This window comes from Aptenodytes patagonicus, chromosome 3 (assembly GCF_965638725.1).
Source record: "Aptenodytes patagonicus chromosome 3, bAptPat1.pri.cur, whole genome shotgun sequence".
In the NCBI taxonomy this organism is placed as follows: Eukaryota; Metazoa; Chordata; class Aves; order Sphenisciformes; family Spheniscidae; genus Aptenodytes; species Aptenodytes patagonicus.
In genome coordinates this window covers 28,722,820-28,866,998 of record NC_134951.1, presented here as the reverse complement: position 1 = coordinate 28,866,998, position 144,179 = coordinate 28,722,820, and the positions used below count along the sequence as shown (strand labels likewise).

The following is a 144,179-nucleotide window of genomic DNA, read 5'->3' as shown; positions in this document are numbered from 1 at the left end:
AAATCAGTCTAAAACTTACAGCCTTTTTTTACTTCTCTGCAGCCAGGCAGTGCTGCTCACCAGATACATGCTTCAGCAAGCACTGCCAGGTATCCAGTTCAGCTTCCTGGAAGATTAATGTTCAGTCTTCTTCCCCCTAGTCCTCATAAAGGATAGATAAAGGACTTCTGGCCCCAGGGTAGAGACTGAGCATACAGTCTAGACGAGACCTCTTCAGTGTTAATAAAGGAAGAGATGCCACAATGTTGAAAGCAAGGAATTTGAAAGTGAAACCAACAAAACAAGACACCATCCTGAGCCGAGTGTAGACACAAAAGCAAAGCAAACCTTGCAGCTTTATTTAATTGCAAACAAACACAAGCTAACAAAACCTAGCAAAAACCCCACAAGAACAAATGTAACAGTGCCATTCACATATATATTCTGTTTCTGGGAGGGTCATACGATGTTAGGAAAAGGGTATTCCTCCTTCAGAGCTCTAGTGAAACTTCAGTTAAGCCATAAGCACATATATAAGTCTGTATCTGTGTATGCAATTCACTACCAATCAGTATTCTAATTAATTTAATTTTCACAGCCTTGTTTGTGGTGAACATCAGTATTCCGTGCACTCCACATGCTCACGGTTTGGGGTGAATAGACCGAACAAAGAAATGGAGGAGGCCTTTCAAAAAGAAACACAGGGTGAAAGCGGAAAGGGAAGAGCCAAAAGCTCTTCATACAGTACAGAAAGATAAAAGACTTACAACAGATGTGACCAGAGTCTAAGAACATTAAAAAAATAATAACACAATACCTAAAGAATAATTTTTCACAGTCTAAGAAGAGAAAGAAGATCAAGAGGTGGCTGGTGGCCAGTGCACCAGCTGCAGGCCAGTGGCAACTAGCATCTGGGAAAAAGATCCTGGCTATCTGGAAGATAAAGTAGTAAGTGAAACTGCTATAGCAAGTTGGCAAAGCAGAGTCACTACAGAAGAGAAGGTCAGATCCTTTCCTCTGGGTTACTGGGCTTCTGTCTATGCCTTTGGACTCATGGAACAAACAGGTCTGAACTGCAGCCAAATAGGCGCTGCTGGATCTTTATGTCTGGCATCTGGCCTGTCTGCATTGCTTGTGATTCTAATGGCGTTAATTTATTGCAATATCTTATGATGGTTTTTAATTATTTAATTTGCTGCTTAAGATGATTTTTAATTATTTAATTAATGTTTGTTTCCTTATGTTGCTGCATATAATAATCTATGACACTGATCCTACAATGACTTCCTTATTGGTGTGCCTCTTTTCCACTGTGGATCAGCTTAAAGAGTCTATGCATATGATGTGGACTTTCCTCACTTCTTTGAATTCAGCAATAATTATCTATAAAAAATATGCACTGGAATATATTTTAATTCAAGTCTCTAGGGATTTTTAACTCTCTGATAGGAATAACCTGCAATACACTTGAACTAATCTACGGAGATCAGTTTAACGCAGCAGAACAGAGTGGAAACATTAATGTGAATGTGCAAATGTGGTATATTCGCTTGGTAATGAGTAGACCATGTAGGACAAGTCATCTATAAATTAATATGTAGACAAATCTGTGTAGCCAGAAGTTCTACCTCCTTGTGGGATTGCAAAAGCAATCTCTTTTTTTTTATTATCTTTAAAGCCAAGGGTCTTTGTTTACCCCATCCTTCTTCCCCCCTGGGATTTTCCCCTTTTATCTATAACAGAATCTGTATGCCTTAGAGGAACTAAGACTTTTAAATTACTACGTGATAAAGAAAATCGGGTATTTATGTTATGATGCCAATCATATATTATGGTAACTGAAGTATTTGGAAATCAAACTCCAGCTTTAAAAACGGACATACATGATGACATTGTTACTACATACAGGCTTATAGCAAGTTCTCACAAGACAAAATCTTCTGAACAGGTTTGAAATTCTAAAATTCTGGACTGCCATCTATTTTTATTCTGTACCATACACTGAATCTGGAAACCAATGAAAAACAGGCTATTTAAATGTTTTTTGAGCCCTGTCATTAGAATCTGGTCCGTATCTCATATAGGTATTAAAATGAGATTTTTAGCCCAGGGCGTTATCCCTCCTTGAATTTCCTTGTGTGAAGTTGGAGTGACTGTGTGACACTTTGGTTTGATATGGTACAGCTTGTTCTATAGGTGTACATGTCCTGGCCCTGCTCATTTGGAGCAATGTACTCTACACAGTATGTTTCATAAGTTAGTATATATGTTCTAAATCCAGACCAGGTCACTACCTGCAACCTGAGGCCTCAAACCATAGGATTTCTCTGTAAGAGTCATACCTCAACTCCAGACCTTCTAGTTGAGTGATAGTATGCCACAAAACAGGAGCATGTGAAATTCAGGCTCCCTCTCACTATTTCAGTGTATTTCCTCCTCCAGGCACGCCTAAGTGTTGCATATACACAATCCTGATTAACAGCCAAATTCCGTAACGACTCTCTAGTTTATACACTGTGGAATCCTCTGAAAAGTTACTCATCAAAGATGGAAATATCCCATGCCCTATAAAACATGTTAGTGTTTTGTAACTGTGTAGTCTATGTTTTGGCATGGGAGACAGTATAAGGCAGACTAAAATAAGAAGCATTACATAAGCCTTTAAAGAATATCTACATAGGCCATATCTTGTCATCCTCTGGCAAAATCGCTGCTGAAGTCTTGGCCAGATTCTCAAACACAGCAAATGAGTTCATACCATCTGGTAGACCTCATGACACAGCAGAGAAAAACTCTGTACCCTGATGTTTACGTCACTTGTCCTTCAAAAAAATCTATGCTTATGTATGCCCAGATGTTTTCTTTGTTATTTTAATTTAAATTTAATTTAAATATGATTTCAGAAAAACATGTGCCCAAAGGATTAGAATCACATTAGTGCATTGCATTAACCAGAATTCAAACAATTTGCATAAAGAGAGCATTTGTCCCGGTGCTTTGACAGAGCTGCCATGGAACCAGTTTGCATTCAGAAGAGGGAGTGTCAAGGCAGGTTGAAGGCTTAGCTAAGAAACCAAGCCCATAGTCTAATCTATAGCTGAGCACAGCTGAAAATGAATGTTAATTAAGCTGCAATTACTTTATGACAAGATTTGCATGTCGATTGATGATAGAAGGAAACAAACACGGAACTGATGTCCGGGGTCACTGGACTATCCAGCCATAATGGCCCATGGATACAGAGCCAACCGGCTTTGGGACTTGCTGCTGCCTCCGTGAACGTGAATGCCACAGCAATTCCTAATGGAGGAAAAAGCAAGAAGGTGGTATTCAGAGGCTTTTCTTCATGACTGTTACTTGAACTGAAGCTGTAACAAATTCACATTTAAATAAAACACCTGTTTTCATAGGAAAAGGGATTCCTCCTGTGCTATCGACTAGCTGTTAGGCACCACTCAGTTTAGCAAGACCCGCAAAGAAGAGAGTGTGATCCACGGGGAAGCCAGGCAGGTATGAGAAGCAGAGCAAATAGACACCATGCAGGGGCCGAGACCACTGGGAATGCTGGTGTTGCAGATTAAAATGCTGCACAATTTTAAGAGCTAGAAATCACTTCGGAACACAGATATGCCCATGGAGGACAGAGATCAGAAAATTAAGTTTTAAAAAAGTAAATAATAGCTTTACAGTCTTAAGTATGATGCTCAGAACACTGTAACAGTGCTTGACGTAACAATGTTTGATGAGAGAGGCTGCAGAGAGATAATTGGGTGGCTGTTTTGCCTTATCTTTTAAAACTAAAACCAAGAATGAGGAGCGACAGTAGATATGCTGCAGAGTTGGGCATTCTGGTATCCACATTAAAAATCAAGGATAAAAACTTGACTATAAGGGGCTTGGTCATTTGTAAGGTATATTTGTCCAGCTTCTAGGAGAGACTGTGGAAAGAAAGTGAGCCTTGCCTTCAAACATCAAAGGGAATTGGCAGGGAAAGATCAAAACAATGGTCAAAACTATGATGCTGGTAAATTCATGAGATCAAAAGTGAAAAAAATCCAGGACTAGGAGACAAGAAAACTATAGTATATCTAATGAAAGAAAAAATGTTTTAAGTCAACCTGAAAATATTTTCTGAATTTTTTTGGCTCCCCCAATTTTTATTTTTTTTTAATTAAAGAGGGATTTTCTAACTGTGACAGGCACAGAGTAGAGTTATTCTCTGACAGAAGTGCTCATGACTATGCTTTTTGGAATAGGACAGCTCTACCAGTTCACAAGGAAGACAGGCAACTTCATCACAAACTGCTAAAGGAGAAACAAAGAAATCTTAAATAACCTTTGCTGAATACAAGGAAGTGAATATAATGCCTACCTCAGTACACTGTGGGACACTGTGAAAGACATTAATTAATACACTGCATTATATTTGTATCTCTGATGAGCAGTTCCAGGCAACCCAACAGAGACGGGGAACTCCAAACAGTAATAGTTCCAATTCCTCTATTGGCCAGACCTAAGATACAGTATCACATACAGTTACTTTTTTCTACCAGCAAAGGGGTGCACTATGGGTGGAAGAGTACATCTTTAAGAGGATCCAGACAGTAACACCAGCAGATTTAAGAGCTGAGAAGATATAATGGATGTATATTTCATGCCTAGAGACAACATTATGCCTGAAAGGAAACAGACAACCATCTTGTATTTTGACATGAACACCCATACAGGGAAAAGTGCAAGGTGTGTGAAGAATACTTTAGTCACCCATAGAAGGAAACTTTTCAGAATTGAGAAATCACAACCTATTTTATAGAAAAAGTTGGGACAGACCTCTACAGTTGTAAGATCAAGAATTACATGGTCACAATTACCAGCCTCTCAGAGCTAAATCTCACCAGCAAGAACTGTGATAAAGTATTGACAGCAGATTTTACAAGGTGTAGCATGCTGAAATTTAGCATATGAACTAATGGGTCACAGTCCATGATAGCATATCCAAATGGATTTAGTACCAAACAGGAATCACAAAACAAGTTATGACCCTCCTGGGCTCCCTAGCAGCATCAGTAGTCCAAGCCATGCTGTAGATCAGCATACTGAAAGGTATATGAAGCTCATCAGCTTCCTTCAGGTTCTCATGGTACAACTAATTCTAGTTAGGTTTGACCCCAGGAAATAAGAAAACAATACAGACTGCAATCAAATAAAGGAAGGGAAGGATGAAGAAAGACTGGATCCTGGAGGGAGGTACACAGATTGCAGGAAGGAAGAGGCTGGAAGTGCCACTGTGACACTGATTCGTGTACACAAGACTGATGGAAACCAACTTGCAGCTACACCACCTTACTTAATTTAGTTTTACAAGCGCTGATTCCTCTGATGTTATTATTCCCTGTGCAGCACACAAAACAGGAACCACGCTGCCCACATACAGACAGAGGAGAACCACAAGGAAGTCCAAACAGGATACAAAGACCTGAGACCTGAGCCTCATATGGGAAAGAGCTAGATGTGGACAGAGGCTCATCTTCTTCATTGTGATGGAAGACAATGATTTCAGAGGTACAGATATGAGATAAGTCAACAGCTACACAGTAAATAAGGTGGGGATCCAGCTCAAATGGTAACATTTTCATAAGTGCCTAAGTGAATATAATATATAAAAAAACCCAGATTAGCCCTGTTTGCTGTATCAATATTGTGCATGCAGGGCAGCAGGGATGTACCAATTATGTCTCAGAACTACTATAGCTGCATTTGCTCCACACTGCACCCCAGCTAGAAAATATTTTTTCAGACAGGTTGGTGCATATTGCCTTCATGCACTTCCAGTCCTGGAGCTGGCTCAGTCATTGCTAGCTTGAACACTCCAGTGTACTGCACAAGTAGACATTGAACTCGTTTTCAGGACAAAATTTGCATTTTCAAAATGGTTGCATTTTTTCTTTAAGAATTACTGGGACAGACTTTCTCATACCTGTGTCACGTAGGAAACTGAAAAAATTGTGTTTGAGTGAACTAGTAAATGTATCTATTTTTTCACAAGAAAATGATATTTGTTATCATGAAAGATGATACATCATTCTTCCGTCTTGATCCATTATTAAGAAAGAATCTTATTCTTACGTATTGCCCAATGTAGCGATTAGGTTTTGGAACATATTTAATGGAAAATATAATAGTAGACTACAGTGATCACAATGATTACAATCTTAGAAAAGGATTTACAAGCTATCTCCAATCTCTACACGACAAAACACCAACCTAACATGAGACTAATTGAGCAAAACCTTCAGGAGTCAACAACAACATCAAAAGCCCTTTTTTGCTAGGCAATTTGTAGGACAGGGCAATGTTACACCATAGAAATAGTACACTATATGCACATTCCAACAACAGACCCAAATGGCATATGTCGTAACCAAACGCTGATTGTCAAGTAAGATACCGTAAGACAGATAACAAGAAGTAGTCACATGCTAGATGGATTGAACACCTTGATACTTTTAAAGAGAGATTATTTTTTATTCTGTCCTACGATTTTCCTCCGGTATAACAGAGGTATTAAAATACTTTTTTATGAATTTCACTGATGTGTATTGGTTTAAAGGGCCTTTCTCATTACTGCATTGGTGGTGAGAGAAAATAGGTAAGTAATTTAAGAGGCACTCACCGTATTGGGACGTGTCTTTTCTGCATCAGTGAACATCTGACTTTGCAAAATGCAGATCTTCAGACTTTTCAGCCTTTGTGGCAACTGCCACATGAATCCAAATTACTAGTTTGAAGGGAATTCACATATCTTTTCTTTCTTGGCAATGAAGTTGGTGTAAGGAAGGCATGAAATGTCCTTCAAACCCATCAGGTGACTGTTAGATACTTCTGCATTGTTCTGATTCTGAAAACTGATTTCCAGATCAGAGTAAAAGAGGACTTGTTATTGCAATGTATATTCTACTTTTTTTCTTAAGTTGCTGTTAAGAATCAGTGTTTCTTTTCTTTCTGTCCATTCTACACATACAAGCATATATATACTTTTTTATATATAAATGTATACACATTTGCTTTAACTTTGGAAAACAGAGGTTCACAATAAAAAGACCTACAGGGCACCTCAACTAATTTATTTTTATCTACCTGAGAAAGCCATACATTGTAATCTACAACACTGTCTAAAATCGTCATATGGCAGGAGATTTTCCTTAGGAAAATTATGGCAGCAGTCAAATGGAAATAATTAAAATGAAGTCATTAGTGCTTCCTATCTGAAAAGTTTAAAATTATTTTTTCTCTCCTTTTCTGTATGATTAATTGTGACTTTTAATGGCTGTTTTTAGAATAAGTGAATAATAGTTTAGGAACTGTTAATGCTGTTGCTACGAGCAATGATTTGGCTCCTGAAGATATTGATCTGGGACTCTAAACACTGACTTGAGATCCAGGATTATGAACTTTGCAGTAAGTATAAATGCTACATTCTCTAGGTGCTTCTTAAGTTGTACTTTTTTATTTTTCCTAAAATGTTCTTCAGGAGGAGGAAGAGGGAATTATTTCTGATAAGTCTGAAAGTACTGCTTGTGCAAAGACATGGGCTTAAGGGTACTGAAGGATGCAAGTCCAGGTAAAGGGAAGTGTTTGATACATGTTACCTGCTCAAGGCTTTGAACAACCTGATCTAGTGAAAGATGTCCCTGCCTGTGGCAGGGAGGTTGGACTAGATGGTCTTTAAAAGGTCCCTTCTAACCCAAACTATTCTATGGTTCTATGATTCAATGACTTGTGAGAAAAGATCTTTCCAATGCTGCAGAAGTTCATTTCCCAAATTTACCTTGGCCTCTGAATCCACGTTAAGCTTGAATTTGCACTCAGTTCCTTCAATTGTTGTATTTTAGGATGACAAGGACACCCTTTTTCACAGTAGTCTTTGCAGTTTACCATTTTGCTTATGATATGCTATGCAAAAAGGTGCACTCACTCTTCATTAAGTACCCTAAGCTGAGAATTAGCTTCTGTCTCAAAGTATACCTCCTAGGACTAGCAACTCCTTTATTCTATCTACAAAAATCTAAACAATCTAATACAAACAGCTATTAAAAGCATCTCTTGCTTTTACCTAAAACTTTCCTAAAGTTGATGGCATGCTATTTGAATGCATCTGTTAGCATGTTATATTATAGAAAGGACCTTGTTTGAGGTGGTAATCAAATTAAACTCTAGCTATTTTCCACTGAAAGGGCATTTTGATTCATCTTCTAGCTATCTTTCTGGAAGAAAGGAAGTAATAAAAAACGAGCAAAGGAGTTTATCTGAGGCAAGTATAGTATAGCAAAAAAAAAAAAAGGTGTTTAGGACTTTAGTCTGCTGTAAAAGACTTCAGTTATCTCTTTTGACTGTGGTAGTATCTGGGGAGTCAAAGAGAGTTAGACCGTAGACAAAGAGAGACACATGGAGATAAAGGATATGTCTAAACACCCAGATAAGCCAGGATTCAACAATTTTCCATTGGTCTCCTGACCTCCCACAATTTTTTTGCACACAAATTCATAGGTAGGTAGAGATTAACTCAAATCCAGAGGTCTCTGGAAAGTGAGAAGCTGAGAACACTTGGCACCCCATCACATATCTAATATTCTCCTTTGTAAATAGATCGATCAAGCACAGGCAAGGTCAGCAGCTTTTCTGCCAGCAGCTACTCAAAATCAGCTCTTCACAGGCATAATGCTGGTTCTCTAGCACAAGAAGAGCAGAGTCAATGTTTGCATTCAAAGACATAAGATGGATAAAGAGGAAGAAGATGTACGAAGCTGAAAACACATGCTCACATATGAGTAGCAGGACTATTATTACACGGTGCACATCTCTTCCCACCCCTCCCTTGTTGACTCCCACAACTTCTATATCTGGACAAAGTGAATTTTCTTACAGGAAAATAATATATTAAGATTTTTTTTATGTTAGCTTGCTCATTGTTTAAATTATCTGACAATTGGCTTAACGAACAAGTTGTATAATGGTAAGTAGTCTTCATTATCCTTCAGTATTCACCATTTCAGAGATTTTACTCTGAGTCACATTGATTCCGTTATCAGTAATATAAGAAGTGTTATGGCTGCTCTCTTTGTGTTATCTTCATGGCGCACCTTGGCTTGAGTTTTATGGGCTTCTGGCAATAAATAAAAATGAAGACCTGTTCAATGTCTATCTGCATTGTTTCAGAAGTCTTGCTGTTGTATGCTCTCTATCTTTCCTTTCTATTGGCAGAGCTGGAAGGAGCTATCATAACAGATAGGGCAAACCTGTCTCGGATTTTGTTTACTACTTAGAGTACAACTTGCGTGAATAATACGGTTTGGGAACTATTTAATTCTAATTAGGGATGATATTTACACATTCCTTTCTGAGGTAGAACTCGGGGTGAACCCACTCAAGAAAACAGCGCCTGCTAAGTTCAAGAAGATCTTTAGTAGGAACTAAAACTTTTACTGTTCTTGAAGGAATATGTGTTTTCCTGTGATGTCAGAAAATAAACTCCCTTCATTAGCAGAGCAGGCCTGCAGGTAGGGGGAGATACACATATGCCAATGAATTACACTTCCTTCATCTGCAGTAGTAAACATGCCTAAGAAGTATTGCAAAGAGGTAACTTAGGTCAGATTTCATACCCCATGACTTAATTGAAGGCCTGTTCTTCATTGTACCCTAATCTTACATCTATTTCTATGGCGATACAGGTTTTGAATGCATTCATCCCTGAATGACTTCCACTCCTTTGTTATTAGGCAGGTGTGCAGCATGCAAGACAACCACCCCAGAGAAATTCTGCATGTTCACATTGCTGCAATGAATATGAGCCTTTCTTGATATTTTGTAAGCTGCACTTTCAGCTGAGTCAACAGGGAGTATCCTTAAATAGATAGCCATGCCCATAAACAAGAGCCTTGACTTACGGACTTCATATGCCATATGGGGTGTGCCGCCTCTGAGGACAGTCTAAGAAAGTTCAGAGTAGATGAATAAAAAATGTAATTCTAGTGAAAACCCTTTTTAATGATGTTTTTGTTCTGTAGGCAAACTTTCCCTGCAACTGTGTCAGTGTCATTACTGTGGACTTGTTCTTGATTTTTCCCCTCCTTAGAGCTGAATATTTTGCATTAAGGAGAGCTCCAGGTCCCACTTTCTGACATGAATATAGAAATCTCCTAGGTCATTTCAGGGTAGATTCAGAGAAGAAATTTTAGAGAATAATTGATCAATTCTACTTTGATATAGTTCACATTCTCTTAACAGCTTATCTTGCAGATTAGTTATTTATTAGACTTTACTGACATTTGTAGCTGAGATCTGAACCAGCTGTTTTTAAGAGCAATACTACAATTTAATATAAATCAGTGCAGCACTTTATAAAAAAGGTCAAAGCTGAAAATTAAACAACATGTACTGAATCTGCACTCAGAAACATGAAGATGCCACTACAGAGCACACAAAATTTCCCAAACAGAAGTGATAAAATGAAGACTCCCAGCACACAATGAGTCATATTTTCTCCAGGGTTGAGATATTCACAACTGAGAAGAAAGCAAGAGGGTAATTAGGTTAGCTGTAATTCAAACAGGAACATATGAAATAAAAGCTAGGTCAGTGGAGCTCTGGCCTCTGCTCCCTCCCCAGACATCCATACTGGAAGGTGATCAAATTGAAAAAGAAGCAGGTATGGCTGCGAGTGGAACGAATCAGGAAAACACCTGATCAACACGTGGCTCAGGGGCTGGTGCCATCGGAGGAATTTTGGCTTTTTTGATCACGGGGAGGTTTACACGGCACTGGGCCTGCTGGAGGCAGATGGAGTCCAGCTGTCTCACAGGGGGAAAAGGATCATTGCTCACGAATTGGCAGGGCTCATTGAGAGGGCTTTAAACTAGGTTTGAAGGGGGAAGGGGATAAAACCAGGCTCACTAGAGATGAGCCTAGGGTGACAAGCCAATGCTGGGGGCGAAATCAATAGCCCAGCTCAAGTGCATTGACACCAACGCCCACAGCATGGGCGGCAAACAGGAGGAGCTGGAAGCCATTGTGCAGCGGGAGAGATATGACTTAGTCGCCATCACAGAAACATGGTGGGGTGACTCTCACGACTGGAGTGCAGCAATGGCTGGCTATAAACTCTTCAGAAGGGACAGGCGAGGAAGGAGAGGCGGTGGGGTGGCTCTGTATGTTAGGGAGTGTTTCGATTGTCTAGAGCTCAATGATTGTGATGATGATACAGTTGAGTGTTTATGGGTAAGGATGAGGGGGAAGGCCAAGGAGGCAGATATCCTGCTGGGAGTCTGTTATAGACCACCCAACCAGGATGAAGGGGCAGATGAAGCATTCTACAAGCGGCTGGCAGAAGTCTCACAATCGCTAGCCCTTGTTCTTGTGGGGAACTTCAACTTCCTGGATGTCTGCTGGAAATACAACATGGCGGAGAGGAAGCAGTCTAGGAGGTTCCTGGCGTGTGTGGAAGACAACTTCCTGACACAGCTGGTAAGTGAGCCTACCAGGGGAGGTGCCTCGCTCGACCTGCTGTTTACCAACAGAGAACGACTGGTGGTAGATGTGGTGGTTGGAGGCTGTCTTGGGCTTAGAGACCATGAAATGGTAGAATTCTTGATTCTCGGTGAAGTAAGGAGGGGGGCCAGCAAAACCGCAACCATGGACTTCCAGAAGGTGGACTTTGGCCTGTTCAGGACGCTGGTTGAGAGAGTCCCTTGGGAGACAGTCCCGAAGGGCAAAGGGGTCCAGCAAGGCTGGATGGTCTTCAAGAAAGAAGTTTTAAAGGCGCAGGAGCAGGCTGTCCCCATGTGCCGTAAGAAGAACGGGCGGGGAAGACGACCGGCCTGGCTGAACGGGGAGCTCTTGCTGGGACTCAGGAAAAAAAGGAGAGTTTACCGCTTGTGGAAGAAGGGGCAGGTGACTCAAGAAGAGTACAGGGATCTCGTTAGGTCGTGCGGAGAGGAAATGAGAAAGGCAAAAGCCCAGCTAGAACGCAATCTGGCCGCTGTCGTTAGAGACAACAAAAAATGTTTTTACAAATATATGAATGACAAGAAGAGAGCCAAGTAGAATCTCCATCCATTATTGGATGCGGGGGGGAACATTGTCACCGAGGATGAGGAAAAGGCTGAGGTACTTAATGCCTTCTTTGCTTCAGACTTTCATAGGCAGACCAGTTATCCTCAGGGTACTCAGCCCCCTGAGCTGGAAGACAGGGACAGCGAGCAGGATGAACCCCCCATAATCCAAGAGGAAGCAGTGAACGACCTGCTACACCACCTGGACGCTCACAAGTCTATGCGGCCGCATGGGATCCACCCGAGAGTGCTGAGGGAGCTGGCGGAGGAGCTTGCCAAGCCACTCTCCATCATTTATCAGCAGTCCTGGTTAACGGGGGAGGTCCCGGACGACTGGAGGCTTGCCAATGTGACGCCCATCTACAAGAAGGGCCGGAAGGAGGATCCGGGGAACTATAGGCCTGTCAGCATGACCTCAGTGCCAGGGAAGATGATGGAGCGGTTCATCTTGAGGGTGCTCACAAGGCAGGTGCGGGACAACCAGGGCATCAGGCCCAGCCAGCACGGGTTCAGGAGAGGCAGGTCCTGCTTGACCAACCTGATCTCCTTCTATGACCAGGTGACCTGCCTAGTGCATGAGGGAAAGGCTGTGGATGTGGTCTACCTGGACTTCAGTAAGGCCTTTGACACTGTCTCCCACAGCATTCTCCTAGAGAAGCTGGCGGTTCACGGCTTAGAGAGGTGTACTCTGTGCTGGGTCAAAAACTGGCTGGACGGCCGGGCCCAGAGAGTTGTGGTGAATGGAGTGAAATCCAGTTGGCGGCCGGTCACAAGCGGTGTTCCCCAGGGCTCAGTACTGGGGCCGGTCTTGTTCAATATCTTTATCAATGATCTGGATGAGGGGATCGAGTGCACCCTCAGTAAGTTTGCAGACGACACCAAGTTGGGCGGGAGTGTTGATCTGCTCGAGGGTAGGAAGGCTCTGCAGAGGGACCTGGACAGGCTGGATCGATGGGCCCAGGCCAACTGTATGAGATTCAACAAGGCCAAGTGCTGGGTCCTGCACTTTGGCCACAACAACCCCATGCAGCGCTACAGGCTTGGGGAAGAGTGGCTGGAAAGCTGCCTGTCGGAAAAGGACCTGGGGGTGCTGGTTGACAGCCGGCTGAACATGAGCCGGCAGTGTGCCCAGGCGGCCAAGAAGGCCAGTGGCATCCTGGCCTGTATCAGAACTAGTGTGGCCAGCAGGAGTAGGGAAGTGATGGTGCCCCTGTACTCGGCCCTGGTGAGGCCGCACCTCGAATACTGTGTTCTGTTTTGGGCCCCTCACTACAAGAAGGACATTGAGGTGCTGGAGCGTGTCCAGAGAAGGGCAATGAGGCTGGTGAGGGGTCTGGAGAGCAAGTCTTCTGAGGAGCGGCTGAGGGAACTGGGGTTGTTTAGCCTGCAGAAAAGGAGGCTGAGGGGAGACCTCATCGCTCTCTACAACTACCTGCAAGGAGGTTGTAGCGAGGTGGGTGTTGGTCTCTTCTCCCATGTAACTAGCGATAGGACGAGAGGAAATGGCCTCAAGTTGCACCAGGGGAGGTTTCGATTGGACGTGAGGAAAAATGTCTTTACTGAAAGAGTGGTTAAAGATTGGAACAGGCTGCCCAGGGAAGTGGTTGAGTCCCCATCCCTGGAGGTATTTAAAAGATGAGTAGATGAGGTGCTTAGGGACATAGTTTAGTGGGCATGGTGGTGTTGGGTTGCTGGTTGGACTCGATGATCTTAGAGGTCTTTTCCAACCTCAATGATTCTATGATTCTATGATTTATGAATGCTGAGGGAATCCTTGGTTCGCCATTTGTAGCCAATTACATGGGACAAAACAGATTTCTATGGCCTAAAATCTGCCCATTGGCCCCATGGAGTCCTTTGAGGTATCGGTCAGACTCACCAGTTGATAGCTCTAAGTCTTCTCAGCTTCAGTCCCATAAAACTATCTCACTACCACACATTTGACAGCTATACCTAGAAAATACCACGTAGGATTTTAATGGTGGATATTAAATTATTACATGTTCCAGCTTCACACAAAATAACAACACTAACAGCAATAAAAGAATATTTTTGGATTATGGCTGTGAGTAATGACTTCAGTGCGGGTGATCCTGACTTACACAATGGTACAGCAAATCTTCTGTAAGGGACAAACACACATGAGACTTCTGTCCAATCTCATATCACTGAATTGCAGGAATATCACTGTGAAGGTGAGTGGATTTGTTCAGATGTAAAACTAGTGAGAGAAGAAGCAGTTTCCTCCAGATACGGTGATCATAATTAATTTGCAATATTCCTAGACACTTAATGCCTAGAAAACTTTGTATAATAGCTGCATGTTTAAGTATAATAAAATACTTTGTGTTCACTCTTCGTCTTCTTTCCTGCATGCTGTTTGTAAGTGATTATGAAGGGTTAACTACACAGTTAGAAGGCAAAGGGATGCAAGGAAATGTAGTCAGCTGTTGAATGAAGCATCAAGGCATGAGCAGGACCAGCATTTGAGGCAGTTTCCCTGCCTAAAACAACAGGAAGCATAATCTACTGGATATTAATTTTTAACAGCAGACCTTTGAAGTGACTTCAAAGACATCAGGTGATTAAAACAGATAGAGGAAGCAAAGGGAGATGCTGACCCTGTGCCACGGGAGAGGCTGGGACACAAAGAGGAATGGGCTGGAGGTTGCAGACAGGATCCTGGGCAGCTGACCCGCTCTCCAACTAACACCATGGGCTAACACAACAGCCTGCCTCAAGGATTGTGCTATCGACTGCTTTCAGGCAATCAGTACATACTGGTTTGTTTCATAGAGAAAAATGTTCTTAACTGCTGAAGGTCTCCACCTGGTGAGAGTGGCACCCTCTGATTTGCCCTGCTCTGAGGCCACAGGGAAGGATCCTGAGGCTCTCAGGAGTAGTAGCAGAGTGAACCAGGCTTAGGAGAGGTTACTAATCTACAGGAACTGCATCTGGAGCTAGCTGTGAGTTTTCCGTGAAGGTATATGATAGAACTCTAGCTGAGAGCAAAAATATTCTTTGGGATAAGTCCACAACATATCCTTCACATCCCCTAAAACTTAATTCTAAGACATCTTTCCTAGAATATTCTTAGCACAGAGTGGAAAGCGAGCATCATTTCCTTCTATTTCAGAAAACAAAGTTTAATGCAGCTGCAGTATCACAGCTGGCAATTACAGAAACACTAGAGAGACAATTAAAGGAATTTTCTGAAGGTTTTATCCATTATCTCACAAACTCATGAAAAAATCTCATTATTAGCATAGTTGGCATTAACAAGCCACACTTTTGGAAAAAACAACGCTTAGAAATGTTACCTGCCCAAATTGGTACTCTGTTATGGCTAGAATATCAATAAGGTGCAAAAAGCCTTTCGGAGCATCTAAAACTAAATCTAAATTAATTTCATTTAACTGACATGTCAACTAACTTATTTAATTAAAGGACCATCTACTATTTGGAGAGAAAAAGAAAGGACTATCTCTCTCATGCAGTTTGAGCACAATGCTATTCATTTCTAATCCAGAACAGCAGTGTAAACTTTAAGTACTCATTTATTATTTTATTTCCCTCATTTTGCTTCATTTTGTGCTTGACTGCATAAGAGGGGTTTGGGTTTGGTTTTTTTTTGGGGGTGGTGGTGTCTGCAATCATTTTGTGGAACATCTTTGATGTTCTGTGGAACAACAGCAGTTCACAGATCACAGGCTGAATAATGCTAAACTAAATCAGGAAGCATTAAATCTGTCAAAATGAGACCCCAGAGCAGACTTTGTACCCACAGAGATGGCTTACATAGACATATTCTGCAGAAGGTAAAATAAAGTTATAAAACGCACAGTGCAGCTTGCATGTTAAACCCAAAGGTTACCATAAATAAATACTGTGCATCCCTTGAGGGTACTGTCTCAAGGAAGACAGATTGCCACGTGAGAAGAATTAGCGACAGCTCCATGTGCAGCAGCAGAAGCTTCAGGCTTCATGCAGGAAGGGGAGAACTGAGGTTTTCCTCTCTCCCCCCTGCATAATGCCTTTCTGCCTCCTGTGTCACATGCTGGGGACATGCCCAAAGCTGGGGGCTGCAGGCAGGAGCTAGAACGGGACACACCACACTGGGCTGCTGCACAAAAGTGCAACTCCTTGAGCTTCAGCAGAGCCACAAGGATGCTGGAGGGCCATGTTTGCAAGTGCCCAAAATCACAGTGCAATAGAAGAGAGACGGGATCACAGGAGACAGGCCTAAGTGCTGGTAGGCAGGTGGAAAGGCAGCTCTTTTAGCCTTCCTGATAAATTAGGATCACAGGATACTTCAGGCTGGAAGGGACGTCGGGAGATCCCCAGTCCAACCTCCTGCCCAAAGTAGGGTCAGTTGTGGTGTCGGGCCAGGTTGCTGAGGGCTTTATCCAGTTGGGTCTTGAAAACCCCCAAGGATGTAGATGGCACAACCTCTCTGGGCAACCTGCTCTGCAGCTGGGCTGTCCTCTTGGAGAAAAAGTTTCTCCTTAGGTCTAGGCTGAACCTCTCTTGTTTCAGCTTATATCCTTTGTCCCTTGTCCTCCTTAGTTCACACATGTTGCTGTGTATCTACTAGTCAGCAGTAACACCGTTCTCCTTTGGAAAGGAAAACAAGGAAGATTTGATAGTAACACTCATGCTAAATCTTCCTTCATTAGTCTGTATGGTTAATAACTACTTTGTGTCTTTAACCTGTTCCACAGAGCAACGATACCAGAACTGGGAAGGAAACCTGTTTTCCATCTCTGACTGTTTTTTTGAAATTTAGAGAGTAGATTCCAGTTCAAAACCAAAGACGAAAAGTGAAATCTTTCTAGTAAAATAAGTTTCAAAATGGTATTTACAAAGTCATTCCAGTCAATCATGTTTGGCTGTTGTTTATGTTTACACTTTTGTATGTGCATTCTTCTTTGAAAGCCAGTGTTCATTTGAACTGGATGGGCTGGAATTTCCACTTCCAGAATGACTGAATTCAATGGTCAAGCTGCTTTGGGAAATTTTTTAAAATGTTTTCAAGTTGAAAAATTCACAGAAACAGCTCACCCTGGAGGGGCAAAATGAAAATGAGAAATGAAATGAAAAAACTTTCATTTCAGGGCATTGGTATCTCCTTCCAAAAAATTTTCAGCTAAAAATCCCTGACTAGCTAGTCTGTGCAGTTCATATTCAGTCCAGTTATGATATATTTTTTCTTTAAGGAGTGATTAGATTTTTTTTTTTTTAATTACCAAGATGCAAGTTTAGAAGATTCACTTATGCAATGACGTATTGATAAAGATATAGGTGCATGGGAGTAGTTTAATGGTGTGATAAACAACAAAACCAGACAAATAGTAAAACTGAAAAATAAAAGCCAAAACCAGTTTTTTGAGTATTTCTGGTCCCGTATAGCTACTCAGTTCAAAGTATTTTAAAGAGTGTTATAATCAGAGAGGTGCTTAGCACTTTATAAAAATGTCTCTCTTCCAGAGGGTTTCTTACTGGTTGTCTTAAAATGCATCCCCAGAGTTTTGCTGCTTCAGTGAACCCTGGCTACAATATGCAGATCTACAACCAAAAGAAATTTGTTACAAAGAAGGAAAAAGAAAGCAAAGTTTCTGATTTTGAAATAAGCTCGAGACTGATGGTTGCATTTATCAGTGCTAGCCCAGCTCTTTCCAAGGGCGTGTAGCACGTCGTAGTGTAGTCAAGCTTAGCCTCTGGCTTACAGCAGGTATTTCAATCGCTTGTTCAGTTAGTGCAGCCACTCCCTCAGCACGGCTCAACAAAAACCTCCTTAAAACATTGGGAGCTACTGGCAGAGGCTTGGTGATTAATTTTACATCTTTTGTGCAAATGTCAGTGAGGAGACGAGCTGTGGCTTCCAGGGGCTGGAGGTGCCAGGGTCCCCGGGGCGGGTTACCAGCCCTAGCCCCCATGCCGTGCCTCCCAGTGAGACGGCTGCATCCAGGCACAGCTCAGCCCTCCTCACTGCTCAGGTCGCAGCCTCTTCACCAGTTGTTAACAAGGGTACCTTGAATTTGGCCCACCTGGGAGCCATTCCACAGAGAAATCTGCCTCTGTCTGTGGCCAGCGAGAGAACACGTGGCTGATGAAGGAATACGGTGAAACTATTCCTGACTCTGCAGAAGGTGTGTATATCTTCCACCACCCCTTCTGGGTGGTTTGTCCAGGAGCCCCAGTCATCCCGCTCACTTGCATGGGAAGCACCAGCAGCCTGCCTCCTCCCTACAGTATGGCATTTGCTTTGCTCTCAGTGCCATGAGGAGAAGCAGCCACATGGACCCCTGGCATTTGTCAGCCCATTCTCCCATCCTGGCAGAAAATTGTGAGGAAAAAAATCCAATAGCAGAGTGGAATTAATTCTACAAATGTTAAGCAATGTTGCTTAAAAAAGAAACAAACAAAGAATTACCCTTTTATTGCCATGGTAGATTTCTTAAAGCAAAATCAAGCACACTAATTTAAGAGCACCATTGAAACTAATACAATGATTGCAGAACAAATCACATACAAACCTTCTTAGTTAAGATTTCAAAAAGCCAAAGATATTTATTCAGAGCTGTACTGCTGCAAGTGCTGTAAATTACAATGACTAATGTTAAAAGAGATTTACACAGCACAGTTGTTCCCATCTTTTTCACAAGCCTATAAAGTTAGACCCAGCCTATTCAAATGAACCTTGTTGTAAGTTATAGAAGTAGTTCAGCCAAAAGATGAAGCAGGAGGAACTTTTTCAGCACTCTGTCCTGAAGGTTATAATGCATATAACTGAGAAAATTAAAAAATGGATACATTAAGGGGCAATTTAGGATCTCTTACTGGCTAGACAGAAAGTAAATGAGACTGCAGCAGCCAGCTGTACAACGGGCACAATGGAGGTATTGTGATTTGTCCCTCGCAAGAGGCAGACAGGTAAATGGAAGTGTTTTTTTTTCTTTTCTTTTTGCAGTGGGGTTACTATGTACTGGGAAGAGCAAAAATGGACCGGAAACCAGATCAGCAAAAGTACCACCCCCACAATACCCATTTTATTCACATTGATCCAAATTTTCAAGCCTCAAAAGCAGCCTGGTTTCTGTCTGACTGGGAAGTCACTGGAGCCCAGTCAGCTATCAATATTACAGTTTTCTGATCACTTAAGTTCTGCTTTTAGTCACCCCTAAGGGGCCTGGATCTTGCTGGCAGAGAGAGAATCATCATCTCTCTCACACCTATGCCTTTAAAATTTCTCAGTTAAGCTTTCCTCCATTTATTGCACTCGAGGTACTTGGTCCATCTATACCTGGTCTGTGTGTGTTCCTGGTTGATGTAGAAGGTTCACACAAAGCTGAGTGGGAACCAGTAGCTCCTCAAAATTACCCCTGTAGGAACACCACTCTTGAAGCTGAGCCATCAGGTAGCAAAACAGATGATGACAAAAAAGAGGTGCCTGTTGATGGAGGCATTTTTTAAGGGGAAGAAGGAATCCTGCCTTTTGGTCATTGCATCCAGCTCTGCTTCTTTATTTTAGCTTAGAGGACAAAGGGAAGATACAAACATGCGGTTGCACGGCTTGTTTAGAAATCAAGTCTCAGCTGACTACATAAGAAGCCTGTGGAAGAACTGCTGAATCTTAATCTCCCAAGTGCTTGTCCAGTCCTTCATTTAAAAATATTGCCCATCCTGAAAATCAGGACTTGGAACTGCTCTTTCTTGGGTGTAAATCAGCATGGAAATTGCCTCTGTTATTTAGTTGCAGCAGCTGTAGGCTCTAGTATTAGCTGGAAGTAATGAATACATTATTCACCGTGTTTTACAGCAAGCAGAACCCATTCATTCACACTACTTTTATGATTCATCTGTAGTTTTTCAACTATACAGGGAATATGCATCATGTACATAAAAAAAAAAAACCCAAAAAGATATTTGAAAAAGTCTGTCATCAGATTCCTCTTTTCTATACCCTTTCTTCTGATGATCATCCTTTTATGCCTGCATCATCATCATAGTGAAAGCAAATTAATTATATGTTTCCTAAGTATCATTTCGTATAATTAATTAGTAGCTAAAGTAAACCTCAAAGAACACTCTTTTAATTTTGGAGGTCGGTAAGGAACCATCTGCAAAACCAGGGCTGTTTATAAATATGCCCTTTATTCTGAGGCATTTTAGTACTTTGTCAGGTCAAACACATAAATATTAATTTTTTTTTAAATTTAATACTATAAATATTATATATGTACAAATATCACGGGATATAATTAGTTGTCATATGAAGACTGCTATCAAACCAATACATTGGTACCAAACCTCAGAAACTGTGGATGGCTTAAATGCCAGTTTTGTCATCTCTTCTATGGTTGTGTCTATACTTTTGCCGACACAAAAGAACAGAGATATCTGAGCAGGCTTTGAATTATGGCACTTCAGACACTTTAGCAATCTCATTATAACTGCAAAACTGGCTGTTGCCCAAACATTTCTGTGGAGTATCATTATGCAGTGACGCTGTTGCTATGCTGTACCCATAAACACATGGGTAGCAGTGTGGGGAGGAAAGGAATTTCTTTCGGGAAATGAGGAAAAGACTGAAGACCAGGTCTTTTATCATCATTGCGTGCGTGACATTTTCATCAGACGAGGAACACCACGGACCAGACTCGTTTGAGACTTCTCAGAAGTGCTTACAGGAGTAGAGCTATTAACTCACCGTACTGATAAGGTCAGATTCCTGTTTCTTATGGGTTTATGTCATTTTGTGTTTTCCACTGGAGAAGTGACAAATCACACCGCTGGTCCCTTCTCCTGCCTCCTCAGCGCTTCTCCCTGCCACAACAGTCTGCTCCCACCTGAAAAGGGACTTCAGGAATATCGGTGGGGGGAGACCTTTTCACTTTTTCCCTTTCTGTGATATTCAGGAAGATGTTTCAGTTTCACAAACTGCCCACCTGCCAGTAACAGAAATCTCACTGAGACCTGGCGTCATCATTCATCAGCATCAAGAGAAAAGACTTTGGGACTGGATTTTCTAACTATTTAACTTGACAGTGCATAAGCCAGGACAGGATGCAGGTCTTCTACCTCTAGATTTGAGCTCCACACTTGAAATAAATAAATAGAAACAATTATAGGGAGGATAGGGGATACCTACAGAGTGTTTGGACAGGAGTTCATACAGTTGCTGGGAAGCCTTTCAAAACACTAGGTGAGGTTTCCCCTCCGCTGCGCACTGAGCACCATGCTGGCACAGCCTCTGCCTCACCTTGCTGGTGCTCGGTGTGGGCAAACTCAGCGTTCTGCACATGTAAATAACAGAAGGATGTAGCTTTTGTAATTTTCTGAGATTCGTGTTTAAAGACTAAAGACGCAGGTAAGCATGGTGCTCTGTGTGAAATGCTAGCCTGGGCTTTACGATATTTTTATTTGTCACCTTATTTTGTTTGTCACTTCAAAGCACTGTAAATTTGGCTTGCTGCTGGCAGGGAATTAAAATATGCCAATGTATGTTTTGGCTGCCTCGGGCAGATGGAGGGACTAGTATCTATTTTCTCTTCTCTGATTCTTTTTCCCATTTAATTAAGAGATTTATAGGCATGTATTCAAGTATTATGATATAAATGCTTTGACCCACATTTCCTCTCACATTAAAACACTTTCTAAAGAGTACAAGGGCATAATGGTTCTTGCTTCTCAAGTAAAAGGAAAAAAGTATTCAATTACTTGTGAAAGAACACACTAAAATATGCTTCATGGTATACTTCTTGAAACTTGAGGTAGCTAAACTTTGCAAGGTCACGTCTTTTGTGTTTCCTATAATTTTGGAACCCAAGGCAGTCGTGGTAATGAAGGGAGTTATTTAAAATTCAAAGAAAGAGGTTTTATTAATTAATAAAATGTGTTTGATCTTGGGGAAGGAAAAAATTAAGATTTATTTAGAAAAAGAAACCTCTAACTTATATATTTATCTTTAATTTATTTATTATTCAGACTTTCTAAGACTTGCCACCTAAAGATGCCTATACATTCCTGACGTTCTTCTGAAAATAAGCTCTCCAAGTTGTCCATGTGACCAAAATTTCAGTACATTATTCCCTAGAAAGTGCAGACTCAGGTGTGAACTCTGGGACTCTCATTATGTGACTGAAGGCGTCCTTTCCAAAATCACACAAGTAATTTGCAGGCTTTACAGATTTGAAAAGTATTTATCTCTCTCCCTTAAAAATCTGTAGGAGTTGAGCACAATGAGTCTTTTCAAGATATGCTTGTCTGCAAAATATAAGGAGTAAGTCCAGATACAGTGCTTAACCCCGCCTAAAAAACCCAAACCAAACCCCAAAACCTATTATCTCAGTGATTTTGAAAATAGGACTTCAATTTCTAAAAATCCCTGCCATGATTTTTAACATTTCGCTTCAAAACTGAGCATGAGTGATTTATAATATCTGCTGTTGTTCATTTCTTTCTGTTGCTACTAGGTCAGTAAAAGCAGGTGTGTGTCAGACCTTATGCAAGTGTATATCCAAGTGTAGTGCTCACTCTTTCTTATGAGGTTGAATAGTGCTTGCTCAAGGAAATGCAAATTAAGTAAATGTTGATTGAATTCAGACTGTCAACTATCAACTTAATTTACTATTAATCTCTCAAGGTCATGAGATTAACATTGTTATAAATAATTGATCTGCAAATAATTCAAACAAATTATTGGCTTGTGAACTGAATAAAATATTGCCTGTTAACCTAAAGATTATAGGCTGTAAATTCTTATCTACTGAGAAAGTAATCTCTTTTGAATTGTAGGTCATTGTTGAATATATCTGATGTCTTTAGAGCTCATCAAGCTGGAAAATAAGTGTGTGTGTGTGTATGTATATATGTGTGTGTGTGTATATATATAACCTTCAAAATACTATCTCTGTAACAAGTGATACTCCTCAGGAAAAATATATTTCAGTATAGATTACGTTTTAAAAATCCCGCAGAGGGATGAATGAAATAATGCGATAAATGGCGGGTTAAACACAAATCTGTAAAAAGGGGCTTTGAAGACCAGTGTAAGAGGTGCAACTTGAGCCCACGGGTTTTCAGCGGAGAGCTAAAACCAATATGTAGCGCAGAAGCCCCGGTAGAAGAAAAAGTATGAACACATATGAGACACAAAGGTGCCCTCTGGTTTACTCTCATTTTCATTGCTTTTTGCTCTCTGGCCACGTCTGTTGGGTGGGTGGGAAAAAAAGGACAAAAATGCTCCAGGCCAAACTTTCATTCTGTTTATAATCTCCTAAAGGTTCAATACTTTATTGTTTGGGCAGTTTTATTGCTTTAAGTCTGCACACTGTGTACGACAAAACCATAAAGAAATTAAGTTTAGAAAAAGCTAGTTTGTCGAACATCCAGTCTTGAAATCTGCAGAGGGAGTCACACTTCTCTCTTGCAGCTTATGTCTTCCCAGCAAGTGAGAAGGACACTCTTTTAGATCTGTGATTTGTGATCCTGTCTCTGCCCGGTCATTTGAAGCATCAAAGGATGATGGCGTGGTCCCTTGGACAACGGCAGAGAGGCTCCGCTGTGAGTTACTTGGCTGAAAAGAGATTGTGAACAGTGACAATTCTGCAGAATATTCCCCCCACCACTAAGAATTTGCAGTGCAGGGACCGTCTGAGCCAGAGATGGGTGTCAGTGAAATAACTAAAAAACCAGCAATATACTTATTTAAGTGTAAAGTAACCAGTGACAGATGTTGTCCTCCTAAAGGGTTTTTATGTGGGGTGTGAGAACAAAATCTGCTGACAAACAGGTTTCTGATCTTCCCAAATCTTCTTTCTTCTAGCTCCTGTGTGTTTTTCCCAAAGCCCTTGCCCTGCTCAGAAGAGGAGGAACAGAGTATATGAATCTTGAGGTGTTCAGAACACCTTTACAGCGCTTCTCTGGCTGACAGGCTTATCAGTGTGAGAATAAGTATATGGCAACCACGTGCTTCCTTATGGGTTATATTGATCTCTGTAATGCTTTTAATTAGAGAAAACATCATGAGGAGTTTCCGAGAGCACCATGACCCCTAGCCCTGGCTGTCTCATTGACTTGTCCACTTAAAGACCGAGTCCTCAGCTTCACTTGGATGCAGGCGTCCATGGACTTCAACAAAGCTGTACCAAACTGTAAGAGTTGACTATCTGTCCCACCTTGGAAAGCACTGAGATATTTTTATTTTTGAGAAGGAAGTTGAACAGAACAACTGAGAAGACCGTGGCTGATGGATTTGAAACTGGCCATTGCACACTCAAGAGTAATGGTTAATCTTTTTTGTTATTTAAGCATTGACTATGTACTGACATTGACGGTTGGACTCGATGATCTTAGAGGTCTTTTCCAACCTTAATGATTCTATGATTCTATGATTTATCACTATATAGTGCCCCAAGTACCACTAGCCACTACTTTGAGGTAAAAAATAGCTGGGTGTCTCAAATACAGTGTGAAAGTTAGTAATTTTTGAGATACATAGGGAAAAGCTGTTTATTATATACAAAGATCTGCTATATCAAAAGTGACAATTCTTAATGTGACTTAATAGAAGCAAGATTTTTGGTTAGTGTGTGCTTGTATTAAACAAGACCCAGTTTACACACCTGGATATGGACTCTCCAAGACACTCATATTATTGGTAAATTCAAGGCGGTCGAACTGGATGGAGGTAAAACAAGGAGACACCTGTGTCTGCACCCACAGCTGCTCCAGCGTGCGAGAGCAGTGCAGCCTTGGGCTCCCCATCTGCCGAAAGGGGACGACAGCTCTAACTCAGCTGCAAGGAATTCTTTGAGGTTCAAGTAATTCTGCCATAATTCACTCTAACTATTCTAGTTTTCAACAATGTTTTGTCAGAAATTGGCACATTTTAACTTTCAGTAATGAATGGCATGCAAGTACTTTCCTGTCAGAAATCCCCAACTCATATGGCCGTCAGTCTTGTCTTCCTTTGGCTATAGGCACAGCTTCCTACTCAATCCAATTGATACATCCACAAAATTTCCCTGCTCATTGCAGGGGGGTTGGACTAGGTGACCTTTAAAGGTCCCTTCCAACCCAAACTATTCTATGATTCTATGATTCAATGAAAATTACAGGGTTTGGGGTTTTTTTTTAATATTTAGCTAGTGATGCTGAAATGCTGCAGACAGAGCTGCTGGCAGGGTAAGTTTAGGTTGGATCTAAGTGAGGAAAACAGGAAGGAAAGGAGAAGAGACGGGAATTTGACTTCTTGTGTGTGGGAACTGAGAAAAGGCTTAAGCTCAATTAACTGAGATGAATTTTACTCATATTACTATGTAAGTAGAAGTCCTTGTACAAGTAGGAGCCTTGGTATTATGCATACAGGTACATGCACGTGTGCCTGCATACATACCGCCACAACCCCAACCATCAGGTTTTGTATGCGGTAACTGAGTAACCACCTCACTGTTTTATAACCTTTGTCTTTTTAACTTTTCAATTCCTCTCTTCCTCTTCATTTCCTTCCTCCATTAAGTCTAAATATAGACCGTAAGCTGTTCAGAAAGGCTACTATGTTTCGTACTGGTTTTTCAAAGGCACCAAGCAAATATTCAGGCTTCAAAATCAATTTCTTATTAGCCATTCAGTAGTAGCATGCACGGAATTGTCTGAAGCTAATTCTCTCAAGCAATGTGATGGAAGTGATTTATTCCAATAGCATTTACAAGGCAAGAAGTATGCAAACAGATTTCTGAAAGATGTTTCATGTAAATAGGAAAGAGGAAATTAAGGGGAAGATCGAAGGAGGACACAGAAGACTATTGAACCCGACATCACTAGCAAGGCAGAATTAACAGGAAGGCAAACAAATCCGAAATGTCAGAGCAAGGAAGTGATACAAGGCTCTGAAAGTAAACATGAGATGCTAACACAGTTGACCTTACCCTGTTTAATTTTTGATCCAGCTTATTGCTACCTATATTTTAGTCCAGAAATTTTACATTAAAGTGATGTCGACTTTGGTCTTTTCTCCGTTGTTTGGGTGGACTCTTGGTCCTGTAGGAGGTGCAGCAGTTCTGCAAACAGTGATGCTGCCACAAAGCAGCTTTGAGATCTCAATTTGCAACATTTCACTCCACATTTCTGATGGCAGCGTTTTTTAAAAAGATGTTCTAAATTTTGAAATAAAAAATGTTAATAACAGTATGAGCCAGTGAACACAAGAACACAGGAATGAGCTGAACTTTAAAAGAAACATTTTATTTGGTAAAAAATAAAAGTAATAAATTATTTCAAGACAATTTTTGGTTTGTATCTGTACATACACAGTGTATCCATAACATAGCTGCTATGTAATCCAGGAATTCCATCTGAGAAAAAGGATTTACGTATCAAGTAACAATTTTAAATGAAACCAGCAATCTTCTACATCTTCCAGTATTGAAACCAACTTGATGGAATTCTTTTCCCTCCCCCCCCCCCCCAAAATAGATCAGTGTTTCTCAGCTTTTTTAAATCAAAGAGCACCTGATTATTATTTTTTTCCTGCTGCGTTGGTGTACCAGATTTCATTTTCAACTGGTAAAAAGTACATTATGAATGTTCACTTATGACTTTATCTTCTGATTTTACTTGCTTCCTTTGCTGTATGTGGAAATACGTGCAAATGCTTTTCTGTTATGTCTGGTTGTGCTTTTTCAGTCACCTGAATTCACTTCCATGTCATCTTTTGAAATCTTATGGATCACCGGGGATCCACAGACCCTGCACTAAGGAAGATTGATCTAAACCCTGAAACCAGAATAATGATATTTTAACACCAGCATATGTGACATTTGGAAGAAACATGCCAGACATGTCAAAACGTGGTGTCACCATAGGTCAAAATTAGACGTGGCCCAAAGAAAAGAATGAAACCATATATTCAACGGTCTTCCAAAATACATCAGCTTGGGTTACACTGAGATTTTTCACACCAAAATCTAACAAACACGTATGGCTGGTGTTACGCTTTATCCTGGGACTGCATAGTTTAAAAAGCTAAGCGTGTGTTTAATGCCTTGTTGGATCGGTTCTTCAGAGTATTATTAAAGGGCTTGGAAAGCTGTAGACAATCAGTCTGAATTTTGAGCACTTTGATTGCTAAATGAGGCAAGAACAAACAAGGTACAACAGACGTGAGAGTCCTGTGTCTGAATGCTCATAAATGAGTTTGAATTTCTCAAACACAATAAAATATTGCCACTGGTGCGTAGTCTTTAAAGTATTTCTACTTCAGCTGTCATAATTTTTGTCTGCTTCGGAGAGAAAAGAAGCAATTTTTTCTCCCAGCTGTATTTACATATGGAAGCAACACTATCAAAATAAACGTTTCATGGGCCTCTTATGAGAAGTGATTATTTTTCCCCCCATCTTTTGCATTTATCCATGGAATTTTTAGTTAGCGTAACACACATGGTGGGAGAAAGATGCATAGTCTTCACAGCAGCTTCTTCTGAAGAGATGTCCAGTCATTTTTAGTAAACCACATTCTCTTCCAGAAATATGCAAAAATATTTTCAAGATACACAAAGATTGATTTGGGAATCTAGCACCCTATATACCCCTGGCTTTTCAGAAATAGGACTTGACCACTTTTTAAAGTGTTACATATATGAAAATTGCTTTTAAATACTGAGGGGGGGACACACCATTCTAAACAAGAAGGAGGTTAAGGGGATTAAAACTTAACTAATCAACATCACTAAAGTAGAAATCCACACTACTAGTTTTGCTTAACAGCAAAGCAGCTCTGTTTTGAGCTGTCCAAGAGCAAATGTTTTCTTCCATCCTGTTTCTCAATACAGAAAACAGTTCTCAGAACATGCAACGTCTTTGGGATCACGTCAAAATGTGAAAAATGGAGACCTAACTGTAACTCTTGGTTTTGAGTTGAAAATGATGAAAAATTTCAGACCGTATAGAAAGGTACCAAGACATCTGTAAGCACCTGTATGAAATAAAGAATGAAATGGCAAGACAGCCTTTTGAGCATTGCAGTCTCCTCTCTTGTCACCAGGGTGCTAATGGAATATGTACTCATTCAAGTGAAGACAAAATTGGAGTAACATGTCCCAGTTACCTGTGAACTACTGCAGCTTTACGTTGCTCTAACCCTCCTGACTAAATGAAAACAAACTAAAAAAACCCCAAATACTGTACTGTGCAGTACAATAGTGATATGGAGAATAAATTACAGTAAGTACCACAGTAACCTTACTGATCTGTCTGCATTATACAGTTGCAAAGCTACTTGTTGGTTGTACAGCTTATCCCACGTAATGCTACAAATGAAAAAAAATTATATTTATTGTACAGCTTAGTGGAGCCATTTTAAATTTTATTTTTACATTGTCTTGCAACAGATTTTGGTATTATTTTTCTTATGACTTCTTTTATAAACCACAACATTTCCTAATACGTTTCAGAAAGCTGAAAAATGATCAAACAGTTTTTTCTCTGAACAGTATTTTTTCACCTATCAATGCACAAACATCTATTGCCTGATAGGCTTTTTGTTTCTCTCAAGGTTTGTAACAAATACTACCACCCTCATGTATTAGACAGCTGGAAATTTAATTTTTCTTAATTTTTATCCTTTCCTTACATCTAGTTCATGTTTGTTAGCATGAATAAAGAGTGCGGTGCAAGCTCACTAATAAGAGAACAACCAACATTTTGCAATCCGAGAGGCGGTAAAAACTGTTTATTACAAGGCTGCAGAAATGAAGCAATTTATTCACCGGGTATTATGACCGTATGTAGGGGTGGTTTGTTTACGATGTGAATTGAACGGGCACCATATGAGGAGCCTGTAATTCCTGGCCGCACTGCCCCCCGCTGCCGATGGTGCTCCCGAGGCCACACTCAGCATTGCACAACTCTGATCAGGTTTCGCACAGCCACCCTCCTAGATCTATTATGGCGCTAATGGGGTTTTATTTAATGTGGAAATGACACGTCTTTTTTCATGGGTTTCACAACTCCCAAGCCATTTGGCCAGATGACCATCATGCATCACAACAGCTATTACTTCACAGCCTTACAAAACTGGGAGTGCATTGGGTGTGTGCGGGGTGTAACAAACTTGCAATGTGCAGAGCACATTTAGGACACGTTGAACGAAATGCATCTCCTTGGAAAAGCAGAAACATCAAGACAAGCTTTGGGAAAAAGGAAGTTCAAAATATAAACTTTATTTTTCCCTCCAAAAATGTGCATATCCCTTTTCTTTGCTGATGCAAAGAGCAGGTATCTTTTTTTTTCTTCCATATTTTTCCTTTCTATTTTGCGCAACAGCTAGGTTCCCACACAGACACGAGGCAAATCAGACAGGACTGGGTGAGCATTGTTTTCCCGGCTTTAACACCCCGTTCTGGAAGGAACAAAATAACAGTTGGTCCTTGCACCACCTGTGGAGCTCCCCAGTGTGGTCCCCTACCTTCAAAGCCCTAGCTGCAGGCAGAGCATGGGGCTGCTGCGCCCGTCGTGTCAGAGCCTCACGCTCCCCAAGCAGCATTCCATCTTGTAATATTTGTAAAACAGTGGTGTCAGTACATTAAGTGTCTGATCCTACTTCCACTGAGGTCTGTGGTGGTCTTTTGCATTAATTTCAATTAATCTCGGATCAGGCCTTAATGTAGCACCATTCCTATGCGGGGTCTCTGAGGAGAGATCTGAAAATGAAAAAAAAGCCAGTTCTACAGTGATTTTTTTTTTTTTTTTGCATTATTAAGTCTATGAGCAGGCTCTTCACTGAAGACTCTTAATCTTCTGTGTAGGTACAAAATAGTAGTATATATCTATAACTTGGTTAATTAAAATATCTGCCTTCTCAGGACTCTCTAATTAGCAATCTACTTTGAAAAATACAGTAAAATATTTCCAAACTGTATCAAAATGGATTTCCCAAAGTTTACTACAAAATGGAAAGAACTGTCACTTCAAAACTTGCCCCAAGACCCTTGTTCTCCCTCTCTCATTTCCTTCCCAAATATAGTACTGCCTACAAGTGTATGTCAGAGCTCATAACAGTACAAGGGAAAACTAAAGATCCTCCTAAAAACTACCCACACCCTTTTTAGCACCACCTGCATCTTGGTTAAGTTCCTTTGCTGTACTGTTAATTCAGGCACCATCCTGAATAACTGTCTGCCCTGCTAAAAATATTAAGTTATAAAAAGTACAGTATTGCATTGCTATTGGCTGCATAGCTGTGGAAGTACGTTGTGCCTATATTGAAAATATGCCTGGAGCACTAAGGAGACAGACGCTCCTTGCCTTGGGTCTGAAAATGCTGCCCCTGTTGGGACAGAGTATTTCAGTATAAATGTTCATTTGGGAAAAATACCAACTATGGCATTTCAGCAAGGAGTGAACAAAGTGACCAGTGTTCATCAAGAAATTAATGAAATCTCTTCCCTGGTCACAGGTAAAGGGGAAACCTAAACTTTCAGCAGAGGATTGAGATGCAAGACTTTGCCATTCTCATGAAGAAATACCATCCCCACAGTGAAACAGTTATTGCTATGATGCATCAACCTAACAAGGTTGCCCGAGAAACAGTTTGAAGAAAAAGCTGACACTGCTTCACTGAAATCACTGACAATAACTATGGTGAGTTCACAGGAGCTACAGCAGATTCTCGGTGAGAAGTAGATTTCCGTATAAAATCTCTTCCCGGGGCCACAGATAGAAGAGACAAATGAACTCGATCTAGCTGGTGCATGAAATGCCTTTTTGGTGTTTCTTTCTAAAGAATAAAGCCAAGACCTTCCTAGTGGGACTCCTCCATAGGATGCTGTAGGACCTTTCAGATCTAAGAGTGAAGTGGTCTCCTAAAACATGCTCCTGAAACATGAAGACCCTCATTGCTCTCAGCAATCAATCTTCCCAAATTTCTGAATTTGGATCAAAACTGTTGCAGAGCATCTTGGTTATGGCATTCTCCTGAGAGACAAACTCCACATCCAGGAGGGAGTGAGCCAGCTGAATGTTCCGGCTGCACATTGCAGATGAGAAGCAGGTGCCATGCTGCTGCCCAAACACCCTGCCTGTGTTTTTTTAAGCACTAACCTGGCACAGGCACTTAATATCAGGAAATTTTTTATGACCTAGAGGCTCGGATGAAAAAAATTCGTCCCTTAGGCTGCAGTTAGGTGCCTAAATACCTTCATTAAGGTTGAACACTTGCTACTATCACCCTTCACTGATACTTTCTTTGGCTTAGGAGAGGTGCCTTATTTTTTGATGTGGCGACTTTTACGAACCTCATTTTTAGGTGCCTAATTGCTCCTGGCCTTGTAATACTCATCCTGACATAAGGCAGCATTGCAGGGTTGAGCTTGCAATCTCCCTCATATGCCTAGTCTAAGCACTTGCAACCTTATTTAAAAAAAAACTAGGTTATTAAAGCCAGAGTTGCAAATATATCTGGCAACAAAACAGACTGTCGCATGTGAAACTCTAAAACTTACCTGAGAAATGGAAGTCCACGGACAATTTTTTTTTTGAAATACCAAATAGAAAAATGTAACAAAAAGCTATTTTTAGAGTACATTACAGAATACTGGCATGTTATACAAATGTAATTAACCCATTGAAATTTAAACTATTTGTAAGTTATTTTCAAGGCACCTTATTTTATAAATAGCTTTTTTTAATGCTTATCCTACATTCACACTAGTTTAACCATGTAAACAAGTCTGTGGAATCTCAGATTAAGGTCACTTTAAGATCTGTGTGCCAAATACTTCAGAAAAATATCGTATTACATGGGAAATTCAATAAAGTAAGATAGATCCATCTGCTGCCCAAATAGTTCAATAGACACTATGGGGTAAATTATTAACAAGATGAAGCCTAAAAGAGGTTTTAAAAAATTAGTTTGAAGGTAAGTAACATGCAATGCATTAACATTTGTGTTTATCATTTGAAAGTGTACATAAATGCTGAAAAAATGCAAGCCACTATTCCTAGTGCTATCCTATTTTTAAAGGGCAAATCTTTGAAAACAGTATTATTTGAAGTTTAAAAACATCCTCCATCTTTTTTTTCCCCACACTTAATCTTACAATATGCTAGTATGTACTTTCTTCACCGGGAAAATGTATAAGATTAATCTTACAATGTAAACATTATAAACAACCCTTGAGACATCTTCTGGACACAGAATTTCTGTAAAGACTTAAGTATAACAATTCTAGGATAATTATGTAAAAATATGTACATTCATTCCAATGTCCTAGACCCAAGAAGAAACCCAAGTAAGCTCTACAGAAGTTGCCTGTCAGTCTTGTCCAGTTAAGATTATGTCCAGCTTTGCTACTCTTGCTGTATTTCAACATAATCAACAAACTTTTTACTTGCTTTTGTGTAGGAAGTTCCCAAACTTTTGCATAAATCCCCTCAGCTTGTTTTCATTAGGCTGCAACGGATTGTAACCAGTTGAATTGTAGCTGACCATGTGATTACTCCTGCCGTAATTATTCCCTAAGGTCTTGCTTTTGGTATCTGAGAGATGTGAACTGCTGTTGGGTGCATTTCCTGGGGGTTGACTCGCATTTTCCATCTTGCAGAAAGGCTCAAAGCGGCTATAAACACGCCTTTCACTCAAACGAGATCTTAGCTCCTCTTGGCGTTTTGAGCTTGCCAGCTGTGGTGTCACTGAATTTGCTCTTTGAAGAGCAGAAACAGGGGCACTTTCGGGAGTAGTATTTGTGGTGATTTCCTTTACGTCTTGATACTGAATCTGTTCTGTATTAAATCTTGGGGTAGATGCATCTCCTGCAGTTTCTATGAACTTACTTTCAAGGGGGCACAAGAGAGGACACTTTTTATTGCTTTCATCAGATGGAGGTTTTTGAGGTTTTGGTGACTTCGGAGACTTTGTTGGGCTCCCGGTGACATCTTCTTTACTTCTGTTCAAGCTACCTTGAGAATTTGATGATGTGTTTCTCTTTCTCCTTGGGGAAGAATCTGTCTTATTCTCAGAAATCTTTGGTTTTTGATTCTCTTCTTCAGAAACCAACGTGTCAGAACTACTACACATTCTGTAAAAGGCAGGACCTTTGTTTTTTGACAAGTTTTCCTTCTTGTCTGGTGTGAGATTAAGAAGTGACCGCAATTTCTGAGATCCTTTCTTTAGAAAACTTGGGGAATTCTTACTTTCTTTCTTTGATGTGCAATCCTTACAAGACTCCTCTTTGCTAGCTTCAGTGAGAGCAGCCATAGAGATTGCCTTGCTAGCAGTTGGGCTCTTTAGCTCTCCTTTGAGGTTCTTCTCCTCCTGTGGCAAGTGGTTGGTGACACTGTGCAAACTTTTAGAGCTCTTCAGCGTGTCTTCTGGAAGTTTTGGACTAACTGGTTGCTTAAGTCTATGCCTAGTCAATGTGCTGTAAACGTAACTGGATGCATGTTTGTTGGCACCAGGGTCTAATATGGACTTTGAATTAAACATAGGAAAACTCCTCCTTTTTAGCATATTTTCATTTTGAAGGTTCTTCAAATTCTCTGCATGTTTGTCAGCACACAGTGTTGTGTACAAATAGAGAGATGAGTCGCCCGTTGCATTTGAATTTACACCAGGTTTTGTGTTGTCTGCAATATGAATTCTGTGGGGTTTTGGTGCATCTGATTTAAGTGGGACGTTTGTGCTAAGCTCTTCTAAAATATTATCTGTTCCATTTTCCACACTTGGAGCATGATTAGATGTCCCTTTAGGTGTTGCACTTCCCTCTGACCCAATTATAGTTGAATTTGAAGAACTTGCACAGCTGCTTACTTCCTGCTGTTCAGGTAAAGTTGGCTGAAACACCAACGATGATCGTAAGCGAGAATGAGAATATAGCGCATGAGCTTTAATATTTTCAGCTGTGTCATAGCTATCATATCTGTCACCCAAGGCCGACTCATTAGACTCTACTGGATAATCTGTTTGATCATTCAAATATGACTTAATTCGCCAGTTACGCAGGAATGATTTCGTTGTGTGTTCGAGGGTCGGCATCCTTTGCTGCAGATGGCGGATATGATTATCTGTCCCATTAAAAGACCTCCGTACAATTGAATTTCTTTCTGCAAGATTTACCTTTGGTCGTGAAAACTGATCGGCAAAACTTTGCTGGGGTGTATTGTAGTTATTTGCATATCCTCCTCGTAATGAAGAAACAATACTAAGGCTATCAGATGGCATTTTCCAAGTATTTGATGGATTGTTGGCTCTATTAATAGCTCTGTTGAGCAATAGGTAAGGTGTCCTTTCTGGCTTCTCCCCAGCATAACTATGTCTCTTCCAGTGCTCATTTTTTTCACTAGGTTGATACTGCTGGATTGGATTTTGCATATTAAAACCTGGATGAAATGGTTGTTTATTATAGGCTTGATTTCTTAAGCCATATTTATCTATTTCATTTACTACATATCTTCCTCGAGTTTTCCAACAAACAGGATCTATATTGTGAACCTTGTCTTGCCTACCAAAAAGGTTTCTTTGGCTAGAAACTGAAGCCAAGGAAGACACTGAGTGTTGGTATGTATCATTATCCCAGAGTGTCCTGCGACTGTTTACCCGCACTAATTCTGGGGCAAATGAACAAGGAACAGAAGAACGGGCGTACAGTGTCCTGAACTCTTCATCAAAGGATTCAACCAGCTGTCCTGTGATAACTTGAACCATACTGAGGTTGGTTTTTTCAAATGACCACATAAAGCTGAAAAAAGAACAAATGACCATTAGAAACAGTTCTTTTGAAGAAAGGCATTACACTGGTCCTTCTTGATAAGAAAGCTTTCACACAAACTGGGTTTTGTACAAATACTTTCTAAATAAATAAATAAATTGCAGGCATGATTAATGGAATTTGGATTTGGAAGGTCTAATCTAATCTAAAATTTCTTTACTGAAAGAGTGGTTAAACATTGGAAGAGGCTGCCCAGGGAAGTGGTTGAGTCCCCATCCCTGGAAGTATTTAAAAGACGTGTAGATGAGGCGCTTAGGGACATGGTTTGGTGGGCATGGTGGTGTTGGGTTGACGGTTGGACTCGATGATCTTTGAGGGCTTTTCCAACCTCTATGATTCTATGATAATACCAGTTGAACTCAGCTGGAGACTTTCCACTGCTTTCAGTGGGAGCAGGAATGAGTCTATAACTACTTAATTGCCCTTATAAAAAGTGGATATTGCAAAAAAGTGTTCAAAAATGTAGAACAGTGGAGTACAAATACCCAATGGAACAAAATTACCTCTACAAAGACTAAGCCAGGATTGACTAGACCCACTGTATTTACTCCTGAGTCTGAGAATGTTAATGTGTGGTTATGTTGTGAAAAAAATACATTTGAAATAATATGCAGAACTGCTTCAACAGTTCTGAATGTACTTCACTCTAAACACATTTTCAAAAAGATACACCTCAGAATTGTTAAAAAGTTTACATTTTCTACTATGCACGCCAGATTGGATATGAACGTTTCTTTTAATTGCAATGATGATATTCCGATTAAGGAAATTTTCCTCTTTTGTATTGTACTTAGAAAGGCTGAACACATGCTCAACGCTAAGTAGCTACAGCTACTTTACAGCTACAAAATGAGATAAAATACATTAACATGTACATTAAGGATGTTTCAACAAGCCTAATATCATGGTGTCAAAATCTAATTTGTAGATTACAACAAAGAAAAAATCTGTTTTGCAATCCTATTTTCATGAAAAAAAAAGAAAAAATTTAATTAAATCAATGAACTTGTTTTATTTGCATTTGTCTTCTGGATGTTAAAAAACAGGTTTGTTGTAGTCACGTAAATAGCTTGCTGATTTCATTTTTTTTGTTTTGTTAGTTTTGTATTTTTCAGGAAATAATAGTGTGCTGAGATTAAGTCAAATCATGCTGCATGAATTTTTTCTATTAATTTTCACAATTAAGAATAATATATTTTGCAATATTTGGAAAAAACCTAAACTTTTAATTGAGTTCAGAGAGCAAGAATTCAGAAAGACTCATCTTTCCTGTTATAAATCACTAGATTCTTTTACAAAGCAAGCTTAATTTCTACAGAAATTGATGATTCCAGCCCCTGTGGTGCTAGGTCTTAAAGCAGTGTTATTTTTCAAAATGAGAAAATTTTCTCAAATGAGAAAAACTATCACATTCTCACAGACTCTAACACTGTGTGTAGATGTCAAAGCAGGCAGACTCTCCCTGGACGCTCTTACACTGATTCATTTATGAACTCGTCACTTACCTCACTACCATTTATATACATCAACCTGAATTTGGGGCTGGCCAAGTCTCAGAGGAAATAAAAAGCCAGATTTTTGAAAGCTTACAGTGGTGGAAATCTATGAAAGTCAGTGGCTGTGGATCTGGCACCCAGGCACTATGCTGGCAGAAACTAATTCAGTAGGCCAAGGGAGAGAAGTATAGCATGAAAAGAAAGAAAATATTTAATAATGTGTGAGATAAAACTGTCCCTGCTTTAACTTAGTTCTTTTCCAGCTCTGCAAAGCTGTAAGTTCTTCCAGCCTATGCTTTGCACACATACACTGGAAATAAAACGGAAAGTATAAAAAAGAAACTTAGCTAAATATAAAGAAACTATGTCAACTTAACTTGGGCAATTCTGAATTTGACCACGATACACTACAGAGTGCCATAGAATAGGTCTATAATGTTAGCTTTAGAAGACTATTACGAGAAGGAACTATCCAAGAGAGCTTATGAAATAATTTTGGCAGCTTTTTCTGTAGTGACTGTTAAACAAGAATAATTCAGACAATATAAGACAAATCAGGATTTCTCTCTCCTTTTAGCAAGTCTCCAGCTATAGCAAAAGCTATATACTTTATTTTTTACTTGTGAAAAACTAACCGAGGATCTCAAAATTTGGCTTTGTGTTAGGCTAGTTAGCAATAAATATCTACGATAACTTGTTAAATTACAGAAAAGATAATCAAATTTATCCATGGAGTTCCCTGAAAGAATTTTCAGAAATAGAAAAAAAACAAATTTGCAATAGGAGAGGTACTGAGATAACAGGTTTTCTGCAGACACCTCAGTAACTGATCTTACCTGTAAGAACCATATATGACTTTCTTACAGTCAACAAGAATAAATTTTTGTTCCATTTTTCCATGGAATTTTGCTCCTGTTTTAGAATAGTAATCTTGTCCTTTTACTGTCCGCACCCTCATGTTCTGAAAAAGACAATTGAAATACTTTAGTTGGTATACTGTATTTCATGTTTAGCATCCAGGGGTTTAAAAGTCAGAGGTACAGTAGGAGAAGAGTTATATTATTGCATGTTAATAAACTCTTCAGGGAAGTAAACTCTGATCAAACTTGTCCCCTAGGGACCCAAAATGGCAAGTTATTGCTTTGTCTTCAAGACTGATGAGATTTCCTAGGCCACAGAAAATGAAATTCTACTTTTCCATAGCCACCACTCCCAGAAATGAAGTTCTGGCACAAGAAGTCTTTGACAAGAGAAAGAGGTTTTGTACTGTAAAAAAAAAAATTCTTTTCATCATCTGATGTACAATATTTAGATTTCCAAGCATTTCAGCTAATCCGAGACAACATCTAAAGAGCCAGGATCACTTTTATTTTAATTGAACAAGGCTGCTATACCTAAAACCACAGATACCCCACTCTGAGATGATCCATTGAATGATACCACCTGGCACTAGAATCCCTTGCAGTTTTATGACCAGTAAGATTTCTCAATCAGCTTTGCACCATGGCATCAATCACACTTCTAAGTTCAGAGATGCTACCACAACATGCATAGGTAACAAACTTTACGCAGCAGTTGTTTGAATTCTGTTGAAAAGCTTTATGTTTTACTCATGCAAACTCAGTAAATTGCACTTGGGAAATTTTCCATGTTGGATCTCAAAAATGTGGTCTATTTTTCTCCCAGACTGTGGATGAAATTGATTCAGCTAAGCCAGCGTCTTTTTTTTTTTTTCCTCCCTACTGTCACTTGTTTTTTTAAGCTCCTGGAAATAAAAAATTCAAAAGAAGTTTTAGAACACCTTCTGGACTGTACTACTACTACTAATATACTAAGAATAAAAAGTTCTTACATGGATGTAGAAAAAAAATAAAAGCATTTATCAGAAATTGTTACAGAAAGGCGCTTATTTATAAAAAAATTAATTTTATATTCAATGCAAACCGACCTACAGCATCTACCTCATGTGGCTGCGAGATACAAAATGCTTCACAAGACACAAAAATAGCTTGGAATATAGCTGTGAATGATCACAATATTTACTGTAGTTTCTAGCCTTGCAATATTTGTTCTAGCAATGCTAATTTGTGGTAATTTGCAAGTATTCCAGTGGGAGTGAAATCCGTAGTTTAGCATTGGCAGTAAGAAAACAGAATCTATATGGTTATTACATAGACTGTATATATGGAAATAGAATATAAGACTTGTGAATACAAAGGAATGTCTTGCTTCACGGGACTGCTACAAGGACAGGTTGAAAATCACAGCAGACATGCTCTGTGAAGGCCAGGTACAGATGGATTAGGGCTGTTCATGAAGCAAAATGTTTAAGATTGTGTACAGGGTAAATTCCGCAAAACCAGGGGGATAAAATAAATAGAGGAGAATAGAATAGAATAGAATAGAATAGAATAGAATAGAATAGAATAGAATAGAATAGAATAGAATAGAATATTTCAGTTGGAAGGGACCTACAACGATCACCTAGTCCAATTGCCTGACCACTTCAGGGCTGACCAAAAGTTAAAGCATGTTGTTACGGGCATTGTCCAAATGCCTGTTAAACACTGGCAGGCTTGGGGCATCGACCGCCTCTCTAGGAAGCCTGTTCCAGTGTTTGACCACCCTCTCAATAAAGAAACGCTTCCTCATGTCCAGTCTAAACCTCTCCTGACACAGCTTTGAACTGTTCCCACATGTCCTGTCAACTGGATACCAGGGAGAAGAGCTCAGCACGTCCCTCTCCGCTTCCCCTCCTCAGGAAGCTGTAGAGATGTTTAAACTTACAAAAGTATTTAAGATTCCAGTCTATAAAGTATGACTGAGTTTGCAATACAGTTACATAAACCTTTATTGTCTGTGGGAGCACTTACACATTTACCTAAAACATATGAAGTTCTAATAAATAGAGGTTGTAGGAGTTTTAATTATAGTGTCTACTACAATCCAATGAATTTATCTTTCCAAGCAGAAAATTCAAAAAATTAGGAGAAAATCTCCATGAAATGAAAGCAGATTTCCAAATAACACATGCTTTCTAAATCAGTACATATTTCACTGTTGGTTATCTTAAAACTTTTATCAAAAGAAAAATCAAATCAAAGAAGCGAGAGTTACACTTAAAAGCTGCTGACTTGGCAAATTACGGTTTAACTCAAGCTATCCAAGTTCTTTAAATTTTATTTATTTATTAGGTGAGTTTTTACTTAGCATTTTTGTCAAGCTGTGTTTGAACAAAAATGCAATCAGTTAAAATGTACAAAGACAGCATTTAAAAATTACTTTTGTTTGTGACCTAAATGTCTTGCAAATGTGCTAAAAACATAAAACATGAAGTTTATATCTTAATTAGATAAATAAAAGAAGTATTATCTAGAAATGCTGTAAAATTTTAAAAGGTAAAAATTTTAAAAGTGAAAATACAGGTGGATGCTTAGGTCTATTTTCAGAAACAGCTAAAAAAGAAACAGTAACAACCCAATTTACATTATTGAATGAGAGGTTGACATAATTTTGCACCTCTACCTGCTAATCACTTTTGACAATCTAGCATTGTGTCTTTCAAGTTTTCTGCACTCTGATCAGAAGTTTTCTTATCAATGAAAGTAAATTTTCCCGCTTTTCCAGTGTGGTTTTTGTTGAACTTTGAACAAGCCAATCCCACTGAAGAAAATTATTCTTTCTCCAGCAGCTACTCAAGCTTTAAGTAAAAGTAATTAAATAAAAAGCTTTTATTTGAAAGTTAAATAGTGTGGAAAAAGTAATTCCTGAAAAAGAAAAAAAGAAAATACTGGAACTTACCCATTCTAAAGATTATCACAACAGTAAACCCTTATTTACTATAAAGTAAAATTTTGTGAATTAGTCATGAAACTTGCATTTACTTCAATGACTGTTTTACCCAATTCTATACACCATGTAATTATATTTGTATGTCAGATTTATATGTAACTATATTAAATTATATTTATGTCATTATAATTCGAAAAAGGTAACTTGAGAGGCAGCTTATACGTTTTCAAATAACCATAACAAGTAATGCTGGCCTGAAGACATGCCAGTTGAACGTATCAAATCTTATTGAGATAAGGCCTGATCGGTATTGGACAGGATATCACTTGGGAATCTGGAATGCCGGAGGCACAAGCAAGGCTAATGGCTTGCAAATTACCATACTCTATAAAAAAAAGCTTTGCCTCAGGTACTCATAAGTTGAAATATAACTTCAAGTAGGCATATCTAAAAAAGAAATCAAATTTACATTAAATTGTTGTTTTTAAAAAAAATCATAGTCACTGCTTCCTCTGTTCTCCTTTTTCTTTTCCTTCCCTTCAGTATTTTTCCTCCTGCAGCTTTTCTATCCTGCTTCCTTAACCCTGCCAACTCTTTCCCTGTCTCGGTAGGTCATCCACTCGAAGACGGGAACATAGCAGCATTACAAAGGCATGTGCCAGAGACCATGCTAACCTTTCTCACATAACACTTCCTTTTCCTCCACAGTTCATCTAGCATTCTTCACCTACTTCAAACCCTCTAATTAGGTGCCAGGGATGCATACTTTGAATAATTGTCCAAAATACAGACAATATTTGAGGATATATAATAACAATGTGTTCCACTTAGGATTAGAAGCAGTAAATATATACATACTGAATTGCAAGCCCCATTTGGTATGAAATGCTGGGCTTCACCTTCCTACTTGGTTTCATCCTCAGGCTACAGGACACCCTGCTAACAGTGCTAACGGTAGTGTCACTGATCGCTGCAGAAGTGTTAGGCATCACTGTGGGTAAAGCAATAATTCCTTTATGAATCCTGAGAGGAAAATCATGGGCAAACCGTAAACCACACATCATGAAGGATCCCAGCTAGCCTGACGGGATACACAAAAGTATGTAAGATTGGCCATAGCGAGTCAAACGGAAAATCTGTCCGGTCCTGTAACCTGTTTTTGTCAGTGACTGCTAGTGGATGCATACAGAAGAAAAATTTAATCAAGGACTTGATGTTTTAGGAGGTTTTTGAAGCCAGACACAGGATCTTCCAAGAGCAGGGTGTAGGACACTCAGGGACATCGAAAACATCCAGTGGCTGCAGTTTAAGGATGGCCATCAGGGCTATCCAGTTAAATGACACCCAGATGATGAACAGGAAACAAGCTCTAATCTCTTTTTATGTATGACTGCACCATTATCTTCCCAGAGAGAGCCACATAAGCATGATTTAAAATTTTGAAGTATAATTCAACATTACACATTTATTTTCATCAGTAAAAACCCTCCAATGTGATAGATAAGTACAGTGAATATACTGGTCTCAAACATTTCATTTCAGCACTTTTTGTTTGTAGAGTCGGTTTTTATCAGTGTACAATTACTCACCCTGTACTTGCTGTCAAGAAAATGCACAAAGAAGAAAATGGATGTCTACCTAACACTTAGCCTAACAGTTTTAAAGGAAAAAAAGTCACATTTCTCATATTGTTCATCATTACCAATATTATTTATTAACCTGGGCCTCTCTTCTTACTAAGAGATAATAGTTGGTGTACAAATGCTAAGTAGTTTTCAAGCTCGCTTCTATTCTGACCTCAAATCTGATTCAATGACTACTGAAGACAAAATCTCAATGACTTCACTGGAGTCTGGAGTCCCTTAGCACAAAAGTTTGCTCACAGATACAACATCGTGCTGTGCACGTCTATTTAATAACCAAATTTGACTTAGACGTAGAAGTACTGGAAAACTTTTGATGATTTTGATAACACTGGTGAGAAATAACAGGCAGCAATCAGGTCTCACGAGCAGCTCCTACTATGCATTTAAGCATGCATATCTGGGAGTAGACTTCACAAAAGGAAAGTAAAATCAATTCAGTAGTGGTTCTGTTTTCTCACTCCTGCAATTCATTAAAAATACTGAAAGGAGTATCAGGCGATAAATAGTTCCTGTCAGATTGCTTTCAATATCCTCCTGTAGCAAGATGATTCTTCCTTATTGCCAGAGAAGTAAAAATAGGTTTCTGCAGAGCATGGAGCCTCTGCCACATGCCTCACCTCAGACCAAATAAAACACAAAGATCTGGCATCAGCTGAGGAGCTTGATTGACTTCTTAGGCATTAAACAACATTGCCTACACTGGTTCATTGTTTCTAATCCAAAATTAAGCTACTGCATTGAGCATTATGGTGGGTCTGGGGATTGTTGTCTCGGTGCTACATTTTGCAGTGCAAATCTATGTCATAGTTTGCTCCAACACCTATCAGTAGCAGAAAAAAAAGCATCTCTCAAAAAATTCAGCTATTAGTTTTTGAAAAACCACCTGAAAAAAGTCAGAATCTGTAATGACTCTTCATCTTTCTATGCAAAAGAATCGCTGACTGAACAACAAGTCAGACTGGAGAGAAAGTTAATCAAAAGAAGCTTAGAGAGAGATGAGAAAAAATAGAAACACATTAATTAATGGGGAAAAATGTAGGACAGTCAGGAAACAGATAAATGAAAGTGGGGAAAGAGAAATGGGAAAGTATAAAAAAATGAATTATTTGAGTTGAGTTCCACTAGTGATGTTAAGGTGAACATTAAGTAAAAACCAACGCACAAGAAGAAATGCTGTAGAAAAGACTGAAAAAGCTCCTAGTAAACTCCTGATTTCATGTTCTCCTATACAGAATCCAAATAATAATCACAGAATATATAGACATTCCATTTTTTTCAGTTATATCTTTCAATAGAGGGAAACATGTCCTGACATGCAGACTACAGATGAGAAAAACTGTCTGCACAGACATTTAATGTAGATTTATGAATAAAATCCTCTTCTTTTTCCATACAGACTACTGAATTGTAACTCTGAATTCAAAAGTACAGTCTCGCTCACCACTGCATCTCATTTTTTACTGATACAAAGGAAGAGAGAAAGAGCCAGAGAAGGCGTTGAGTCAGAAAAGCTTTACAGAAACTCATCATAAGCGCATGGCATGAGGAGTGTCTGCTATACTCCTGCAAGACTGAACCAAATCATGCCAGAGAGTAACAAGACCGGTGCTGCTGGTGCTACATCCTGAGGAAAAGAAACAGATCCATACATCTCTGTCCTCTTCCTGCTTTCACTGAACAGAAGGGGAGGACCAAAAGCCAAGAGCACAAAAAGTTAAAGATGGGGTTTTTTTTGTGAGCCTTGAGGCGATGGGAAAAAGAGAAAGGGAGAAAACTTCTCCAAAGTACTGACTGTTCTTTCATAGTCAACATCAGTTTCTCTTCACCCTCAAGAAAGGCACAGGAGAATTACTGTGGGAGTAGTAAGCTTCTATTCCCAGAGCAACAGTCACTGGGAGTAGCACTTGCATGAGAAGACCATTAATTTGGACAGCTTTATTACAAGCTAAACTGGAAACCCAGCACACAACTCTCTTTGGCATATATTTTTCATTTTCTGATAAACCTTGAACTATTCTAAGTACACCTTGCAGAGTAAAGAAGTATTTTATTTCTCCCATCGTTACGAAACAGGGACATATAATACATAATGTCACTGAAAAGGCCAAGTCCAAACCTCTCCAATCCACCCTAACCCATACAAAATCCACTCTAACGTATGTACATTAATTCTTTCAACCACAGTATAAATGCCTGTAGGTCTATAAAACCATATTAAAAAGACAACCTCGAACTCACCCAAAAGAAGTTAAGCTTTCGAAACAGCTGTAGATACACATTGCACAGAATTAACTTGAAAATACATACTATAGCATTTTTTGAGATACTGCTTGAAATGCATGCTCCTAATTTCTTTTATTTTTAGAGGATAAAACTCATGCATAAAGAAACATACACCATTTTTGGCAACCTCTATGGCATAGTTAACTCAAGTAATCAGCAAAGGGTGGTATCTTAAGTTCCAGAGTATGGAAATATTGCCAAATACTGACTTCATGAAGGCAAACATGACCAGTGTTTACAAACACACAACATATTTTTAATGTTTTCCCTCCAAAAGTTCCCATAGCTCTGTATATTAGGCCACCAGAGGGCAATCCCACACACTTACACACAAGAAACAAGCATGGAAAGTGGTGTGGGAATACATTTAAGGACCTAAGTCAACACTCCAGAGCATAAACTGGTATAAAATACAGGTTTGCTCCAAAATTCTAACAAAAAGCCTTCTTTATCCTCACAAATACATCACACCTCTAGCTGATTTTTGGACTGGGTTCTTAAAATGCACGCTGCTAAGAAGAGCTTTCATAATATTTTTGCCAGGAGCAAACACAGCCTAACTAGTTACAGAAACAAGGACTTGCAAATGGAACTACATGGAAGTTCAGCCAAGGCAGTGCTCAGAGCTTTGCAAAGAAAGTCTGGCAACATCCTTGGAACTTCTTCAGTGCTATCTACAGTACAGTAAATCTAGAAGTATTTATGAAGCATTTACGTCACGTCAATGCAGCTCATGGTTTGTATTCTAATCCCTGTTAAATATTAGGGCGGCACAGGACATCTTGTGAAAAATGTAAACCTTAGTCTTCTTGTTATCTTTCTTAGAGGATAAAATTACGTATTTCATGAATAAAAGTAATATTCTCTAGGACATGATGCAGACAGACATGATAATATAGATTTCAGGAAATCAGTAATAAAAGAATCTTGGGCCTTTTAAAGTATTTTAATAGATAATAACTTTAACGATCGTAAAATGAAGTATGCAATTTATTAATTTACATAAGCTTTATGACTCTATTTGTAGGCTACTTTAAGAGAAAGCAAAAAGAAGCTAAGTTTTTCAAACATGTAGTATTCCTAAATACGTAATAATGGAAAATTATTTTATAAATAAGATATGCAAAATTATGTCAATCTATCAAATACTTGTTTTGACACATGAAAAAGATAACAATCTTTCTAAAGAGAAAAACATTTGTAGAGAAGGTTCTGCTGAGAGCTTACCTATTTATACCTCTTAGTTAATTTGAAAAAGTAGTATTCGATAATCACTTTTTGAATAATAGTCCCTTTTCAATAGGTTGTGGAGGAACAAGTAGTGAATGTTCATGCACAAGAATACAGGAAGCCTTACCCTGAGCCTCTGAACTTGACAGCCTTGCTTCTCCGTCATTTTCAGAAAGTGACTGAAGTTTGACTCATCAAGCAGGAGATACACTGCAATCCCTCTAGCAGATGCCTCCACAATTTCTCTAAAGATATCCACATCTGTAAACATATCCATAACAACGGCAATGACCTGAATAAAACAGAAAAGACACAAATTATTGTATTGTATAAACATACGTATAAAACTTCACTGAAGCTTGCACTGGGCAGCTAACACACTAGTATTTTTTACGCATCAGAAAGTTCTAATAGTTTCCATGTGGTACCACTTAACCTGGAAGGCTTTTAAAGACCACTGGATCTTCTTTTTGAGAAGTCAGGTGATTGCTTGTGTGATATTTGTCACAAGTACCAAAGTCTGGAAAAAGTTGTGTTGTGGCTGTGTGTAGCGATTGGTTATACGAGGAGAAGGAAATCCAGTGGAAGAGAAGGGGAAACAGCAATATGAAAACAGTGGAAAAAATTAAATCATCAAAATATAACTGTAGAGTGCAGTGTGCATAAAAAAATTTTCAGATAACATTTCTTACAAGGGGCTTGTTCATCTTTCATCATCTTCTCTAAAGCTAATGGCTCAAGAGCTTGGAGGAGTCAATAAGTAGACACTGAAGAGCTGGAGGAGTTGAGGACTTCAGGATCCATACTGATTCAGCACTCTTACTGGGATGAAGCTTCCTCACCTGGTGAGAGCTTGATTCAAGAAGATTAAAGTGCTGAACACCAGCTACTGATGCCCTTCAACCTATGGGGATAAAGTAAGTATGTCTGACTGGGAAAAGCAATGTCCTGCTAATGGTATTTTGGAGATGATATACTATTGACATATCATTAGCAATTCGGGAAGAACTAGTATTGAAGCGTTAGAGGAAATAACAGAGGGAGAACACGTATCTGTGTAGCTTTTAAAGATAATATTCTTATCCACTAGAGCCTTTATGAAAAGTTCCAATGAGATGTCTCAGGGGCTCATTGAGAAGCCTTTAAACTAGGTTTGAAGGGGGAAGGGGATAAAACCAGGCTCACTAGAGATGAGCCTAGGGGTGGCGTGCCGATGCTGGGGGTGAAATCAATAGCCCAGCTCAAGTGCATCGCACCAACGCCCACAGCATGGGTGGCAAACAGGAGGAGCTGGAAGCCATTGTGCAGCAGGAGAGATATGACTTAGTCACCATCACAGAAACATGGTGGGGTGACTCTCATGACTGGAGTGCTGCAATGGATGGCTATAGACTCTTCAGAAGGGACAGGCGAGGAAGGAGAGGCAGTGGGGTGGCCCTGTATGTTAGGGAGTGTTTCGATTGTCTAGAGCTCAACGATTGTGATGATGATATGGTCGAGTGTTTACGGGTAAGGATGAGGGGGAAGGCCAACGAGGCAGATATCCTGCTGGGAGTCTGTTATAGACCACCCAACCAGGATGAAGAGGCGGATGAAGCATTCTGCAAGTGGCTGGCAGAAGTCTCACAATCGCTAGCCCTTGTTCTCGTGGGGGACTTCAACTTCCGGGACGTCTGCTGGAAATACAACATGGCAGAGAGGAAACAGTCTAGGAGGTTCCTGGAGTGTGTGGAAGACAACTTCCTGACGCAGCTGGTAAGTGAGCCTACCAGGGGAGGTGCCTCGCTCGACCTGCTGTTTACTAACAGAGAAGGACTGGTGGGAGATGTGGTGGTCAGAGGCCATCTTGGGCTTAGAGACCATGAGATGATAGAATTCTCGATCCTTGGTGAAGTGAGGAGGGGGGCAGCAAAACCACAACCATGGACTTCCAGAGGGCGGACTTTGGCCTGTTCAGGACACTGGTTGAGAGAGTCCCTTGGGAGACAGTCCCGAAGGGCAAAGGAGTCCAGCAAGGCTGGACGATCTTCAAGAAGGAAGTCTTAAAGGCACGGGAGCAGGCTGTCCCCATGTGCCGTAAGAAGAATGGGCGGGGAAGACGACCGGCCTGGCTGAACGGGGAGCTCTTGCTGGGACTCAGGAAAAAAAGGAGAGTTTACCGCTTGTGGAAGAAGGGGCAGGCGACTCAAGAAGAGTACAGGGATCTCGTTAGGTCGTGCAGAGAGGAAATGAGAAAGGCAAAAGCCCAGCTAGAATGCCATCTAGCCGCTGTCGTTAGAGACAACAAAAAATGTTTTTACAAATATATTAATGACAAGAAGAGAGCCAAGTAAAATCTCCATCCATTATTGGATGCGGGGGGGAACATTGTCACCGAGGATGAGGAAAAGGCTGAGGTACTTAATGCCTTCTTTGCTTCAGACTTTAATAGTCAGACCAGTTATCCTCAGGGTATTCAGACCAGTTATCCTCAGGGTATTCAGGCCCCCGAGCTGGAAGACAGGGACGGCGAGCAGGATAAACACCCCATAATCCAAGAGGAAGCAGTGAACGACTTGCTACGCCACCTGGATGCTCACAAGTCTATGGGGCCGGATGGGATCCACCCGGGAGTGCTGAGGGAGCTGCCGGAGGAGCTTGCCAAGCCACTCTCCATCATTTATCAGCAGTCCTGGTTAACGGGGGAGGTCCCGGACGACTGGAGGCTTGCCAAAGTGACGCCCATCTACAAGAAGGGCCGGAAGGAGGATCCGGGGAACTACAGGCCTGTCAGCCTGACCTCGGTGCTGGGGAAGATTATGGAGCGGTTCATCTTGAGGGTGCTCACAAGGCATGTGCGGGACAACCAAGGGATCCGGCCTAGCCAGCACGGGTTCATGAGAGGCAGGTCCTGCTTGACCAACCTGATCTCCTTCTATGACCAGGTGACCTGCCTAGTGCATGAGGGAAAGGCTGTGGCTGTGGTCTACCTGGACTTCAGCAAGGCCTTTGACACTGTCTCCCACAGCATTCTCCTAGAGAAGCTGGCGGTTCACGGCTTAGAGAGGTGTACTCTGCGCTGGGTCAAAAACTGGCTGGACGGCCGGGCCCAGAGAGTTGTGGTGAATGGAGTTCAATCCAGTTGGCAGCTGGTCACGAGCGGTGTTCCCCAGGGCTCAGTTTTGGGGCCGGTCTTGTTCAATATCTTTATCGATGATCTGGACGAGGGGATCGAGTGCACCCTCAGTAAGTTTGCAGACGACACCAAGTTGGGCGGGAGTGTTGATCTGCTCGAGGGTAGGAAGGCTCTGCAGAGGGACCTGGACAGGCTGGATCGATGGGCCCAGGCCAACTGTATGAGGTTCAACAAGGCCAAGTGCCGGGTCCTGCACTTCGGCCACAACAACCCCATGCAGCGCTACAGGCTTGGGGAAGAGTGGCTGGAAAGCTGCCTGTCGGAAAAGGACCTGGGGGTGCTGGTTGACAGCCGGCTGAACATGAGCCGGCAGTGTGCCCAGGTGGCCAAGAAGGCCAATGGCATCCTGGCCTGTATCAGAAGTAGTGTGGCCAGCAGGAGTAGGGAAGTGATCGTGCCCCTGTACTCGGCCCTGGTGAGGCCGCACCTCGAATACTGTGTTCCGTTTTGGGCCCCTCACTACAAGAAGGACATTGAGGTGCTGGAGTGTGTCCAGAGAAGGGCAACAAGGCTGGTGAAGGGTCTGGAGAGCAAGTCTTATGAGGAGCGGCTGAGGGAACTGGGGTTGTTTAGCCTGCAGAAAAGGAGGCTGAGGGGAGATCTCATCGCTCTCTACAGCTACCTGCAAGGAGGTTGTAGCGGGGTGGGTGTCGGTCTCTTCTCCCAAGGAACTAGTGATAGGACGAGAGGAAATGGCCTCAAGTTGCACCAGGGGAGGTTTAGATTGGACGTGAGGAAAAATGTCTTTACTGAAAGAGTGGTTAAAGATTGGAAGAGGCTGCCCAGGGAAGTGGTTGAGTCCCCATCCCTGGAGGTATTTAAAAGATGTGTAGATGAGGCGCTTAGGGACATGGTTTAGTGGGCATGGTGGTGTTGGGTTGACGGTTGGACTCGATGATCTTAGAGGTCTTTTCCAACCTTAATGATTCTATGATTCTAGGTGCAAATTCAAATCAAATATAGCCTTTCACAGGTATCAGACCAGGCTTTATAGTGAGCATGTTTTACCATTTTCACTAATCTTTAAACTATCTGTACCTCAACTTTAATGGTGTAATTGTTAAGTTACAATCACTTATCTTATTCCAGAACTGAAACATTTACCTCACTCACAAAATTTGGTAAATGCTGTTGCACACAGCCAGGTAAAAGTTATGTCTCCAGTCAGTCATCTGAATTACCTTTTTGAGTCCTACCTGCTTAGAACTAAAAGACTCACTTATGACAAACATGTACTTAAAACAGTAGAAACATTAATGAGAGCTGACCTACAAAAAATAAAGTAAAATAACAATGTCATTAGGGAAGGTAAAAAGACAGCACCTGAAGTAGTAAAAATGAAGGGACTTGGCCTTACCATAACATGTCACCTGGCAGTAAAAAGACTCTCTACAAATCCACCAGTCAGAGAGGAACTGAATGGCATGAAGTAATTAAGTTCTTTCAAAAATCTTAGGTAATATGCCCATAGACTACCTCATTCATTTTATTGACCTTTTGAAAATAAAACCTAAATGTGATTTTTAAGAGTACAAATTATATTTCTTTATCTAAATTTGAAGTGAAAGACTGAAAACCACAACAGTTTATCTTGACTCTAAGGACCTCATCACTTTCAGACTGCACCTTCTGCTTGGTCTTGTTTCTGAGATACACAACATTAACTGAACATGACAACCCTATTTATTCATCTGTCTTGTTTCACTTATGCCTGAGCAGAAATCTGCCAAGACGGATCAAGTGTGTTAGGTAAAAAGACCAAAGAAGAAAGTCTGTTCTCAAATAGTTCTGTTGCATTACCTGTGTCCCCCTCCCTCTGAACTCCCTAATTTCTTCTTAACCTTTCCTTTTCTTCAGATCTTTTAGAAATAGGTGCTCATTATGTTCAAGGATCTATTTAAATGTAAGAGAGAAATCCTGAATGGATTCATTAGCGTACACTGACATGAATACATGAAATATTCAAAATCAACAGTACAGCCTTCAAAAATCATTCTAACAGTTTCCTATGGCAGATACCTAAGACGCTAATTTGTTTGCAGCATCTATGGTTGCAAAGGCAGGAAATATACAGAAAAGAAAAAACAAGAGTGAGTAATAAAAACTAAAAAACAACACTGACTAGAATGGCCATATCTATTTTTATGAAGAGGGAAGAAGATAAATAAATACAGAAGCAAGCAGGCCAGTAAATTGGTGTCATGAGTGGGATGCTTATGCACTACTATGTAGATATATCATAACTTGGGAATGAACAGGGAAACCCTCTTTGTCTTCACTGGTAGAATTGTTCTTAAACCATTTAGCTTATTAGTTTTGGAGTTAATTCTGCAAAGCATCAAAGTAGTCTTGCAAGAAAAAGTAGGTTTCACTTCCAGGGTTGGAATAGGGATTACATTTTGAAACCTAAAGCTTATGCTATCTGAAAAATCCTTGCCAAATTTAGGGACATGCATGCAAAGCCACAGTCATGACCTGACAACCAATTGGACATCCATTTCTGCATTCCCTGGAAACCAAAGATGACTCTTGTTGTATCCTCTCATTAGCCTGCCCATTCACTCTTAGCAATGCTCAATCTAGTCAACACAAACATAATTAGGCTCAATTGCTGGAGGAAGAAGAGTGCCAAATTTGAACAATGCATATGATATACATTCATAAGTAAAAAGTCATTTACAGTGATAAGGTTATTTCTGTATACTGATTTCTATAAATCAGACTAGTTGTTTGATCATAAACTATAGATTTTGATGCAGAAAGAGTGGAACCCATAAATGTCATAGAATATTCTGACTTTCACATGTATTAAGCTTTCTTTAATGTGGGGTGGTTTTTTTTGGGGGGTGGGGGTACATTTCCCCATACATTTGTCTACTTTGCAGCAGAAGGGAGTATTGAGCTTGGGGAAAGAAAAAACCAATACAGTATTCAGGGTCCCAAGTTTTGATTAATTAAGGAGACCAAGACTAGGCAATTACTTCAAAAGAGGTGTTCTATAATGTGTATCTACCTTTAATGAAAGCTGTAATAACAGCTGCAGGATTAGTTACTTGCTGCATCACTTTGGAAGAAAAGATTTCACTACTGTGTTTTTACATATGCTTTTGCAATTGCAGAGCTAATTTCTACCCTGATACTTATATGAAGAATCATAGAATCATAGAATCATTAAGGTTGGAAAAGACCTCTAAGATCATCGAGTCCAACCGTCAACCCAACACCACCATGCCCACTAAACCATGTCCCTAAGCACCTCATCTACTCATCTTTTAAATACCTCCAGGGATGGGGACTCAACCACTTCCCTGGGCAGCCTGTTCCAATCTTTAACCACTCTTTCAGTAAAGACATTTTTCCTCACATCCAATCGAAACCTCCCCTGGCGCAACTGGAGGCCATTTCCTCTCGTCCTATCACTAGTTCCTTGGGAGAAGAGACCGACACCCACCTCGCTACAACCTCCTTGCAGGTAGTTGTAGAGAGCAACGAGGTCTCCCCTCAGCCTCCTCTTCTCCAGGCTAAACAACCCCAGTTCCCTCAGCCGCTCCTCAGAAGACTTGTTCTCCAGACCCTTCACCAGCCTCGTTGCCCTTCTCTGGACACACTCCAGCACCTCGACGTCCTTCTTGTAGTGAGGGGCCCAAAACGGAACACAGTATTCGAGGTGCGGCCTCACCAGGGCCGAGTACAGGGGCACCATCACTTCCCTACTCCTGCTGGCCACACTACTTCTGATACAGGCCAGGATGCCACTGGCCTTCTTGACCATCTGGGCACACTGCCGGCTCATGTTCAGCCGGCTGTCAACCAGCACCCCCAGGTCCTTTTCCGACAGGCAGCTTTCCAGCCACTCTTCCCCAAGCCTGTAGCGCTGCATGGCCAAAGTGCAGGACCCGGCACTTGGCCTTGTTGAACCTCATACAGTTGGCCTCGGCCCATCGATCCAGCCTGTCCAGGTCCCTCTGCAGAGCCTTCCTACCCTCGAGCAGATCAACACTCCCGCCCAACTTGGTGTCGTCTGCAAACTTACTGAGGGTGCACTCGATCCCCTCATCCAGATCATCAATAAAGATATTGAACAAGACTGGCCCCAAAACTGAGCCCTGGGGAACACCGCTTGTGACCAGCTGCCAACTGGATTGAACTCCATTCACCACAACTCTCTGGGCCCGGCCGTCCAGGCACTTTTTGACCCAGCGCAGAGTACACCTCTCTAAGCCATGAGACGCCAGCTTCTCTAGGAGAATGCTGTGGGAGAGTGTCAAAGGCCTTACTGAAGTCCAGGTAGACCACAGCCACAGCCTTTCCCTCATCCCCTAGGCAGGTCACCTGGTCATAGAAGGAGATCAGGTTGGTCAAGCAGGACCTGCCTCTCATGAACCCGTGCTGGCTGGGCCTGATCCCCTGGTTGTCCCGCTCATGCCTTGTGAGCGCCCTCAAGATGAACCACTCCATAATCTTCCCGGGCACCGAGGGCAGACTGACAGGCCTGTAGTTCCCCGGATCCTCCTTCCAGCCCTTCTTGTAGATGGGTGTCACTTTGGCAAGCCTCCAGTTGTCCGGGACCTCCCCCGTTAACCAGGACTGTTGATAAATGGCTTGGCAAGCTCCTCCGCCAGCTCCCTCAGCACTCAGGTGGATCCGATCTGGCCCCATAGAAGAAGCCACATAACAGTGAAATCCAGTAAGGAGGAAGAAACTGATAGAATTCAAATTGCAGAAAATAGGTCTGAAAATTGCCTTTTCCACAAATTCTGTTTCTTTTGGGCATTAACAAGGCTATCCTGTCAAGAAAATCCCCCAAGGTAGAACATGCCAGTGTCGTACAGTAGGCTTCCTTATAAACTGCCATTTTCTTTCCAAAGTGTATTTGTTTTCCAAAATGCAGAGGTCTTTTCAAAAGCAAGCATCAATGCTTTTACAGAAACACAAAAGCCATCCAACCATGCAGGGGACACTGGATGGGTGCAGCAGTTTTCTCCTGAAGGCACTAGAATTCTGGGAGAACTTTCCAAACCTTGAGAAACCAATTATCACCCTGATCCAAAATGACCCTCAGTTGGGAATAATTAAGCATTTTACACTTTCAGGGAGCAGAAAATAGTTGGCAGAGCAGATACTTGCTGTGTATAATATCAGATAACACTGATATGCACAGCAAGAGTGAACTACCACCACCTGATTTGGTATTAGATAGAAGAGTACATTTCAGTGATCAACTAAAAGTGAAGACAGTGCAGAAAACAATTTTTATACTAGTCTTCTTCCCCCAAAATTAAATTTAAATAATCTTAGATTGTTGCTACTAATCTTTTCATCTTATCTGCCAATTTTTTTTTTAAAGTGGTGAATGCTTTTTAAGGTTAAAATTTGGTTTCAATGGCATCCTTACAGAAGAAGAAAACCTGCTGAAGTCAATAAGCACAAAATTACTCCTAATAAAGCTGATAGTTTTATCAATTTAAATGAAGTCACCAGTAGAGCCATATTCTATTATTCTTACTACTGTCTTGACACTAAGACTATGGTTTGCAATAGAAAATTAAAGCTTCACACATTACTTTAACATTTTAGAAACATTTAAGTATAGGCAGAAAAGTATAATTTTGTTGAATAGCACTATTTTTATGCAAATATTTTAAAACACATTTTTTCAGTAAGCTGATGTATTTTATTTAATTTGCACAGTATTGAGTTAAGTAACATTTTAAAACTCATTATCTCTAAACTATCAGATCATTTTAATACAAAGTTCTTTTCATTCTTTAGAAGTTTTTAATAATCTCCAAGTTTAGGAAATGACTCACTCCTACATAAAATACTAGTGACAAGATTCATGAAAGACAGACACACACATATTTTGAAGGTTAAAATAAACAGCTATAGCTGAAATTTCCCGCAAAATTATGCAGATTCTTGCAAAACAGGAGCTTAAGTACATGGTAACATGACACCACACTGGGCATTATGAGACTGTAAATGGAGGCTGATGCTCAATTCTGTTGATCTGTCATGTTACAGGGCCAGTTGTTGCTCCTAGGCATCACTAGTTTGGGCCCATTCACATGCATTATATTTGCTTAAATGGTTCTCACTTTCAGAAACTAACTCTATTCAAAGGCTTATATAGAAAGAAGTTGCCAATCCCAACAGTACAAATACATCTATCACTAAACATCTCCTGAGCATGTCCAGGGGAGGGCCACCAAGATGTTCAGGGCTGGAACACTTGCCCTGTGAAGAGCATGTGAAGGAGCTGGGTTTGTTCAGTCTGGAGCAAAGGTGGCTGCAGGGAATCTTACAGCAGTCCCCAGTGCCTTACAGGGAAGGTCTCGAGGAGACAAAGCCAGGTTCTTCACAGCGGTGGCAGGACAAGAGACAATGGTCAAACTGAAACAAGAGCAGTTCTGACTGGATATAGGGAAAAACCCTTATTCTCACAAGGACAGCCCAGCAGTAGAGCAGGTTGCCCAGAGACGTTGTCCAGTCACCATCCTTGGAGGTTTTCGAGACCCAACTGGATAAAGCCCTGAGCAACGTGGTCAGAGCCTATTGCTAGCCCTGCTTTAAGCAGGAGGTTGGACTGGAGACCTCCTGAGGTCCGTTCCAACTGACCAAGTCTGCAATTCAGTGACTCAGAGATATCCACTCCCATCATTGTCAAAATCCAAGCAAATTTTGCCATACTTGGTAGTAATTATAAACTTTGCTGTGAGGCTTAAAGAAAATGAACAGAGATTGTAAATAAAGAATACTGAGAAGTAAAGGAGTTTTTCTGCTTTACTTCTCCCATTTTTGGTAAGAATTTTGGTAAGAAAAATCAATGGATTTTAATCTTCATTGCTCAGTTTTAGGACATCAAAATCAACCCTTTTAATGGGTGTGTACTGAAATTAAGGCATAGATGTAATTAAAGGTCTTTACTGCTAGTGCTCTGTAAGTCTATTTTGTGGACTACTGACAGTTTCATTATCCCAGTATCTTCACTCCTTTCACAAGCACTAACTATAATTCTTTAAGGGATATCTTGCAGAGTGTGTCATTTAACACCTCCTTTGCTGTAAACAGTAAAAAAGAGGAATCCTCTAATGCAACTGCTTCCTTCGGTCAGGCTTTACTAAAGAGACACCTACCATTATTTCAAGAACCTAGTAGGGAATAATGCTAAAGACCTACCCTACACTGCAAGAGTATTGATTTCTTGTAAGCTACGTGAGGCTTACTTTGGGCATGCTATGACAAAAATCCATATTGCTGTGCAGTGCTTTTGAATGCCACCACCCTTCCTCACCCCAAGACCGAAGAACCACATTTCAGAGAGAAATGTTAACTCTATTTTCATTGACCTTTTCCCTGGTAACTCCAGTCAAATTCCTTTTCACAGATCTCTGTTTTGGAGAGAATCTCCTTGTGGCACAGGCTCGGTCCTGTCTGAATCTGGCCTTTCTCAGAGAGCAGGCAGGCCACGACACTTGCAACAGTGCAAAAAGAAGATACGGTACTGCATACCTTGCTGTTTAGCAACAGGAGGCAGGCAGCAAACTAACTGCGTGGGTTTCAGGCACCATAAAAGAAAGAGAGACAAATTTTGTGATCAATGCAGACAGTCTTCCCACTACTAAGCTATATAATACGTCCCACAAATTATTGTGGGGCTTTTTAATTATGTTATGCTGTTGTTTATGGTTGAGGGTCTAGATCCAGTTTATGCTTGCTGCAATTCGTATTAGCAGCATCTTAATAAATCATCTCATATCATTACTTTCTGGCACTGTTGCTAAAACCAGAGTGCTTCTAAGATGATAGTTCATTAATTTCATATTAATTTTCAAAATTGAACACAGCCCTGAAATGCTTTGCACAACACATCCTTCCATTGCAAAACATACTTTGAAAGCATTGTGAGTTGCACCTGAATATTTCAGGTCACCTTTGGGCTGGCTGAATTGCTGAGGTCTCACATAGCAAATGTAGCAGAAGTCTTGAAATAAAGTGCCAAAGAGCAGTACAATGGGGGGAGCCCTCCTCTGTAAATAGAGCCTAGATACAATAATACAAATAGTAATCAAACATCTGAGTATGATCCATTCTCCTACAGTTTCTGTGGCAATGTAATGGAACAAATAATCAGATGATTTACACTTACGCAACTTCCATGAAGTTCATGTCACTACTTGTAGTATATTATCACCAAAACTGTCTCCCTGAGATGATATTTAATTTATTTAACTTGGCTCTGCATTCAGAGAGCAACAGACCATAATGATACAGTGTACTTCAAAATTTTCTTCCATTATTGCATTCTTTAAAAGCAATTTAATTAACTACATGCTCAACATCAATGAAAATTCAAAAGAGTCACTATTCTCAGGAAATTATTAATGCAGGCAACCACATAAAGCACTATATAAATAGTTTAACTGTGTTTAAATGTGTAGCCCACATGGTGAAGCTTCATCTGTTCTGTCCAAGACATTTAAGAAATATGTGTGGTAGGGGAACTTCCTAGCTATCAGTAACGGGGAAAAATGTTCTGATTCTGGCAGCAAAGAATGATACGGCAGTGAAAACTGAAGAAGGATGTGATTTAACTTTGAAACGCACCGGGAAAATCCAATTTTCACAATGTACCATCTTCTAATAACTACTTGACAATTCTGCCTTTTGCTCAATTTGGCAACTTTTGTGCAGCTTACCATGTCTCTAAAAAGCAGATCAGAAGATCAGGATTAGCTCTTCTACAAATGAAACTAAAACCAACACAAAAGAAAAGTTCTCTGAAGTGCAGATAAGATTGTTGTCTCTTGAAAGTGAATATACAGTAGCCTTCTGCATTACCTTTCAGAAAGCTATTGCAGGCTGAGCTAGCAAGTCATACATGTACCATCTTAAAATGACACCTTCAGTGCTACCTCTTCAAATTCACGCAACTGGAAATTTTACAGGTGAGTATCTTGCAAAACGTATGGGAGTGAGCTACATTAATTCTATAAATGTGATCTGTATCTATGGGTTTGGTAGTTGTTATTCTGGCTGAAGGATTAGTAAGAACTCAGCTTGAGCTGACTGAATTACAGGAGACACCACCTCGCTGCGGCTGGCAGCAGAGGCGATAATTCCTCTGAAGCTTTACTTCCGCACACGCAGAATTGAGTTTCAGCAAGTCACGGAGACAAGAGGAGGGAAAGGGATATTCTGGGGATTCTTTGTGGGGACTTTCCAAGAAGCATTTATAAACCTAACCCTTGGAAGAAAGGATCCGCAAAGAAACGGCTGCTGCCCAGCGACTGGTGCACCATAGACAAGAAAAGATTTACCTAAATCTGCAAAGAACCATCATGCATGATTAAAGCAACAAGCATTCACAATGTTAAATTTTAACACTTTCCTTTCTGCTTGCAATGCTCCCATCAATAACTAAACCGCTTTTGGTATTTAACAAGCAAGCTGTGTTCTGTCACTGCGAACAGAAGCGGGCAGAGGTCCTACAGAGAAGTACATAAGGCAACACAGAAAATCCTTGGCATGATGGAGGGAACGTGTTTGGGAGCTTACTCTGCCCTTTCTTCTCTTGCCATTGATGTCGTTGCTCTGTTCTCAGTGCCATGTGGGCTGCAGCTGGTTGGGTAGCAGGATTTTAATATTTGTATTTAGCTCTTCAGAATGTTCTTACGCAGTTGTTACTTTGGGAAGCTGCCAAGCTTTTCCTGAGGAAAGCAAACAGAAAGGAAATGCCAGGATTTCTGACAGCCTACGACTCAGCTATACCAGAATGGAAATTCATGACAAAAATAAAAGGTACTTCTCTAGCCTTTGTCTTTCTCTATGATGAATTTCAAAGACTTGCTGCTTCAGAAATAATTTTTTATTTAAAAGAGTATTAACAGCTTTAATATGCGGGTTCTCACCAGATCCCTTAATATTTAGGGAATGTTCAGGCTAATTGAATTAATATTATAATGTTATACTTTTTATTTTAAATTTGTTTGTAAGTAGACGTACTCATTTATTCATGTGTGCATTACTTAGTGACTGCCCAAAAACAAACAATGCACAACCATGTGATAAGCCTTAATTATTTTTTTTAAAAGCGCCAACAGTAATTAGAACTAAACTCTTAATAAATTTTACTTTTTGATCTGCCGTGCAGGATTGAAAACCTCATATGACAACCTCAGAGACCAGTCTCAGTTTTGAGACTTCACCAAATAACTGGAGTACTAGTAAGAGCATTAGATGCTCCTGGCTAGCTTCTAACTGGCCAAGGGAAATATGAGTTGATTACTGTACAATTAAGAACTCTTTCAATACTTGAAACTATGAATGGCTGCCATAAATTGCCATACACAGATAAGAACATGAGAAAAGGCCACCTCAAACTCGGGGGTGGGGGGTAGGGGAATGCAAAGGGACAAAAACATTTTAAAAAATGTACTGAAATTGTCCATTCAAATTGCTCCTGCTTACAAATATTCTTCATGCCAAGGTAAACTAGACTGCACGCCAACACTTCTGAGGGCTCTTTCTGAGATTTCCTTCAAGAAAACTTAAAATAATTTGCTGCTTATCAAAGAGTCAAAGTAAATGTCTGAGATTTAAGCTAATCTGAATAACAATTCTTGAAAAGATTTAGGTTTTTTGCCACCTTTAAGAGAGTACATTTTGGTGGGGTTTCTCAGACAGGGAATGGAATGAAGTTCCGAGTCAGTCTGCCTTCCCACTGCTCCACTCAGTTCCTCAAGAATCCTGTATAAATACATTGTCAACACTGAGCCCCACTTCCTGAGAGTTTACGTATTTAAAAACACTAGACAATGTATAGAAAACCACAAGATTAATGAACATTTATAGGCTGTAGACTTTAAACTATAAAAAAAAGCCACATTTCTTTAAAGCAGACAACTTTGGCATTTGTTAATTAGACACTTGGAAACAATGAAAGATTCTCTTAGTCAAAGGCAGATCTATAGGAAGAAGAGATGACCCACTTTTCTAGACTGGGAAGAATAATTTTGCTTTTAACCCTGCTTATGCAAGAGCTGTGTACCGTTTGTCATCTTTGAGACCTTAATAGTAAACACGTTTCTGAAATGAAATGGGAAGCGCTGAATATCTAATATGCATATTTTATAAATAAACAACATATTTAAAATATCCTGCACAGGGTTCAATGCTGCTGCTAGTATGTGTGTGTATATATATATATTTCAGACAAAAAATTTCCAATAAAACATAACTATATTGTTCAATTGTATACTACTGCCTGAAATCCCTTGTTGTTACTTACAGGAATGAATATGTACTACAGGTACATTGAGCACATAAGAATAAAAAAAGAAAGGCAGGGACTTAAGACAGAGATGGAAACAGCGCTTCCATAGTAGACCCTGGAAAATAATGGAGGTAGATAAAAATAAGTGTTTCAAAGCAGGAAACACTGATTTTCTACGTTTCTAAGCACAAGAAGATTTTGGTGGATCCAAGTCAGCACATAAACCTGATGTGTTTCAGAGTTGCTTATGATTCAGAAAGACGAGCTTTCGAATGCCTATATGCAGTATGTTAACCACAGTCCACAAGGACGGCCTATCAAACATTTTTAGTATGCGGAAAAATAAAAACATACAGTTGTGGAGGACTTGTAAGCCATGTAGTGGGAAGTCCATGAGCCTTATACCAGGGTGACCTTGTAGCACTTAACAGAACTTCATTAGAAGATTATTATTTTCTAACATAAAAGACATTGCACCCAAGAGAAAACAAATCTATTTTGGATGGCAGTGCCCAATTAAAAAAAATACTCAATTGCTAGATTTGAAGTTAGTGGAAGCCTACAGACCAATGAGCATGACCTGATTATACTTAATACTGAGAAAGAAGCCCTAATTGTATCATTAGTTGTTGGAGGTTAGTCCTCTATAAACACTCAAAACTTCTTCTTCCAAAAGGTAGATTTCATAATCCTAAGGAACACTGCTAGTGAAAGTGTCTCAGAGATAAATGTAGAAGAAAAAGAGGAATAAAAAAATTGGAAGTCCTTGCAGAAGAGATTGTTAGATGTCCACAGAACCCCAACTGAGACTAGAACCAATTCTGGTTAAAAACCTCCCCTAGTTCATGGTATAGCGAAGGTAATACCAAAGTGGAGAAAGCAGTCCTCAACAGAGGCTCCTGTTAGTCTTTGGAAAGAAGTGGGATAATCTCCTTGTCTTAAAAGGTTAAGAAGGAACGTTACAGTCCATTGCAATAGAGTAATATTTTTTACAACAACTGCCATTAGCAGACCCAGATAGTTTACACCTAAGACAGCGAAGGAATTCCCTGTTCTGCTGTTGTTCATTTCTAATTAACCTTTTGAGTACCAGGGAAATAACGCTTATGCCCAGTATTCAAAAAACAGCTTGATGACCAAGTTGGTTGCTCAGCCTGACTTCTGAAAGGAAAACCAACACGAGAGTCAATGAATACAGAAATAAAAGCTAATCATCTATTTAGGGAAGGTTAAGTGGGAAAAAAACATTTTTTCAAATATTGCTTATTTCATCCTTTTTCAAGATTACAGCTTTTGTATTCAGCTTCATGCATGTGATTAAGAGTCAGTTATAGACACCTGAGGTATATACACTTAAGGACTGGTTAATGGCCAGATGTTAAAAGCAGTTGTCCTGTGAAAACATTTTGATTGCATGTATTTCTAGAAGCTTGTAGGACTTAATGATATTAAAGATTTTCATATTGCTGTCAAAAAACTGCAAGCAAAACCACTATAATTTACAGATTATTATGGGCTACTTCTGTTACCCTCCTCCCTCCCTTTTCTCACTGCCTTCCCCTTCCTTCCCCCTTCCCCCTTTCCTTCCCTCTCTCCTCCCTCCTTTCCCTCTGCCCCTTCACTCCCTTAATTCTTTCTTTCTCCCTTCCTGTCCCTCCCTCCCTCTTCCAAGAACTTCAAACTCAGTTAAATTTGAGATTGGAAAAAAAATATGATTTTGGATACTGAATGTGGGCTTAAAATGGATTCCTACGCATTTTATGCAAACTTTAAAATACGTCACTTTTATTGCACATTTTATGACCATATCGTTATGATATTCACAATAAAGCTTTTGCTTCCTGCTACAGATGCTACTTACTTCACTGCCACTAATTTCAAACCCTATAGATGTACCTAATTCAGTTTAAGGAGCTCAATTCAAGCAGTAATGAGAAGTTTCCTCAGGGTTTAACTCTGACAAATTCTCTATTCACCTTATATATATATCTTACATATATATCTATTTTTCCAGTTCAGCTACATGACATAATAAAATGCATTTATAAGTAAAAATACCATGCCTGGACAAATACCTGTAGTAACATTTTTGTTGCTAAAAAAAGCAACAGCAATGATGTCAGATCACTATTCTGCAATATATATTACAGACATAATGTATGCCTGCGTATGTCCACATGGCACATAATTACATCTGAATGCCAGGTAAACAACCCAATCAGATGGTTTTAGCTATTTATTTTTTTAAACATGGTGCCACTTGAGCAGGAACCTTGCCTGATACTCAGGAGAAGTGTTATAACACCACCTGCTTACAGAGCAGCTATAGTTAATTGTGCAACATGTTGCTAATGACTGTGTGCTGACAGGCTGCATTTCAATTTCACCTATTCTAAAGACAGGTTGTGAAACTAATTAATTAATTATTGTCTGCAAATCATGTTGAGATCCTCAGGTGAAATCCATTACCCTGGCATGCCAGATTATTTATTCCAGATTAGATGAAAAAGGAAAAAATAATTGCAGACTAGTCTGAAAGCATCAGCAGAATGTCCTAAAGATAAGATTAATCTAGTTAATAAGTAATTATGTGCAGCTTTTCAGGAAGAAAACAAATTCAAATTTTTATGCACATTACCATATGGAGCACGATGTCTGAAATAGTAGGGAGGCAATTAAAAAAAACCTGTGCAAACTTCCTGTGAAGCAAACTGAAATGAAGCAGGTAAGTAATTTTACAATTCTCGTAGACCCCAGTGGAGTGGATAGTGAATTGGAACTAAATAAGGTAGTAAACAAAATTTAATTCCTGGATCAAACTCAGCACTTAAAAAAATAAGACAAGAGAGGAATTACAAGTAAAATTATTACTAGTTGAAAGAGTTATAATTGCAGTAGCGATACTATGCTTTAAAATATTGTATTTTTTAAAAAAATTTCAATTTTGAAACTCTCTAAAAGCTTTTTAAGAGAAACCTGACAGTTCTTGTTCGAAGGTGAATTTTCCACAGATAGTGAGGCATTTGAGGGAGTAGCAAGTCAATGAATAAGAAAGGAAATTAATAGAAACAAGTTTAAAAATTAAAAGAAACATTTCTTTCTTATTTCTTTCTGCCAGGTTTTTGCTAAACTGATCTTGTAGTCTCTATGTGAGCTGAATTCTGAATAACCATCTTTGTCAGACAACAACAAGCCATACAGTTTAAGAATGATCTTGATGACACTTACTTTATTTTTTTGTACATGCAGTTAGCATCACCTTTCACTGATCTGCATACAGCTCCTCAACAAGGCCACAGGAGACATATTAATTCATCATTTGCAATTTGATACTGCAATTATGCAAAATCACAGGGAAGATTATTTGGTCTGTGTGATAAAGTCAGATCAGATAATCATAATGCTCCATCTTTGATATCTACTAGTCTTTCCATTTAAATGTAAAAGTTTATTTTTATTGTTTAAAAGTTTATTCAGTGTATTCATAATATTTTCTTAAACCAGAGTCCTAGGCCCCTTCCAGGATGCATCTGGGGAGGAGCAGACACACAGCCGGGCTGCAGGACATAGTTCAGCAATCCAGACTCCATCGCCTCAGCCACAGACGGGCACTGTCACCCTATGCTCATGGCCTCCTCCTCTCCATTTTCCTCATCCTCACAAGGATAATGTGAAGCACTCATTAATGAACGAATAAAATGAACAGTTATTCAAATAAATGAGTTATCAGTGTGCAAGTAACTGAACTCTTTATACTCAATTGAGCTAGTGACCAACATGGCAAGTTAATAGGGTTTTATTAATGGGTAGCAGAGAAACATGTTATCACAAGTCTTCCATTGTACAACTTCATGTATGTGAAATCATTCCCCTTTCTACAAAATATTCCTCCTGATGTGCATTGCATGCCGGTTCACACACATGCACCCCCACTGGGTAATGATAATCAGAGATCTAACCATGAAGCATGCTGAACACCTGCAAGAAATGCAAAGCTCCCACTAGGGCAAGGGGGTTTCTTCCAAAACACCACAGCAGGCACCTGGATTCAAGAATGGAGGAAGAAGAAAATAAGTCTCAGGAGCACCTACTGCAGCTCTTCAGTAGCTTTCTTTGAGAGATTCACTGCCTATTTGTGCCAGTGAAGCCCTTGCAGCCACAAAACATTCCCGTGCTGAATAGATGTATATACCTCAGGGGTATATATGCTAGCAAACGTGAGGGGTAGAGAGGAAAATTCACTTGTTTTGCCACCAAAACCAGAACCTGTCTAATCGTAAGGAACAAGAGGCAGAAACAGCACTGACCAAACCACCCATGGACTTACATTAAGCCACATTCTGTTGGAAAATTTGCTCCTGAAAAACGTGCCAAGCATGCTAATAGCTTAATGTACTAGTTGACTTGAGTTGCTTGAAGTAAGGATGGAGATGAGAACATGCAATACCTCTGTGGAGGAGAGGTGAACATTTTATTCCAAGAACACTTTGGAAAATAACTGCTTTTTGATGCAAACTAATACCTTTCCAATAAACATCTGTTCTTATGAAGTACCTCTCTGATCTCAGCAAAGATCTTCCCTTGAGTAACCTGCCCACTCCAAATTCATGCCAGTAAGGCTCTCCGTACCAGACTGCTATGTATACTGTGCGTGCATGCATACCTAGAAACCATGCTTTCTGTAGCACAGTGTGTACACGTGCATGTAGAGGATTGCACGCACATGCACGCACACTGACTGAAAAAGAAATATTCTAATATTTGTCTCTTTCCTTTAGATAAAAAATTTCAAACCAGCATTGTATTGACAAAAGCATGGGAAAAACAGCACTCATTTCAGATGTCATAACAGGACAGCTTTTATCCTTTTTTCTTGCTCACTTAAAAATGCATATAACTTTTGCTGTTCTTCAGAGTCTTTCCTTGTAATTCTGAACCTGCTCTCAGATGTCGGTGCAGTCCTCACTCACTAGAGAGATGAGGTGCAGCTGTCAGGAAGGAATTTTTCAGGGAGTTTATAATTTTTGGTCAACTGTGACCAGTAGTTGGTAATTAAAAGATACTCCAGTCTCTTATCAATTATAAAAAATACAATATACATCATCTTAATTGACACGGGAACAATTTTTGCAATGAAACAAGAATCAGGTATGCAACAGGTAAGACTTTCACATTTATGTGGGTGACTGAGCATTCGCTGAAATACAACCTAAATCAGAAACACTACTTCAAGTGAAAAACAAAAAAGATATTTTCTTGTTTCTCACAGCTGCATAGAGGAATACTGTGAGAAAAAAGTAACAGCAGAACACGGGCAGATAATGGGGAAGCGAACAACTCTGCTTCGTATTTGGGTATGACTGAAATATTTCTGCTTAAATGCTCTAAAGCAAACAATCTCATGGACAAGAACAAATACACAAAAGGTTGATGCAAAGTTGTAAATCATTAGAAGCACCTGAGAAGACCGATTCCAGCTTAAGCTCTTGAAACTGTGTTCCCTACCCCTAGTACTTGAGTACCCCAAACTACGTATATGTCTTCAGAAATCACTCTGAGCTAATATTCACATTTATAGACAAGGAGTCTGTGTTCTATGAGGAATTTGTATACAAGTCTTCAAAGTCCTAGACCAATGCTTTTAATCACAAGACTTTTATATTCAGCAAAAATAAAAGGATACAAAGAATAACGTTTTATTTTTTTTAAAAGGGTTTAAAAGGTCGTTGAATTGATACAAATGCATGGAACTAGAAAAGCATGTGAATCACTCCAAAAAAGCATTTTAGCTAGTTCTAGAAGATATTAGCATAGAAATATAATTTTAATAGACTAATGTTATTTATGGCCTTCCAAATCATCCATGGCATAACTAAAAAAATTAAAACTTGCTGAAGTCTGCTACTTCTCTGTCATAAAAGACTCAGAAAAATTACCAGAAAAAATAAACAGCTTTTTGAATTCCTCTTAAATTACTTACAATAACACTTAAGCGCATACAGAAAGTTTTTCATATGTAAAGTGCAAACCATTTAATAAATGTGGGAATAACATTATTGCATCTGTTTTTATCTAGGAAACTGAAAATATATAGGGGGGGTGTGTGCGTGTCACACCGCTGTCCTGTGCAGGGACATCTGAGTCAGCCCATCACTAATTAGTTTTGTTACTGCAAACAGTCTAGTCACGCTAACGTGATGCTCTGGGAAGGTGAAAATGCCCTGCTCCTTGAGAATCTCCTCGCTGCACTTTACTGTGCCATGCAAAGAGATCCTCAGAGGCTAATTGCCTGTATTTACAGAGATGCTGAGTGTCCCAAAGTCCCTCTGAAAGCAATCCCCCAAGCCTCACCTCGCCCTCCAGTCCTGCATTTAAAATTCTCTGCACCTTCTCTTTTGGCTGACTGTCACGTTGAGTGATGAGATACACAAGCAGAAAGCTCAGGCAGGCTTGGTCTGGGCTTGCAGAATGGGTTTCTTCAAACAAATTCCATCATTTAGAGAAAAGTGATTGTACAAAAAAAAATCTGATCTCCTGAGCAATTATGAATTAGTTACCCAGAAGTGCTGACTGTAAGACTAGCATGCAAGGGTTTTAAGGTCAGATTTATTCTTAGTATCAGCTCTTTGAAGATGCAACACTGCCAGGCTTGTGTTGTGCAGGGAGTCAGTTTTCATTATCATAATGGTCCCTTCTGGCATCAAAATCTGTGAATCTCTCAGTTTTATCAACCTCTGCTGATTTTGCAGTCTGGAAATGGCTGCAAAGATTAATAGGGAGGGCCCCGAAAACTGGTCAAAACTACGAGTTTTTAAAGGATACAAACATTTATTACAGGTTCATGTTTACCCAGCTCTTTTTCAAAACAATTTCCAATAAAATCAACTAGAAAATCATATCTGAAAAGGAAAGCAATGACAGGGCCCGTGGAGAGAACTCGTGAACACAGTACAAGCAGCAGCATATAATCAAGAAGTAAAGAAGACTGATTTATACAAAAAATCGTATTCATTAAAATATCAGAATCACTACTAGTCTTGGGCGGGGATCATGTCTCTACAAATGAGCTCAAAGCTAAAGCCTTGCCACTGGGATTTTGAGGGGAATGAACCTGGAGCATAGGAAGTCTCCCTGGATGCAGTGCAGAAGACTCATTCCCTTCAAAATCCCAGGCACAAAGTACCCAAAAGCACGCCTGAAAACAGCCAAGCAAGCAAAAACTGCAGATGAATGATTGTCTGAATCACTGAGGAATATCTGGCAACTTGAAAACAAATGAAACATTTAATTTGAGATTTTCTTGGGTTTGTGGTTTTGAGCAAATTCGAGAAAGGAAGGAAAAAGAGGGTATAGTTTATTAACATTAATATCCTTCCCGGACAACCTGCTGACCTTCAGGAGCCAACCATGACTTTGAAATGAATTAAAATGTTCGAAGTGGAATGCCATTCTCAATTTTCATAATGCATTAATTTAGTTAAATATGTTACTAATTACCATGAAAGATTTTTCGCATACATCATATTCATAGGTGTTCTGCATTTCAGCCAGTGTGGTGCAATATTTACAGTGGCAGCTGCTGACAGCAAGCTTTTCAATGAAATTCCAGAGTGTGTGTGTGCACATTTATTTATATAAATTTTATGTAACCTGTTTATACAGATCATTTGAAAATTATTTGATGTAACTTTTTTCCTTTTTTTATAGGTAGAGATTTCCCCTATTGGGTTTATATAGTTTATAGTCATAAGATTGACCAAGCAGGATGCTTTATGTTTTACTGTTTCAGGCTAAAATCCCATCCAGAGCCACAGATAAGCAATTTAAAACCAAAACCAGAACAGATCAACGCTTGTAAGTAACAAGTAATTGTTACTCAACATTGTAATTGCTATGGACTTTGTTTATGCTGTTGAATAATAGATATACTATGATGCGAAAATATAATTCAGTATATTTTTACTGTAACTCATCACTATAGGATTTAGAGTCAATAGAAGACACTAGTTCAGAAAAAAAAAATAAAGTACTGGATTACTTTTAATTTGTATGTTACAATGCTTCCCGTATTTCCAAAATTCTCCTCACTAGAGAAATAACTTAAAGCCTGGTCAAAGTGATTTCTGGCATAATTTCCAAATTTCCAAACAGGAGAATATTTAGCATAATTATCAGTAACATCTCCACTGTTAGGACAGCAGTGCCTTCAATAGGCATCGACAGGAAGTTTTTTGTACTCCTGTGCCATATCAGGGATTTTTTTCCTAGACTTTGTGACATACATTCAGCCAAGACTGATCAAAGAGTCTGCCCAAATTTGAATCTACTGAGCAAGGAAGAACTATGCTTAAACCTATGTCCATTTCTTTTTGCATGCATTATAGTATGGTTCTCCATACAAACTGTATGAAAACAAGCGGCTTTGAGTAAGTCCCATTTGGGTTTTTAAAACTAGATGCTCTATGTGAACATCAGGGTGAAATGAAATGCAGCCAACAATGTTATTGTTACTTCTTTAAAACAAGACAGATTTCTGTATTTGGAATTAAAATGCCACAACTTTTTGTTTCTCATTCAGTATAGCATTTCCACACAGATAATGCCATATAACTATGCTGCTAGAACATTTCAGTCAATGTACTTTGCTGGAAATCCCCCAAAATCTTTAAACACCTAGCTTTTTGTGTTCTTTTTAAACTAATTACATTCTATGGAAAAAAGTCTGTCAAAGATCTTCTAATGCTGATTTCAGATACACTACTCAGCTTGGTAACTTCAATGCCTGCACTTAAGTACTATTATTACATATTTCAGAAATTAGATCTTTTCCCTTTTCTAACGATCTGTATTTTTCTTACACGTAGTCTACTACCTTAAAAATAGACAGCTGGGTTATGAACTAGAGAGTAATATACTAAATTGAAATGCTTTCTTCCTTTACTTTATATCTCAAGAGGGACTACTTTGTATAATTAAATGTAGCGAGTCACCTCCTCAGATACTATAAGCAATGTCTCTCCATAGAATTTAGCAGATTATGAAATTCTGATCCCTAGGATTGTTTGAAACACTGCTAACAAAATTCTGAATAAGTATGTCTATGTGTGTACACACAATTTTGTATCAGCACAGTGTCATAATTGTCCATGAAACTATTTCTCAAGGTGTTGTTGGTTTTTTTTTTAAATTTAAGAATATGCAGCATTTAAAAAACAAAATCCATAAACTATTTTGGACAGTTCTACCATAATAACTAAATTCCAGATGTTCACTTCTTACTGTTTTTTCTTTCGTTTTGCTTGCTTGCATACCAGCATGCATGAAAAAGTGCACGTGTGCTTTTAATATATATTTTGCAATCATTTCAAAAGCCTGAGAGTACAAATTGAGAAACTCCTCTATGGAATTTTCCTTGCACTGTATATGAGCTCAGTAAGCACGTATAATGTGGCAGAAGATAATGAAGCCTCTATCTCCAGTACAAACTCTTAAAGTTTGCTAGCAGAGGAGACAATTATTTTGGTTAAGGCCATTTCTATGAAGTTAGAGAAAAAAAACATTCTTTGATAGACATTCTATGTTGGCAAAAACTATTCTTGTTCTTTATGCATCAACATGACAAACTAGTCTTGTTCTTAATTTCTTTTTAAGGGATCAGTCTGTCTTCTATAACATTCCTACATGCATCCGTTCCTTTGGGTTAGACTTCTGTGGGACCTGGGCCTGCACATGCATGCTGGGATCAGTAAAGGAGAACTGGGTGGTGGAATAGCATCTGGGGAAGGGAAAACCTTCCACCAGTTTCAATGCCTTGCTTGGGTTTCAGATATTCAGTATATCCAACACAGTTTTTATTTAGAATAAAAAAATTACAGCAGTCTGCTTGGACACACGTTATTCTTTTTTTAGTTGCTCACAGTGGATGCAATCAACTGAAGATATATGCTCATTTTGGTACTGCAAGTGTACTGTGGCACGATTTAGGAGAAAGAGATTAATTAAATATTTAAAATCAGATTCTTAATAATACATGGTCATAACCCTAGGCATCAATCCTGCAAACAAATATGAATGTTAAGCTAATGGAAGCTCTCGTGTACACAAACTAAAGTATTTAAATCCTCTCAGGATTAAGCATCTAATTTTGTTTGAAGAAGAAGAAAAGTGTCTTCTTTGAGCAGGTATTATATTTTTCTCTCTCTGCCCTTTACTAAATACCTAAAAAAAAATCTTTCCAAGTTTTATTAGATGTATTCTTTGACAAAATGAGATGAAAATCAATTGCGTATACAAGTCATTTTTGTAATTAAATAGCCTGTTGTAATTTTTGATACACAAATGCTCTATGTCTTAACTTCATCGTTGTTGCCAAAAACTTCAATTTATTGCAAAATAAACCAGGGCAAATAAGACAGTTCTATTCAGAAAATATACCTCCCCTAATATTTAATCTGTTAGATCTACAATTGATAATAAATATCAGAAACCTGCCAATAAAATTGAGTGATTTGACTAGCAATTCAAAAGCATTGCTATATTTCTAACATTATGACGGTGTTTTACCACTTCCTACTGGGAGACACAGAGAATGGGGAAAAGACTCAAACCCCCTACTGCAAGCACTTGCTTCATGTGTGCTGACTGGCATCCTCCAAGGCACCCACGTTTCTTTAGTGACCTAAGAGGGAGCTCACATTCCCAGATGTCACTCCTGGAACTGCATTCAGGAAAGATGCCAGAAGTACCTAAAGCAGGCAGTAAACGCTCACCTCTGGCTGAGGTGCACGATGAAAGGAGAAAAGGCAGAAGAGAGAGGGCTGTCCAAGGGGAAGAGCTGGAGTGGGCAGTGAAGAGGGAGGGGAAGGAAAGAGGAACTACAACTGAAAATTTATAGATTTCCTGTATATATATATTTCCTCATACTGTAAGTGTAGTCACTTCAGGGGGCGAGAGCAGAAATGCCTGCATATTACAGACACTACAGACAACTTTTGTGCCTTACTTTCAGCCATTTGATACCGATTCTCATGGAGTTACGCATGGATCGACGCACGACAGCACGGAGCAGAGCCTGGCTGAATTGAACACTGGTCCATCTGTGTTTGTCTTAAGCTGTCCCCTTCCACACGATGCTGTAAGACTTAAGTAACCCAAAGCTGCCAGCTTTTTCACCCTGGGTGCAGGCTCCAGAGTGTTATGGTCCCTCAGGAGGTCTAAACAGCATTTAGTTGCTGCCCTGGTTTCTAATAGGAAGCCTTCCAGCAGCTGAAAGGACTAGCAGAGATCCCTGCTCCTCTTTCCCGACTCCCAGGAACTGCATATTTTTTCCTTCCTTTTTATTCCTCCAAAAAGCACTTGGAGCCCTGGCTTTGCAAGGCTCTGACGTTTACACAGAAGACCTTCTTGGGCTCTCAAGAGCTCATTGCAAAGACACTGTTTAACTCCTCTGAACTTCAAGTCAAAGTACCGAGCCTTTACTCGGGACAGAAATCCTGTAACAGGAGATTGCAACCCTGTATCACAGTACTTCAGATCTGGACTGCACCTCAATCATTAAATTTAACTTATGCGTAAGAAATCAAATCATCTGACTAATTAGATTTCTGGCTTACTGTCATTCAATAAGCCTAGAATTCATGAACACAATAGATGATGATAGTACTGCAATCATATAGTGCACCATAAAATCTATCATAAAATATAGTATTACTGGTGATCATATAGTGCTAAAACATGAAATAAGGTGATAGCAAATAAATGAACAAATAGAATTATCAGTCATAATTCCCAGTTTCATCTCTACGCTTAGTTTTCTCATTTCAAAAGTATCTCCTTTGAGCAAAATAATACAGTTTTTGTTATATTTTAAAGCAGCTTTCTGTAGACTTGTAACAGTACATACTACTATAAGAGTTGGATCCATTGATGGTTGATATTTTTAGGCCCATCCTCAGCAAAGACAGATCTCTATCAAACAGATACTGTGCAGCCACATATACCTGCCTATTATTTAAAAGAATCGCACACCCTTGACAGTGACTTTTCAGGCAATTATTGCGTGCCTTTGCTAATCCACCATTAGGCAGTGCCAAGAAATTATCAGAACAGCAGATAGCTTCAGATATTATTATGCTCAGTCAAGCTGGATGGAGACCTGGTTGCTTTCACAGGTGGTATCCCCCTGGCATTTGAGGGAAATCAGATTTGCTGGCTAACACTGCCACTTCTGTTTGCTGCCTCCGATGTCTCTGATCAGGAGGTACAGCTCACTAGCAGTGAATTCTGCACAACTTAAAAAATGGGCTGTCCCTTGGTGGGCATTTCTTGAGAAAGGTCCCACAGAGAATCAGCAGGCACTTGCCCTTCTGTGCTGGTTATTTCACCTCATCCTCATTATTATCTCTGGCTTACTCAGCATCAAAAGCCTAGCAGGAAAACACTAACTACAATACCTTCTGTGGGCTGATGCCACTCAGATTCACCTGAATTAGAAGGTGATGTCTAGTGCTTTACCTCCTGCTTAAGCCGTAAAGGGAGCTTATTGAGCTGAAGTGCAGCCTGCTTGGCAAAGAGTGCCTGCAGCTCCAGGAAACAGCATGAAATTAAGGCTGAGAAGTTATATCTGCCATTTGAACTGAAGGCACACCCATTTGGCTACCTGAATGCACAGTCCTGTGCTAGCGTTCAAGCCCGATTGCTAGTGGATGGAGCAGATATCAAAGTTTTCTTTTCATCTCTAAGAGATACAGTGCATAACTTCTCATATTACCCTATCGCCCAGCTTCATCTCTTACAGCAGGATCGCTGGCAGAAGTGAAAAGGCCTGAGGAGATCTGGTGCTGCAGTTAGCAAAACCCCCTAGATAAAAGACACACCACAGAAGTTTTCTGAAGGCAGCTTCATGCCCACACGCCTTGCTGGGGAGAGCAGGGGCGACCGTAGACCCTGTTTTTGAGGAATCTGTTCTGGTTCCCTCACATCTTATATCTTCTAGGCAGTCAGGGCAAGCACTCCAGGCCAAGAGACAGAACTGGTTAAGATAATCCGCCCTTAGCTAAGGTATGAGAACACCCTGTATATGTCTTGAAGATACACCCTCTTTATCTGAAGATAAGAAAGGACTTTATGTTTTTACAAATATTTTTGAAAAGTAAGCACTACAAAGCTACAGTTATATACTAATGCAAACTTTTTTTGAGAAGTACTGGCATTCTTCAGAAATTAGTTTTCATAACTATAACACTAAATGCATAACTACGATTTTTTTATCAACTAAAATCACAGAGACAAGAAAATAAAGACTTGTTATCTGGCCCCTACTTGCTCTGAGTACTGTTTGCTAATGTATAATACTCTCAGGCTTTTGGTTTATAATTGCATCTCTCTGAATTATGATATATATTAATTTAATGCTTTTGTGGCTCAGTGTTCTCATCTATAAAACTGCACACGCTTTGGTCATGTTCTTTGATGGCTAGGGATAAAGGAGAACATATAAATTCTGAGTCTGCTGTTTATACTGCAGTAGTGGTATGTCTGTACTGGCTGGCACCAATCAGGAAGACTAAGACGCCAGTAAACTATATGATATACAGACATGCAGCGAAACATAACGATGTTTACAGCTTCAGAAAACAAACACCCAGGATATGGGAAAAGATGTCAAACAAAGGCAAGGAAAACAGAGATGGCTAGTTTGGTTGCTTCCACTTCTATATGTATAATGCAAATAACACTACCGTAAATTCAACTGGCTTACTGATCAGTGGACTGTATACTGAAAAATTCTTAACTTCGTTGATCAAGCAAGCCATAGCCAGATCTTGCAATTATTTACTTTTAACAGCTCTATTGAGGTAAGTCATTTTATGGTTGTCTGCAGATCCTACTATAAAGTAGCAAGCTCAATGCCAGTTACACCCCATTACTGTTGTGATGGCCATTGCTTCTTTCCTCCCAAAGGTAAATTACAGTAGGATTTTAAAGAGTAAAAGCCCTCTGAGGTCTCAGGCATGCTGACAGCATTTTTGAAAATGTGAACTTTAACTTTTATTGTACAGAATAGCACCTCTTTATTAGGAAATGCTTATAGACATTTTCTAAAGGAAAAGGAAAGGCGTGATTGCACTGGTATCAATGGCAAGGTCTGCACTTCTTTTAGAGAGGTAAATACTAAAGTGTACTTTGACTCCTCTATCACCTGCGCTGGAATACTTGCAGTACTCCTCGGGGAAAATAACACAGTATTAAGCAAATTGTTCTGAAATAATTACAAGTGAAGTAGGTACTTGTACTCAGATCTGATATATGAGGAAACTTAATACACGTAACTCAATGGCGTTCAATCCTGCTCCTTCCAAACAGGAAAATGGGAAATTCTGAACTGGCAGCTCTTGGATTTTTTGTGCTTTTTGTTTTGCTCCGTGTCAGCAATTCTCCACTTCCCATGTAGTTTCTATCATACTGTATTACACAAATACTGCTGCAGTATTGCAGGTATCTGTATACCAAGCTATGCTCATTTAAAATTCTATCACAGATAGTGTAATATTTTAGTTTCCAAATTCCGATACGTAACAAACAAATTTAAAGTTTAAAATCACCCAAAATGTGTCCTCCATCCCTCAGAGCATCACTGGCTATGCTGGAAAGCTATTAGAGATCAAAAGCTATGCTAAAACTGCAAGAGGTCAAAAAAGGCCTATGGCAATATAAATGTGAAGTGATTAAGCCTATAGTTCTTCAGGCAAGATTGTTCCCTGGATGAAAAAAATTAGAAAAACTCAGATCTCTTGAGGATAGGAGTTCAGAAGAACAAAACTAGCACTTCAACATTATCAATTTTTTTTTGACAAGCAAGAAAAGGAGAGTGATGAAACCCAAATAGACTGGACTGAGCACTGAAAGAAGCATTCTTTCTGGGCAAAATTATTTTAAATCAACGGGTTTGTATTTATAGCATATTTTGACCTATAATTGCTTCAGCATATTGTAGTACAAAGTTATTGTTGAATATGATAAAGAACATTTTAATCTACTGAATGTACAAAAAGCATAAATGACTTTAATAGCACTTTTGTTTTGACTGACAAAGATTTATGTCAATGAGAGAAAAGGTTTTAATGAAAAAATATTGCTACAAAGCATATGTGTATGCTTGCTTCTTTTATATAGATATATATGTGAATGAGACAGACATTAATAAAGGAATACAGCTGCCTGTAAGATCTGGCCTTTAATTTTCCTTATTCCATTTTTAAATCCATCATGGAAGCGTGATATTTTGATAACACATTAGCACAGTTGTGACATAAAAATGACAATACCTATAAATTAATTACATCTTTTAATATAAAATACAAGTATCAAAGATGTTGAAATAGTCTTGCAAACCTTCGACCCGACAGAAACCTGTGAGTAAAAAACCACCACAACTGACTAAAAATTATTTTGTCAGATTCCCACTCCCCAGGCTAGCCCTAGCCTCTGCTTGCTTTTCAGTTTTGGATCCTTCCCACCTAACAGGAGGGCTACCAGGAAAAATTGTGGGTTTCATGTTTAGAGCAACTGTGTATAAGAAATGCATTTCACAGAAGTCCCAGGCTTTCCAGATGACAGAAGTGCTTGCAGATGTGTTCCATCGATGGCAGTCCTCTCTGTCTGCATTGTAAGTGCACTGCTGTGACTGCTCCGGGACTACCCTTACACGGAGGGAGCGGAAGGGGAGGGGGAGAAGGGGACAGGCAAGTAAAATAGTGTGAAGACTCCAAAGGCAAATCCAAGCAGATAAAATACCTGAAATAATTACTCATTGTGAGCAGGTGACAAAAAATTTATATCGGGTCACACAATAATAGCACCAAGAGCAAGACACGTGTCTTCTTCCAATGCATGGCATGTGCCCTGTGTGATTAGAAAAGCTGAGACATGACCTCACTCTCTCTAATAAATCTATCAAAAGCTAAAAATCATGTTTCACCTGGAAACCATACACATGACTGCCATGCTGGTTTTCAACTAACAGGAAGTCATTTAACAGAAGGCGAGTGGAAGTGAATGATGAATGCACCATTCAGCATAGCAGCTGAACCAAAAAGCACCTGCTGAAATCCTTGTGGGGTAGAATATTTTGGCAGGGAAAATGTTGCCTATACATCTTCAGCTGAGAACTGAGTCTTTCTATGCGTTACTCTCAGCTTAAAAAAGATATCCACTGTTTATCAGACACTCTACAGAGAATATAGGAAACTTCTGAGTGGGATGACTACTGCATTCATCTATTCTCTCTCCCTGAATTCAGCAGATTGCTCTAGCTTTTATGAACAAAAAAATGCAGCCCCTCTCTCTCATCTGCTTGGACTGCTGCAATTAATGAGCTAAGACAAGCATTGCCACAAGCACAATTCATTATCATGTTCCAGTCTGTGTTCAAATTACATTTAAAATAGTTGGCAAAGAGTATTGTTGAGAGAGTAAAAAAAGATTGCTCAACATACCCATATTGTACAAGTTTCCTTCTGTATAGAAACATCACTCTTCATGTAAAGAATGTGATTTTCTTTCATACTAGACTTATTTACTTTATATAATTAAAATAATACTTTATTATTATTGTATTATACACACAACCAAATGAGATCAATAGTGAATAATCATTTTTTCTGTAATACACAACCTCTCACTCTTACCTGAAACAAAATAAAACAAAATGAAAAAAAAAAACCAACCCCAAACTGTAAGAAAACATTTTCCTTTTTATAAGATTGTAAAATGAGTCAACTGGATCTGTTTATTTGACTAGGTCCACTGCTCTAGAAGACAACACAGGCATCAGATTTTGTACATAACTCTCTCACAAGAATTCAAAAAAAGTCCTTTTTGACTTACTAAGGGCCTACCTACAGTGGGTCCAGCAAGACTTAACAGTAAGTTACACTCGTTTACAGTGCAACTTAATTCTTTCCCAAGGGTCCAAGTTTTGCAACTCTTTCTCACATTAAAAAGCCCAATCATGAGTAATTCAGCAAAAACAATTGCCTTTTTTGATTTTCCGAAATGATAACACACTAACCATCCACATTTCTATTTAAGCTTCTAAACAATTAACTTTTTTAAAAAGTCTTACAACTATCACTGATTTTATGAACCCAGGCTTAAGGCTGCTAGTCTATTTGAATTAAATAAAATCAGTGAGAAGTATTGCATATTTATCGAATATACATTCCACCAGAAATCCCAAAAGTATGTCAGGGAAGACTTCCAGTGTTTTCTGGCTTGTGCTACAAACCAGCAATCCTTGGGTTGTCTAAACAACATGATTCTTTAAAAAACAGGTTTGAATTCTCTCCAGGAAGAGCTGATCCTTATTTGGATATCAATCTAAAAGACTCAGAGTTACGCATTCTCTCTAAAACTGTGCAGGAATGTCTCGGTGGTGGAGAGAGGAATCCAGTTAATGAAGTAAGAGAAAAACACACTGCCAGAAGGACCCTTTGGTGCTCTGTCCTGTCCTTTCCCTGTTGCCTCACCCTGTCAATCACACCTGAGAAGACAGTACGAGCTGTTTCTTGCACACATGTACAAGCCTCATAACTGACGGTTTTGAGGCAACTCTTACGAAAAGTCATACAGGGAGAGGACCCTTCATTATTGAAGTCTCTGTTACTTTACAGTAAGAGAAGGAAGTTTCACATTAACCTGACACAGATGAGTAATCATCTTGATATCATTTCCCAGATGAATAATCTTCTCAGGAAAAACTGCTAAACATTATCAGTTGCAGTTCAGACAGCCCAGCCGGGATGAGTCAGGCTGTAGGAGCACCTCAAGCTTCAGGGAAGCCAGAAACCTGCCAATGATTAAAGGTAGAAGCCTCCAAAACACATGAGAAATAAGGCTACTGCCTTGTTTGCAAAAGTCCATCCATCATTAAGGTCAGACAGACCTTGCAGTGGTTTTTCCCCACATGGTTAGATCAACATCTGAAAAAGACTTGTGTCTCCCCAGTTGACACAGTCATGCCAAACAGCCTCCTTGTATGAACACGGGTTATGTTGACAGAGGAGGGTGGTTGGCAAGCTGTATCATTTGGAGATGACGTCTAGTTACACCAACAGCAAACCCATTTTGTTGACATGTTAGGTTTGACCTAAGGCACTCTGCTAACATCACACCTATCCCGCAGAATTGCTGTAGTACAGACTGCAATGTAATGCCATCCTATGTACAATACAGTTCCCCTGCTCTAATACAAGTTCAGAAACATATATCACAAGCATGGATTCATCTCCTTAAAATGGTTAGCTCATTTTTCTAGGATTTAATAATATTGATGTTTTTCTGTAAGAAAAACTCCATTATTATATTGCCTGTACTTACCATGAAAGTGATGTGCATAATTTTTATGCAGATTATGTATTTAAGAAACACGTAAGTGACAGGATTTTCTTACGACACTTTTTCATAGTCACTGGTTTTAGTCTAGTGTAGCATAGCCTTACAAATTATTTACCCCTTTAGTCAGGAAAAGTCACTGTCAGCAAGCGAGTTGCTTAATGTTGTTTACAACATGTCTTCTTAAGGTCAAAATTAACATATGTAATGATCATTTTAAGAAGTGACACTGTGATGCATCAAGCATGAAAGAGGTCAAGAGTAAGACCACTAATAATGTCATCTTATCCTTATATATCTCCAAATATTCAAAAGGATCTAGATTTCAACTGGCTCAGTCTCCTTCATGAATTTTTTGGCTAGTATATAAATATAAATAATATATATCGAATGGGTTCCTTCATGGAGTGAATCAGTGCAGAAACATTGTCTGCCTTGCCCTTGTTGGAGCTGGTTTCCAACTGTACCGAGTGTTCGGGTAGCCCAGGGAAATCAGTGCCTGAACTCAGGCGCTCGGGTTTGGCGCTTAAAGTTAGGTGGTATGAATACACCTGCATCCAACAGTCTGTTTATTTTCCCACAGAAGTTTGCTGAAATTCCCATAGATTTTGCCTAGAGCTGTATTGGTTTAATGTGATTTGCTGAAGAACTTGTTTATTCTTTACAGGTTTCTGTTTTTCTTGTGTAACCTTTTCCTATTTCCTTTGAATATTCTCGTAAGACTACACATCTCCACTACTACATAACAAAGAACCCTGTTTAATATAACTATATATTTATAAGTGGCTTAGGAGAAGTAGGTTAGCCTGTTTACAAAGTGTTTGCCTGCTGTAAGCATGTTTTAAATACCTTACTTTACCTTACTTAGAAATCCTTTAAACTTTACTATGCATCTGCAGACAGAAGAGGCTGAACAACACCGTATCTTTTAGATTTAATTGTTGCTTCCTGAAGCAACCAACCCATACCACTGTATCAAAAGTGTCACAGTTGTTGCTTTTGAGGTTGTGCTGATCAACTAAACAAACCTTTCAGCTGTCAGATTTGACAGTGTCACATACATAACATCCTCTTTATAAAATGGAAGCACCACAAGCACATCAGAGAGCCAATATACTATGCACTCAACCTTCTTCCAAAGAGGTTGGAAAAATCACACCTACTTTTTCTCCATAGCTGCAATCAAAGCAGGCATACTCCTTAAAATGGCGTTTTACAAGGCAGCACCACCAGCTAAGAGAGCCGTCGGAAAGGGACTGGACTGCATGCAGCCAGCCAGCTAGGCACAAAAAGCATGGCAACTAACGGGAAACAGCCTTTCTCCATGGCATTTCAAGGCCTTGTAGCAAAAGTGAACTAGACTTGGCAATAGAGTTAACTGTGTTCTTGTGGTTTCCCTTACAGTGGATACATTGGTAGCTCAGAAGCTGCAGTTGAAAAAGATCACAGAGTATCTCAGGCAAGTCATGGTCAAGCCTCACTACATACAAAAGCAGAAAACACCAGATCTCACTCTGAAAGACACAAAGAGGGAGAGAAGTAATTAATTCTCCTCTTCCTTGAGCGTACAGTCATTCTAGACTGTAAACTGCAGGATAAAAGGCCTAGTGATAACTCTATAATGGCAACAAATTATATGCCTTATCTATGTAGAGGAGAGACACTGTAAAAAGATGTTGTCCTTCCCTTCCCCGCCCTTTTCAGTCCGTTTCTATTGCACATGTTTACACGCACACTTCAGCCACTGACGTGTTTACGGATGCACTCAAGCTAGAGCCTGTCCTACCGATTTAAAGCCCGTAGAGTCACGCAGAACCCCATTTATTTCACGGGGAAGAAAGGGGAGCACGATGTACTTGCTAGGTATACTTCTGAAACCTTGTCACATATATTTAAAGAGGTAACGTGGCCCAGGGTCAAACCGATCTGCATGCTAATACATTTTTTGCTGTTTTTTTAAAATTGACACTGGAAAGCAAAAGGTGGTTTCTACATACAGCACCCTGTCACTGAGGTGTAAGCCAGGTGTGCCTTAGGAAACTCAAGATGCAAGTGCCCGTAAGTGGAGACAAGTATGTTTGGAAAAGTGTCCACATTTCTTATAAATTAGTCATTAGTCAGAAATGAAGGTAAGGTACCCAACGAAAATCTCTTTCCTCGTTGCCTAAACCTCATTTTTTTTCTTCTGAGCTCTCTTTAATACTTTCTGACTAATTTCTGCAAGGACAGTTGGCATGCAAAATCACAAAACCTGAGACTCTCAAGGTACATGAGTCGGATGTACATCGAGGTGTTATTTCGTTATAACAACTGGCTACCATGCCAAACCGATGCATGTTCCCACTGACGCAAGAGAGAAACCTTAGGATATATCCTGAAGTTAGACAGAATTGTATCACTTGAAGTATACTAAACTGAGGTCAAAGAAAAGGTGTGCTGATTATCTACAAATTTCTCACGGACTGGTCAGCATTACAATAAAATGGTAATTATGATTCATTAATCTCTCCAATTAATCCCTGACCCCTTGTAAATAAAGTTTATAACATTGGTGCATGTGATACCAAAGGACCGATCTCAGTCTGGGAAAAACTTTCTGTTTGAACTGTAAGCAGCCAGACTGCTTTTTCCTGCCAGAAGAAAAAAAAAAGCCTCTAGTAAAACACCAACTAGATTATTGCCACTTTTTTTTTCAATAGTATTTTTCATGTTTACCTTTCTTGCATCTCGTATCATCTTCCGAATACTTTCCTTTATGGTGTAAGGCTGTGCTCGTGGTGGATGAAAAAGCAGATCGATATTCGTGCCACCAGAAATTCCAGGCATCAGGTAGGGCCAACCTAAGTCAAGATTTGGAGCTTCCACATCTGATTCAATGGGCCAGTACGTTCCCGAGGAAGAGGTGTCATCAATGGCATGGTTAGAGGAATAAATTGTGTTTTGGGGAAGTCTGTGAACATTGTTCAAAATATAATCAATTTCCTCATCCGCTAGGAACTCTGTGCATCTCTCTTTGGAAAGAAATTCTTTGTAGGCTTCTAAACCTCCTTCAATTAGAGCATCAATAGCTACTCGGTACCATTCCTTGTAATGAGGTTCAATATAGTTGTCTGATCTGCATTCATCATGTAAGGACGATAGCAAAGATGAAGTTTCCATTTTCACATATATGTTGTATAAAGTCTCTTAAACTTCCATTCATGAGCTGATGAAACGTATCTGTAAAGAGAGAAAAGTAAGAAAACAATCAGTATATTTCTAGAGATCTATGACACGCACACAGATATTATTCAACATACTTTTCTGGTAATGTTGCTCTAAGTTTTTCTAGCACCTTCCAAAAATTTAAAAATGTTTTGAAGAGGCTCAGGGACTAATATTGCCAAATGAATATTAAAGAGCTAGATAAAGAGCTGCTTCTACATAAGGCAAAACTAAACAAATAATTAAGTAATTTGATTAAGTTCTTATATTAAAAGCTATAGCAGAGCTCATAATACACTGAAGATCTGTACCAGTAACACCAATAAATACCCAATGCATGTTCCAATACGCTACCGTAGGTTGGGTTTCAAAACTCTCTTTATAACAACTGACAGAGTAGTGTTCAGAGAAACACTTCAGAAACCAATTATATTTCTTACTTTTTGATGCATTAATCTTTCTCTGCAACACATTCCTTTTCTCTGGCTTCTTTGAAACAACAGTCATTTAGGTCCTTCTCCTTATCTATCTGTTCTCCCATGCTGATCTAATCCATTTCTTGCTCCAAAGCAGGACCAGCCTACCTCATTTCAGTGAGTTATGAGGAACTCCAGAAAGATTTCTCCTCCCACATCTGGGATCAAACTCTGAATCAGCAATCTGATGTCTAGTTTCCACCCTGCTCATTCCTTCTGCCAAAAGGAGCGGCTGCTTTAATCTTATTAATGTTTTGGGAAAAAAAAAAAGTAATAAGTTGTTTACTGCTGATGATTTATAAATTCATTCTTACCATCTTTTTATTTCATTTAACAAGGGCTGAGAGGGTTAGTTCCTGCTGCGACAATTTGGGATTTAAGGCAGAAAGAGGACAAATGGCCAATGTTTCTTCCTTCACATTTGTGCAACCCTACTGGACTCCAGCAACTCTACCGTTCGCCTAAAACCAAAACTGCAATGAACTTCTGCACTGGGCAGGTAAGCCACAAAAAAAAAGGGGGGGGGGGATTTTCATGAGGGTGGCACGAGCATGGCGATGTAAAATAGAAAGATGACACGTGGTAGCACTGTTTCATCTTTCAGGGCTAGGGCATGAAGCTTAAGAGAAAGACAGCAGAAGTAGGAAGGACATCCAAGGAAGGCAGAATAGTTACAAAAATCATATGCAAAGTATAGCTTGAAAGTTAACATTGGGTTTCCCTACAAGCCTAATTAATAATATAGCAGTATAATAGCAAGGAATAGGCAAACAGAGTTCTGATTGCATTTACTGGCATGTAAAAGTAACACGATTCTCTCTTCACATCAAGACCTTTCAGATATTTTTGCAAACGTTGCGTTTGCTTTCCACTGTCCGCTGGGAACAGTTTAAATCTTCTTGAAAGGAAACGTAAATTAGCTACATTAACCTAAAGGAATGGAAATCAAAATCTCCATACGCTACTGATACTCCAAAGTCCAATTAAACATTCAATTAAACCAAGATTTCTGAGGAACTTGGTAAGTCTGAGGTTAAAAAAAGACCAAGAAAGAAAAATCCAGATCTGAGGCTGGCATCAGCATGTCATATGAAATAACTCCATTTGAATCCTGTCTCTCAGCCAAGTAGCAGGGTAGATCTTCCCAGATAGGATTGCTTTCGAGCCTGGGGGAAAGGAGTGTTTCTGGCTGCTTCCAGAGTAGCTCTTTGTGGTGAACTGGAAAGCAGTAAGCGAAAGGGATCCGATTGCTCTCCCTTGATCAAGAATTACATGTATTCCTGTGACAGATATTCAGGGCTCCGTTCCACACTGCTCTCACAGGCAGAAATAAAACGTTATAAAATAGGAGTGATACCATTTCACTTTGCCCAGATGCAGAGACAGCCTGTGGTGTAAGGCGACGCAGAACCAAGCACACGGTACAGACAACACAGACTGATTCAAAGGTCAAACTCTTACAATATTGTAAAATTAAAACTTTTGCATCAGTGTCCTGTGGAAGCCAACCATCTGGAACAGGTTTTCAAGACATTTTAGATGAAGAATGAAAAACTATTGAGAGTACAAAATGCAGAGTTACTCAGCTGAGTTGTTCTGAAGAGTCTGAACACTAATACCGGCGACTTTACTGAGAATCTAACACATCGCTCTTGTAGGGCCCTCCAGGACAAGTAACACTCTCAACAGTGTAGTAAAACAGTCAGTCTTATTATGACATTTAAGACTAAATCTGATTTTACAAAGGCAAATGAAAGATATTTCTAAAATTCTTATTACTTTGGAATGGATATACTTCTAAAATAGGAATTTTGCCAGTGATTTCATATATACAGTTGAGAAAGACGTGTTTATTTCAAAAGCTTGTCTAAATCCCTTTTTTCTTCTTCTCACTCTTCCCTTTGAAAATAATATAAGGGAACAGTACTAAACTTAATATGTAACGTTGTGCAATATAAAATATTGAATGTTATGATCAAATAAAAGGTACAAAATGATTGCATGTGTGTGCTGGCTCACGTGCATTTTTTGTTTTGTTTGGTTCTTTTGATTTGTTTTTTGTAATAGTATAGTATGTTATTTGACTTTTCATTGAAAACAATGACTTAATTAATTGTGGCATAGGTCAAATGCCACTTATGCTCAGATTTATGCTGAAAGCAGGGTATAAAGATACCATAATCTTGGAAAGGTGAGACTTCTAGTGCAGTGTCTTCCAAACCAGAATAGTTATTTTACAGTGAACATCTTTGATGTTGATCTTTGATTTACAAGTGCCGTTTATAAAACAAGCTTAAAGCAGTGCACATTTATTTAAGAAAGTAAATGTAAAATCTGTCAGCACGGAAATAAATCACAGAACAGATGAGACAAATGAAAAAGTTCTAATTCTGGTTTTTGGAATTAAGGACATCTGCATGCGATACATTCATGAGAAGAAACAAAGAAAACTCCCAAATTAAAATGATGGCTTCAGGTATATTTGACAAAAGCTCTAGATGTCTTGACACAGTTATTTTCCTCCTTAGAAGGTAAGAGCTATTTTGTAGGAAATGTACCTATGAAACCAATATAATTTTGGATAGAGAGGCAGAGGTTTAGACAAAATTCTAAAATAAACTTTTTGGTGTCTTCTTCAACCGTGTATAATGGTTTCTGCATAATCAACTTGATTCTTCAAAGATCTTCCTTAGGTCAACAATTTTATTAGCAACATTGTGCAGAATGAGGGCCATCTCTGGAGGCTTCCAGAGCTTTATCAGACTTCATGTACATGATCACAAATTTTACCAGCACCAGGAAAGCTGTTGTTCATCCTCTGAGAAATAACCTTGGCTGTTAATCCCAGGCCAGTGTATCAGCCATCTTCTCTGCTTGGACACAGGGATCAATTACTTAAACCTTTTTTATTAAGTGCCATTAATGGGCTTAAATTGAATTTAAACTCCAATGCAGCTGCTAAAACTGAATCTTTTGCTAAGGAACACAAATTCTGAATCCTGCACTGATGTGATCATCTTGTCCTTCTATCAACAAATGCTCGGAACCCAGCAAGAAGAGAGCTTTTTCTTTGAAAGAAAAGTAAATGAGCCTTTTTGCAGAAAGATACAGAGAGCATCCCAGCTTCCACAAAAGCAGCAGATGACAAATGCCCACTGAAGAAAATGATGCAACATTTTGCAGTGGTTCCAGGAGCACAGTCCTCCAGGCTAGAGCTAAAGACAAGCAACTTCCCCGCTTTTCTAATATTCTAAGGATTTGAAAAATTTCCTGTTCAGCAACTTTGGGGAGCATCTCTAACCTCAGGCTCGTACAGCCAGCCCTTGGGCAAGGCCCTGGCCGTGGTCCTCTCCTCGGGATGTCCTTATCTCCTCTCCAAAGGAAATGTGATTGCTTTGACAGTTTCCGCATAAAGTTTCAACCTTGCCACCTCAGTTAAAGGAAATTTAAACCACAGGAACATCTTGTCGCAGGCCCCTCTCTCAGGTATGGTTTTTGGGGCATCCACCTGAGCACCTCTGACCCACGGCTGTGCTGAGGAGCCTCCCTTAAGGGCTTGGTGTGACCAGCCTTTAACAGAATAAACAGGCATTTTACGACAGCTGCCTTCCACCAACCTTTGTATTACGGAATTGTATCAAGAATAAATAATAATTACCTACATTAAGCAGTGACAGGCAATTATTTCATTATTAATGAAATTACAGTATTTTCCGTGGATGCAAAGGGCATCAAATCCAAGCGAAAAACAACACTGCAAGGGTTCCCGCTTCTTTCTTTCGTCGTTTTTTTCTTTTTTAAACCAGAAAGTTAACTTTTCAGGCAAAACGGAGGCCACCAGCCCTCCGCTGGCACCGCCACGTGCTCGGACACGCCTCAGCCTTGAGGACACCGCACGTGTGTCACCCCCGGCCACGGCGGGGCCGCAACGCCCCGCGCCCCCGCGGGACCGGCGCGGGGGGCGGGTTGCGCAACGCGGCCCCGCGAGGGAGCGCGGCGTGGGAGCCCGGTCCCGCGGGCCGCCGCCCCCGCCCGGCCCTTCTCCCGCGCCACCCCCCCCCCCCCCAGCCGCTCGGCGCCGGCCCCCCTCAGGTGCCCGCGGCCGGAGCCGCGCCGCCGCCCTCCATTTCGCGATCCCCGCGCCCGCGTTTCAAACGCCCCGCGGCTCCGCGCCGAGCGGGACCTTGGCGGGGCGAGAGACGGCCGCCCCACCCGCCCGTCCGCAGCGCGGGGCCGGCGGGGGCAGAGCCTGCCCCTGCCCGTCCCAGGGGAGGCAGAAGGGAGACTCACTTACTGCGCCGGTGCCCCGCGGTGGGGTCTCGCCTCGGGAGCGGCGGGGCGGCTCGACCCGGCTGCTGCGATCGCGGCGACGGCCAGTCAAGGCGGCGCAGGGCTCATCGCAGGTACTTCCCGTCGCTCTCAGGCGCGGTGGGTGTGGAAACCAGTTACAACATGTCAGGACGGTGTCGCACCAAACCCGCCGCGGGAGCGGGGTAAGGACTTGTCTGAACTGGGGAAGCCCGGCCCTCGCGCGGAGCGAACTGCAGCGCCTTCCCAGGCGCGCGGCGGGGCCCCTCCGCCCCGTCCCGCCCCGCCCTGCCCTGCCCGCCGGGCGGCCCGGCAGCCGCGGGCGCCCGCGGTCCCGCGGGGCAGGGCCCGGCCCGAGCCGCGCAGATCGGCGGCCCCCCGGGGGTCCCCTGGGAGCGGGGTGTGCGTGTGCGTGGGAGATGAAACTCAAAGCAAACGTTGGCTTGAAGAAAAATAAACCCGTCAGCCTCGAGTCACAGTTTCCAGGTTAATTCCGGGGGAGGAAGTCATGGCAAGGGAGCGATACCCATTTGAGACCTTCAGATTAGGTTGTGTGGATGAGCCCCCTTTCCGTAGCTCAGTTGCTTTAAAATGCTCTTCTTTTGCTCGCGGTGTCTCAGGTTAGAGAAACGGACCTGAAGGCAGAGCCCCCCATCCTGGCTGCGGTGCCGGCCGGGCCTTCCTGCAGCCAGCGTCATCCTCCTCACCTGCCCGCAGGCAGGGCACGCCAACATAGCAGTCCCGCCTTTGGAAACATTTGAGAGCCCCCTCTGAAAGGCTCTTCCAAAACACGATCATCTTTTTAGTAGGGTCATGCAACTGCCGACAGATCAGCACGTCACGTGTGCATGACTGAAGCACACCAAGGCTTAAGCACACTGAGTTTTCTTTGTCGTTTTAAATTAACGGCAATAGATAGAAAACTTTTTATAGGCTGTGTCCATATCATACCCTGTGGTGCATAACTACAGGCAGCTTTTTCATGAGCTGTTTAAGACAATGCACTGTAACCCTGACAATTATGCTTTATCAGCAATAATTCATCCAGTCTGGCTTTAAGCACAAACTTTTTTTCTAACCTTTACTGCCCAATAGTAAGTGCAGGGTATATCCCATTTCTGAAGCTAAGCATGGTTCTACTATGACTTTTTGATGACGGTTCTCTGAGGAAAAAAAAAAAGTAAAAATAATGCAATATCTATACAACAATATGCATATATAAATGTATAAGTCTGGTGGCCACCAGGCAGTGTCTTTTTCTGTACAGTTAATTCAGGTAAAGGCATGCACAAGAGGAAATAGTTGGTGTCAATATACTCATGGACTACCCTTTACAGACATAGGATCACCTGGATTAAATGATTAGATTCTACTCATACCCGAAAAAGAATTTCCCTGGTTTTGATGAAAAATAAAGGGGAAAAACTGCTGTAAAAACAAACAAACTTTTAAAATGTACTTAGTACTTCATAGTTAGGACACACCGCTTTTTATCCCATGAAAATGTGTGGTCAGGAAGGAGAATGTGTTTCTGTGGAAACTTATCCATAAAGAGGTGGGGCCATGTAAATTTTTAAAAGAGCAGATCTATTTTCTAAAATTATTTTTCAAAGGGTAGGATGGTAGACGGATGATCACAAAAGCACTTTTGACCTTGACTGAATTGGTGGTCGGAGGCCGTCTTGGGCTTAGAGACCATGAAATGATGGAATTCTCGATTCTCGGTGAAGTGAGGAGGGGGGGCAGCAAAACCGCAACCATGGACTTCCAGAGGGCGGACTTTGGCCTGTTCAGGACGCTGGTTGAGAGAGTCCCTTGGGAGACAGTCCTGAAGGGCAAAGGGGTCCAGGAAGGCTGGACGGTCTTCAAGAAGGAAGTCTTAAAGGCGCAGGAGCACGCTGTCCCCATGTGCTGTAAGAAGAACGGGCGGGGAAGACGACCGGCCTGGCTGAACGGGGAGCTCTTGCTGGGACTCAGGAAAAAAAGGAGAGTTTACCGCTTGTGGAAGAAGGGGCAGGCGACTCAAGAAGAGTACAGGGATCTCGTTAGGTCGTGCAGAGAGGAAATGAGAAAGGCAAAAGCCCAGCTAGAACGCAATCTGGCCGCTGTCGTTAGAGACAACAAAAAAAGTTTTTACAAATATATGAATGACAAGAAGAGAGCCAGGGAGAATCTCCATCCTTTATTGGATGCAGGGGGGAACATTGTCACCAAGGATGAGGAAAAGGCTGAGGTACTTAATGCCTTCTTTGCCTCAGCCTTTAATAGTCAGACCAGCTATCCTGAGGGTACTCAGCTCCCTGAGCTGGAAGACAGGGACAGCGAGCAGGATAAACCCCCCATAATCCAAGAGGAAGCAGTTAACGACCTGCTACGCCACCTGGACGCTCACAAGTCTATGGGGCCGGACGGGATCCACCCGAGGGTGCTGAGGGAGCTGGCAGAGGTGCTCGCCAAGCCACTCTCCATCATTTATCAGCAGTCCTGGTTAACGGGGGAGGTCCCGGACGACTGGAGGCTTGCCAAAGTGACACCCATCTACAAGAAGGGCCGGAAGGAGGATCCGGGGAACTACAGGCCTGTCAGCCTGACCTCGGTGCCCGGGAAGATTATGGAGCGGTTCATCTTGAGGGCGCTCACAAGGCATGAGCGGAACAACCAGGGGATCAGGCCCAGCCAGCACGGATTCGTGAGAGGCAGGTCCTGCTTGACCAACCTGATCTCCTTCTATGACCAGGTGACCCGCCTAGTGGATGAGGGAAAGGCTGTGGCTGTGGTCTACCTGGACTTCAGTAAGGCCTTTGACACTGTCTCCCACAGCATTCTCCTAGAGAAGCTGGCGGCTCACGGCTTAGACAGGTGTACTCTGCGCTGGGTCAAAAACTGGCTGGACGGCCGGGCCCAGAGAGTTGTGGTGAATGGAGTGAAATCCAGTTGGCGGACAGTCACAAGCGGTGTTCCCCAGGGCTCGGTTTTGGGGCCGGTCTTGTTCAATATCTTTATTGATGATCTGGATGAGGGGATCGAGTGCACCCTCAGTAAGTTTGCAGACGACAGCAAGTTGGGCGGGAGTGTTGATCTGCTCGAGGGTAGGAAGGCTCTGCAGAGGGACCTGGACAGGCTGGATCGATGGGCCCAGACCAATTGTATGAGGTTCAACAAGGTCAAGTGCCAGGTCCTGCACTTCGGCCACAACAACCCCATGCAGCGCTACAGGCTTGGGGAAGAGTGGCTGGAAAGCTGCCTGGCAGAAAAGGACCTGGGGGTGTTGGTCGACAGCCGGCTGAACATGAGCCGGCAGTGTGCCCAGGCGGCCAAGAAGGCCAATGGCATCCTGGCGTGTATCAGAAGTAGTGTGGCCAGCAGGAGTAGGGAAGTGATCGTGCCCCTGTACTCGGCCCTGGTGAGGCCGCACCTCAAATACTGTGTTCAGTTTTGGGCCCCTCACTACAAGAAGGACATTGAGGTGCTGGAGCGTGTCCAGAGAAGGGCAATGAGGCTGGTGAGGGGTCTGGAGAACACGTCTGATGAGGAGCGGCTGAGGGAACTGGGGTTGTTTAGCCTGCAGAAGAGGAGGCTGAGGGGAGACCTCATCGCTCTCTACAACTACCTGAAAGGAGGTTGTAGCGAGGTGGGTGTCGGTCTCTTCTCCCAAGGAACTAGTGATAGGACGAGAGGACATGGCCTCAAGTTGCGCCAGGGGAGGTTTAGATTGGATGTGAGGAAATATGTCTTTACTGAAAGAGTGGTTAAAGATTGGAACAGGCTGCCCAGGGAAGTGGTTGAGTCCCCATCCCTGGAAGTATTTAAAAGACGTGTAGATGAGACGCTTAGGGACATGGTTGAGTGGGCATGGTGGTGTTGGGTTGACAGTTGGACTCGATGATCTTAGAGGTCTTTTCCAACCTTAATGATTCTATGATTCTATGACGTCTATTACATAAAATTTACAAGTATTACTGAGTCTTTCTGTTAGAAAAGTCAGTGGCTGAGTACCAGCTTAGCATAAACAAAAAGCTGTAATGAGACCAGTGATAGCTTTCTAAATAAGGAAATCTGCATGAAAAAAGGACCTAGGTTTTTTTGCTACATTAGTATCTGTACAAGAAAAGGGTTTTTTTCTGTGCCTTTACAGTGCTCAGCTCAGTGGGAAACAGATCTAACACTGAGACCTTAAGCAACATGCCTGCACACATGCAATACAAATGAACAATACAGTATAAACCAGTAACAATAATATCAGTAATAATAAGGCATTATTATTACTGTTGTTACTAAGGAGAACAATGCACTGTCAAAGTAGCCGGTACACTGTGCCAACTTTAAAATTAATGGGTAAACAGAGCGATGAGAAGAGATGAAGAAAACTTAAACAGATCTTTCTAAATACTGAGAAAGCCATTGCACAGAAGATAGAAAAGGGATGGCAAATGCTCTTGGATGTTCTTCCATGCAGTTGGGGGCTGCCTGAGTTTATCAACTGAAGCCCTCCAGTAGCTATACCAGACCAGACATTTCATAAATCCTAGCTTGGATAACGTGTTTCAGAAACCAGCTATCCACAGTCAACTGTCAAAATAAAGAACATTTTTACTCTGCAGGTAGTATACTTCTGGGTCTTGCAGCCACAGGAGGCAGTGGAGGCAGACAGTACGAGCAAGCTCAATAAGCGGTAAGACCTTAACAATTCTTAAACAATAGGTATAAAACTGGATTCTAAAAGGATGAGGCAGGGATATGCCCTTCAGCATCCTTACTCCTAGAGTTGTGGAGCTGCAGCAGTTTGAGGGGAATGGACTGCAGAAACGGGCCAGGCTCTCATTTGCCTAAACAGCCTTTCCGTTTGCCATTGGAAACGTAACATTGGGCAAGACCAGTTGAAGCATCCTATTGATTGGAATCGTTTTACTGGAATCCCACTGATTCATGAAGCCTCAAAACTACAAAAAAAATTCTTATTGTAGACATAGCTTGTTCATGGGAAAAAAGAATCAACTCCATATGTTTGATACTGCCATCTTGAGAATGTAATCAGAAAGAACACTGATTGTCTTAAGTGACCCGGGTACTCAGATGGTGGTGCTGATGGATGAACATCTCTGTGACTTCCATCAGTTTCCAGTTGTCAGTTCTGGACTTTCTTGTATTGACAGACCATCTTGCCATGTATGGGTCTAGCTGAATGCAAGCAGAAAATAAAAGATTGTTATCACATATACAATGATACCAGTCCATAAGTTTATGATATGAATAATCATTAAGGATAAATATTTATATGATTAATACTTATATTCTTACTGCATACTTACTAAGATTTAATTTAGATTTACTAAAGGGGGCATTGATTTGGAAGCAGTGGATGTTTATACAATTCATGACATCTATGAGTTGAGCTTCATTAGATTTTAAACAGATGAAGAAAGAGTACAGTCCTGAAGATTCATACTATTTACAAATCAAAGGCCATCTCATCTTAAAGCATACTGAGACTTCACACACTAATCTTAAAATTAGAGGAAATGTGCTATTACAGATATGGATATAAAAGGAGCTGCACTGCATTTATACAAAGCTTGATGAGTACTGATACAAAATCCCACCTTTCATAAAGTAGCAGAGAGAAAAATGACACAGAAAAGTACAAATTAATATTGAAAAGTAGGTGTCCTACTCTCAGTACATGCTTTTCCAAATTAAATAATCATAAGCTACTCTATTTGGTATCATATTCTTAAATCAGGGATACATTAATTTGGTCACAGTGACGTAATGGAAATACTTGGCAATGTCCAAACACCGATTAGTTTACCAATTATCCCCACAGCTTCTATCAAGAAATGGCCAGTAGTTGAAATACAAAGAATTAAAGTCAAGATCTTTCACAGAGAGAGGGTTCCTAACCCATATGTGGTGGCCTGGGTATATATGCTATAGACTATATGGTAGATTTTTGTTCTAGGTCAGGTCCTCTGTCAAAACCTTGTGCAAACCTACTGAAATGACTTCAGGAAGTTCAATTGCGAAGAGAATCTGAGGGATTCCTTTAAGGAATTTATGGTAAGAGTAGAACAAAATTATGCAAAACATCTTATTTTTGAGACACAAGTAAATAAATAAAAATCCACCAGCCTTTATTTTCTGCCCCCAATATATATAGCTGAGAGATAGGGTAAAAGAGCAGGGTGAGAGGGGTGATCGAAGGTGAAGAACAGCTGCCAGCTGAGGAAGAACCACGCAGACTGTGACTCTTCAGGTTGGGAATGAAGTTGGTGACCGAGGCTTCCTGATGTGGTTCATTATATAATGTGTAGCTCCACTGTAAAACAGGGCTGAATACAGAGAAGGAAACTCTCTGAGGTCTGCTGTAATATGAAGACAACACCTCTGGCTCAGGAGGCTCTGAGACAAGAAGTTCCAAACTGATGGAGGATGGCAAAGTATTCTCCACCCCTGTACTTCTTTCCTGTCCTTTTCCTCTTTGCCGCATGTCTACATGCGCTGCTAGTCATTGAAGGGCAGATACAGGGCTACATAGACCTTTGCTCTGACTTCATACAGCTGTTGTTGTATTCCTTCAGAGCATGCTAAGGCCAATGTTTAAAAAAAGGGAAGGAGTACAGTTTCCTTACTTCAGATTAACTTCCTTCTGTATGGGTCAGAGAGGTAACTCTCCTTCATCTTCTTACAGGCTCCTAGACCTCTGTGTGTGTGCCCTTAGACATGGTTCCACCCCTGCCCCTGGAGAAGGATGGCCGCACAGCTAGCAGCAAGTAGCCCAGTTTCTCTGTTTTCTTCATTGCTCGTCAAGTTTTTTAGTTACACAGTTAGATATCTTCTTCAAGCTACCTAAACCTTCGTATTTTCTGAGGTCTTCTGAGATTTTATGTGTCCTTGTGATTCAGGCTCAATCTTAGAAATCTTTTTGCCCAGGTGGTATCCATGTGGTTGTCATAACTTCCAAAATACATCCTTCAGGCTGACTTTTGTCATTATTTTTTCTTTTCTCACTTGCCCTTACTTTAACATCCACCTTTGCCTTACTTTGGAAATAGTACTCATTGTACTATTACTGCTACAAGGAGGCAGTAATACAAAATCAACCAGAAAATAAAGCAAAACAATAAATACATCTATTTTTACAGTTGGTTGGAAACCTCTCCTATATCTTGTTCTCCACCTGCTTACTTTTCCAGGAAAACTAAACTTTCTGGAGTATCTTCCTTACTGGGCTTAGCCTGTCCTTCTCATCACATCTTCCCAAGGGCTGGTGCACTGCTGGAGTTTGAATGACAAAATCTTAACCATATATTTTGTGATCCAGATTCAGGGCTTAAGGCTTTAGAGATTAGGGATGAATATGCTTGTCTCTTGAAGCCAGACATACTTTGGGATAATGCAGAGATCAATAATGAAAATTTTATACTAATTTAGTAAAAGGTAAACCTACAGAGAATTTTTTATAGTATACATTTTTCATATTATAGAAACTATTATATACAACTTCACATTGTGTATAAGTAAGAATCAAATTATTAAAAGCTAGCCTTAGACCCGGGATACACCAGTTGGACCAAGATTTTGAGTACATCAAAGTCCAGTTTACTGTTGATACATTAGTAATGGAAAATATCTCTTCCCATTTAAGCTGTTTCTCCTCAGTACAGGTTCTGTGAGTGTTCAGCTCCCCATAGGAAAGGAGAATAATTCCCTTATGGAATGGCAAGCTGTCTGCTGTTGTTTGATCTTAATGTTTTAATGAACTGCAGATCCAAATCCTGCATTAAGCCATGGCCAGGAACCCGAAACAAGTATGCTGGGTTCGTGTAGACTCTCGCTACATAGCCATAAGGATCTTCTAGTCAAAAGGAGAATTCACAGCTCCTAGGCTGCTTCTGTCTGAGAAAAAAGGTGAGTCCTGTAAATAAATGCATAGAAAGAGAAAAATGAAATAGGGCTAGAGGGAAAAAATTGTTGCTCGATTTGCACATGGTTTATTTTCAAAGCCATAACCACTTTGACAGGCCTGTGTTGGCACTTAGAAGGACCCGCTTTTGGCCTAGTATTCACCTCTCTGCTTGGAGGTGAGGTTGGCAAAAGGATGAAAGGTCTTTGTCTCCTTCCAATCCCAGAAGTGCCTGAAGCTAGTTTTGTTCCCAATGCTGGCTACAGTGGATGCTTGGAGCCTTCAATGTTACCCTAGTATTTGCTTGCGTGCTTGTGGTCCTAATGAGCTTTGTAAACCCAAGCCCATCTTGTAACTTTTTTCTAATGCTAAAGTTCGGGAAGGATTAAAGGTTTCACAATGCCTTTGGGAGGTGTCTGGCCATCAATAGTAATACTGGCAGAAGTAGAAGGGAAAAATAAACTGGGGAATAGAGCAGCCTATATCAAATAATAAAATCACATAAAAGTCTCAACAGCATAGCAAATTATGTTAATGTTTCAAAGTATCAATAACATCATAAGTCTGAATGCAGCTGCTAGAAATGGCAGGCTTATTCTTTTCTGGCTAGATTCATGAACTGCCAATGAAGTTATAGCCAAGGAAGTTATTATCAATGGTATAAGCAGTAAACAAGTTCCAAAAATATTCCATCCTCAAAGACAAGGTTTTCTTAACTGTCCACATACCTGTCCAGAAAACACAAATGGCCTATGATTAGGGACTGTTTATTGGATGAATGATATAAAGCAAATGCTGGAGTTCACACATGAGCTCAGCAAATGCTTTTCCATGAATTTGGTGCTTTACAGTCAGTGTGACATTGTTAACTCATATGTACAATTAATGAAACAAACATCATTTACTCTGCATTTATCAAGCTGTCTTCAGAATTAATGTAGTAGTGTTACTGTGACCACGATAAACTAAGGATATCGATGATACAGATTTTTAAGTAGTGTCTTTCATCAAATCAGTTAATACTGTTGTGAAAAGTAGGCAAGCTTATGGCCACTGAAGCTTCTCCAAGCCTGGAACAGACACAGCAAACGTCAAATCCAAGTACAAATTGTGAACAGTTGCTCTGAGTTGAATTAGAGATGTTTCAAGTACAGAAGAGAAAGAACAAACAAATACAGGAGTAGCTATACTAGGTCCATCTAATTCAACATCACGTCTCTGACAGTAAGTGGTTAGAACAAAATATTTGGGCAAGTTTGTAGTCTCCCATCGTCAGCTGCCAGCTCTTTCAGAGGCGTATGTGAGTTGGGGATGACGGATAAAGTGCGCTGAAAACCCGACCATAACTGAAATCTCAAGTAGAGAAAATACAGTCACTTCTTTCAATATATTTTTAAAAACTCTTGCTGTGAGGTTATGGGAGGAAGGAGATACATTGTGATGGCACTTAGGCAGTGCCTTCCATGATGAGACAACAAGACACAACAATCACAAGTTGCAGCAAGGGAAATTCTAATTGGGCACTGGAAAAATTCCTCACTGTGAAGGTGGTTAAGCACCAGGATGTGCTTCCTGGACAGCCAGTGGGATCCGCCTCCATGGAGATTTTCAAAACATGACCGGACAAGGCTTTTATGCCAAATGTTTACAAACAAACCAGCTGAAAAGTTTCTGTACTTTATCAATAACATTGATGTGGCTGCAAGAGATTGTGTTGTGCATCAAACCTTGAAATAATTCACACTTTGAGTCCTCTATGATATTTGATGGTTAACCTGAAATAGTCAAGTTCCTAAACAGTATCTTGGGCAAAACATACTCACAAATTCAAACGTTTGTGGATTCTCTCCATTCCTTTCAGCTATCTGAAATGGAAAATTGTTAACCTGTGTGATAAGGGCCCAGAGGTGGATTTGAGCTATCATCTTACATTTACCAATTATGAGACATCATGTGCTTGCAATTCATTTTGATCAAACAAATACATTAACATTTAAGTGGCAATCCTAATCTGACTTGTACTTAATTAGTAAATGAATAAGGGTAGTTCAACTCAGGACAAAAAATACATAGACTAAGGAGTGATTCAGTAAAAATGGCTGGTTTATGAACCTGGAAATTGGCAGTTGCCCTTGCCAAGAATTAAACTTGTTTTAAAATGGAATCATTTATACAGAAAAAAAAAAAGTGTTTTGAAGCTAGAAAATATCTAAAGTTCAGTCATGCTGAACTATAAATGTAGGGCAAGCTAGAATGAGGCAGACTATCATAAAAATGTAAGGCAGCATAAAAACCTTCTCCAAATGAAGTAAATGCTATCCTTTCATTTTTTATCAAAGCCTAAGCAACTTCTGAATGAAGTAGCCAAAATGATTTCAACTCTAACAAGGGACTTCGATGACTAACACAGGACCTCAGGCACCTGTGTTAAAAATTGCTCATCAAATAAGCCCTTCCCAACTGTTACTTAAACTGACTCCACAGGGTCTGACTTTTCCATTTTAAAGCTCCAGGGTGCCTGTCACTCTGTGCCTGTGTGTACACAGATCTTGGCCCCTCTGGGCACCTTCACACCTAACTCAGGAGCCTGATCAACATCCAGAAGCTTTGAATTCCTCCTCTTGTATCCCACTTGATGCTCAGATCAAAGTTTTTTAGGTACTTAGGTCCTCTGTTGGCTCTAGTCCTCTCAGCTGTATTTCAGTTTTCATTTACTGTGATTTGTAGTGAAATGAAAGAAAATGCGCCCATGTTAATTTCCTTCAGTCAGCTTTAGTTCAGGCCCTTAATAAACAGCGCAAATCTCAGCAGAGACATGAGTAGAGCGCATCAGAGAAGACTGGTGCATAGACTGCAGTGAGTAAGGAAGGCTTCCGGTGACCTCAGAAACGTGCAGTGCTGGTGACCTTCTACATCATGAACCAGCATGCAACACATCCACACCCACAGGAAGAACAACAAATACAAGGTTATGTCCAGTTGTTATTAGGCATATCCTAGTAGTAGGAAGCAGTAAAAGAATAGTGGAGTTGGAAGACAAGTAAACAACACTACTTAGATTTTGATCAATAACCTCCAAATTGGCAGTAACATTAGGCATTTAATTGCTATATTATTCATAGCAGAAATAGTTTTTTCGTGAAGGAGGGTCACAATGAATCATGGTCTGCATTTGGGAAACTACTGCCTGTGTCAAAAGTAACAGAGTGAGAGACAAAAGGATGAGTGAGAAATATCAATACAAGTAATTGCAGATGTGATAAGAACAAAAGTGTTCCTTGAGGGCTATGTTACAGGCAAATGACTTAATAGCCTCCTGTGTAATCTCCCTTATCCCCTTACCTGAATGTGCACATACGTACTGTTGTAACATACCTTCTTAGCAATGTAGTTTTCACCGTCAGAATTTTGCTCTTTTCCTTGTCATCATTCAGTTTCCCGAAAAGGCTGCTAGTCCTGGAAGAACTAAATTTTCATTCTCCTTTCCCCTGTGGGTTTGTCCATTATTATTGCAAGACATTCCTCCATAGCCTAATAAAGTGCAAAAATGCACATAGCACTGAGGCTCCATACCTTGTCTATAAGTTTTGATTTGATTTAATTTCAGATTGGGCATTGCAGAAAGCCAAGTACAACAAACGTCAGTAATATTTATGGTAAGAAGTGCTTGAATGACTGTGTTTGACTGAATTCTTCTTACTCCATTGCCAGATAGAAAATAGCACAATGGAGATTATCATGTTGTCAACTGACACGTAGGAGTCACACTATCCCTCGAAGAAGCCTTGAGGGATTTCTGAAAATGCCTGGCTGTAAGGGTGATCTTGGCCTTTGAGACTGGAAATATGAAGATAGGGAGAGAGGAGATTCATACAAGTTTTAATTCTGTGTAGTGTAAAATTAAAGTTCCAATTCAGTGTTATAATTCATAACAGCTACTGGAATCTATTTTGTTAGCAAGTGCATTCTAGATGTGCATTAACCAGAATGCTGAGAAATGCGTGGGAGCGACTGGCAGCTTCGAGGAGAGCTGTCACAGTGGAACTGAGTAGATTACTCCAATGAATTACTGGCATCATAGTAAATGGAAGTACAGTTGAAAATACAAATAAACCATATGGAGCTTAAAATATTCAGGGTGGAGCTTAAAATATTCAGATCAGCAAATTTAACACAAAAATGAGGCACATAGCACATGTATTGAAAAGGAAGGGAAAAAAAAGAAAATCATATGACAGCGATGGTTTATTTCATAAGAAAAACTAATTAATTTATTCATAGAACTAAATGAAGACATTTGTCCAGAATATGCTGGTGGTCATACTTGGAATATAGTTCTTCTTCAAAGTAACATTAGCTATTGAGAGGAGAAACAAAGTTTGTAATGCAGGAAAGATTGTAGTGAATTAAGGTCAATATTTTTGTGTATTTGTTTACACCGGGCAGCTTTGTATTTCGGATATTGTACCCCAATTATAATGGAATTTCTGCGATATTAAATGACATTTAGTGCTAGTAAACATATTTAAGTCTGAATGCATATGTACTACAGTCTGCATTAAATACTCTTAAATACAGTGAAAACCATATTCCAATCAATACAGATCTCATTTCTTATCCTTCACTATTTTATCCATCACCCCGCCAAGTTTTGGCTAAGCCTTGCCAATGGTATATGAAACAGCAGATACAGTTCGCTCTGTTCCTTTTCCCTCAGAAGGAAAGTTGTTTACATTTTATACTGCTTGGTTTTGTAAGCACTCCCCCTCCAGGAAGAGTTGGGGGATTTAAAAAGCAAACAAAAAATGAAGCAAACAAACAGAAAACTGGTATGTTTTTACTAGAAAATTTAAGACTGAAGAGACACGCTTTGCATCTGAAATGCAAATTGCTAAACATGCAATGGTTATTATTTTCTGTCCAAAATAATTTTACACTTCTTGGAATGACCTACAAAAAATTCCCTCTCTTGGATACTCACTTTACCCTTAGGCAGAAAGTTGGACTGTTGTGCACATAAATTCATAAGAGCATTGTACTGAACAACAAATCTAATTTACAACTTTTTGATACCAGTTGGATCTTTTTTGAATGAAAGGTTTTATTTTCATAAAATGTCAGAAGTCTATTTTTCCATTAATTTAATTGATTCCACCTACTTCATGCATTATGTAATTTAATGAACTGCTAAACTTCCTGATAAGATTTCAGTAACAATAATGAAAACATTAAATTATTTTATCATAATGTAAAAATACTTACAAAGGAATCAGAAATAGATAGTAAAGATAAAAAGGACAATCAAAATAATTTTAATTTTAATTTTTCTGGTATGAAAACCAGAACTTTCAGACTTTTAAACTGCTTAACTAGTTTATGCAATAAACTTTATGTAATTAAAATAGAGTTGCCTACAGGGAGAAACCATACCAAAACAGTGATGAGAATTGCAAAGTCAGGTGCTTAAAATGTGAGGAATGTACAAAGAAAGGTTTCCTGTGCAAATTTCATTCTGCCCTTTTTATGTATACACATTATCAGACAGCCTTTAATTACATGATTGTATAGGTATTGTTTTTTCCCTCTTTGGGAAATCCTGCCTTATTCAATAAAGGGGCAGTTACTCCATATTTCTTCTTCCTTCTATATTTGATATCAGATCTTACTCAACATCCATCAGGCAGATCCTGCATCAAATGTAAAATTATCTAATATCTTCATGGATGATTGTGCTGTACTCTCACCATAGCATGTAAGTGCTTCATAAAATTAGCTAATCTATGGTTCCCTACAAAATTAAGTGCCACTATTATCCTCATTTTATAACTGAGAAATTGAGACACACAAAGATTAAGGTCAGAATTGTCGGAAGCATCCCCTAATTTTGGATGCCCAACATGAGATATCTCATGCTTCATTTTCAAAGCACGTAATACTTTTATCACACTTTTTATCTTCAAAGCACAACTTTAATCAACTTGATGTTGATCGACTTTAAGAACAGCATTGTAGCTGTGTCTCAGTCTCGAGAGACCGAGATTAGATGTTTAGCAAATGGATTTATAGCTCTGTATCTGAGAGATGAGGTACACTGAGTGTCGGAAATACACCTTGCCAGAAGAGGAAAATGGTGCTTCAGTTCTGTTCTAGGCTTTGGAAGGGAGTGCGCTCTGATAGTTTTGGGCACACATTTGTTTGTATGGAGTGGATTATAGGGATGCTAAACTAGTGCCACTTGAGCTGAAATGTCCACATGATGCTATACATATTAGGAAGTACAAGCACAGATCCTGTGCTATCAGATAAGTGGTATCTTTATATCAGCATGGTGACACACCTCTAGTAACAAGCCCCAATTTTCAGATGGATGAATTAGCTCACACACAGTAACTTAATGGCAATAGTTACCTTATTTTCGAGCCAGCTCACTTCTCTCACTCCGCTAACAGGGTAGACTGCCCATAGAAATATCTGTGCCTGCTTTCCCTAATCATGACTGATGCCACTCTGTTGCTCCTGTTTTGTCCCAGCAGTGTGTCTGTAGTCCTGCCTCCCAGTTTTCCATCAGTCCCAGAACTTATGTCCCACTCTACCATTACAGGTGATCAGAGTCCTGTCGAGTTTATCTTCTCCCAATGTGCCTTATTCTGTTTCTGGTCTCAGTTTTCCACTAATGCTCGGTGGCTTCTTGTTCCAGTCATGTGGAGCAACCAAGTCCAGCCCCTGTGCCCGTTCCACCTTCTCCCTCTTTCATCCCTTCCTGCCCATTCCTTCTGGCTCTAACACCAATTCCTTCCCATTGCCATTCTGAAAGAGCCCATGTGCTTCTACTCACAACTCTTTCTGCTTGACCTTCCAGCTGGCCAGCTGGCATGTGAGTTTGGTTTCATCCTTTAGCTGCAGCCTCCTCAGAGCTACTGCATCGTGGTGAAGCACAGGGAGGCATCTTTCTCTGCTGGGCAGTGCAAGAACAGAGATGGGAAGGTATAAAATTATCAACAAGAGAGATATCTAAGATGAGAGATTCCAGCCAACCAGTTAGCATTTGACAAAGTTGGAAGCAACTGAAATTAGGGTCTTTCCAGGGGAGATGCCGGTCAGCAATGTCTGTACCCAGAGCTGTTTATGAGACCTCTAAGCAAGACTTCAGAAAGTGTTTGAACAACTGACTCAACCATGGTGTCCCATACTTAAGTCTTTTATTTTTGGTGTTGAAAGTGTCAGCAGTGAAAGCGGAACCTGTGCATAACAGATAACAGAGCTCCCCAGGCGGTCTGCAAGCTAACCCTGAGATGATGTTTGAAAATTCTCTATTTTCCATGAATCAAAAGCAAGTTCTCTTGTTTTATTATGAATGACTCTTTAGAATAATTTTCTTACAACTCTTATTTTTTAGTGGATATGTGTCCCACGTAAGGTTCCTTACATATGTCCCAGGTAAGGCTCCATCTGATGTAATAACCTCAGCTCATTTCTTGAGGCCCCATGCTTCAAGGTTTTCCACCATACTGTGCACACTGTCAGGGCAAGATGAGCAAGTGCTTCTGACTGACTGGCCTGGCCGCTCAGGCAGGGAAACAGAGCACACAGGAGGCTTTTGCTCAGGAAGAGCATTAATCTGGGTTCCTTTTCCCTCCCCAGAAATCAGTTTTAATGAAATCCACAGCAATTTAATAAGGTGTTACCTGCAGGTTTGTGTGCAGTTGGCCAATGGATTAATAGTACTGTAGGGGTGGAGAGGGGACGAGGACACCAGATGCACTAACAGACAGAAAAATCACAGACAGACCAGTCCTTAAGTAAAATAGGCTCAATAGATACTTAGGATAAAAACTGGATCACTAAAGGAAATAAACAAAAGCTTTTAATGAAATTAATCTTTCAGTTATTATGACTAAGTTACCAACCTTTGAGGAAATAATGCCCAAAGTCTAGGATTTGCGGAAGATACTCGCTGGCACCTGTGTTTACAGTAGTAAAATGCAGTCACACTAAGGAATGGGAAATTTGCTAATGAAAGGGGAAAAAAGCCAAGAAGATGTCTCAATCCTTTTTTTAACTTGAAGCAGTGTATCAGGAAATTCCTGCTAAGGAAATAGGTAGGTAAATGGAGAATCCTTTCTGAATAAATTAGTATGGGGCTTAATAACAATGCCTACGTTTTAATGCTTTTGTGGCCTTTAATGGAAACCAAAGTAACTGATCTGAAAGATGATCTGTTGATAACTACTGTCCCAACTTGCATCTAGTCTAAACTTAAATTGAGACAGACATCCTTAATTAGGTTAGCACCTGAACAGTCTCAATTATTTTGAGATGTGAACACCTTACTGCTGTGAAAGATACTGATACCTTTGCAGCTTTTATGATTTGCCTGGAAGCAATCTTCTGTTTGGCAGATTTATTCACAGAAAAGATGTTACTACAAGGAAAAGTTATAGAAACATATACTTGTAACTGAAAACACCACCAAGGAAAAACTTTTTCTCTCTTGAATGAAGGAATGAATGTAGGCTTGAGTTAAAGTATTTTCATTCAGTTATAAGCTTCTTTATTTCCTCTCAAGAGAAAGAGTTTCTGTATAAAGCCCTGTGTCTTCTTAGTATGGTACTTTAAAAAGTTTATTTTATCATCTTCAGGTGTTACCAGTTTTGCTTTCCTTTATTTTCCTTACATTTCTTTTTCTGAGTTCTGTACTTTCCTGTACTAGTAGCCATATTAAATGCGTCTGCCATTCTTATGCCTTACCATTCCATATATTTTATGCACATCTTTAAAGCTCTTTCAGATGGATGAACATGCATTTTGTATCTTTCTTTTTCATTTTTTTTTCACTTACATGCATTTTCCATCAAATTTTATAAATATTTATGTCTATCTTTGACATAAACTTCTCCTACAATTTCTCATTCTTTCTATCCTTGAAACATAACATTATGTTGCTACATAAAATAATCCTCCTTTTATTTGCTCCTTCTCCAAAATACCATTAACTACAGGGTGCTGTTGGCAACTCTCCAGAACAGGGGCTAAACTGAAGCATACCACCTCAGGAAAAGCAGTAGGAAGGACTTTGTTGCCTGCTTTCAAGGATTGCTCTTCTCTGAACCCATTACTACATCCTCTTTTGGAGTACAGCTTGGTTTTCCTTGTGCGAAAAGCTGTCACTATTGCATGATGTTTGGGAAAGATTAAACCAAGCTCTTCTTCACCTCTTTCCACACCTCAATTTAAGATCCATGCTCCTAAATTGGATTAATAATAGAGTAGCTCCAACGTGCCCTAAAGTTAACTGCTGTGTTTTTTTGACCTAATATAGGCCATGCAAGGTTTGTTCCTCTCCCCAGCTCCCTGTGCTCCTTCATGCAGATGTGCATGAGGGAAGGGAGGACAACCCATAAGGAAGCTACGAGTGGTACTTTTTCCAAACATCCTGTGGTATCCTTCCTTTTGTATGTTTCTAAATAACATGTCGCTAAGCCTGTGTGGTGATATGCAATCAGCCTTTAGTACACTCCTCTGTAGAGTCTTATGGGATCGCTTTTATCATTGCTATTATTCAGCATGAAAGTAAACCACTCTTAGGACTGATAAGAAACAGTGATATTATTAGCATGCTAATGCTCATATCTGAGTTGTTGCACAATAGGGGGGTGGGTTTTTTTCTCTGCCACTGCTAAGGATTTGGCCAAGCTTGGTCCCAGCTCTAGTGCAGTGTCCAGTGCAGGAAGGATTAATAAAAGGAAATGTCATACTACAGAGTTATTTCTTGTTTAAAATGCCTGAAGAATTTTGTGTGTTTAGTGACTGCTCCCTCCTGAATTTTTTACAACCATCAGAGCTACCCTGATGCTTTGCCAGGGTCAGAAACACTAATTGTGGCCAGGATGTTGACAGATATGACATGCTGGAACTTGGAGTTCCTTTCTGGAATAGCAGGTTTTTGGAACTTAGCATTGGTCTGTTCTTAATAATTTTGCCCAAGAATTGTAATTTGTAAACAAGGCAGAACTTGGAAAAATATTTAGAGCCACTAGAGCCACCTCTGTGCTGTGGATTGTTCTCAACCCTGGAGATCTGGGATGATTATCGCAATCCAAGCCTTTTGACAGGGCTTTAGTAAAATGATGAGGATTTAATTTTCATGTGAATGATTCCCTCTCTCTGTCAGCTACTTTAAATTCCTGCACTTGGGTCTGGTCTCTGAGATATACTGTCACAGGTTTATGTAGTTAAAGTATGCCTGTACAGATCTATAGATGTACAATTCCATTGCATTCTTAATGTGGTGGCAGAAAGCTTATTTTACCTCCAACTGCTGAGCACTGGCTTGTAAAAGCATTTTGTGTTGCCGACAGGTTGTGTTGTTCAGTGCTGGTGTTCCAGCTTTCTGCCCGGCTGCTTCAAATAACATAATTCATTAGTAGCAACAAATGATCTCCATCAATGAGTAAACAACTCTGAGCCTGTATGTAAGTGTCAGCAGATAACAAACAAGTCGTACTATATTCAGTCACTGAGGCTTTGCCCATTATCTGTGTAGCCTTTTTCCTATTGCCAAGTGAACTCTTCAGGAATTCAGGACATTTGGAAAATGGTTGAAATTCTCAGTGCACATAAAAAGGAAAGTGACCTTTTATCCCACTTCAGGCAGATACTTTGATTTACACCAGAACTGGTAAAAGCTAAAATAGGGCTGCTATTAAAAGGAACTTCATAGAAATATCGTAGAAATGTTTCACATTTATTCAAAGATCTGTTTGTGGTGATTTTGCAGTGTTGAAATGCTGATTAGTTGTTATTTTGAAAATATAAAATTTTGAGATCAATTGATTGCTATGATCTTTTTGTTTTCTCAGTTCTTACAAGGTCACAAGGAAATAAAGACAATATTACCTGCCCAAGCAAGATGAACATTCTTATAAACTTCGAATGAAGTCAACACGAATAAGGGCTGTTCTTAAGAGTAGAGATTTGTGAAACTTTGTTCTGATTGACTGTGATGGCATAGTAATGAACAGACACTAGTATTTGATAAATAGATCAAATGGTGTATGGAATTTAATGTAGATATTCACCGTATGTTATCATCTGTCTTCCTGTAGCTGGCATCAAGCCAAAATTAAAAACACTAATCTGACCAAATCAGTGCATCATGTCTTGTGTCTGCCTACCCATTTATCCTCTGCAGTGTGATTGTGTACCCCTGTGTGACCCAGGACAAGTCTGTCTTGTTCAGAGACGTGGTAATGCCCGACTGCTGTTAAGCGTGGTGAAATCACAGCCTCAGTTGTTCCCCGGCTTGTGCTCTCTTGTGTAAATACTGAGTAAGCTTAAATTCTCCTTTTGCTCAATATTGCAAACTAAAAAACAAAGCTTACTTTAAACTTGAAGAAACATCTCCAAAGTAGCAGCATGTCTAAGCACAAGGATATTAATCAAAGCTTAAAGTATTTGAAGGGCAAATTGTACAAAGGCTGTTAGATGTTTTTAGGAGTTTAGAACCATCTTTATAAGTGGTGATGAAAGTGATAAAAAATGCAGTTTGCTGACACTTTGATACGATCTGAGAAGTCATACTGTTTTAGATATAATAGATGAGTGAGATTTCGTGTATCTAGAAAGGCCAATAGGTGACCTGTCCAATGTCAGTGTGAGGCTAAAAGACATTGTGTTTCAGTTTTAGATTGGCAGTAACTTACATGGCTTTCACTGCTTGTATTAGGCTGAAATAGTGTTTGCATGTTGCTAACCCATTAAGAAATAAGTTTATTCTGCAAGTGAAATTTGTACAAAGTAAAGAACAGGGAGAGAATACTTCTGGCAGACAGAGTGTTTCCCAGTTTACACTGTTATTTCATAGAATTACGTAAAGTTGGCACAGGCAACTATTGGAATAGCTCTTCTCTGAAATCAGAAAACAGCTAGCTACCATTTCCCTTGGGCTCTGAAATGACCATTCATGCTTTCTAAGTTTTGTGCTTTCAGTAGTGTGAAATAATCTAGAAGAAAAATCTCTATTAAATGTTTTTTAGACAAAGAATGTAATTCACCACACACCCATAATTTTTAATACTAAAGGTCAAGGAGGAGGCTCTGTGCTTGTCAAAGTCACAGAGATACATGGCTGCATGTAATAAAGATTCCTATAAACCACACTGGTAAAAGACCGGCTATGTAAATGGAATATGATTATTCAGAATTGTGTAATTTAATCCACTGATCAAACTAAGGTAATAACTGACTTGGAATACTAGCTGAGGTCTATTGAGAACTGCTAGTCTGGGCATCAATGTCAGATCAATCCCATTGCAATTAGGGAATCACATAATATAAATGATTGTTTTGTTTTGTTTCCCAGTAAGTAGGGATTTGCAATTTCAGTCTAGCACCTATGAAATGGCCTAATGCCTCCACTGCTTCTTATTTTTCTGTGAAGCTTAACTGCTGCTTATGAGGCTGCAGTCTCAGGAATGCCTGTCGCTGTTGCACTGAGAACATCACTGGTTACTTCACCAAGCTCATGGGCATGTTAGTTCTTGAATCATTTTTACTTCCTTTAAAGGTAGACCTGAACTGCACTCTCTGAAGGCTGGCTGCAGTCTCAAAAGACATATCTAAGCGAGTTCTAAATGGATTAGGTGGGTATTGGCACTCAGGTGGCAGCAGTGTAGTGCAGCAGCGTGAAGTGGTGTATGTTGGTTGACTTCTAAACTACTTATTTGGCTTTCCTGGTAGATTTTGCAGCCTCGCTCAGGTATGCCGGCACCATCTGCAGTCACAGCGAAACCAGCAGTGTAAATATATCCCTAACCTGAAATTATCTCCCACAGCCACTAACGTCAGGGAGACAACAGGGTAACAATTCAAATACAAACAACAGGACCTTTAACTCAGGTAACATTGCAAAAAATAAAGAAATATTCCTAGAGAGAAAAATTGTGTTTTCATCTATTTAGCATGTGGATAACACTGATATAAGACCCTCTCAGGAGTTGGGACAAAATGGAGATTGGTGGTGGTAGAGAGGAGAGTCAGTCACTAATTGCAATAAAAAATTATTAAAAGAGAAGGAAAGGAAATGTCTTGGGTCATGGGCCTTTAACACTGAAAAATGAAGAAATTCAGATAAGCTTTACACATTATCTTTTGGTGAGCAGATCATTTCAGTTAAAAATGTCCATCAACCAATTAAACACTAAAAATTTCATAGCAAGAGCTTCCAGGACATATTACACTTTTTATGAGATATTGTGTAAGATATTGTGCTCTGGAAAAGAAATCCAACTTAAAACAAATAGACACATTAAGAGTATTTTAGAGCAGCTGTATAGACAAATATAGATAGTAATAAAGATTTCAAATACCTTCATTGATGCTTTGAAGACCTCACTGCCTCCAGAAATAGGGAATTCTGCTTTGTCTCAAAATGTACAAAAATTTTGGAAGAAAGTTAAATACGCTGATAATAGATTTAAGCTGAAAATTACTATGGTGAAATTATCATCATTAGATATAATTTCATCTATTTTAATACTTTTTCAAACAGTAAATTGTCAAATACCTACAGTTATAATTGCTGGGTTTGATAATATAATTTGCTCTGGGTTTGAAAGAGAAGGAGACATGAGATTCTCGTATGTTGTTAAAATAGAACCCGGATTAAATAGAAATTGCATATACCAAGTCGACATATGTTATCTGTCAAGTTCTTTTTTATTTTAAATCCTCTTTATATACAATTTCTCCCCTGCCAATTGTATTATACAGTCCTGCTTAATATACCTATAACTGTCCTTAAAAAGTAAAAGCCAGAAAAAGATGCTTTCTTCAGCAAAGTTCAACTGGCAATAACCTTAAGAAGGTATGGTAGTTCCAGAAAAATAAACTAGACCTAGACTCTGTCATACTAATAGGTCTTATTGAACTTTTGATTCATAAACAAAGGTACACAAAGTAAAAATTACTGAATTCCAACAGTAGGTGACCTCCACCGAAATAATGGATTTCATGATGTTGGCACATAAACAAGAATATTTTAACAGCATGTAAAAGTGACCATTGTTTAAATATGGACAATGTTGTTTTATTTATTAGACTTTTCTGCAGCTTTTAATCCACATGCTAATCCAGATACTAACCCAGCAACATGATACTACTTGAGCAAGATGATGCAATATTAGCCAAATCTTCACAGAGCACAGAGAAACGGTGGGTAATAGACAGACAAAACACTACTTAAAGAAACCTGTAAACTTCCCTCCTCGAGCATTTACATGAAACCTGTTGGACATACAGGATGACAGCGCAGGCTACAGTGCCAATTGTTTTCAGATGTATTTGTCATTTTTAGTGGTGTAACCACTACCACTAAAAAGATACCACAAAGCCTTCAAGAAATTATTTCCTTGAAGAGGAGCAACTGCGTGAATCTTAAATTGTCCAGACTCACTTTTGAACTTATAATAAGAACATTTTTATGGATGTTATGATAGAAGCACTCACTTTCTACCTTCTAGTACCAAGCTCTTCACTGTGGTCAGTCATAAGGCCAATTTTGTTATTTCTAGAACAGACATCTCACGGTTCTGCATCTCTTACTTGCTTGGAGATAAGGTTATCTGCCACATATTTCTTCTTGATCTCCAAATAGATATTCTGGACATATTCAAAACTTCCAAACAAGCAGTGAGGCTGTCCATGGGAGCCAGTATCTGACACAGATTAAAATAAGAGCCCTTTTGCTCCCACAGTCATCCCTCTTAACGCGTACTGCTGCAGTTCTTACTCAGGCCTGTTAAACAGAACTTACCCACCACCACTTCTAAACGTGCCAAACTACTTGTAAAAATCTGGGATGTGGTGATAGGAGAGAGAACAAGTGTGTGATGTTATCTCCTTTGCCACTGGTGTTGGGGTAATAGAGTCGACGCACATAATGAAGGGAAGTGGCAAACTTGACAGTGCCTGTAATCAAAGTGATAGGCACCTCACTGTAATTGCTAGAAAAGCCCTAAAGCTGGGAAAGACATAGCAACAGTACGTAATGCTGGCACCTTTAACGTGTTTGTTTTCAGTGCATGAAAGACATATACCAGATTGACAACATTTTAAGCCATCTCTGTGGAAAAAAGTCTGGAAAGGAATCAAAGGTCAGTAAGGCTGGAAAGGACTAACCATCTACCCTCACCTGCTTTCTGCAGAGGAGGACCGCAGCCCTCAGGAGCACTTGCCTGCAAAGCATTCCTGATGTAACCCTTCTCCCAGCACTGCTTTTTCTCCTTTCTCCCTTCCCCACAGTACAGGCAAGCAGTTCTGCCAGCCATCCTAACCAGGCTGTGGCAAAGGCTTCAGCAAACATTCAGCAAACATTCAGGGCTCCAGCAAATGTTCATCAAACATTCAGGGCTCCAGCCAACAGGCAGGAGTTGCCATACTGAAAGCAGGAGAGACCACCTCTGTGTTCTGCTCTTTGCAGTGAGCGTTCTCCTCTTCCTCATCAGCTACAGAGCTGATCCACTGTTGGTCCAAGGGTCAGACTCATCCAGCAGGGCAATTTTATTTGGTAGTGAGTCAGCAGGCCGGTGACATTGAAGATACTGCTGTATTTGTATGGCTAGGAGAGAAGTGCAAACCCAGGTCAAGTGTGACAGGATTTATTAGGTTAATTAAACATGGTATGTATTGATCAGACCCATGAAAAATGAGTGGCCCTGAGAAGCTGACCACCTCTATTTATTTTCCTTATTCTGGGAACCAGAAAATAGATATTTCAAATGAGACAGGAATCTTCTGAGAGTGATATTACCTCTTCCTACAGTCGCATCCTGTATTAGACTGTATGGGTACAGTAGATCAGGATAAACTTTTTCAGTGCAAGATCACCCTGCTACCAACACCACATACACTAACAGTAAAAATGGAGGTCTAAAAGCTGTAAGCATCTGATGAAATGTTCCTAGGATTAAAATGTGTAGGCGCTTGGTTATGGCTATCACTCCCTCTTTTAACTATTACATCTACTTGTATGTTTGTCTCTCTGCTTAGAAGATTGTGTACACCCACATGAACATGTGTCTGGGTTAACATTCACCATACTCATTTATATAAGCTTTCAAATCCCTTCTCAGATTTTACTGCATATCCACACAGCCAAAAATGATGGGTTCTTGCTCGAGGCATCTTCTTCTAGTAGTTGACTTTCCCCACACTCCAGCTCTGAAACCATTTGTTATGTTACATCTCAAACATGATCTCAAAGCCCACTGTTGTAATTTCTTCCCCATTGGTATCCTGCCACCAGTTGGCCCTCAGAGCAAGATGGGTTTGACCACTAAACCAAATGAAACAAAAAGAAAACCTTCACCCAAACATTAACGTCTGCATAGCCTTGAGTATACACGAAAGCAGGGCCTCCCAAACACTGCTCCCTGACTTTATCACCGCACTTCTTTCACCACCTGAAGATCTCACATGATGACACTTTCATGTGCTGTGTCACACTGGGTACCATCAGTGCTTTTATGTTTTTTAATGGTAGCTAGGTTCTTAGTTCTAGGCATAGCACTAGACTGGAAATAAAGTGGGAAGCGTACACATAGAGGTCTCAACCTGTATCTATTTACACATCAAGCTTCCGGATGGTGTATAGCCCTACTAATAATCAATGTGATGTCTCATGGTAATAAGTTCAATGTGTATATAAATCGCTGCTCAGCTGAGGGTTGTATCTGATTTAGACTGGAAGTTAATTGGACGTGGATTTTATATGCCTTTATATTTGTGAAATGGAGTGTATATCTGTGGGACTATCAGGTAGCATAAGAGTGATCTGTGCATGAAAAGAAGGTGTGGGTAAGTTTTGTACACACCAGGGTGTGTTTTTAATTTTATAAGTGTCTGTGTAGAATTTTGCATATCTCATCACCTCACCCCTGCTTTTATCTTCCTTCTCTAGTTCTTTTTGTTCTTCCCAATCCTTTCATTTTCCTGCTCCTTTTATCTGCTTTGCTTCCTTCCTTCTATCCTGCTAGAATACCTTTTCTGCTTTCATCTATCAGACCCTCTTCTCACTCACTCTGCAGTCTTCCCCCAACCATGTATCTCCAAGCTAACTCTCTTCTTTATAACCCACAGTAATAATCTCACACCCTTACTTATTTTGGCTTTTAATCCTATGTTTTGGCATGCTACTTTAAGGCTGTAGGTTCTTTGGGACAGGGAAAACACCTTACCTGTTAGTGCAGTACTGTACACAATCCCCTACAAATACTATGGAAAACTACAATAAAGTGTAAATCGATCTTGCACAATTTTTTTTGTTTTAATCTGGTACTTGTCTGTTCTGTTTCATAACGTCATATACCCTGAACTCAGGTAGTTACTTTTAAAACCAACTGTTACTCAAGAAACTACTCAGATGTTAGCTGCTGAGGTAGACAGCTCTTTTTAATACCTGACAAAAACACTGTATTTCTGTTAAAAATAATTATGAGCTTGCTTCTTTCTTCCTGAAATCATCTCCTAATGACATCGTTCATAGAGAAAAAAAGAGTGTGCCCATCATGAACAGAGTGTATCAATCTCACAGGTGGGAGGTAATCAGAGACAGTTTATCCAGACTTTTTGATAAGATTGTGCCTTTTATGGCAAGAGTGACACAAAACAAATGGTTGGAAAGCTATCGTCTTTTCTCCATGTTCATTTGGCATCCTCTGGGCTATAATCATCTTCAAAATGTAATAATAAGTGAACATTCAGACTTACTTTTGACTTTTTTAATCCTTTTTAGTATGCTTGACAAGTAAACCAGCTGGCATATTTTAGCAACATTTCAGATAGGTTATGCCTATCAAGTTGAATATTCATCAGAAATGACTTCAACTATTTTTCTGACTAGTTCTGAAAGCTAAGGTCATTTTTCTGAATATGTATGCCTTACTGTCTTAACTTAGATGCTCTATATCTATCTCAGTTTAAAAATAGAGGAGAAATAGGAAGTTACAGAACTCCTTCAGAAGTCTAAATCTTTAGTTATATGGCAGAACATGCAAAATGATTTATATCATTATATCAAGATATTGCAAGTTGTGATCAATAATAACCCTCTATCCTCCAAAAAAAGAAAATAAAATCCTGGCATTTACTGTAGACCTACTTGAAAGACTTCAGTTGAATTGTGAACATTTTTTTTTTTAAAAAAAAAGCAATATTATCTGCAAGAATGTCCATATTTTAATGTTTTATTCAGAACATGAAAATATTTTCAGATCTTAGCAGCTGAAATCTGACTATTCTCACCTGTCCCTCCCCTCCAACTTGGGGCTTTAATCTTTCAGCAGAAGCAAATTCTTAAAACAAAATTCCAACATAAATGTTTTTCCAATTTTTGTATAATTTTTTTAGCATCAAAATTTTTTTTATTTCTGCTCAGCTGTAGTGAACAGAAACAAAGAGAAGGAAGAATGTCAGGAGAATCATGATACTATACAGGCAGGTGACATAGTTGTGAGCATAATTGCTGTCAGCTCAATCTGATCTTGAAGTTTCTTTCCTGAACAGACATCCCTGGTATCTCTGAGATAAGACTCAGCTGGCAAATGAAGCTTCCTTATCTCCTCTGCCAATGTGAAAATAAAACCAAATTCTCCTACTTTCTAATATATGATGTCTTTGACAGATGATGTGTCCTTTTCTGGGAAAGACTGCAGTGGCACTAAACCTATATATCCTTTTAGACTACAAAGGGGTCCTTTTCAGTCAGTAGCCACATGCTACTGGTTTTGCATATTCTACCCGACTTCTCTTACTCAAACAGGAGGAAATTGCACCATAGGTTAGCCACCTCTCAATCCCCAGGTTTGAATGTGGAATTTGTATCTTCTTTCTCACTTCTGGCCTCGAGTAGGAAGTCTCCAGAGACCACAGAAATCCTTAAAATGGTTGAAGAGTCCTCATCATCTGAGGAAAGCCCCAGGCAATTGGTGTATTTGAGGTAGGAATGCAAATGCAGAAGAAACCAAGCATGAGGGAAAAATTGTTTCGACTTGCCATGTGTTATAATGGCGGATGCCACAAAACTTTGGGCGGGCTCTAATACTTAATGAGAACTCACCTTTCATTTGTGCTGTATATACAATATTATTATATTCATTTAAGACAATGTAAATACTGGTGTTTTCTTAGCATACGTAGGAAGAACATGAAATTATTTCAGAGAAAGAAAAACAATCAGGAAGAATCTGCATGACACAAACAGATTTATTTGCCACCAGCCATCGGCTGCTGCTGAAAGAACAGACTCCTGCTAAAAACGAGAACTGAGAAATGGTCTGCTAGCTCTGACTCCCGTTGGCCATTCATCCGAGGTGGTCTGATTCATACACTCCTACACTGCCCCTTCAAACAGCCATTTGTAGCAGACTGAGCTTTATTAGGGCAGGTTACACCTGTCACTTGCACAGTACCCTTAGGGATAAGAAGTCACCTGAAGATAGTGGAATATAAGGACACTCGAAGTTATTACTTTCTTTCCCTTTGCCACATTTTTACCTGATTCTTGAAGCCCCATGTGGACCTGGTTCATACAGGGTGTGGAAACACATGTGCAGCTGAGTTTCCTAGACATCTGCCAACAGCATTAACTTCTTTTTTTTTTTAATGTGTGACAAATGTCTGGTTTTGATGTAGAGATATGAGCACTCTTAGCAGCCATTGTAGCTTTTAACAAGAAACGCCTTCTGTCCAGAAAACAAGCAATTGGAAAATCACACACATCACTCCATATTAGCCAATGGGTTATCAGAGGGTCAGGTTGTTCAGTTCTGCTCTCACTTGTAGTCTCAGAATGAGCAATAGATTTTGCTGATGTCCAAAATTGGTGTGAAGTAGCACAGATGAGTGCCAAAGAATGTGCAAGTGGAAAGAAATTACGAGGTCATCTTGTCACCTTCCAGCAGTGTAGGACTGCTCCTTACAAGTGGTTTTATCAGTTAAACTAGCATGGCTGATTTTAAACCTGCCAAGCAATGTAATTTTTCTGCTCCTCCATAATATTTTTCCATATTTACTTTTGGCTGGATTCTTCTGGCAGAATGTCTAAATTTCCTTTTCCACCATTTTTTCCCCATTTTTCTAGGAAAAGTTGAATACATTTCTCCATTTTACTTTTGGATGTGCATGCAGTTCATCTGTGGACAGTGAACCTGATGCCATCTTCCTTACACGCACCTGGCCTACATCTCTCAGGTGGCTCATGCGGATTGAAACTGGAGCACAGCACTGTGTGGAGGAGGGCAGAGAGACCTTTTCACACAGTAACTGTGAAGACACAGCTGCTTGGCTAAGGTGCAGCTTCTCTTTGCCCTCAGTGTTACCAGCGTGTCAGCAGGGAAATAAGAAGCAAGAGCATAGGAGACCTGGTCTCTCGGGATATCTAACACCATACTGATAAATATGTTCTCTATTTATAACTTCTGAGTATTTTCAGGCTCTTATGTCCTTTATTCTTTCTCTATACCTTGTTCTTTCTCAGTAAAAATAAGTGCCCTGCCATTTCTCTGAACTGTTTCTCGCTAAGGAATCTCTTTCTCAATAGGATGTGAACTTCAGGTGGGCATAACGTTACCATTGTCACCTCCATTGCAAAGACAATTACTAGACTTCACTGATCCAGGCATCATTCTCTGACACTCCCAGTCCCCAGGAAGCTCAGATGATGCTAACAGGACTATTCACATGACCAATGCATTTGTGCAGGCTTCAACTGATTTACATGTACAAATTTTACATGTCATGTGCAGCATAGGTGACTGTTTACACAAAATGAAGTGTTGGTGATGTTTCAAGGGCCTATAGAAAGTTCCCATGTAAGTATGCTTCACTGTGGGGTGTTTATATTTCTCTTGGCAAAAAATATTACATTTTAGAAATCTAAGGAACCACTGGTAGACGGCTGCTTTGAACAAAGTCACAACAGGTATCTAAATAGCAAAGGGGAAATTCTTTTTTTATTCCTTTTTGTGCCCGTTTCATATTCACCTTTGTTTTATCTCTCCAGACTCATTTCCCAAGGGTGTTTCCCATTCTAGCGATGTCTCTGGTGAAGGTTGTGTGACGTGTGTGACACCAGGAAAGAGTTTCCTTTGATACACACCTCATGGCTTTGATGAAGACCTCTAATGAAATATGCATATAGCTATTATTAATACTTAATAAAAAACCACCTTGACACTCAACTCTCCAAAAATTTGTATGAACAGACACAAATACTTTATATCCCAATGCATCCAAGGCCAAAATCTGGTTCAAGTAATTCAAAAACATAAGACCTTAAGACTTTGTGTATGCTGATCAAAATAATGGCTTACAGCGGTTTACAATGGTTGGCAATGGCTTCTGAGAATCCCTCTGCACAGAGTCTTTATGTTCATGGATACTTTGCCATCCCTCCCAAGATTACTTCAGTGAACACAGATAAAAAGCTGTAAGTTATCAATGCTCCTTCTGATCTTTAGCTGGCATGGAAATCTCCCCAAGAATAGTGAAAATGAAACTTTCTTGCTGTTCTCGCTTAAGGGGTTTCGGTATCTACAAATGTGTACCCTGTTCCCTACCATATAGGGCTTGTCTCCCACTAGTTAAAATTACACCGTTCCCCTCCGTGTGTGTTCTGATACACAGCAAGCTGCATCAGGTGTTTAAAAAAGCATGTGTAAAGAGACAGCTTACGCATAGATTTGGCCATTTAACACTATTGTATTTTGGTGCTTTGGATTATAGATACCTAAAAAATCTATCCCTTATTAATTAACCAACATGTATATAGGATATGTTTTATCTCTAATTGTAGAGTATTTGGTTACCAGGAGGAAAAATGTTAAGCAACACAGTTGCAGCTTGTTTTATTGCCAAATGCAAAGTTTGATGTGTGCAATTAGGCTACCAGGACTCCTGGCACATCCCAAAGTTCCCATCAACACTGTTGTGTCCAGGTAGTGCTGGCAGGAAGGCAGGCTGAGGTAGAGAACTAGGTCGTCACACCACAGAGGAACCCAGAAGGGTTTTGACTATCACGCATGTCCTTATATCAGCACCCCATCACTCCCTGGATAAACAGTGTGCTCTAAGTTTGAAGGAGCCACAGATAAGAGGGATGACAAAGAATAGAAACAACAGTAAGGGCAGCAACTTAAAGCAAGCACATATACTTTGACAGCCAGAGCCAATAAAGGTATCAGATGTGAGGCAGGTCTTTCTTGGAGTAAAAAAGGTATCAGATGTGAGGCAGGTCTTTCTTGGAGTAAAACATAAAAATATTCTTATGCATCTGACGCACTGTGTCACACAGTTTTATTTAAAGATCCTTTGTTATTTTTCTTCTCTTCTACTGCTCAGGAGAAATCTCCATGTTAGAGCATCGTGTGCTTGTCAGCGGTCAGGGTGGGAAGTAGATAAAGCCCATGGTGTTTTAGCTTTCAGATGCAGCATTTGGCCCTCTGGATCCAGGAACATGAGCAAGATCTGTCTGCAGAGAAGATGTATCCTATGGCACTCTGCCAGTCATCGCTATCAGGGACAGTATGGAGACTTGTTATTGTGGAGTTCGTCTATGAACTGTGGCTGCTGGCTGTTTATCTGCATCTTCTGGGATATAGAGACCGTGGACTGCATTTCTTCCAGCGCTTCCTCAACTTGGGAGCAGCTTCAGAGAGTCCCAGCATAGGGTGACAGGGGTGGTATGTTTGCCTTTAGGTACTACACAGAATATGCCATGTCCTTGCTTTGAGGTTCAGAGAATCCCCTTGTTCGTAAAGCTTTGTTCACATTTAGATGAATTTGTCATTATGCTAGCTTACACATAAGGAAAGGAGTTAAATTTAGACATATTTCAAGCAAATGTACTAATTTACAAATTTATTTCTATAAATTTGACTTTGAAATGACATTGGAACTGTTGGGAAGGGGACTGAAAAAGAAGAATTAATTGTTGTGCAAACGTCAGGTTGATTCTGAGGTGAATTACTTGAAATAATAACAATTTTAAGACGTGGCCTTTTCATTTTTAGGTTCCCCGAGTTGCAGTTAAAGAATTTTGGAACCAGCTTAGTTTTAAAGCTATCCTTAGCCAATATTATATATTCGCCACTGATATTCTTGATTTAGCTGACTGAACAGCAGCAAAAGCAGATAGACGTTAGCACCAGAGTCAGCTCAGGAGAAGACATAAAGGTTGAAGCAATAGAGTATGCAATGGCCTGATACAAGAAATCCATAGGAGCAAGAAGTGAAAAGACAGAAGGCCTAGCTTAAAAGCAGCCTTGTCACTACTTGTCACTTCCAGTCACTACTATTGTCAATTAATCTCTCTGTATACCAGTATTAATAGCTTTCTGGAACACCCACAAAAAGGAAAAAGAAAGACAATGAGGTAATCACCTGAAGATGTTTAGTTTTTCATTTAAGCTGTTGTGTCTTAGCTTACTTATAAATGTATTTGGAACCAACAGCTTATTGTCAGTCCTTACCAGAATTGCATAGGATTACACTGTGATCTGATCTGATTAGGTTGAAAGTCACACAGTTAACGCTGAGCAGACGTGTGAGAAGGTAACTGCTAAATTCTAGATTTAGTAGTGAGCCACTCTTTTAATCATGGCTTAGAGCAAAGGGTTTCATTGTGTCACTGTATTGGGTTTTGGCCAGGTTTTCATAGCAGGGAGCTACAGGGGTGGCTTCTGTGAGAAGCTGCCAGAAGCTTCCCCTGTGTCCGACAGAGCCAATGCCACTGGCTCCAAGACGAACCCGCTGCTGGCCAAGGCTTAGCCCATCAGTGACAGTGGTAGCGCCTCTGTGATAACACATTTAAGAAGGGGAAAAAAAAACCCTGCGCAACAGCAGCTGAAGAGAGGAGTGAAAATATGTGAGAGAAACAACTCTGCAAACACCAGGGTCAGTGAAGGAGGGGGAGGAGGTGCTCCACGCACTGGAGCAGAGATTCCCCTGCAGCCCATGGTGAAGACCATGGTGAGGCAGACTGTCCCCCTGCAGCACATGGAGGTCCACGGTGGAGCAGATAGCCACCTGCAGCCCATGGAGGACCCCACGCCAGAGCAGGTGGATGCGCCCAAAGGAGGCTGTGACCCCGTGGGAAGCCCCTGCTGGAGCAGGCTCCTGGCAGGACCTGTGGACCCATGGAGAGAGGAACCCACACTGGAGCAGGTTTGCTGGCAGGACTTGTGACCCCATGGGAAGGACCCACACTGCAGCAGTTTGTGAAGAACTGCAGCCCGTGGGAAGGACTCACGTTGGAGAATTTAATGGAGGACTGTCTCCCGTGGGAGGGACCCCACAGTGGAGCAGGGGAAGAGTGTGAGGAGTCCTCCCCCTGAGGAGGAAGGAGCGGCAGAGACAACGCATGATGAACTGACCGCAAGCCTCATTCCCCATCCCCCTGCACCACTGGGGGGGAGGAGGTAGAGAATTAAGGAGTGAAGTTGAGCCCGGGATGAAGGGAGGGGTGGGGGGAAGGTGTTTTAAGATTTAGTTTTTATTTCTCATTACCCTACTCTGGTTTGATTGATAATAAATTCATTTCGTTGAGTCGAGTCTGTTTTGCCCATGATGGTAATTGGTGAGTGATGTCTCCCTGTCCTTATCTCAACCCACGAGCCTTTTGTTATATTTTCTCTCCCTTGTCCAGCTGAGGAGAGTGATTGATAGAGTGGCTTTGGTGGGCACCTGGCGTTTAGCCAGGGTCAACCCACCATGGTCACAAAAAACCTGGAAGTACACGATTTGTGGAATGGCTGTGTCTGAATCACCATCTAGCAGATTTGAACCAGTAGAGTTCACCTTTGCTTATGCATGGCATCGTAGGCTGTATCTTTGAAGAGGACTGCAATGGTGGGTTTTTGGAACTGGAAGCCTGAGCAATATGAAATTAGTACTAAAAGAAATGCACAAATTCAAGCCCTTTTCTGCCGGCTACAGACTTCAGAGAGATTCTTTCTGATAATGGAACTCAGTGTTAGTTAGAAGCAGCTTTGGACTGCCTAAGAATGAAGCTCATTTCTGTCAAAAAAATTCCATGTTATCCTGGAAGCATCAGTTCAGACTATCCATGAGGTTTATGCCATCCCTTTTTACGTGTTGTACATATAGCTTCAATTAAAAAAAAATGACAACAGCAAAATTATTAGAAATGGTGTGCCCTCACAAACAATGCCAACATAGTTGAGCATTTTTTTATATATATATATATATATATATATATATAATTGGTGTGTGTGTATATATATAATTGGTATATTACCAATACTGCACCCACAATTATGTGGAGCAATCCCTAGTGTATTTCGTAACTGGCTGTTACTGAACTCGGCCAACACAGTCAGTAAGCTGTGTCAGTAAGTTTTCTACTGTGGTTTCGACAAAGAGTATTGTTTTTCTAAAGCAGAGACCCAACAGCTGTACCAAGTGACATGAGGAGGGTACCTCTAAAATGTCACTAATAGAATCATAGAATCATTAAGGTTGGAAAAGACCTCTAAGATCATCGAGTCCAACCGTCAACCCAACACCACCATGCCCACTAAACCATGTCCCTAAGTGCCTCATCTACACGTCTTTTAAATACCTCCAGGGATGGTGACTCAACCACTTCCCTGGGCAGCCTCTTCCAATGTTTAACCACTCTTTCAGTAAAGAAATTTTTCCTCACATCCAATCTAAACCTCCCCTGGCACAACTGGAGGCCATTTCCTCTTGTCCTATCGCTAGTTACTTGGGAGAAGAGACTGATAACCCACCTCACTACAACCTCCTTTCAGGTAGTTGTAGAGAGCGATGAGGTCTCCCCTCAGCCTCCTTTTCTGCAGGCTAAACAACCCCAGTTCCCTCAGCCACTCCTCATAAGACTTGCTCTCCAGACCCCTCACCAGCCTCGTTGCCCTTCTCTGGACACGCTCCAGCACCTCGAAGTCCTTCTTGTAGTGAGGGGCCCAAAACTGAACACAGTATTCGAGGTGCGGCCTCACCAGGGCTGAGTACAGGGGCACGATCACTTCCCTACTCCTGCTGGCCACACTACTTCTGATACAGGCCAGGATGCCACTGGCCTTCTTGGCCATCTGGGCACACTGCCGGCTCATGTTCAGCCGACTGTCAACCAGCACCCCCAGGTCCTTTTCCGACAGGCAGCTTTCCAGCCACTCTTCCCCAAGCCTGTAGCACTGCATGGGGTTGTTGAGGCCAATGTGCAGGACCCAGCACTTGGCCTTGTTGAATCTCACACAGTTGGCCTGGGCCCATCGATCCAGCCTGTCCAGGTCCCTCTGCAGAGCCTTCCTACCCTCAAGCAGATCAACACTCCCGCCCAACTTGGTGTCGTCTGCAAACTTACTGAGGGTGCACTCGATCCCCTCGTCCAGATCATTGATAAAGATATTGAACAAGACCGGCCCCAAAACTGAGCCCTGCGGAACACCGCTCGTGACCGGCCGCCTACTGGATTTCACTCCATTCACCACAACTCTCTGGGCCCAGCCGTCCAGCCAGTTTTTGACCCAGCACAGAGTACACCTGTCTAAGCCGTGAGCCGCCAGCTTCTCTAGGAGAATGCTGTGGGAGACAGTGTCAAAGGCCTTACTGAAGTCCAGGTAGACCACAGCCACAGCCTTTCCCTCATCCACTAGGCGGGTCACCTGGTCATAGAAGGAGATCAGGTTGGTCAAGCAGGACCTGCCTCTCACGAATCCGTGCTGGCTGGGCCTGATCCCCTGGTTGTTCCGCTCATGCCTTGTGAGCGCCCTCAAGATGAACCGCTCCATAATCTTCCCCGGCACCGAGGTCAGGCTGACAGGCCTGTAGTTCCCCGGATCCTCCTTCCGGCCCTTCTTGTAGATGGGCGTCACTTTGGCAAGCCTCCAGTCATCCGGGACCTCCCCCGTTAACCAGGACTGCTGATAAATGATGGAGAGTGGCTTGGCAAGCTCCTCCGCCAGCTCCCTCAGCACTCTCGGGTGGATCCCATCCGGCCGCATAGACTTGTGAGCGTCCAGGTGGCGTAGCAGGTCGTTCACTGCTTCCTCTTGGATTATGGGGGGGTTTATCCTGCTCGCCGTCCCTGTCTTCCAGCTCAGGGGGCTGAGTACCCTGAGGATAACTGGTCTGCCTGTTAAAGACTGAGGTAAAGAAGGCATTAAGTACCTCAGCCTTTTCCTCATCCTCAGTGACAATGTTCCCCCCTGCATCCAATAATGGATGGAGATTCTCCTTGGCTCTCTTCTTGTCATTAATATATTTGTAAAAACATTTTTTGTTGTCTCTAACGACAGCGGCCAGATTGCGTTCTAGCTGGGCTTTTGCCTTTCTCATTTCCTCTCTGCACGACCTAACGAGATCCCTGTACTCTTCTTGAGTCGCCTGCCCCTTCTTCCACAAGCGGTAAACTCTCCTTTTTTTCCTGAGTCCCAGCAAGAGCTCCCCGTTCAGCCAGGCCGGTCGTCTTCCCCGCCCGTTCTTCTTATGGCACATGGGGACAGCCTGCTCCTGCGCCTTTAAGACTTCCTTCTTGAAGATCGTCCAGCCTTCCTGGACCCCTTTGCCCTTCGGGACTGTCTCCCAAGGGACTCTCTCAACCAATGTCCTGAACAGGCCAAAGTCCGCCCTCTGGAAGTCCATGGTTGAGGTTTTTCTGGCCCCCCTCCTCACTTCACCAAGAATCGAGAATTCCATCATTTCATGGTCTCTAAGCCCAAGATGGCCTCCGACCACCACATCTCCCACCAGTCCTTCTCTGTTAGTAAACAGCAGGTCGAGCGAGGCACCTCCCCTGGTAGGCTCACTTACCAGCTGTGTCAGGAAGTTGTCTTCCACACACGCCAGGAACCTCCTAGACTGCTTCCTCTCTGCTGTGTTGTATTTCCAGCAGACGTCCGGGAAGTTGAAGTCCCCCACAAGAACAAGGGCTAGCGATTGTGAGACTTGTGCCAGCCGCTTGTAGAATGCTTCATCCGCCCCTTCATCCTGGTTGGGTGGTCTATAACAGACTCCCAGCAGGATATCTGCCTCGTTGGCCTTCCCCCTCATCCTTACCCGTAAACACTCGACCATATCATCATCACAATCGTTGAGCTCTAGACAATAGAAACACTCCCTAACATACAGAGCCAATTTGCTCTCGTCCTCCTGCGATACACCACTGCGAAGATCGACTCTTCCTCTTCAGTGACCTCCCTGTAGGTGTCCCCTGGAGCTGTGTCTTCTCACCGCTGAACAAGTCCAGCTCCCTCAGCCTCTTCTCACAGGGCAAGTGCTCCAGCCCCTGTCCATCTTTGTGGCCTCTTCTGAAATCACTCCAGTCTATCAATGTTTGACTTTTTTTTTTTTTTTGTGGTGGGGGGACATAATACTGGATGCCCTGTTGTAGATGTGGTCTAATGAGTGCTAAACAAAGGGGAATAAACTTTTCTCTGATCCACTGGTCATGCTCCTTTTAACACAGCCCCAGATGCTGTTGGCCATCCCTGCTGCTAGGGCTCACTGCTGGCTTAGGCTCATCTCACTGGCCACCAGGACCTCCCAGGCCTCTTCAGCAGATCTGCCCCTCAGGCAGCCAGGCCCCAGCCTGGATCGCTGACAGGGGTTATTTGCCTTTGTCTGCCCTTGATGAATTTCATAATTTGTCCTCAAGGTGTAGGTTAAAGGAGTTGTCCTCTGCAGTACTGTTCCAAGCCGTACACACAACTGTGAATCAGACAAACTCACCTGAACCAAGAGACCAGGAACCATTCCCCTTTCTGCTTTTGGTCATTTATCTCCCTTGGGCAAATCATGTCACCTCTCTCTGTTTGGATTTTGTCATCTGCAAAGGCATTTATTGGTATATTTATTTCCCTTTGCAGAGCACTCCTGGCCAGGTTTATCAGCAATATTTGATTTCTTTCTCTTGAAACAAAGAGGATGAAGACAGTCAGGGACTGAACCCAGGTTTTCACCTGCAGAGTCATTTATGAGCAGCTGTTCAACAAATAGAAAAACTCAGAATATAAATATAAATATAAATATAAAAATGTCAGGCAATGAATCAAATTTAAAAATAATTTTGCTTTAAACCTATTTCTCAAAATATCTAAATTTGAACAATAACACAAGCTTAATTTTCATCAGAAGCATCCCAGCAGATCTCTAAGTGTAGTGCTTACAGGCTAACTCTAGGTGGCTAAAATAGGATTCTGTGTGATTTATAATTAATTTTGTCTTTGCCATTTTATATGTTTAATGTTTTATCTTTTAGCTCATTTCTCCATCCTCTGCTGTAGATGGTCAGTCATCTGTTGATACTCTTCCCTTGATAGAGTGCTTAATAGGCACTTCATGGTGTTGTGAAATTTGTCTTGGGATTTACTAACTGGAGGAGTAACATCCCAAAGGCAATGTTTCCCGATAAGCTGAACATTACAGAAACAAGGAAATGTCCTCCTTGGGTTGTTCCCAAGTAAAGTTTGCACATAATTTTTTCAACTACTGTGGGATATCTGCACTCTGCAAAAAAACAGGCCAAACTTTCAAACTGTGATTCCGTCTCTGATTCATGCTGTAAACCCCATGCAGCAGGGTGTGACTTTACTTGTTGTGAACATGTTCATACAGATCCTCACTGAATACCTTTAAAACACAATGCTTATTTCTGACAGAGGAACAAACTTGCTCTGTAAGTAAAAATGCTCCTCAGCTATCACAGTTTTCATGCTGTTTTTTGTTTTAAAAGGTCCGGCACTCGCAGACACTACTTTGGAGGTGTCCACTAAAGACCAGATCTTTTTTTTATGAGAAATACAGCAGAAAGTATTGATTCCTTTCACCATTTCATCCGTCAGGCTGTTAGTAGTAAGAAGCTGCTACCCTCTAGAAATTGTTTAAAAGGTTATCCGAAGTGACATAGTTCTTTGACCTGATGTCTTGGCAATCTGTTATTCCTCCCACAAAACAGACCATGCCACAAGTAGTTGTACTAGAACTTTTTTGTCTGTAGATTTAGAAGACACAATGTGTCTTCTTTATGTGATGTCCCCTTTTGACATTAGTGGATTTCATACCAAGACCACATTCCCTCCTGAAAGCTGTATCAGCACCAGTGTCTAAGAAAGAGGACTCAAACGGAGTAGTGAGGCCCAGATACCCGCCCAGGTTTTCCCTGTGGACAATAAAAGGCATCTAGATGCAAGCAGTTCCAACTCTATCTTATCCACAAACACCATAACTTCTTTCATACTTATAAATATGTAAAGAAAGAAGGACTTGGAATCCTTCCACAAAATTCCTCTGGAGGAGTTGTACACAGCAGCTGGTTTGTAAATGTCATTAGAATGATAATTCTGATTTGAAAAAAAAAAAACATTCAAATTCAGCATAAACATACAGCAGACATAAACCCTGGAAAAGAAGAGCTCTTAAAGGAAACATTGCTTGGCTGTATTTTTCTCTCCCACACCAAGATGTGCTGCACTGACATTTTATAAATGCTGTAGGTGTGGTTAGCAGTAAATCATGACTCCTCTGGGGAATTCACTCCTCTGCACCTTCAGCTGTACTATGCCTCGAGGGCAGCTGTCTCACAGCGTACTCACACGTAACTCAATACTTAAGTAAAGAATCTTCAAATTCATGTTACAACATGGAAAAAATATTTCTGTAACATCAGTACTTTTCCAACTGAACTTTCTCATACCTGATGATCATCCTTATACTTAAGGGCTCTTGAAAAGAAATGTCTTGCCTGTGTACACAACTAGAGCCTATAGGGTTTTGGTATTTCTCAGGAAAATGACATTTACATTTTTGACAGAGTGCCAAGCATTAAAAAACTGCTTCCTGCAGTATTACAGTTAAAGAAGGCAAGTTTAAAGGGGAAAAAAAAATAGTCAAAGTCAATGAGACAACCCCCCTTGTCCATTATCACAGTTTGCAAGCTTGGGAGAAGAAGATATAAGACAAAAAATTGCCAAAATAAAAGCTGACAAGTTTATGCATTTTGGTGTTTCAGTTGACAGAAAGAAGTATTTGGGTACCTAATCTCAGTGGTATCTGTATGATACTATAGCTGTTAGGTCTGACCCAGCAAAACATCTAGTCAATATTGAAGTGTAATTGTATGACTAACACAGCTGAAGTTGGTTTCATTCTTTTTAGTGTGCCTTGCTTTGTTAAAGATAGTGTGCTTTTCTGATTGCCTTTTGATCTTTGACTAGACTAAGACATTCTGCATCATGCAGCATTGAGCTTAGTTTTAGGAATATAGATTTGAAAGTTGGCTGTATCGCATTGATACACACGGAAAGTCTCAGGAATTCAGCCAGAAATGAAAATGTAATAGGCCACAATGGCTATTCACCCAGAAACTGTAAGAAATAAAGCTACATTAAATACTTGTGTCGAAGATACAGCTCTGCCTTTGGTGCTTTTGACTATTAATCAACATTTTTTAAAAGCTGGTTAAGCCTTTTCCATCTGCTAATTACATTTTCTACATTTAAAATCAAAACCATAAACCAAATGGAGCAGTACTGTTATATAAGCTTTTTTTTGGTAGTCATACTATGCATATTGTAGTGGTGTAACCATTGCACTTACAATTCTTTTTCAATAGCAAAGTGAGAATGAGGCAATTTTACAAACAAAACAATGTGACAGTTATAAGATCCATGATAAACCTCTTGTTTATACTGTTTAAATCAGACCAAACCTGTTCCTTCATCTGTTGAGTAAAGATTGAAAGATTTTGATGTCATCAAGTCAATAAAATCTAACTAATTCAGGAGTTAATTTTTAATATTTAGGATTTTTTAAGTGTCCTGGTTTCAGCTGAGATAGAGTTAATTTTCTTCCTAGTAGCTGGCACAGTGCTGTATTTTGGATTTAGCATGAGAATAATGTTGATAACACACTGATGTTTTAGTTGTTGCTAAGCAGTGCTTACACTAGTCAAGGACTTTTCAGCTTCTCATGCCCTGCCAGCAAGAAGCTGGGAGGGGGCACAGCCAGGACAGCTGACCCAAACTGGCCAAAGGGATATTCCATACCATGTGACGTCATGCTCAGTATATAAACTGGGGAGGGAGTTGGCTGGGGGAGGGGTGACCGCCGCTCGGGAACTGGCTGGGCATCGGTCAGTGGGTGGTGAGCAACTGCATTGTGCATCACTTGTTTTGTATATTCTTTTATCATTATTATTATTATTATTATTATTATTATTATTATTATTATTATTTTCCCTTCCTTTTCTGTCTTATTAAACTGACTTTATCTCAACCTGCGAATTTTACTTTTTTTTTTTTCCCGATTCTCTCCCCCATCCCACTGAGGGGGGGCAGTGAGCGAACGGCTGTGTTGTGTTTAGCTGCCTGCCGGGTTAAACCACAACATTAAGATACACAGTAAAATTAATTTCCAAATTATTAGAAAAATATGAGATTATGATATGATAATGATATGATTTTAATGTACAATTACCAGTAATGGAATGGGGTATTTATCATTTCTGTAATTTTTGGTTAAGGTCAGTCTGTATTGAATCAACCTCAAGTACATGGCTGGTTTTTATCATTCTCCTGATCCTTTTTGTTTCAAGAAACAAACAAAAAAGGATTGAGAACTGCTTGCTATACAAAGTCTCGTGTTTGTTCCAGATCTAGGCTGAGGGTTTGGAAGTTGTGCAGGTTTCTGCAGAATTCTCCTGCATTACCTGGAGGTTCTTGTTTGCTCCTTGCTCATTTTCTTTTCGGCTTATATACCATGAAAGCTCCAAAAGCTTCACCAGCAAGCTAGTAAATCCTATAACCAAGCTCAAGTGTAATCCTGCAGTTCTGTGACAAAAAAAAAAAAAAGAAAAGAGAAAACTTGAAAAACTAACCTCTCAAAGTCCCTCCACTTTCTGCTTCCAGTGAGGTAGGGGGGAAAAGTGAGAGAAATGCCACCTCCCAGGATTTGCCTTGATGTTATGAGAAAGGAAAATTACTTCAAAGTCAACTATTGAATATAAAATTTGAAAGTGCTCAGGACTTTCCAAAATGTTACTTAAAAGGACCAGGATACTGACTCTGCAATATTTATTATATGCAGTCCTTCACATCTGTCTGATTGAATTTGAAAAAAAAAAAATTGTTCTTGTGATGAGGCTGTGAGGAAAAAAGTCAGTGGTAATTATTCTTCCTTAGAGTTATGCTTTTACAGGTGAGGGAATCTGTTTTCTCAAATTTATGCAGTACCTAGCTCAGTAGTATAATCATAATGGAGATTTTTTAGTACTGTTATGACAAAATAGTAAATAGTAGAATCCAAGTAAAAAAGGGTTTCCCTTTGTAGGTTTGTGGGGTTTTTTTAATTAAACTTTTGTGCCAGCAAAATGGGAATCAATATTTTATATAATGTTGCAAATGATATTGACATCTTAGTTTGCACAAGAATGAGATTTCACCTTAGATCAGACCATTTTTATTCATCCAGAGTTGTAGCACCCTGAATGCTCAACAAAGGTTAATACTCTGTCATTATTTTCAAGTTACGTATGGATTAGTCCTAATGTGGTGGACACAACACCTAATGTAAATCATGTTGACTCTTATTAGGAACCTGATAACTTCAGATTTCATGCACTGTTCATAAGGAAACCAAGAATGGACCTCTTTTAGACTTCTGAAAGTTGTCTAAAACAATCACCATAAGTTCTCTTTTATACAGTTAATGGAAGAAAAGTTACACTCCCCATGGGCTATACAGCTTATCCTAATGTAAGTGTTTAGGACAGGTGAAATGGACTGTTCTGTAGGAGCTCCCACTGACCAAAAGGAGAGCCAAGGATGGCTGTCTTTCACTTAGATGAGTAACTCTTAAATGTATTGTATTGATTGTATTACAATTATTTCCCAGTAAACAATTATTTCCCAGTCATCCTGTATAGGCTACTCATGCCAGTTTTCCCAGAACACATCTATGTAGTAGCCAACCTTACTATCATTGTTGGAAAATCCTGTTGGATCAGGTGGACAGACATTTTTGTGTAATGTTTTTTCTTACAAGAATACTTGGCATCTTCTCTCTGCATTTTGTGGTACCATCTAAGAATCTCAGTCGAGGTGCATAAAGTTAATGTCTTCCTGGAAATACATGACAAGGCATCTGTGGAAGTGTTCCAGGAGTAGCTCAGCTGTCTGGCTGGTGCAGACCCAGCACAGTTTGACATAGAGGGCAGAGGGAGAAAAGAGAGAGCGTTGCTCTGCCCACCCACTAGCACTACCTGATATGGGGAACTTCCCATTATATAGGTGTGGGAGGTTATGTTATCATGCAGCCCTCCCCTTACTTTCATCATCAACCTCATTTCAGCTTCAGCTTCAATCTGCATTGGCAATGAATATTCTGAATCATTTCTTCCTACTAAAGTCTCCAGGAGCATTTCTCTGGACTCCAGATGGTTTTGCTGGGCTCTAATTCAAATCTTTTGTGTTACCAGGAGAAAGATTTAATAAATTGCCAATAGGAGAACTAAGTATTACAGCAATGGGACTGCTTTGTTTTGTTTTGTTTTGTTTTCTGTAGAAATCTAAGCAAACAACAAAATATAGCTTATATTTCTTGCATTTCTGTTTAAGCATTTACCACTTGGAGCAAAAAGCTAAACTGTAGTACAGCAAAATAAACTGGTCTTACATTGTAATGCTTCCTCTATTAAAAAGACTGTTTCATTGCTCCTTCAACCTTTAATAAGGGAGAAAACTCCTATCTTTCTGTTTGCTTTTCACTAGAAATATCAGTCTCTCTTTGATAAAGAGTTACAGGCAGATCACCATACAATTCACCTGAGATATCATGTTGCAGCTGTCATCCCTCAAAGACATGTGTGTAAGCTAGGACAAAGGTGAAATAATACTGATTCTTATGCTGCAATTCTGGTATCCTAAATGTAAAAAAGAAATGGTAAAAAGGACAACAAATTTTATTGAATTTTTTTGGTTATTTTTTATCATTCACTATGAAGTAGTAAACAGCAGGATAAAAAAAATTGTTCTTGCTTTGCAGATAATCCTTCCAAATAGCCTTGGTTATTAGACATAGGGAGTGACTGACTGTCACTCCCCATAGAAACAGAAATTTTCCCTATTTTTCATAGAAATTGAAGAGCAAAAACCAAACTATAAAAGGATACCTGTTTACATGTCTAAAACACCTTCCTCAAAACCCAAGTTCTATACATCCTGAAAGAGTTATACTGGAGACTGATAAGAGAAAGATAGTGTTGGAGGTAGGTAATAATTTCATTCAGGGAGAAAACATGATTTCAAAAAGAGAGGGTGGGGGACTTGGTACTCTTCAGATCCTGGTGGAGTTGGAACAGTAAGTAACAAGGAGATCTCCATGACACCCTGCCTTTTCTGGAAGAAGTCAAATAAAAATGAATGCAGTATGCAATAAAAATGAACTTCTGTGTTGTTCTTTACCTAAAGCCATCCTCACTGGAAAAAGAAAGCTGAGCTCTCTCAGTGATCTTCCTCTGTTACAGGTTGTAATCAGCCTGTAGGATCATCTGGGCAAAAGTGTTGTTTTCCTGTCTGACCACAGTGTGTCTGGTACATGCATGTGGCTCAGGCACAGCTCTACTGAAAGCAAAAGGACTTTAACTTGCCCTCCTTTCAGCCAGCATCAGCCAGAGGGACACTCTATAGTCACATAGCCCAGCTGTGGGCACATGACTGCAAAGCTCTCCTGCCCGCATCCTTTCTCAGAGACAGACCCAGCAGGTCTGCCTGGGCAGGTATCTTTCTCACAGTATATTCTGATTAACATTTCTAAGGACACGTTTTGGGGTGTACTGTGGACTAAAGGGCTTCTTCCCAAAGCATAGGAAGCTGTGTATTTCTTTTCTTCAGAAGTCCTACCTCACCTGGTTTATATCAGTCAAATTTTTACTAGAGGTCGCAACTGAAACAAGTCATGCCATTAACTACCACAGAAATGGATTATAGTTTACTCCAATGAAACCTGAAAGCTCTGCAGAAGCTACAGCTTCTTATTGCTGTTCAGTGACCCAGCTGCTACCATGGATGGAAGAAAATAAGCTGTATCATAATTTGCTGTAAAGTGGCTACTTATGCAACACCGGATTCAATGCAATACCGTAAAATATCTGTTTGCCTATATAACCTTCCTGTTCAGCTTCTCCAGTTTGGTCCCTTACATTGGTTTCCTCCTCCAGCTATTGCATTTGATGGTGACGCTGGAGTTCATGAAAGCTTCAACTCCGACGGGGTGAAGGCAGAGTATTTTCAGTGAAGGGTTTCTCCCTGTGGAGCATGCTGCTGCTAGAGATAAGCTTGTCCTCAAATCTAAAGGAGCATTCAAAACCAGATCACTTTCTGCAGGTGCCTTACTAATGACAGAGTTGCTCCTGGGAGCATGCTGTGGGATACACTGTGTTGTGGATTATTTGCCCTTGAGGAAGAGATGAAAGCAAGCGAGTTCTTCTGTAATGAAGGATTTGCTGTTTGTACTTCATGCGGTGTTGCCTAGATACTGTAATGATTGATGTCTTTAAAACACAAATAATCTTACACACAAAAGAACATTATTAAGGTTGCAGAGTCAAGTACTCAAAAGATAGGAAATGCCAAATTTAAGATTGCCTGGGAAACCTTAATTCAGCCCTCTTTTGCTGAATATACTATGACGCTGTAATTACATAGGACCCTTGCTTCATTAAGCACAAAGAATAGACAGTACTCCAACAGTGAGCAGTTGTATATTATGTTTGCCTCTCACTGTTCACTTTATACCCTGTGGCCTTATTTGCCTCACATTATTCAAACACTGCTGTAAGGTAGAATTATTCATTCCCTCTAGGGTGTCAGAGTGCTTCACAAACATTAATTCATTCAGTCTCACAAAACTCAAATTAACTGATTTTTTTCAGTAAGAAAACCAGTACAGAAGTTTTTTAAGGTCAAAGGTTTCCAGCAGTTTGGGGTGTCAGTCTGGGTGATCTAAACCAGGAGCTTTCAGAGTACTTCGAACTACGTGTTCAGGAACAGTGTCTGTTGACTATAACTGCAACTTTTACTTACTTTATATGTAATAAATGTTTGTCTCTAAATACATGGAGTATCCACATACATATAAATATAATGTACCTAACTTCACATTATAATAATGTATATCTGGTCTATTGTGTTCTGAAAGATATTTTGAGCTCATATTTTCTAAGTCAGTGCTCATCATGTGCATTTGTCATTGGAGACTGCAGACTGGCATCATCAATGCCAGAGATGCCTTCAAAATGTTTTGAAGACTGTCTATAATGCAATATTCTGAAGGAGTGGATTTAGCATAGGGATTTCTCATAAGATACTACCTTTGGATACTGAGTTTAATTGTGGTTATCTATTTATTTATTTGTTTTTAGAAATTAAGGTCTAAAGGTAAAAAGATTATTTTAATTGCTAGCCACCTTGACAAAAGAGTATGTTCCTCAAGTTGTCATGAGGAGACAATTCTGGTAGTTACACATTTATTAAATACAGGATGTGCAAAGGAACCTGTGTAAGGGGCTTCCCTACGAGAAGACATTTTAACCCTTTAAATTTCCTTGAAAATCATGCTGGTTTTTCCCTCTTGCTGAATACCTTCACCATGACATTTTTCATTATCCAAATGAAGTGGGTTTAACCTTTTCTGAACCTCCATTTAAATTAGAAGTTCATTAAATACATGTACAGCGATTGAATTGTTTCTATGGAAAAATATATTTTTATGCTCTCTGTATTTTAAGAAAATTGTATTCCCTGTCTACACTGATAGAGCATAAGCTGCTTTATTACATGAAATCACCTATTCTACATGTGAAGTTCTGCTCTAAGTTTTACGATGAGAGGAGTTTCCTAATATGTATTTGGCTGTTCCCCTGATAATCTTACATTTTGGGAGTTTTTGGCTCTGCTTTTTCCATAATATATTCCAGCATATCTGTGCCCATGTCAGAAAATTTTAAGAAAACAAAAGAGGAGAGTGCAAAGCCACCTTTACACAGCTGCACAGGTCACAGTATCCTGCCATAAAAATATATTTGCCTTTCAAAGACATGGCGAAAGTACTTTAGATGCTTGCTGAGCAATACAACAGTCTAACCATAGTTGTGACAGGCCTACTGTTAAAAACAAAGACATTTTGCAACAAAGAGCACTGAAGTACTCATGCTAATAACAAAGTTTTATATTTGAATCAGACACTAAACTTAGAGCTGGAGAGCTGGGAAAGGAACCTAACAGGCTTTATTATATCGTGAAACTGTTATGGGTTTTTTTGTGATGAATGGTCTATTGAAATAACTGTGTGGAAATATCTCCAGGATTTAGTTGCTTATTTAACAAGAAAAGAAAATGTAACTACAGCCCTCGGAGTCACATGAGAACACAAAAGTAAAGCTTAGTTCTTTCTGGTTTGCATATTCATGATGTTAATTGAAAAAATTCTTAAGTGAAATATAGGGACCTAATTTGAATTCCTTTTTGATTTTAAGGGAAATTGGATCAGGCACTTACTTAGTTAATATGTATACCAGTGATGTATAAACTAGTATAGAGCTTAGAATCATAGAATCATTAAGGTTGGAAAAGACCTCTAACATCATCGAGTCCAACCGTCAACCCAACACCACCATGCCCACTAAACCATGTCCCTAAGCGCCTCATCTACTCGTCTTTTAAATACCTCCAGGGATGGGGACTCCACCACTTCCCTGGGCAGCCTGGTCCAACGTTTAACCACTCTTTCAGTAAAGATATTTTTCCTCATGTGCAATCTAAACCTCCCCTGCCGCAACTTGAGGCCATTTCCTCTTGTCCTATCGCTAGTTACTTGGGAGAAGAGACCGACACCCACCTCACTACAACCTCCTTTCAGGTAGTTGTAGAGAGCGATGAGGTCTCCCCTCAGCCTCCTTTTCTGCAGGCTAAACAACCCCAGTTCCCTCAGCTGCTCCTCATAAGACTTGCTCTCCAGACCCCTCACCAGCCTCATTGCCCTTCTCTGGACACGCTCCAGCACCTCAACATCCTTCTTGTAGTGAGGGGCCCAAAACTGAACACAGTATTCGAGGTGCGGCCTCACCAGGGCCGAGTACAGGGGCACGATCACTTCCCTACTCCTGCTGGCCACACTACTTCTGATACAGGCCAGGATGCCACTGGCCTTCTTGGCCACCTGGGCACACTGCCAGCTCATATTCAGCCGGCTGTCAACCAGCACCCCCAGGTCCTTTTCCAACAAGCAGCTTTCCAGCCACTCTTCCCCAAGCCTGTAGCGCTGCATGGGGTTGTTGTGGCCGAAGTGCAGGACCCGGCACTTGGCCTTGTTGAACCTCATACAGTTGGCCTGGGCCCATCGATCCAGCCTGTCCAGGTGCCTCTGCAGAGCCTTCCTACCCTCGAGCAGATCAACACTCCCGCCCAACTTGGTGTCGCCTGCAAACTTACTGAGGGTGCACTCGATCCCCTCATCCAGATCATCAATAAAGATAGTGAACAAGACCGGCCCCAAAACTGAGCCCTGGGGAACACCGCTCGTGACCGGCCGCCCACTGGATTTCACTCCATTCACCACAACGCTCTGGGCCCGGCCGTCCAGCCAGTTTTTGACCCAGCGCAGAGTACACCTGTCTAAGCCATGAGCCGCCAGCTTCTCTAGGAGAATGCTGTGGGAGACAGTGTCAAAGGCCTTGCTGAAGTCCAGGTAGACCACATCCACAGCCTTTCCCTCATCCACTAGGCAGGTCACCTGGTCATAGAAGGAGATCAGGTTGGTCAAGCAGGACCTGCCTCTCATGAATCCGTGCTGGCTAGGCCGGATCCCCTGGTTGTCCCGCTCATGCCTTGTGAGCGCCCTCAAGATGAACCGCTCCATAATCTTCCCCGGCACCGAGGTCAGGCTGACAGGCCTGTAGTTCCCCGGATCCTCCTTCCGGCCCTTCTTGTAGATGGGCGTCACTTTGGCAAGCCTCCAGTCATCCGGGACCTCCCCCGTTAACCAGGACTGCTGATAAATGATGGAGAGTGGCTTGGCGAGCTCTCTGCCAGCTCCCTCAGCACTCTCGGGTGGATCCCGTCCGGCCCCATAGACTTGTGAGCGTCCAGGTGGCATAGCAGGTTGTTAACTGCTTCCTCTTGGATTATGGGGGGTTTATCCTGCTCGCCGTCCCTGTCTTCCAGCTCAGGGGACTGAATACCCTGCGGATAACTGGTCTGCCTATGAAAGACTGAAGCAAAGAAGGCATTAAGTACCTCAGCCTTTTCCTCATCCTCAGTGACAATGTTCACCCCCGCACCCAATAAAGGATGGAGATTCTCCTTGGCTCTCTTCTTGTCATTAATATATTTGTAAAAACATTTTTTGTTCTCTCTAACAACAGCGGCCAGATTGTGTTCTAGCTGGGCTTTTGCCTTTCTCATTTCCTCTCCGCACGACCTAATGAGATCCCTGTACTCTTCTTGAGTCGCCTGCCCCTTCTTCCACAAGCGGTAAACTCTCCTTTTTTTCCTGAGTCCCAGCAAGAGCTCCCCGTTCAGCCAGGCCGGTCGTCTTCCCCGCCCCTTCTTCTTACGGCACATGGGGACAGCCTGCTCCTGCGCCTTTAAGACTTCCTTCTTGGAGATCGTCCAGCCTTGCTGGACCCCCTTGCGCTTCAGGACCGTCTCCCAAGGGACTCTCTCAACCAGCGTCCTGAACAGGCCAAAGTCGACTCTCCAGAAGTCCATGATTGAGGTTTGCTGCCCCCCCTCCTCACTTCACCGAGAATCGAGAATTCCATCATTTCATGGTCGCTAAGCCCAAGACGGCCTCCAACCACCACATCTCCCAACAGCTCTATTTGAGTAAAAACTTTCTCTGGGTTTTTTTTTGCTCAGTTATGAACACATGAATTTGAATACACCCATTAAGATGTAAGTGGCTAGATTCAAAACTCCCTGATACTATGACCTTTTTGACTATGACAGCTTTCTGAAATGCTATTCTAATAATTTTTAATTTTATCAGTTACTACAACATCTTTTTCATAACTTCCAGATTTCATTTTGTTCATTTCAGATGTATTGTATCATTTGGAGTTCATTTCCTGCAACTTTTCTAGGCAAACCACGTAACCATGCTTTGTCTGATATAACCTTTGCATAACTACCCTTTGTTTGGTATATCCTTTCTGATTTATGGTCCTTTAACAGCCAGTTTTTAAAGCGGAAAATGTGTTCTTACTTCTACAACTCATCTCAGTGCCGCACTGGGCACTGTGAATCCAAGTCAATGACAACTGCTGTGCACTTGGTGGAGATTCTGCCTACTTAGAAGCTGCATAACAGTAGCCAACAAGTAATACATACAATGAAATACATATACATACATCGTGTTTTCATTTCCACTAGCAGGACCCCCCTAGTCACTTCTGTGCTGATGTGACTGCTGGGTTATTAAACTCATCAGCAGGCGATTAAATAATATTTATTTGCTGTGAAGTCTTTGTGTCTGGAATTTTACTCCTGTACTGGGATGCAAGAGGATGGCCCAAATTCTTTATGATGCTGATGATACTCAAATAGCAACATCTTCACATCTGGTATATTTCTGTTCATGAGGTAAGAGGCCTAGAGCAGTGTAAGAGGATCTTTGCAGAGCAGTTACAGGTGTTCTGCTAAAGACAAGCATTTATCTGTTCTTTAAATCTGATTATTTAAATCTGCACCTAGGAATGAGGCTGTATCTTTCTTAACTTTGCAGGGATTTTGTTAGTGTCAGCTGAGAGAGATGATTTGGCCAAACTGGAGGTGTGAATTACTCCCATAGCATTGCCAGTACTTGGATTCATGCAGAATCAGAAAACCGTGGATGTCACTGAAAGACACTTGTTCCCTGTTCTCCTGAGGCAGCTACAAATTCAATACCACTTTGCTAATGTGGATGTGTGAGGACGGAGAGACAGAGGAGGTGGGAAGAGAAGAGGTAGTCAATGAAAAATAATGAATTAAGAGATGACTGCAGAATAAATATTTTCACCCTGCAGCTTCAGAGTAAAATATTGCAGTTTGATAGGACTGTCCACTGGTGTATTCTCCGGGGCTATGTCAAATATGTTTACTGCAAAAATATTTAATTATCCTTGTACTGTATTTAATAAAAGCAATCACATGAAATGTCAGCCAAGGCCCTAGCTAGAGAAGTCTGAAAGGAAAACTGAAAGGGAGTTTTGCACCTCTGAGATTTAATTCCAAAGAATACTATCATGCTTGAGAAATATTTTTCCCTTGTACTACTTGTTTGTATCTCTAGACAAAACTATCTTTAATATAAAATGGAATATTTCATTGCTTAGTACAAGAGTCGTTCATTCTTACATTCTGTCTTCATTGTATGCTTCTTTTGAAATAATTGACCATCATTTTACATTACTTCTTTTAAAAGGTGCTTGATATTGTTTCCTTTTGAGTATTCAGGTTTTGTTCTTTTTTTCCCCACAGTATTTGTAATCTCTGTGACCCAATTCTTTAAAAGTTATTTTTGAATACTTTACCAGTGTTTATTTTTCTGAGATTTATATCCTCCAGTTATGTTTTGGGCTCTCAAGCTATATTTCTGTAAATAGTCTTCTTATTTTTATCATGGATAATGCATTTTGTCAAAATATGCTTTCAAATAAATCCTACACTGTACAATGACTAATTTACTTCGCTAGAATAGATACCAGATTTCGGTACACATCAGACAACTTGTCCTCACAAACTGGTACTCAGAGGAGCTTATATTATTTGAATTTAAAGCTTTTAAAGTCCAGTTCCCTTCTCTCAGGCTTTAGATTGAGTTGGATTTATAGATTTATAACATAAGAACTGAACAAAAAAAACCACCAAGCCTTGACACTTGACACATTTCAGCCTTGAGAAAATATAGCTATAAAAAGGAAAACAGCACCATCTAAGAAGAGGTCCACACAGCTGTCAGCTCTAAAACGAGCTGTGGAAAATCCATTTTAATTTAGTCACTTCTAAGGCAGGAGTTTTCAGCTAAGCTGAGAATATCTGCAGATATTTGGTTGTGCTTTGAAGAATATGGCTCTTTAGTGCCATCATTCTGTGTTTTTACTCAGCTTAGGGCACTCTTTGTTGTCTAGCACAGGGTTTTATTAAAAAAAAAGGAAAGCAAAAAAAGGCACAATAAATTTTGCAACACCCTTGAACTTCCTCCTAGTCTGTTGACTTACACAGATTTAAATACACAAACCTAAGTTCGTTCATTAATGATTGTTTCTGAAGCTCCATCCCCTCAAATAGGCAGCCAAAATGTACTTTAAAAGTGCTTATGAAGTTTGTCAGGAGAATTAGACCTACTGAAGACCTCCATTGTTAGTCAGTGTGAATAAATTCATTAGGCTTTGATTTTGTGGTAGATGTGGTGGAATTTTGGGAGAGACAGTCATTTTCAAAACAGACACAACTTTGAAAGACTGTGTGGTTTGTACGGACAAGGAGAGCATTGTATCTACAAAAATCAGTATAAAAGGAACAACTGCCATGGTTCACCTCTGCAGGGTTTCACATTCAATTTGTAACATCTTCAGTGGAGCTAGCATGGCAGAGGGAGACGGCTGTGATTTTTCTGAGCATCTGCCAATGTTGATGGTAATGCAGAGATCCTTTTGGCTGCTTGGTGGGGCAAAAATTGCACAGAACCCTTAGATCATGGAAATGTTGCTTGAAAGTGACTTCTAGACAACATCTAGTCCAACCTCTTGCTCAGAGTGGGACTGCCTCTGACACTACATTCATTCAGCTATGGTTTTGTCTGAGTTTTGAAAACCTCCAGGGATGGGATAACCTGTTTCAGTGTTGCGTTTTTTTTCCTCGTGATTTTTTTTTGCGTGTCCTGATTTCCAACCTGAACCTTTCAAGTTTCAATGTCTCCTTTAGTCTTCTTGTCATATTGGTTACAACTACCAAGAAGACTTTGGCTCTGTCATCTTTGTAGCTGCCCTTTGAGTAGTTGCCACCTGCTATGAGAACTTCCTTAGCCTTCGCTCTGCTATGCTAAACAAGCTCAGCTGCCTCAGCTTCTTCAGTGAGGCAGGGGTTTCTAAAGTAACAAAGAATGTGGAAGAAGACCATTCATTTTAAACCACATACAGTAGCTGATGAACAACCAAGCCTGAAATGTCTGAGAAAACCATTAACTGAATTAGTATAAATATACAGTAATCTAAAAAAAAATATTATAACTAATACTATAGTGTAAAATATTCTATTAACATAGGATACCTGTTGCTTTAAGCACTATGAAAACTCAAAGTATAAGAATTCCTGAAGCAACAGTTTGTCAGTCAGTCTATTTAACACAACAGTTGTGGTGGTCATTTCCAAATTAAAATTTTACAGAAGTTATGGAAAAAGATGTCCCGTCCTGTCCTGTTCAGGCCTACAGAGACAACAGATTTCAGAGTTAAAAGGCTCAGAAAAGTCATGAAGCAAAGGGGCTAAACTTCGTTAATCCTTCATTCATTTTGTTAATTCCATTCCTTTCGTCCCTTTTCAACTGAGTAAAACTATAGCATGTTATATCAACAGTCCATAGCAGACGTCATATTACTATAGGTTAAGGTGTTATTCTGATGAAAAGCACACATTAAAATAATTTTCCAATTTTTTTCTTCTGTTTCAGCTGAAATATTTCCAGGGAATTAGATGAAGTAGGGAAGGTGTTTTGCCCTGATAAAGATAATTCTAAGTGCATTTTCTACATGAAAAGGTATGTGACTATAACTGAAAAGTGGCTTCTGTGACTAAGTTAATCTTTCAAAGTCATTTTACATTTGAGAAGTAGATGCCCCAGATTCTTTGCCTTTTAACTAAAGTAAGATAGGATTTTGTGCAGTAAAACTTATGTCTTCAAAGCTGAAAGCTGATTAAATGCAAAGTTTTAAAATGTTAAGAACATCTAATATGTAATGAAAGTCTCTGTTACTGGAAGAAATGCTAAAACCTGAAACATACCTTAAAATGTGATACATGTGATAAATAAACATCAAAGATAGGAATAGATGGTTAAAGTGCAATTTTTTCCCCTTTAAGATTGTTGAAAAAAACAAGGAAGAACGAGTATTATCCATTCCCATAAGACCTATTGTCAGCAGGTGCAATATGTCCTTCCTGAATATTTATTTTTTTCTAAAAGAGTAGATCGGAGATTTATTTCTAGTAAGCATAGCTGAAAAAAATGGAAGGACAGGAATGTCAGGACAAGCAATCATCCTGTGTTATGGCTGGAAGAATAAATACGAGCTCTTCATAGTTACACTGGCAACCCTCACAATTCAGAGAGGGAGATGGAATAATAAATGGGCAGATAGCAATATGACAGAGTAAGAAGAGAGAAATAAATGACTGGATTAAGAATTGGGATAGGACTAACTGCATAGTCAAATGAAAGACTTATTACCTCTATCAAGAAGACTTAAATTTCAGACTTGAAGAGTAAGTCAAATCTCTCAATAAGAAGTGCTGTAAGAACAGGGTGAAATGGTAGTCTTTAAAATGGAAATTTCCATTAGGCAGGTGGATATATTTAAACATAAATGCTTTCAAACATATCTTGGAAAATTTGTGTAAGGAAGGGGAAATTGGGTGAGAACTATTTTCCAGAAATATAAAGATAATGGATCATATGTGCCCTTTATGTTGTGTGTTATGCATAAATTCATTTTGTATTGCATATCAGGTACTATGGTAACTTTAAGAGAGAGTGCACAAGTTGCCATAAAATTTGGGGAAAAAGACATCTCTTAAATAAATCGTGCATTAGGCATGCTGGTTTTTTGTCTCATCACAAAGTCTTTCGTCTCCTCCAACAGCATCAATCTTGGACAAAGAAGGGAAACTGTTAAGTACACAGCAATTGACAACTTTTGCACTTTTAAACTTTGACTAGTGAAATTCCCAGGATGCTTGAGTACGCACAGCAGGCTTGCCAATTTTCTCACAAATAACCTAGCAAATTCTCTGCAGTGGGCTGGGAAAAGAGGTTGTGAGCAGCTGCATGCTCTGTCCTCAACAGAAGATGCTGCAAAAAGAGACAAACAGGTGAATAATGGAATAGTTGTTTCACAACCAGCCACACGGGTATTTTTGTTATACATATAAAGCTATGTCATAGGTAAATTGGGATGTGGCATTTTGGGATAATATAAAAGAAATGACTCAGCTGTCAGCAAACTTTTCTCTTTTTGACCAAAGGTTTCTTCATCAAAGGAACTAATTGGATTGCTATAAGCTGGACGTTGGGAGTGAACTAATATGTATGCTGTGTTAAATGATCATTTGACTTGACCCTGGAGCAAACAGGAAAGCAAACCAACCTGGCAGTATGGCTGTATTCAAGAGTGACAAAAGGTCACTTACATTTAGTTAAAACTGATTTTTCCATCAACAGATGACCCATCACTATCTCTAGTAGTGAAAAATGGTTTCTATTTATTGAATGTATGTTATAAAAACTATACTTCTCTGATATGCACATTATAAACATAAAGTTCATGTCATGAGGACTATTTGTGGCAGCGAGGGCAGCAGCTATCCAGATTAGGACAGAGTAACAAATACATTTCTAACATATATAATATATGTAATAAATTTTAAAGTGTTCTTCTCCTCTGCATGGCCCAGCAGAGAGGACACTGGTCTGCAAACAATTGGATTCAGGTCCTGTTCCTGCCTTTGCCAATATTCAGCTGTTGGAGACATAACTCAAATTCTATGGTTAAAGATGATACATTTTGATAACAGAAGTCCTATTGCTGTAGGAAGATGACAAATTTCAGAAAATCATCCAGTTTACGCATCAACTCTGTAACTTTGGGTTGAAATGGAGTATACCTTTCTTCTGAAAATAAATAGAAAGATTTTATTTTCTAACTTCATATTAAAAAAAAATTATATAATTTCTGTTAAAATTTTTTCTAGTTTACATTGACACAAAGATCTCATTCATTCCATTATTTGCTTTCTGTGTTTCATCATGTAGAGAGGGGAAAATAGCTTACTTGAAGTTTTTTGGATGAAAAGTCTATGCTAGTGTCATTGGATGTGCTTTAAATAGAACTTTTAATCTTTGACGAAATTTATTCCAAACAGAATTTTAACAAAATATCAGCACTTTTCTAATTTGTTGAATTTGTAGCCTCAGAAGTTGCAATGCTCTTCCCGATTAACAATCATATTTTATATTTATTTTCATAGCTACAGGATTATGGGTAGGCAAATCCAGATCTCTCCCTCTTTTTCTCTCCTGAAACACCCAGTTGCAGAATAGATCATGTCCCAGGCAAGAGCCTGAAGCTATGTCCTTTATCTATTTCTTTGAGTACATCGTAAAATGTACTAGCAAGTTTGAGTTTTGGTGACACAACATGCAATATGTTGCTGTTTGCAGAAAAGCAGATCAAACTGACCAAAATATATGGACTACTGGATTAGGGGTTGGGAAGAGTCACAGTGTGGTAATGCAAGTTAAATAAAGCATATGTTTGGCTGAAAGACAGAACAAGACAGGATCCAATGATCCTAATTTGAACAGTTGATACTTGGCAGGTTGGTGAAGCCCAGATCAGAATCAGTGGCACCAAAATGAAAGAAGCTATCATGTTTTTCATGAGGGTCATCTCTGGGTCCCAAATTCTCAAGCAGATTATTCAGATGACTGTTAATAAACTGACTGGAGTTTTCTCAGAGCATGAGCAATATCCTTCCTAAATGCATCTTCAGACCTGGTGACACAATCCTGAATCTGATTGCTCCATAAACATTATAATCAACATTCTATTCACAAAATATTTGCGGTAAGCTATTACCACTATTATCATGACAATCTTTTTCCACCCACCTTTAAATCTGAAAACTCTAAATAGCATGAAACAGGAAATTTCACAATACATTATTCAGGTAGGTGAGGTCTATTCAGGGAGGAGTCCACACCATGCTAATTTGTGGCTACCTTTACCATAACTCACAACTATCTCAGTTGGTTTAATAAAATGTATTTCTTCTTCCTTGCCTCATTTAAGAGCTCAGCAACTCATCACAACTGTCTAAGAAAACACAACAACATAGGATGCAACAGCCAATTAAAATTAGACCCATGAAACCTAATTACCTGTATTTGAGGTGGCTGACAAGTATAACAGAAGAAAAGTACTGAGCTAGGTAGTATAGCAGGATGAAAACATCAAATTTCATAAATTGGCTCCATTACTGTATTATTGCAGAGCTCCAGAAAAATATTTTTGTGAGCTAATAGTGAGCAGGATGTTCAACAAATACACAAAATAAAAATTTGTATTTCCATAATGAAAAGAAAGTTTGAAGTGTGAGGCCATAGTTACTGGAACATAGTGGAAAAGGCCTTTCCAAAGAGAAATTATATTTGGAAATGAATTAAATGATACAGCACAACTGTTTAAGCCATGGAGGCAAAATGGCAATTTATATCTAGTTGCTGTTTTGTTTTCTGAGTTGTTTTTTTTTAATGTCTCAAAAGTGGTATACAGTCCTGGATTCAAACTAGTCTTGCCATTTCATTCCCACCAGTGTACAAAATGATAGTATGATTATATTGATTCAATTGAGGAAAAAATAGTGAGAAAACACCATTTTACTTACAGGGCTTTCTTAGTTTCATCTTAACAGAGAGAAAAGAATAAGGGTGTGAACATACTCTGTACCCAGTTCCTTCCAGCACAGGTCATCTCCCCAGAAAGACTGCACCCCACTTTCTTCTCACGTGTCCTACAAGGCTCATCTTAGCTAGCTAGTGTGCCTTCCCCAGGAACTCCTGGCCCTCCTCCAGGAGCTCTCTTGGTCCTCCTCTGCCTTCATGCCACAGCTTTAGTGTACTTTCATTTCTCTCCAAGCTCTGCTCAGGTGCTGCTGAATCGAAGTAGGAGACAGGAGGTGTGCATTCAGAGTCCTTCACGCAGAGAAGAGACCTGAAGCTAGACTTAGAATCATAGAATAGTTGTGGTTGGAAGGGACCTTTAAAGGTCATCTAGTCCAACCTCCCCTGCAATCAGCAGGGACATCTTCAACTAGATCAGGTTGCTCAGAGACCCATCCAGCCTGACCTTGAATGTTTCCAGGGATGGGGCATCCACCACCTCTCTGGGCAACCTGTGCCAGTGCTTCACCACCCTCAGCGTAAAAAGTTTCTTCCTTATATCTAGTCTATATCTACTCTCTTTTCATTTAAAAACATTCCCCCTTGTCCTATCACTACAGGCCCTGCTAAAAAGTTTGCCACCACCTTTCTTATAAGCCCCCTTTAAGTACTGAAAGGTGGCAATGAGGTCTCCCCGAAACCTTCTCTTCTCCAGGCTAAACAACCCCAACTCTCTCAGCCTTTCTTCATAGGAGAGGTGTTCCACCCCTCTGATCATTTTTGTGGCCCTCTTCTGGACCTGCTCCAACAGGTCCGTGTCTTTCTTCTGCTGAGGGCTCCAGAGCTGGACGCAGTACTCCAGGTGGGGTCTCACCAGAGCAGAGCAGAGGGGCGGAATCACCTCCCTCGACCTGCTGGCCACGCTTCTTTTGATGCAGCCCAGGATACAGTTGGGTCTGGATGAACTGCATGAGCAGTTCAATTGCCCAGCGCCCAGCAAGGGGCAACTCTGTGAGGAAGGACCAGCGCAGTTAATCAACTGCAAGAGGGGGAAAGGCACCGTGTCCTGAATGTAGCACAGTACCTTTCTGCAACCAAGGATTGGTTGCACCTCCAGGTCCTTGAGGAAGGTGAGAGTTACCCGGGTGTCTGTTTAACTTTGCTAAAGGGCAGTCTGGAGGACTCTGGACTGGGCACTTTTTTCCGATTATGAGCCTTGACAATTCTGCTGTCCCAGAGCCATCCTCTCTCTCTCCCCATCTTCAGGGATCATTCCCCATAGCAGTTAGACAACACGCATCAGTCCCAAACCTCTGTTCACCCCGTGTCGGTGTCCAAAGGCTGGCACTGTCAGAGCTGTGGCTGGGATGTGTCCCCTCGGTATTGTCTCCTGGCTGTGGGCTGGAGCCAGCCC

General features: G+C 40.4%; 1 protein-coding gene across 3 annotated transcripts; it reads right to left on the bottom strand.

The window, feature by feature from the left end:
* Positions 1–28,434: 28,434 nt before the first annotated feature.
* On the bottom strand, positions 28,435–86,216 carry FAM83B (family with sequence similarity 83 member B). Of its 3 annotated transcripts, none has more exons than XM_076332960.1 (5): positions 86,116–86,216; positions 80,861–81,364; positions 45,430–45,594; positions 37,188–37,312; positions 28,435–34,825 (listed from the first exon to the last, which is right to left on the bottom strand). In XM_076332960.1, exons 2-5 carry the CDS (start codon positions 81,302–81,304, stop codon positions 32,476–32,478), a joined length of 3,084 nt encoding a protein of 1,027 aa, XP_076189075.1. In that variant the 5' UTR covers positions 81,305–81,364; positions 86,116–86,216; the 3' UTR covers positions 28,435–32,475. The 3 variants fall into 3 exon arrangements, with proteins under 3 accessions (XP_076189075.1, XP_076189074.1, XP_076189076.1); XM_076332959.1 differs by having other exon boundaries at positions 86,120–86,216; XM_076332961.1 differs by lacking the exon at positions 86,116–86,216 and adding an exon at positions 81,934–81,979.
* Between the last annotated feature and the right edge of the window lie 57,963 nt (positions 86,217–144,179).

Bases quoted from the DNA above. Each gene is read 5' to 3' on its own strand.
- FAM83B (XM_076332960.1), bottom strand. From the start codon at position 81,304: ATGGAAACTTCATCTTTGCTATCGTCCTTACATGATGAATGCAGATCA. The intron at 45,595-80,860 runs GTAAACATGAAA...TGTTTTATTCAG, and splicing joins TGATACGAGATGCAAGAAAG to GTCATTGCCGTTGTTATGGA. The intron at 37,313-45,429 runs GTAAGGCTTCCT...TGTCTTTTTCAG, and splicing joins GTCAAGTTCAGAGGCTCAGG to AACATGAGGGTGCGGACAGT.